General features: G+C 36.3%; 1 protein-coding gene across 1 annotated transcript; it reads left to right on the top strand.

Moving 5' to 3' along the window:
• The first annotated feature begins 119,493 nt into the window (after positions 1-119,493).
• LOC145682934 (uncharacterized) lies at positions 119,494-120,906 on the top strand. Its single transcript, XM_081754295.1, has one exon. It carries the CDS (start codon positions 119,494-119,496, stop codon positions 120,904-120,906), a length of 1,413 nt encoding a protein of 470 aa, XP_081610421.1.
• The last annotated feature ends 23,273 nt before the right edge of the window (positions 120,907-144,179 follow it).

Below are 144,179 nucleotides of genomic sequence, written 5' to 3' on the forward strand. Positions count from 1 at the left end.
TTCCTAGAACAGGTATTTTTTCTCAAATTTCATTTTTGTAATTACCTAAGGATCCATCTGCATGTAAGTCTTCTACTTTTCTCGTCTCTGTCCGCGAGTGCTTATTCAGTATATTTACACCTAACCCCTGTATCTAATCCCTGTAAAACCTGTATCTAGAGGTTCTCCCTCTATCCGCAACCTGAGGACGCGCCATACTGTGCTGACAGGAACCCACATTATATAGATGATATTATCATAAAAGTGTTACATACTGTTAATCACTGGATGAAAGACACATTGTTATTCAGTTGAACAAGCTCTAGTAATGTTTCATAAGCTACATACTTAATCTAGTTTCTAGGTTTTGATTCAAAGATAAGTATATGTTTTGTAAATCCGTTAATAAACTTCTTTAAGCCTTCGTACTGCAAAAATATTATCATCTTTAAATCACTCTGTATTCTCTCGGTGTCTTCGTTGTATCTATCTGGTAATATAGTTTTAAGAGTATCATGTAAATATACTTTTGAACTATTCATCCTTTGCATAAGATTCTAAGCTGTGATTTCGTAGAACTTTGACTTATTTAGAACTGCAAGTTTAAAAGGTTGCAGCTCTTTTTATTTAGATTTTTCAGTTAAGAACTACCTTCACATGTTTCAAATGTAGACTAGATCTCTCATAAAATTTGTTTTTCACAATTACATTGTTCTCATATTCTTCTAGTTCTTCCTCTATGTTGTCGTCTACCTCTTCTTCCTCTATTTGTACTTGTATTCTGTTTCTCATTTTCGCTTTCAGCCTCATCTTCTCCTTCCATTTCTATGTTGTATCACGTTGAAATAAAAATTTAAACTGTATAATAAAACTCTATATCATCATAAACCATATCACTATGTTCAATGATTTCGTGATATATTCTAAAAATCTTCTACATAATGGACAGTTAGTATTTAAACGCATTCACTAACTCAAACATCTCTTACAATAAATGGGATTGTATATCGTTTTAACTTTGTAAATATTATTTCGAAGACAAATCGAATAATTGATGTAATCAGCTAGCTCTATCTCATTATGAAAACCATCGATAAGTTTAAATTCAAAACCAGAAGAGAGTTTTTGATATCTTACAATCTCACAACAATAAACTTGATCGTAAACCTCTAGAATGAAACATCAAGATAACACTTGGTCACGTGATATGATAAACCAATAAAAAATGTCTTTAAAATCTCGAATCAAGTGTACACTCCACTTACGTTTAGCTGCGAAGAAATTCCAACAACCACTGTATTTAAATTTAACAAAAAATCCCTAATAAAATCTTCTGGTAATTTCTAGAAAAAACATCAACTGTCCCCAAAGATCATCATTGAACTCATATTCAAACTCTCTTATAAAATTTTCTGATATTTTTTGTTTCTTGCAATGCAACGTTATTGTACGTTGTAATTATATTCTCTTATAAAGTCTTCTGATATTTTCTGTCTAGATGAAAGTCTATCCAATGAACTCTATTTTAAAATTCTCTCATGAAGTCTTCTGATAATTTTTGGTTACATGAGATTTATTTCCAATTCATTCACCTTATCTTTAAATTTCCTTCTGATAAATTTGGTTATTTGCTTACATTAATCCAATTCATCCTTTTAAGAGTCTTCATCCCGTCGAAATTAAAATACCGCTAATTTTACAGTAATTATGTAATATCTTCAAATAGATAAAAGATAATTGAAATATGGAACAAGAGCGCCCTAGATAATATTATTTTGCGTGGGGTACCGTTATCACAAGTCACCTAGTGGCTTCCCGTTTTCATCTGTTTAGAAACGCGAAAATAAATACCGATTTTCAAAATGGCTCGATATCGAAAGCAGATAAGTGAGTCGTAATAACGATTTCTCATGTAAAATAATATTGTGTAGAACGCTCTTGTTCCACATTTCGATTATCTTTTATCTATTTGAAAATATCACATAATTACTGTAAAATTAGCGTTATTTTAATTTCGCCGGGGTGAAGACTATTAACATGGAAAAGTCTAGTTATATATATTTTAAAATCTACATTTCCATACATTTTGATCAACTCGTGCAATGGAACTTTCTCAAAATTTCTAGCTTTTGTTTTGTTCACTCAGTTGTTGTGATTTATCTTCCAAGTATATTAATTTTTACTAGGTCATCTCTTCTTAAACGTTCCAATTGTGATGTAGTTTTCATTGTTTTCGAAAAAGCTTGTATACTTTTAAAAGTAATTTTATTTTATATACAGCTTTACAACAAAATGAAGTTACTCATATTTACAAACAGGAAATCGTAATCGAACCTGTCACTTGTTAAAGAAGTCTCTTACATCTGTATTCACTCGTGTGGGTTATTACTTAGATGATGAAGAGGATGATCTTTTAATAAATGTGAGGTATGATACAGGTGATATTCATTGTAACCCTGATGAATATGATAATATAGATAATGATGATGATGATGATGAAGAGTCAATCTTGATTTGATCAATTTCTGCGTTGCTATTGGCATGTTAGATCATTTATTTACAAAGCTGATAACGAAGACAACGAACGCCTTATACAAAATATTATTCAGAAGTATATTATAAACTTGTCAGAAAAATATTAGATACACTAACAAGTAAGCAATAGTTTTATATGCAGTTAGTGAAAATGTTACAAAAGATTTCATACGTAAAATAAGGATAAAATCAATTGTGAAGACTTGACGTACAATGACTTATCAGAAGATTCCACATTTACAGTTGTATGAGGATTCTGGGTTTCCCATATCCTTACATTGTGTCTATTCACCTTTCCACTTAAGTGAAATGTCGCCTCATCGCTGAAAATGATCTTCGTCAGAAAGGTTTCGTGGTCCTAGTCTCACAGAACTCACGGCGCTTTACCTTGTGTTGTGGGTATAACTTCTGAACCAACTGCAGTCGGTACGGGTAACAAAGCAAACGCTTGCGTAAGATCTTGTTTACTGTTGTTTGTGGCATCTGCAACTCTCTGCTAGCTTTATGTGTAGACTTCTGTGGGCTGTGTACGAAGATTGCTCTTACGCGCTCCACAGTTTCCTCTGAGAATGGACGTCGCCCTGAATGTCCTCTTCTTTGATCACAAATGCACCCCGTCTCAATAAACGTTCTATGTCACATCACAGTGGATTTGTGTGTGGATGGATCAGCATTAAATTGTCGTTTGAAATCACGCTACACTCTCACAAAACTGCTTGTTTTTGCAAATTGTAAAACGCATCAGCTTCATTGCTGTGGGGTGAACGCCATTTTCCATATTACTGCCCTGGTCAAAACTAGGATTCTGAAAAGATAGATGGGAAAATACTTTGAGTTTACTGAGCTGTGTACAAAATTTCATGTAAATATTCAATTGAATGTGAATTATATGGCACATTAAAATCAGGTTCTGTTTCTGTGCTCACGCTGTACATACATAAAAATTCAGATTATATAACAGCAAGAAGAACTCTGATAAGAGCTCTACCAAAATCAATCAAATAACTATTCTCCTCTCGAATTGATATTTTGACACTGTTAAATTTATTGCGGTGTATTGGGAAAATATATTTTCTTTTGTCGCATATATGATTCATTCTCCAAAGTCTCTATTTGTTCTAAATGTTGAGATTAAATCTGTTTCGTCATGTATTGTGTTTCGTTCTCTTTTAAAATTATACCTTTTGCTAAATCACTGTGAATATTTATAGTATTAAATTAATGAAACTTTGGTGACTAATCTCCAACATCTTCTGTTCTACCAGTTAATTTTTTCTCACTAAAACCTCCAGTAATAACAGTATCTAAGATTATGTTATAAGAATTTTCGCTTAACAGCTTTTCACTTAAATTTAATATTATCTGCTATTAAGGTATTGGACCGCATCCGAATTGTAATATATTCGTCTAATTCTTCAAAACTCTATTGACAAGGCGGGATATATATATATATATATATATATATATATATATATATATATATATATATATATATATATATATATATATATATATATATATATAAGTATGTTGTGTAAATCCCACAAAAGCGGCTTTTGAATTGTTTTCAAATGGATAGAGCAAAGACATGCTTAGTACAGATGAATAACCATTTAAATTAAATACTTTCTTTTATTATATAATAAAAATAAAATGGTTAATTTGGATTTTAAAGTAAGGTTACCAGAGAAGACAAGAAGAGAAAGAGGAATGGTGTATTACTTCCTGATGCTACAAGATGTTTAATAATGAGTGTGGAAAAATGACCTTAATGATTGAAAATTTCTTGTCAGCATGTGACTCCTTAAAATATGCAAATGTTTATATCTATTCTAAAATTCTGAATGAACATAAATACCAACAACTAATACGGTATTAACTTTTTAGTAAGAGGAAACAATGAAGAGATTATTCCACTAGATTAATCTGACAACTACTCTCTGGTAGTGTTTGACGATCTCATTTTAGGAGAACAAAGCCATCGAGAAGCCTCTACTCGAGGTCGTAACTAACAATTAAGCAGTTTCTATCTCGGACAAATATATTGTAAAGTACGAATACAACTAATTAGAAATAGCTTAAACTTTCTTTGTATCTGTAGACAGGACGATTTAAATTTAAAACACATATATGATTAATTTGTTGGATCTAATATGTCTTTCAAAAATATGCAATAAGTTTGGGGAGAAGAGCATGGTCTCTTAAGAAAAGATATGAATAGGAAAACGAATAATCGAAAAAAAAATTAAGAGTTCCTAAAAGTGTAAGTTGAACGTGTATGAACATAGGTGAACGTTGTGTTGTGTTACGTTATGTTTTTTGTATTTTCTTTACATACAAATAACATTGATATTTGGAACAAAATTAGGTGAAAGTGGTGTTCTGTTAGGTTGTTATGTCTTCCTTTGTGTTTATATAGAAATAAAATGAAACATTTATATATAGATGAATGTGGATGTTGTGTTACTTTGTGATATGTATTTTTATATTTTCTTTGTGTAATAATTGAATGTGAATAAAAGTAAGAAATATATAATGTTAAGAGAAGAACATATTAAAACATTTAAGGAAATTAAACAGACTAATCGAAGTAAATATGAACAATATAAAGTACAAGATCAGGCTGTTGTCGATCCAATTAAAGATTTAGGAAAAGATATATGAAAAATAGCGGAGGAAAATAGAAATCTAATACAACACTTAGTTCTAGTTTTTCATAAAAGTTGAGAGAGTGATTCAAGCTTGTTAGTGACACCCCATGTATGACAGTTCAATAAGTGAAAGTGATACACCTACAACAAAACCAATAAAACAAATAAAAAAGCAAATTAAGTATAAAGTAGAAGGAATAGAGTCTTTTGCAACTACCTATTTGGATAAGATTATTTCGAGATATTATGCAACCAGAGATGATAAAAGTTTTGGAATACAACCATATGATAAAGATGGGAAAATCATACATATGATAGGGGATACAGACGTCAAAATTCATGGTCATGATTTAGTCACTAATAAACGGCATTACAGAAACAGAGGGTTTATGGGAACTTCTAATAAAACATAATCCTATAAACTATGTTTACCTAAAAAAAAATATAGAGAAACAGTCCTCGATTCTAATGTTGCATTTCATAACAATTATCCAAATATAACTAAACAACGATCTAATAACAGCGAAAAATATAAAGAAATTATCAAACCTATCTAGGATAATATATAAAACCAACTTTTGATCCAACACCAACAAGTAATAAACCAGGAGAGGGTATCAAGATATATATAACGAATTACCAAAACAGTACATATAGATAGATGATGTTACGAAACTAATTGATCGATTGATTGTTATCGATGGAGAAGAAAAAGCTGGAAAGAATAACTTTTAAATGAGAAATTAGTTATTATGGAAATGATTAATTCTAAACTCTCACAATTTATTCCTAATGATTCAAAAGGTATAAGTTATTTGATAAAAATATTGAATACGTTGCCACCAAAATTAAGGAGTAGTGAGAAGTATGGAAAAGGATTACTAAATAATTTAATTAATAAACTTGAATTACATATTCCAGGATATAGTTACTGCGGTCAACTTTAGGCCGCTGTCATGCTTTAAAAGAGCATATCAAAACATACCGCACATACATCTATATCTTCTTTTAAACTCAAACTTGATCCACAAAAGATGTTTACCTTCATATCACCTTTTTATCATATATACTATTACTCTTGGACTTAATTTTTCTTATAATATTCCATCAGTAATTTAGAGAGCTTATTGTCGAGTCAATTATCAAATCTTGTTGCGAGAAAGTGCTTTGAACCTAATCTACCACCTCTATTTGAAAACTTTTAGTGGAAATTCTGATAATGACTGAACACAATGGTAATAACGGGTATTATGTGATAATCCGAAGGCGAGCTCCGAAGTTAGCAAAGTGATTAGTCTATTATGCTGCCATCTCAGAGACAGAACGGGCATGGTGTTGAGGAGTTTAACCAACTCATTAAGATACAGTCCAGAATTCAGAGAAACTTGAGGGATGAATTGCCAAGTACTAAGGTACATGAAAGAATAGAAAGAGGAGATTAGGGTATTAACCCACTATATGAAGCTTGTAGAGAACATGATATTTACTACAGAGATAATGGAGGTACAGCTTCTGGAGATATTGCAAATAATTGGAAAATAAAGCATCGGTAAAGCTTTTGCTGAAGATGCAAACTTGATAACAAAGCTTTTACCAGCTGATGAAACTTTTATATGATGAAACTGTTCACCAGCTGATGAAACAGATGAAACTTTTATATCACAAAACAAATTATAATCACATCATTAATCATAAATACTTCCACTCATCATTTTCTCTAAATACAATGCTCCATGCACTAATGCCACATAGGATTAATAATGTTAATTTAAGAAGGAAGCATTTATCGTAGCGGATTTGCTGCCTAAAATTTCCCATAATATTCTATGGCATCGAAAGTATATGCTGATTTTACACGGTAACATTTTGATAAGCTTCTTGTAGTGACGTAGCAAATGAATCACTGGAGAAGAGCGTAATTATAACACCGAAACTAAAACCAGAGATTACAGACTCTATTTCTTCTAAAGGCCTTTGTCGGATATGCTTATTATGATACAAAGGAGTTTAAACTTTATACAAACAAGAATGCTCCTCATATTTTTCAATCAGTATAATAATGGTATCCCTACTCAAACTCATTTTTCTTTGCTACAATTCAATTTCTCACACAAAACAAAAAGCATGGATATGTGGCATAAAATCGTTCTCTTCCTTTAAACCTCTACGGTCCCCTAGTGCTCATTTGAATACATTCATTTTAATGCTACGTAAATATATGTTGTTTCATTTTAATCGTATCCTTACACGTTTTGCTACTCAAGTACTTCTTCGAGGACATATTTAATACACTCTGGGTCTGTTGGATAGCAGCATTGAGCATACAGTGTGTGATTCAGAAGAATGGTTGCAGCACTAGAGGAAAAAATTGAAGGTCCTGACCAAAAAAAACGTGAGTATATTCTTTTACTTACCTTCTGCATGGTTCAAAAAATTATTTTCTTGTAATTTAATATCAACTTCTTAATATAAAGGTATCATTTGTAGTAGGGACGTTCTGTACATTTCAGAACTGAGTAGAAACTACCATGTACTCAAATGAGTACTTTGGTACTTACGTGTACATATTATTCCCCTGTACTCATTTGAGTACTTTCCATATTGCTAGATATTTTTATCTGTCAAAAACTAGTTTAAGTTTTTTCTTTTAGTTGCATTTAGAAATAAATATGCACTAGAAGCTGGATTAAGATGTATTAAAAACAATTGAGATACAAATAATGTAATAAAATAGGCATGTATTGTAATATTCTCTTTATAAAGTTTTACATCTCTTTATGCTATGGGTGTAAGCCGTAATTGAGGTTACCAACCATAACATTGATTTTATCCTTCCTCTGTTAATGCTTTTAACTTGTTTTCCGATTAAGTAGTGTAAATGAAAATTTTAACTGCTGAAATAGCATGAGAGGTGATCGCTACTATAATTTCTAAACATTTCTATATTAAATTGCGCTCTTTCTTTGTTTTAATTTTACCAGGTTTTCTCTGCTTGCGACCAAATTCAAGTAACTTTCTTTTATGGAGTAATGTTCAGCAGTAGTTACATAAATTCTAAGCAACTCTTCTTAATTTATTTCAGGATCTTAAAGAAGAAAAGTATTGCATAATCCTGATCACATTCTACAAATTTAGGTAATTTCTCAGTGACATTTCAATATCAGACGACAATGAGGCCAGCAATATTGACTTCACATTGAATGCAACCAGCACCAGTACTGTATCAGGGTATGATGCTCAGCAGACTAAGATGGAATTAGATTCCATTTCTTGTTTTTGAAACGAAGCACCAAAAAGAGACATGATATGGGAGCACATCATGTATGAATTATATCAATGTGGTAGTTAAGGACAATAAGAGTGTTGTCGTTAAAGTTATTCTCGTGATGTAAAATGTATGATTGTTCTAATGACACATTGACGGTACATGATTATAATAGCAGCTTATCTTGTATATGCAATTAATAGATTTTTCTTTGTTTCTTATTTTGTTAGGATACATCACAACAATATAGCCTATTTTGTTCTAACTTTGTTGTAAACACTACAACAATATTTATGTCATTAATATTGGATCTTTCATCTAACATTTGCAAAAAGTTGTTTATGGTATGGTGTGAATTCAACCAAATTCTCAGGAGTAATTATACTCGTACCGAATGGATCTTCAATGATGCTAAAAGAAAGAATGCTGCTTGAAAACGAGAGCAAATAACTTTTTATTGATAACTAGCTGCTAATATTTCCCTCATTTCCAGCAAAAACATCCTTTAATTATTTTCGTATTTAGAATAAATACAAGTAGTACGCCCCAAAAGTACTCAAATGAGCACATGCCCTCCCTGTGCCCCTGTGGCATTTTTTAATAAGAAATTTCTTTTAATACACCGAAATACATGTATTTAACTAGACAATATTCAGAAATAATATTTTGGTGCAGTAAAAAAAGTCAGGTCTGTAGAGGTTAACACAGCACGGCCCTGCAATCAGACCAGAAATTATGGGGAAAATTCTACGAAATAGAGCAGGTTCTATCGAAAAGAAATACCATAGGATATGCCATGTCATAGCAAATGCTATAGCATTTTCTACTTTACACGGTAGGATATCGATGACCAATTTTTGCTACGATAAATGCTTCCGCCTAAAGCTTACCTTATACAAAAAATATAAACCTTCGTATTCATACTATGTGTAGGAAACATAGAAAATCAACATTACTTAAACTGGCTCTATTGAGAGAAGAAGGAAGTAGAAGACTAATTAATCTGTTCACTAACATTTTATATTTTCAGTACTATAAAGCCAAAAGTGGGTTGCGAAGGCCGCTTTCCGAAGGAAAGGAACCCTCAGTTTCTTCCTTCAACTCACCTTGCTGAATTGAACCAGTAGGCAGGAGCTCCCCATGATAAATTCACTCTTGCACTTCAGAAGTTAAATTAGAATCAACAAAGTATTATATACTGCCAGGCCCTGAGTCAAAATGAAAAGATATCACACTGAAAACTAAACTATCCGGTGGACAGGTTATCGAGCTACTAAACTGCAAAAAGTACTTAAAAGTAATTGAAAAATTTTGAGGGAATTGGTTGTTCGACTTTCTGCTTTAATAGATCACTAAACGATGAAGTCAGGTTCATTTTGCACTTGACACCTCTCTTGAGATGCTTATATTCCTAATCATGGCGGTCATTGCACAAACTTCCATATTTGGGTTACTCCTGCTTGAATTTCCAATCTTTTTTAAGTAGTCCTGTCAAATTCTGGTTTAATATTTGCTTTTATAATATGTTTTATACAAGTAGTACCAAATTTCTCGATGTTTCCATGGATTCTAGTTAATTACTTCCGCAGCTAAACTCGACGTGTTGTCTTGTGAAAAGGTTTTGTCGTCAAAGCTATGTAGAAGTGAACCAAAACACTGAGGTCTAGTGCAATTAGCAATCAAAGCACAGGATTTTCACGCGGCATTATACAAAATCGCAAAAAAAAAATATTTTTAAAACTGGTTCTGACCAGAATATGCGTATCTCATCGGGCTGAGTGTGTTCTTAAGTGTCCTTTCTGATTTGGAATTAGCAAACATTTGGAAGAAATTTTATCCAACTGCCAAATTGTGATTTGCTTTGAAATAATAATGTATATTTTATCACTGCAAAAGTGAGATGCCCATACATGAAAAACATTGTAAAGAAATGATGAACAAATTTAAAAAATACTTCCTATAAACCTACACACCTAATAACCCTAAAATTTTCAGATTATTATTATTTAGATCAAAAGGTGGATTTTATAAGTGGGTTAGAGAAAATTAATACAGTAGAAACTAATTATACCTTCCCATATTATGCAGTGCTTTCCAATAGTTATTGGTAGTCGGACCAGGATTTTAAAAAAAGATGACGGTAGATACACTGTAAGAGATTGTTTACAATTTGCGTAAAGTGGAGTGCGTAGAACATAAAGAACGAAATGGTTCAGTGATGCAATAGAATTATTAAAATCGGTGAAGCAGTCTAGAAGAATTAGTAGACAAACTTCGTATAAATCTACCTACAAATTTGATTTATGTTAGTTTCTCATAGCGGTGAGTTTCACAGCTCTCTACTCATCTAAACGCTTTATACGAGAAAGTATAGCGCCAACTCTGCCAACATGTTTCTTTTTCTCTCATATCTTTGAAATTAGGAAAACACGTGTAGTAACCGGATATGTCTAAAGCTGTTACAAATCTAGCTGAATTTACACAGACTACAAACTTATAATGTTTTGTTATAGTAATATTAGTGTTGAGACATATTGTATAAAAGATCCAGATTATTTCTTAGCTAAAAGGGGCACACAAATCAACCATACTGATCTCAATGATAGAAGAATTATTTGTTGTAGTTGTGAGTAGATGGCTTTGTGAGTATGTGGAAAATTCAGCTTGTTCAATAGACTTTTAAACCAGACAACCATTTACATGAACCATGTGGAGAAAAATCCTTTTCAGTTAAAGAAAAGTTCCTTTCCAGTTCTAACGATTATGAACTTGAGGCTATGGGAGATTATTAATGAAGGGAACGATAATGGAAGAATTAGTGAAATTAGGTTTCGGGAGAAAAAGGAGTAAACTAAGAAAACACGGATTACTTAGCCAGCGAACGAAACAATTACCGAATGCACCAGTGTTAGGTGCTATACACTGAGCCACCGTGCTTCCTTAGTGGCAATCTCAACGATCCTCTACAGTCCTAATATCTACATCTGTGGACAAATTATTTTAGTGTTGTCTAGACACATCAATTCGCAGTTGGTACTACTACTTGTCTTATTGTAATTTCTTTTTGTAATTACACACAACACAAGAGAGAAAATCAAGCAACGGTGCGCGTCTTTGGAATGAACTACAACAATGGACAATACAATGAAGAGAATAACACGATCATGTTTCTGACCTCCAGGTAATTATTGTTTGATATTTTGCTTGAATTTCTTTTTTTAATGGTTTCTATTGTATTTGTGTATTAAAATGAATATGTCAGAAGATTTTCTCCCTAAAATAAATACATTCAATTCAACTATTGACAAGCTGTAGCAAATGAAATAAATTTGTCCACAAGTGTGCACTTTGGGACTGTATTATTATTCTTCAAGGAAGCAATATGTATACGTATGTGGACACTAGGTCTCATTTGTGTTTTCTGTTTCGGAAAGTTTGGTCTTGCATGGAACCTAGACCAACTTTTCAAGCAAAGTTTTTTCCTGAATTCAAATGAATTAGCATTAAAGATTCTAGTGAAACTTATTATTACCATTTAATACAATTAATATTTATTAGTGTAGAAAAATACTATTCTGCAATACTTATCATTCCAATCATTATTTTTTGCAGGATCTTCGTGAATGTTCTTGAAAATGACAACCCAGTGAAGAATTTAGAAAATGTAGGATGAGAGGATTCAGACAGTAATTTTGAACTTATTAGGGGTAAGTCAGACAAGTACAAGGACTATGAACCATTTATCTGACATCAATGCTTCCAGTAATGAAGGTACTGATAATTTAGCGGGATTAACCCCATCATTCGGTCTACAAGAAGATGCTTCTACAGCAGAGAATGGTGCCACAAATATTTGTGATCTACAGACATTGTAACATTTTCAAAAAATGTGCCTTACAGTAAACCCTGCCAGATGAAAGAACGTTCTGAAACTGAAAAAAGTAGGAATGTTGTAAGGAAACGACCTATCCAAGAAGGTTGGAGTTATAAGACTCTAAAAAAAACTATTTTCCTGAATTTAAGTATCCAGAGAGAAATCAAGAGAATAGGAAGGATTACTGGTCGTTAGAGCACTTTTCCCAGTATTCCAGCAAAGATAGACAGTATGTACAGATCACCCAACTCAATACCACTGAAAAGTACAATGAAAAAACCGGTGGTGTAAATTTGGTCACCGTCTTATCTCGCATTACAGTTCTTATCATCGAAGAATAAATGGACTGTTCCTGTTTTTGAATATTTCTTTGACGATGCTATTGTAAACAGTTGGTTGCAGTACAAAGATGACTGCAAGGCACTTGGTGTAAGAAAACAAAAAAATATTCTTGATCTCTACTACTTCAAACTTTGCGTGACCCAATCTTTGATTCATTATGTTGACAATTCTGATACACAAATACATTTCTTAGAGCAAGACGAAGAACCTCCAACATAAGTACCAGTAGGACGTAACGAAAACGTGCAGTTGCCTACCTAAAGCAAGAAAAGATGAAAATCTTCACTTACCTCAAGTTATGGACATATCAAATGCAACTCGTTGCAGAAATGAGAAGTGAAGAGGAAAAACTAGAATTATTTGTACTTCTTGCAAAATATAGTTATGCATTGTAAAAGAACAGAACTGTTCCCTAGAATTTCATTCTCGTTCAAGTTAAGGAAAAGATCTGCATCTTGAAATGTCTGAAGGTTTATAGTAAGTGTATTCCTTGTTTTTTTTTGTTAGGGGCGAACATTATTTTGTATTGTTGCTATTCATGTATATTTTCATTTCTTTGCAGTACTTTCTTTTAATAAACAAAGCACTAAATGTACGTTTTGAAATAATAAAAGCATAAGGTTTAAGAATTCTTTGTTTTCTCAAAAGAAGACAAATTCTTCATTTGTCCACAGTTGTGGACATTAATATTTATAATAATAATCACCTAATGTCCACATATGTGGATATATTCCTTCAGCGCCACCTACACACTTACACTAAATTTTTGTACCATAGGCTCCAAAGGTTAAAGTTATGTAAGATAAATATAATTAATCCTGTCATGCTGCATTCAGGACTGAAGAGGATATATGTCAGATAATTCATGAGGAATTGAATACACCTCATCACAATTATCAAAAATATGGGAAATGGTATAGAAATTAAGGGTTGAAAAACTAAGGGTTGACATTTCGAATGACTTGTAGCGAGAAACTCAATTCACTCGATATGGACCTTATAAAGCGAAATTTCCAAAATTATCCCGAGAGGTTTTACCTTTTTTCAATAATTATAATTTTTTGCGCGTGAATGGCACTATCTAATTTCAAACAGAAACGAAACAGTTTGCCTAACTAAAATCGATTAAAGAGATTGAAAGTTTACAAAATTTGTCATACGTTTATTCATTCTTCAAGTTGTATCTTTTAAAATTAGGTTGGAATTTTCAACCAGAATGTATAAACCCCAGACTGGATAAGTAATGGCATCAACCCAAGGTTCATGTTTAATATATGTTCGTGTAACATAGTGCAATTGTCGGGTATTTCATGTTCAAAATATATTGCATAACTTTCAAAAACTATTTCAGTTTTAATTGAGAGTTTTCTATATTACATTATCCAGAAAAAGGTGGTCTCCACATTGACAAGAATGCAAGTCAATTGGATGATGGTAATGACCCTTCTTCTTCTGTGGTATTGCTTGCAGATTGTGGTTTACAAACACGAACAACACTAGTAATATTTTCTTTAGTAGAGATCTCCTTTCGTTTCTTCGGAATTTTCTTCTTCCTCCATTTTGAAGAGAATTAAGGTCCTAATCTTGTATTTCCTGTATGCATTTATATAGTTGAATATGTTAGCGTTTATAACATTTGCAAAATAACTATCATTAATGTTCTTATTTATAACTTTTACATTCCAAAACACTGATATTATTACACTTTCACGAATGGATTTAAGTTTGAAATCTAGCTTTATATTTCTTTTTAAGCAGGAAGTACCCTTCATATTAGAACCTCCTTCTACCTGCAAAACCTTTATGTACTGCTAATGAGAATGTGTATTTTTGATATAACGTATCCCGGGCTAATGCCAGTGTAATACTAGTATATGGTTGACATTTTAATGTTTAAGCTACAATGAGTAAGTAAGTAATTTATTAAAGTTATTAACGACTTCTATTACGATAATTATAAAAGTGTTAAGGGTTATCATTAATGAATCCAAAACAATGTAGCTACATATAATATTGCACACTTCCTATACCATTTTGTAGAATAGTCGGTAGCGTTTACAACTATGCGTCCCCGTTTTTATTTCCAGTTCATCGTTTGTGAAGTTTCTCTTAGTTTCCACAAGTCAAATGTTAGACTGGTCTCAGAGCTATTTTCATTATCCATTCAAACAACATATTCATCATTATAAGTTTTGCATTTCATTGTAATTTTCTTAGTATTTAATCTATGAGTTTTAACATTGTTAAACATGGGTTAATGAAATTATGATTTGCAAATTAATTTCAGAGGAATAAATAACTAAATCTTTTAATCCATTTCTGAATTAATTTTGTTTCAAAGAAAATACTTCTTTAGAATTGCTAATTAATATTTGTCATGGAAAAAATTTTTGCACAATACACCTTTATGGCCCGTAACATATATGGTAAGATAAGCAGAACACTCAATTTTCACCTGTTACATTGTATATGTCACAATAAGGTTAGAAATAACTATTTGAAGCCCAATATATATATATATATATATATATATATATATATATATATATATATATATATATATATATATATACAGGCTGTTTCAGATAAAACGTCCAGTGCTTATAAATCCGAAACGGCTGAGAATAAAAAGATGAAACAAAAACTGAGATAGGAAAATGTCATAAGGCGCATCACATGGTGTTGTTGTGGTGACCCCCAGAGCCATCCTTCAAGGAGGCCCAGGGGCCAACTTCAAATTTTCAAATAGGAACATGTATTGAATCATACCTTATTCAATAGTAATTAAAAACGAAACAACTTTTGTAGGAAACAATTTTCGATTTGGGCCACCGTTTTTAAATGGCCGCAAAAAGTGGGTCCTATATCAGATAAAACGTCCAGTGCTTATAAATCCGAAATGGCTGAGAATAAAAAGATGAAACAAAAACTGAGATAGGAAAATGTCATAGGGCGCATCACATGGTGTTCTCGTGGTGACCCACATTGCCCTCCTTCAAGGGGGCCCAGGAGCCAACCTGAAATTTTCAAATGGGAACATGTATTGAATCATACCTTATTCAATAGTCCTTGAAATACGAAACAACTTTTGTATGAAACAATTTTCGATTTGGGTCACCGTTTTCAAAATGGCCGCAAAAAGTCCTGTGTCAGTTTGAAGTTGGCACCTGGGCCCCCTTCAAAGAGTTTCCTGAGGGTCACCACAACAACACCACTTGATATGCTTTATCATCGTTTCTATCTCAGTTTTTGTTTCATCTCTCTATTCTCAGCCGTTTCTGATTTAGGTCTATAAGCACTGGACGTTTTATCTGATACAGGACCCACTTTTTGCAGCCATTTTGAAAACGGTGGCCCAAATCGAAAATTGTTTCCTACAAAAGCTGTTTCGTTTTTCAAGTACTATTGAATGAGGTATGATTCAATACATGTTCCTATTTGAAAATTTGAAGTTGGCCCCTGGGCCCCCTTGAAGGAGGGTTCCTGTGGGTGACTACAACAACACCATGTGATGCGCCTTATGACATTTTCCTATCTCAGTTTTTGTTTCATCTTTTTATTCTCAGCCGTTTCGGATTTATAAGCACTGGACGTTTTATCTGAAACACCCTGTATATATATATATATATAGTTATGAATTTCTTGTTTGGTTGGCGGTTCATCAGAATGTAACCCAGCGACCCACTAATGTGTGTTACGTTTTGTGGGTTTGGTTGATGCTCTTTTTGGTGTGTCAGTATGGTTTGGAGGCTCCACCACCTGTGCAACATACGCACAGGACAGGTTCGATGGAATGATCCTATATTTTTCCCATTTAAAAAAAGAGTTCAGAGAACTCTCCCTTATATTGGTGATTTATATTACAATTTCTTTCTCTCGCATCCTTCTTCCTAGCAGACGAATTTTATAGTAATCCGCGATTAACCACGAGCTGAGCGCTCTCTTCAGCAACTAGTCTGAAATTAAGTAACTGTTCCTTATTGAAAGAGTAGTAACATAGAAGTTCGGAATTTCATTTAGGAATAACCTGTGTATCAACACGTTATAGGTGTAATGAGACGGAATCGATTAACGAATTAATGGATTCCTTCTCTGTCAAATCAAGTTCTATGTTCAACTTGAATCCCTTAATTTTAAACCTAATAATAATAAAACCAAAAGGATAAGGATGATTAGGGTTCAGTTAGCAACCTGACTGGTTAAATATTGATTGCATTGTTGTTTTTATAAGAAAATTAAGTCGCGCATACGAGTAAATCAGCTTCAAACCCGCGACTATGACTGTTGATAACTAGGCGGCAACATCCTATGATTTTTGCCTATTAATATTTTACATCCGATGTTATTCATCAATAAGCACTGTGGGAAGATATTCCCGCCTGTAAGTCCGGGGTTCAGTCCCAAGTTGATTCCCTCGCATGACCAAACGAAAGAAAAAACTAACACTAGATGAAATGTTTGTTATTGTGGCTTATTCAAGTTGGCAGTAAGTTTTGTTTTGTTAAAAGATACATATCTTTGTTGTGCGGAAACAGTTCTTAGCACACAAGTTACTACGGTTACAAACAGGATGTAGAGTTTCCGTTTCATCGACTAACTGCTAACCACAAGCTGACAGAAGAAGCTTTTTAAGATACTTATTTTTTATTGCATTGCCAAATTAAAAATTAGAATATACATTATAATATAAATTTTACATCTTTTACCTCTTATTAAACCAGCTAGGAAAACGAGATATCTACAATGATTGATTCAATCCTAATTTCTATACATAGTGACATAGTGGTTAGTGATGCATATATGAGAAGTTCCGGGTTCAATCCCCGACGAACATAGCATGAGGCTCTTAGTGATGCAAACAAAAAGACAAATACATTATAATATTTTTATAACGTTAGCCTCATAGCGTAACGTTGCCTTACGGCTATAAAGAAGTAAGATAATAGATAACAAGATAATAGACGAATAATGACACTTAATAAAAGAATAATACAATCCACTTAATTACATTATTGACGAATCGCGTACAATATATTCATTCAAATTCGGTTTAGTTCACTGTCCTTTGCTTCAGCATCGATTCTATACAAGGTACGAAAAGGTAGTTCTATGTTACATTCCAACCATTTTGGGTTCAACCTGATAAGTTTCTGTCCTGGGTTTGATAGTTCCTTGAAGTAACTATAACTGGGATATTTTGTAGGACAAGTTGGAACACTGGACGTTTATATTGAAAGTTCCTGAATATCAGTTCCTTTAAGTCAGAATATAATTGTGAGGTTACAGAACACTGATGAAAAGAAGTAGTCTTTATTTATTTGTTTTTAATAGATGATATGACTCTAGATAACAATAATGTCAACTACCAGGGATCGGTTACTAGTGATCTTACTGTGTTATCCAGTTTTCACGGTGGTAAGTTGACACTGCTACTTATTGCCTTTATTATTACTTTTTCTTATGTTCATAACAGGAGATATAAGTAGATATAGTCACTGGGTATTATTTTAGGGCATAGCGTTATTGTCCATTCTATCGGAAATTTAGTTTTGAATTCTTTGTTCTGAATAGGGAAATATAAGTTCTGGCATAAGGACTTTTAAGTTCAGAGTATACTGTCTCAGTGACCACAACAGTATTCAAGTTTGTAACTTCTGCGATGATGTATTCAGTAGTTTTGGACTAGTTAGGTTTTGGAGTATAAGAATGTGTTAAACTTCATAAATCTTCATCGTTGCTGATTCAGCTAACATCTGGTTCACACAAGTAAGAAATGCTTTTGAATACTGGAGCGACATGCTGTATTGAAGAAAGGATAAAATTGTCACAGTCTGTCGACGAATATCTGCTTTTTTGGTTAGGCCTTTGGTGTGGAGTAGTCAGGCGGACGATGATAAACTTTTCTGCTCTGCTATCCTAGAATCGTCGTAGAATCTCAGTTTTTAGACTCTGTCTCTAAGTTCATCGGGTCATCTGAGGTCCTGGATTTTTTGGGGGGATCAGCTGGGCAGCTCAATGGAATGGCTTCCTGAAACAAGGTAACTTATAACATGCGTACTGTCATTGGTCTTATGCATGACACCAACAATGTGTACAGGAGAGAAGAAAATACCCATGGTATGGCCACTATTTCATTCGCTAGACTAATTGTTGTTTAATAACTGTGGCTATTGCCACCAATATTGTATGCGATTACTTTTGTTTTACTTTGTGTGACAAATTGTAGGGTCATTAGGGTAGAAGTATACCCTGTGTAAAAATTTGGTTTAGTTGAAAATCATCAGTGAGATTAGTGTCGCGGCCAATACGTGTTTTCCAGTTTTGATAAATTCATATAAGTATTCTGTTCAATCGAGGGTGTAATATGTTTAACGAATGTAAACACAATCTTGGTCTGCCCCCAAGTCTTAGATATTTTGCGAAAGAAGGAGGTGGGTACCACACATTAGTGAGGAGCTGTTAACGAATTTCAATATATAGAAACATAAAGATGCTGGCAAGATAGAGCTTAATTAAGTAGTTTCTCTTTAATTAACCACAGACGAATGGTGTTCTGACCACACATCTTTTCAAGGATGTCAACTTATTTGTTTTGGACAGTAAGACATACTATGCAAAGTACTGTAAAGGTATCAGTGTGTTTATGCCTGGGCTCACACCGAAGACTGTTATTAATGATTTATTGATTTTATACCAATGACTATTATCAGCGGACAATGGTGTGGGCAACATGTTTTTGTTAATTTTATTTGTGTTTAGTGAAGTTTATGTGTATTTCTGAAAAGGACAGAAACCTTTCAGTATACGATTATAATTGCTAACAAGAAATATATGTGTAAAGAACTTGCGCTCAGAACAGCTAGTAGCCAACTGATTGATGTTTTGCTGCATCAGCATTTTATGGATATAATGTGTTTAATGTACTTGTTTTCTCTATCTTGTAATAAAGTTACGAGAGACGCCTTCCTGACTCCTCCCAACACCTAAAATCATATCTCCTATGACGTCTGGGACTCGCTTTTGATGTCATCGAGAATAGTCGCCGAGGCTGGGGGCTCTCCTTAAATACCCCCGGTTGCTTCCGCCTCGGGGAGTAGCGGTACACATTTTGAGCCGGGAGTAGCGAATCGGAGTTGGAGTTAGTTTCGGAGCCGCGATTGGAGTTGCTTTGGACTCCTTCTACGAACAGGCAGATGGCCGTAGTATCTTGACAGTATCCAGGACCTGTCCCAGGGAGAATGAGCGAGACACCAGGAGACCAGGAGGAACCAACGCACGCCCGGACGTCATAATGAAGGTACACTTTTCCTAACCAATATTCCTATCCCAAGCGCTGACCCTCTTCTTTTTATAGAGATTCTCCGTAAATTTCTCTTATGTCCCCAATGATCTTTTATTTCAAAGGACAGCCGTCCGAATTCAGTACCTGTATTACGAGCTAAATTCCAAACTTTAGTTCTTCTGACACTTGTTTGAATGCTCTTTTGGTGCGCGTCTTACTTTCGAGCGAAAAGTACTACTCTAGCGTTAAGGCCTTTTGGTCGAGTCCGGACACGGATGTCGTTGCGATCTGATAGAACTTCTGACCGATCCGATTTCCTCGCTTAGGGGCGTGGTGTGCTAGAGGGGCGCTAGAGTCCGAGAGGTTCTCATCAAGTGGAAAGTTGCTCATCTATGTTTTCCTCTAATTTTGAGCATGACAGTTGGGCCCCGGCGATTTTTTCCCTAACTCTTTCCGAAGTTTAGTGTGTTTGTTATTTTTTGTGTGTATGTTAGCGTATTTTCGGTATTATTTTATTATTTTTTAAATTAATTATTGGAGTTATAGTATTAATGTGATGTGTAGTTGTGTGGTCAAATTCTTAGAGATTTTTGTCTATGTTACGTTACTTACATGAGGAGTTAGGTGTGCCTACAGAAGAAATTTTAGACTATAGCAATACTGTATATTTTGAGCCTGCCGCGTGTTCTTCCCCAAAGTCCGCTAAAGTTATGCGACAATATTTGTATAACTTACGTCGGCAGTTGCGCTTATCCGACACCTTTTCCGAGATGTCTGGTTCCTCTTCGATTTCTTTTAAGTCCTAAAGTATCAGATATGGCATCTGCAGCGAATAATGCAGGAGGTGAAGGTCCCGCTCAATATATGAATTCTATTATAAGACCAGAGCCATTTTATGCTTGTTTCGGGGAGGATGTGGACAGATTTTTGAGAAAATACGAAACTCTGGCCGAAGTCAATTGCTGAAAGGAGCTCGTAAGAAGTTAATTTTAGGATCATTACTTAAGGGAGGTGCTGAAAATTCGTATTCAGCAATTGAGACAAAATCCGAATTCGTGCAGTGGACTTAAGACCAGTTTAAAGACCGGATTCTCCAAACCTTTAAAGATCATGGGCTTCCTCACTTTACTATTTACCAGATGAGAGCTAGAGAGCAAGGTACGGATGAAAGCGTGATGGATTACGTTTATTCGAAAAAGAATCTAATTCTTAGATCAGATCCTACGGCCTCAGAAAAATCACAAATACAGTACATTATCGAAGGTCTTCAACCTGAATTTTTTTCGTGTTGCATAAAAAAATATGAAAATTTGGCTGCGCTTGTCGATGAATTAATATTAGAGGAAAAAGCACGATTGCTGACAAAGCGGAAGGAATTGGATCAGTTCATAAAAAGAATTCAGTGCTTTTCCAATCTGCCTTGGTCAGCAACAAGCCGGCAGACAGCCTTTTTTATGTAACAGCTACTGACGCAGCATATAGACAGGACACAGCTGTAAGAGCTGCTGACTCGCAACGAGAGCAATCGCAGCAGAGCAATGACGTCAATGGCCGTTTGCTAGAATTACAGCAAAAATTATCCAAGTTAACGTTGCAAGTATCTGCCTTTTCTGATGGCGATAAAAACAGAAACAATGGCAATGGCTCACGCAATAGAAGAAATAATGCTAGACGAAATTTTCCACGTAATAACCAGACACAAACTAATGATAAAGGTGGCTATGGTTTTCATGTGCCCGAAAATGACTCTAACCTGTCCGAATCAAATGCAGGGTCGTCCCAAAATAACTACTCCTCATAAAAGGGACCTATTACCTGTTTTCGGTGCAAAGGCCCTAATTATATCGCTAGATATTGCAGGGCGTCTTTAAACTAACTGCTAGAGTAGCAAACAGGACCATTGCTACTCCTACCCCCCCGAATTACGGTCGCTTTTTTCACCCAAAATGAGCTGCCCCATTTTAGTGTTATTATGGGAGGAGTCCAGACTAAATTTATGCTCGACAGTGGCAGTAAAATCAGTTGCATCGGTTCCAATTTAGTGCAGGAAAATGATAGGAGATATCTCATTAATACTCGTTTACGAGATGTTACTGGCAAGTTTATACAGGTTTCTGAGTTGGCGATTCTCCAGTTTGATATTAATGGGAGACGTTTTTCTCACGTTTTTAGAGTTATTCCACACTTTGACTATGGTCCCTTGCTTGGAGCTGATTTTTGAATACTCATAGAACTTTAATTGATTATGATAGAAATGCCTTTACTCTTTCTCATTTTGATCGTTTACCGTCTCGTTCATTGCCGAGGCGAAATTTACAAGTACATTTATCCAAAGTTCTGACAAATAAAATTGCTAGCTGTTCCACTTCTGTCTTTCGAGTTTTTGAAAATACTCTGTTTTCACCGGGGTCAGGTACTTTGGTCCGTCTCCGGAATTCGCTTCATATTACTGGAAAAAGTTGCTGTTGTCCCCGTCTCAGCGAATTGAAGAGCTATTGGGAATTTTTATTCCACGAGTTTTGGTAAATAGTGAGACACCAGTCGTTTATGTGACGAACCCCACCACCACCCCACTGAACTTACGCATGGGACCCGTTCTTGGTTTTGCAGAGGACTTTAAGGAGGTGCCTGATGATTCGGATGAAGTTGTGGCAATCACCACGGAGGAGTACACCCCACCAGCAGAGCAGTTAGCCGAGAAGATGTGTGATCCACCCGAGTGGACGTCAATCAAGATATCGCTCCGAAGGACAAGGAAAAATTCTACGATCTTATCCGCTCCTTCGCGGATGTCTTCTCTTGGTCGGACACAGACGTGGGCGTAGCCAGAGACTTTGAACATGAATTAGGCTATCTGATGAGACCCTTTCAACAAGGCTCCGTATTCTGAACCTTACCATCTTCGAGATGTTGTCAAAAAACAGTTGTATCTTCTCCTACGTCAGAATGTCATTTCGGCAGAGGCTTCGCCATGGAATCACACTATTATTTTGGTCAGAGAACGCTCAGGAGACTTCAGATTCAAATCGGACCTCAGATTTTTAAACCTCCAGTCAATGCCCTGCAACTATCCGACGCCGCAGATGGAGGACATCTTAGGACGCATGGGGGGAATGCTTTTTTACACGAGTTCGGACATGAGAGCTAGGTTCTTCCAAATTAAGCTTACTAGGAAGAGTAGGGAGTGCACAGGTTTCTCAATTCCAGGCTTCGGTTCCTAGGTGTACAGCTGTCTACCGATGGGACATATCTCCAGTGCCGCAGCTTTGAATAGGTTGGTAAAATTAACGCTTACTGGAGTGCCTTCATCAAACATCATGTATTATATGGACGACTTTTACGTAGTGGCCAGTAGTGTGGATGAGACGCTCAACTTATGTAAGATATTGTTTGAACGACTTCGTTCCAGAGGTACAAAGTTGTCCCCCGAGAAGACCAAAATCGCCCACCTTTCTTTGGTCGTACTTTGTCACAAGCTTGGAAGTTTTGGGATGTCCGTCTCTGATAAGATGTTGGCACTATTAGAGATTACAAGCGGCCACGGACGAAGAAACAAGTCAAGAGTTTTCTTGGAGTCTGTTACTTTTTGCTACGATATGTCAAGGATTTTGTGATTATCGCGGATTCTCTTCTGAAGTTGATGAAGAAGGATGTGGATTTTTCTTCGGGTAAATCCTAGCAGGATTCCTTTCAAGCGCTGAAGACAGCCATCTTGGAAGCTCCCACCTTATTGGCCTACAAACCAGGGGGTGACTTGCACATATATATGGATGCTTCGACCCGAGGTTTGGCTGCTGTCGAAAAACAACCCGTATCCGACGATCCCGAATCTGAACTTGTGCCTATTGTATTCACATCCCGTGCTGTGGGGCCTGCAGAGGAGAATCTTTCTGTTTACCATCTGGAACTCCTAGCTTTGCTGTACGCCTTGCGTTCTTTCCGCTATTTGGTTTTGGGAATACAATTTTTCCTTCACAGGACTCCAAAGCCAAAACATATTTAAAGAATAGCAAGAAGTTAACTGGAAAACTAGCTCGTTGTCTCACGGAAACCGAGGTTACAATTTTACTATATCACACATCACCGCAGCCACCAATATAGAGGCTGATGCTTTTAGCCATTTTGTTAATCACAAGCGTGATACTATCGAAGAGGACGCAAGTGCGGCGTATCCCCGGATATTTTTCATTGAAGATAATGATGCTATTGATCTCAGAAAAGCTAAAGGAGAAGATCAATACTTTAGCAAGATCATTGCCTACTGAGAAGATGCTCCTGACAAGGATCCTGCTTTCGAACGAAGAGCATCAAACTTTACCATTAGGAACTCTCTCCTATATAAAGTCAACTACACGCCTCTTGGGATAGTTCATTTAGTCGCAGTACCATTGTCCTTGAGAGACCGAGTTTTTGAGAAGTGATATGCCGAAAAGCTCGCAGCAAACCACGCCGGATTCTCCAAAACGTATAATTTGTTATTGAAGTCTATATACTTTTTGGACATGAAGAAATTTGGCTATGAGAAGTGCAAGGAATGTATTGTTTATTAAGTGCTGAAGGAGAGGAGTGGCAAGCCTATTGGAAATCTAGAGACGCATCCCAACGTTCCACCCTTCTATAGAGTAGATATAAATTTTTCCGGGAAATACCCGAGTAACAACAACCTGAAACACAGTTATTTGGTTGTTTGTGTCGACGAGGGAATTCGATTTTTGCTTTCCGCTAAATCGTACAACAAAAAGAAGAAACAGCAAACATTTAAGAAAGGAGATCTGGTTTGGATTTTTGATTCAACCGTTAAGAAAGGTAACTGTAAAGCTTTCTCAGGGAAATACTTTGGTCCAGGTGTAATTCAAGGAAGCAAACATGACAACAGTTATTATGTAAAGTTTAGGACAGGACACGGACAAATTAAGATCGATTCTTCCGCTGTTGACCGTTTTAAAATGTATTACCCACCAGGAAAGGATGCTGAAAAGGATGTTCATAAGCTGGACGCCTCTTCCCCTACTGTCTTAGGTGAAGGTGCCAAGGATCACGAATTACCAGCTGTTAATGGTGATTTCGCCCAGTTCTGAGTTGAAGAACTGAATTTGCATAGAGATGATGCTGTTCCTGAGTGTATGCTTATCAGGGATATAGTTTCTATGGTGGACCTACCGACTTGGTACGATATAGCTTCCGCACCACAACCTTAAAAGATAGAATGTGCCCAAAGTTTTCAGCCAACCACGAGATCAATAAGAAAATAGGCCTTTTTTGTAATTATTACTTCGGTTTCCGGAGACTATACAGTAAACGGTACGAACACATCATTGGAGCCACGTGGATGTGTTGACCGAGCGATCCACCACGTTGCTGGATCAGATTTACTTCAGGACTGCGAGAAGATTAGTCATCTAAAAGTTGGAGATGTCTGTGTCACCGATGCCTATAACCTCCCTGTCTTATACGTCATACACTTTAGAGCTCCACCAGACAAGAATCCATGGAAATTACAAGTTTGCTATGAAAAAGCCATAAGTCTAGCGTTGAAAAATGGCTTTATATCCATAGCCTTTTCGAACATTGCGACTGGGATTTTCTCTTTCTCCAAGGAAGAAGCATGCCGTGTTGCTTGGGATAGCATACAGAAGCTTTGGGAGAAAATTTGGATTTGGTGGACATGGTTGTATTCTGTCAATTTGACAAAGAAAATCAACGGATTTATGAGCGATTGATGCATGTATATTTTCCAAAATAGACCTGAAAGAAAACTCATATTTTAATTATATTGGATTAGTTTGTTACTGGCCTGCCAGGGTACTATAATCTAGATTATTACGTGTATGTTATGGACGGACTATGTATAGTCGTCCTGCTGTATTTCACAGAAGCAAAGAAAAAAATACATGCAAGTTACCACTACCATTCGTGCAACCGGAGAAATCCCGTTAGAATTATTTTTTCAATCCTTTTGTGTTTGGTTATTTATTCACTGACAATAATTTGATATGTCGTACCTGCAAATAGAGAAATTTTGACTTATATTAAAGATTGATAATGGGTTAAATAATAATAATAACAGGTATAATATATTCAATACAGTGGTTCTGAAATGAGTTTTTCTTTTTCTCTCATTTCAGATGTATTGGGTATTAGGTTTTTTTCCTCTGCAAGTTATCTGTATTTCTTTCGAGTGGGTTATAGACCTCCGCAAGCAAGCTACTTTGGAAAAATTAGGAATCGCCATTTCACATGCAGGATACGCTGTGCATACAACGGACACTGTCTATACCACCTTACGCATACATTTGGAACTTCATCTTTCAACTGTAAACATTTCCTTATGTCAGAATAAAGTAGGGCCTAAATCCTTTTAAAGATGTAGTTTCCATGGAACGAGATTTTTATGCCAAGTTACAGGCTGTTATACCATGTGCATTTCAGTATTCAAATAATTTCTTACATTGTGTGCATCAACACCATCCTACCTGTTCCGTAGTTTCATGGCTCTTAGGAATATCCTCTTTTAGATTTTCTTCCTACAATTTTGTTGAGACTCAACGAATAAAGCAATCTCTTAGTATTTTACAAGACCACGATGATTATTTGAAATCCGAACTTCAGAACATTAAGAAAGCATTTAATCATGAAGTGAAAATAGTATGTGGCGTGGTTCTGGCTGTTAAGCACGCCGAACTTCAAATTCAAAACGAGACTTCGAACCTTTTTTGTTATGTGATTACTGAAACAAGGAGATGCGTTGTCGCCATTATTATTTAACTTTGTGCTGGAATACGCCATAAGGAAAATCAAAGGTAGCAACCAAGGCCTAGAGTTGAACGGTATTTACCAGATTAAGGCATATGCTGATGATGTAAATTTAATAGGGGATGATTGAAGAACAGTAAAAATAAATTCAGAGATCTTATTATACGCTTGCAGGGACATGAGTTTAGATGTAAATGCAGAGAAAACTAAATACATGGAAGTGCGTCGGGACCGTAATACGGCAAATTGTGCAGGCTTTAAAATATTAAATAATATTTTTTATAAAGTGGATACATTCAAATATTTAGGATCAATATAAACAGACGAAAATCATATTCACGAAGAAATTAAATGTCGACTAAAAGCAGGGAATTCGTGTTACTATTCGGTTCAAAATCTCTTGTGGTTGCGAATTCTGTCGAAGAATTTGAAGCTTAAAATACATAAAACGATAATTATGCCTGTTCTTCTGTATGGTTGCGAAACATGGTTGCTTACTCTGAGGGAAGAACATAGACTGAACGTATTTGAGAACAGGATCCTGAGGAGAATATTCGGACCCAAGAGGAACGAGAATGGGGAATGGCGGAAACTTCATAACGAGGAACTACATAGTTTATACGGTTTACCCAACATTGTTAGGGTCGTCAAGTCTAGGAGGCTTAGGTGGGCAGGTCATGTAGCTAGAATGGAAGAAAGTAGAAACGCTTTCATAGTCTTGACTGGAAGACGCATAGGAAAACGACCATTAGGAAGACTTAGGCGCAGATGGAGGATAATATTAAGATGGATCTCGAAGAGATAGGAATACAAAGTAGAAACTGGATGCAATTAGCTAAGGATAGAAGTCAGTGAAGAGCTTTTGTGAACGCGGTGCTGAACCTCCGGGTTGCATAGGCCATAGAGAGAGAGAGAGAGAGAGAGAGAGAGAGAAAGAGAGAGAGATTACCCATGAAAGACGATTATGGATTATGCAAAATTATTATGAACCCTGACGTAAGGTTGCGAAGACGCTAACTGATATTCTACAAAATCAACTAACCTATCGCATTTTAAATTCTGTTCAGAAAGTCTCTCTAGTTAAGAGCCATGCTATTCTATAGGATACTCTTTTCCTGCACGATATTGGTCTATTTTATATTGTATCTTCAGTTTTTCTTATAAACTTCGATTTGGATTCTTGGAACGTTAATCTAATGTTAAAGACACCTGTAGTTACGCCTGACAAAATTTCCCAGCGTTTTATGATTCACAACCTAGATATTTTGATGACAAACAACATTATCAGGTATTCTTTGCCTAACGAGGCCTACTTATCAGATAATAATTTTGTAGAAATAGACAATCAACAGTATGTTTGGAAGAAATTTCTATACTTTTGCGAAACCTCAGGTTTGAACACCAATAATCTATCAAAATGTCTTACGGACATATATTTTAATCAGAATTTAACCTTTTGCAACCTAAAAATCGTTCCTTCTGATGCAAAATTTGTTCATTTATATACGGCAGCAGGCTTACGTTTTCTTCGTTAGTACCAGGTCACATAACTTCTTGAACTTCCCGTAATATTTTACATACTACCCCTATTAAATATGGAATTAACCTGACTCAATTTATAGTATAAGACAATTTTGAAACTGGGCTTATTCAAAGTATGATTTTACCCACTCGGAAAACCATAAATATGGAAGATGAATATATGAACATTTTTTTTAATTTTTTCTCTAACTCATCTAAATTTTTCTGCGTCTATCAAAACTCTTACTGGGTTAGATATGGAATTACAGAAATTGAAAATTAACCATACTGAGTTTGTTGTTAAGCGATTTAGTAATTTGCATACCACTTACTTTCTTTTGATCCCAATATTAGTCGTAATTTTGAGTTGGGCAACGTTCATTTAGTGTTTTTTGATATGTAATTGAGACATCAAGTCCTTTCTGTACAACCCAGGGAATCTTAAGTTTTTTTTCTCTTTTCTTTATGTATGAGCAGAATCGTTTAATGCATTATTTGTGTTTATGTTTGTTTGGATTTAGGACTCATATTTGTTTGAATCGGAATTTGCTTGTGTTGTTTGGTTCCTGTTTCGTCATAGTGTTCCCGGGATGAATTTTGTTTTTAGTTTTACAGGACCATACAGTGTTGTTTGTGTTGAGACAGATTGATTTGTCCGGTTATTGACGTTTTAGTTTATCTGTCCTTGGTGTCTGAAGTCAAATTCCACCTTATGTTAAATGAGTCATGTTATTTTTTTTTTCAACACAAAAAGGAAGAAGGAAGTTTGCGAAGTTTATTTTCCGTGAAGTGTCCACTTTTTCAGACAAGAGAAATATTTGAGTTTTGTTGAGTAATTTTCCTTTGTGTTGAAGTGTCGCAATACCTTTTTTTACGATACCTTATATGAGTGTGCACGATTTGCCCAGCTATTTTTGGGATAGTAGCAGTTCTGAAAGATGCATATTTCACCATAGGATTTTTGCTTTTGATTTAGCGCTGAAGATTTATGAGATACTGGATTTAGCCGTTAAGCGATAGAAAATGTTATTGCTTTTCATACTTATTTAGACATTTGTTTTATAAGACACTTCTGACTTTTTGCTTCTGTTTTTTAACAGTGAGAGCGGAAGAAACCTTCTCGCTTCGTGATACCGCCTGGGATGTTGTCCACGTGCTCGAGATATCTCTATTATTTATTGGAATTCTTTTACTTTATAAATTATATAAGCAGCAATCTAATGCCCGATTCCACCGTAATGCTAGTGATAAGCAATGTGTTCCCTTATCTACAGTGACATCTGTTTTGGAATCTCTCCCTGTGATCAATGAGACACGAGATTCTACAAAAACTCACTTCTTACGAAATTATTTAATTTATTTGTAGCTTTGCTGCTAGTTGCCTACCAAGTATTGGAGATAGAATGGGTACGTTTGATCAATTTGAGTAAACTTCTACTGGGATCACAATTGTTTTGATTTTGAGTGTACCTACCCTCTCAATAATGAAACTTAGCGTACGTACATTTCAAACATATAATTCGCTTATTACATTTACATTTCTTTCTTCGGCTCCCTTTTTTGTGCCCCGACCCCCCTGTTACTGGAATAATCATAATATTTTATTTTAGCCGAGTGCTAGGCGGCATAACCTGGCTCCGTTTTTGTTTTCGAGAAGATTAGCTGAAACAGGAAATGGTTTCAGCTTTATGATTATTCTGGTGCCACCCCCATCCACCCTCCCTCCCTCCAAAGATTGCCTTGTGTTGATTCTGTATAGTTTGGTATTATTTGGTCGTTGGGCACCAATTACAAGTCATATTAATCCTTAATTTGTATTTTTTTGTCTTGTTTTCCCTCTATTTCTCTTCCCTCGTTTCCCCCATACGTTTGCCTTTTGTTTTTCTACCGTACTAAGATTGCCTTGCACTTACGTTCCACCTACTTAATTTCTTTTATTTTCTTTCCGGAACTACATTTCTGAAACCGTTTTCTTGCTTTTCCTCCCACATTCTCATTCTAATCAGTCTCAGTTCTTCAAAGTCTATTTTATCCTATTTTAATTTTATATCTAAAACCTTTTTTTCTCCCTCCCATGCCTTCATTAACCAGTGAATGAGAAGAGGTTACTTTCATCGTAGACCTTCAAGAGGCCACCCCCCTCCAGGAATGCTACATCGAGTACCTATGGATTGATTGTGGATCACTGTTTTACTTTTCCACCAAGATGCAGCGTTTTTGTGTATTGATAGAAGCTTCGGATGGACCGTTACGAGAATTGCGTCCCCCGATGCCATATTGAACATTTCATCAGAGACTGATCTCCGTGCCTGATATATACCAATTTTTAAGCTGCAATTTAACACTTCATCCCCCCTAATTTTTATATATATACATTTATTGTCGTCTTCATGCCTTCTTGCAGCCACATTCGTCCATGATCGCTGTTTTCACGAAATAAACAACCATTTTTTCCTCTCGACGCACTTTAACTTTCCTCATTTTGCCGGATGGATGGTGGCAATTGTTCAGACTACAGCGCCGCCCTAGTGGAAGCTTCTCGGACCTCGGCCGGCAATGCAAATTGCATTCCAGGAACTCGTATCTTTAAAGTACTACTGACCCATATATTTCAAGGGCACTCGAGTCAGCAAACTTTTCCAAAATTCTTATGTGGTTATAAACAATTCCACGTGCTTCTGTGTTTACATGGACATGTGCTTTAGAAAACACTTCTCTTTACGTCGAGTGAACGCTAATTTTGTTTACAAATATATACATATGGCTATGGGTGTTTCTGTTTTTCATTTTTTTACGCAAAAGACAAAGAAAGAAAAAGTACAGTAATATAAAGAAGACTGGAACTTCTAATTAGAAATAATGAAATATTAACATTTTTGTTTTCAGTGTTATTTTCATTTTATTTTTGTGTTCTCTTCGGTGATAAGTATATATATATTTGACGTCCGTACATTGTGTTTCTGCATAACATTTGACGTCCGCGAACTTTTGACGTCCGTATACCGGACGTCAAATTGTAAACCATTGGAAATCGACTTTGTGTTTTTATTTTTCTATGTTTTATGCTTGAGTCTGATAGATCCATTCATATATAAGGTAATTGGAGCTAATGATTTATTATTAGTATTAATTTAAAACTTTCAGAACGAAGTGAAGAAATGGGAGAGGGCGTTAAAATGAAAGAAAGTTGTAAAATAATATACTTTTGGTAGTTCAAACTTTTCCCGCTAGGCGTACCATAGTCGGTTTCGTATATACATTTAGGAGTATATTCTACACATCTTGCCGATCATTTGACGTCCCCAGGCTGGCAACGTCGCAGTGGATCTTAAATGAGTATATTAAAAGGTCTTCCGTACATAATGACAATTTGGCGTCCTTAAATTGGAAGCGCGGAAATTCCTGCTGTTATTACTGTATGTAAAATTCATTTTCTGTCCATTGATTTCTGTTTGAAGAACGTATTTCTCTGAAACGATAGAAGTTGGAAACATAAAACTCTGTAGCCAAATACCCCTTAACTCAGAAGACACAGTGAGTGCTTCTTCATAAAAAAATATTCAACGCAGGACCAAAAGCTTAATGTTTTAAAGCAGCTAAACGCAACACAGCTACCCTCGAAAGGGAAAGAATTTTTAGCAGAATTTTTCAGACAGATACTCTTTAGTTCTAACAATACATTTGCATTATGGTTCCGTAATCAGCAGTTCCCAACAGAAATCCCTTTACCACTCATACCAATGGGGAATGAAATTGGGGTAATCTCAAAGAGATTATCAGTATGCATCTCAGACGATCATTAATCTATTGATGAAAAGCTAATATGGGTCGTTTTATAATATTACATGACACATGTATAGAATAAATGAAGGGTAAGGGGAAAAAACAAGGAATGTCCATGTGTGCGCTTTAACGGGTGCTTTCTCCTATCTGTTGGTGACTCTTGGTACTATTTGACTGTATATGCCATGCATGCGTAGATATAGAAATGTCAGTGGAAAACGAGGGAAAAGATTTGACTAACTCTATTCATTTTGTACGCTGTTTCAATATTATAACGCCGTTTTCTCGAAAATCCAGTTATGTGACATTCCTTCTTTTTTTTTCCTTACCCTTATGTTAGTTACGACTAAATTCCGAAAAATTCTTAAGTGATTCAAGAAAGTAACTACCTAACTAAAACCTTAGCAACGTTGATTTTTGAATAATCATTTAAAATTTCTAAATAAGCAGAAAACTCATATGTAGACCACTGTTTTTTATATTATTATTATTATTATTATTATTATTATTATTATTATTATTATTATTATTATTATTATTATTATTATTATTAGGTGCTATCATGTGTATCACTGGCCAAAAACATAGCATCCCTTAAGTCCTCTACCAACAGTGACACAATATAGGCTGCTTTCTGTTGTTTTCCTTCACTTTCTTTTTCTAAAACGGCAAATAACTTCGGGGACCAAATATTTCCTAAAAGGATTTTCCTCTCTTAGATTTCTATTCATATCGAAACAATGTATGTGTTGTTTTTTACTAGAATGAGACTAGCAACTATATTTCTGAATCCAAGATGACTCCGAGTCCAAGACGACCACCTATTCTTTATCAAAGGTTTACAAGAAATCAATTACGTCATTTTAAGTTTTGCCAGGTAGAGCAAGATTGTAAAATGACACGAGTCTCACATGCTTCATTAGGATATTAGTATACCTGGTATACAATGTATACTAAAGCATGTGTTATTTAAATTCAATGGGATGTAATTGTCCCATACCCTCTAAAAATGACATCCTTGCAGAAAAAGATACATTCACAGTATATACTGCTTATGTTTTCTGAACTTTAAAACTATACTAACAATCATATCGGATACAGGCTTCCCTTACTCTTCCTTATTGGAATGGTCCACTCGATATCCTAATGTTCAATGTGGTAGGCGAGGAGGTTGGTAAAGTTGTAGATTAATTGAAAGTCGTGGTCCTGTTGAGAGAAACTGTTATCTGTTAACGAAACCAAGACGACCATACATTTCTGAGCTCGAAATTTCGGCAAAAAGCTCGTCTTGAATGCACAAGTATACAGTAATTGTTCAAATTACCATTGTCAATAGTTTCAAAGTTCATGATTCTGATTCAGAATCATATTTTGAGAATATCTTGCACATTGTATTAAAACCAAAAGAACACGTTTTATTAAATAGTGGAAGACAGTTCTTAATTATAAATAAAATGAATCTGACGTGTACGTACCGTAAAGTGAAAATGCCAATGTTAGGAAAGATTAATTTAGTGTAAGTATTCGTACTTTGTTAGATTTCGGAAAATTTCAGATTGATAAAAAGAAAATCACTTGCTTAGTTTACTTATATACAGGTGAAGGTTATCACAAGCATACGTCAAGAATTAACAACTTATTTACCGAGATACTGTCAGATGTAATTCCCGTTGATCCAATAGCCAATGCGCGCGCTTTTCGTACACTAGCTCTCGAGTCTCATTCCCGGTAAGAAGACATTTGTGCAGTACGGTAGTTCATTTTCCGCTCTAAAATGTAGGTCTATATCTCATCTAGACTCGGGACGCTAAACTGAAAAAAAAATACTTCCATATGAATATACCAGTATATAGCAATATTTTAGAGCATCCAATATTAATTGGTTGATTATAGCCTCTTTGTCAGCAGGAAGGTCTTCACAGAAATTGATTTTCCCTATTTAATAACGTTAAAACTTTTCGGCCATTTTTAAAGTTAGGAATGAACAAACGGTAACAAAAATTCTCATCGAGTTCAGTCCATAACTAAGGTCCGAACACATGGATTTAGAATTTTACAAGCATTAATTAAGTTCTCTATTTGTCCCATTTTCTAATGTGAAGATTACCAATAGCGCATTTATTACGCTTCCTTCTCTCTCTATCTCTTTCTTAGTAGGCTGCGCTGAGTAACCTGTGCGAGCTTTGAGTTCCGTCCACAGTTGTGGGATGGTCATTTTCAACAATGACATATCACATTTTTGTGAAGTGGCTTTCGAACACAACGATGCGTTCGTTTCCCTGCTGAAAGCAGCAAGAAAGCGAGAACAACTTCAGTTTTCTTTTATATCGTTTATCCCGTCATGTATACACATTTGTTAGAAATTAGACACAAATTGTCTTTTCTTAATAAAGATATTTTTTCTGTAGGTGAAAGGGAAAGCATTTTATAATTCTAACTTCCTTCTTTCCCCAAATATTATTACATACAAATTTCTAACTCCAGAAAACAGTTCCCTCCCTCGTAACTATTATTGGTAAACGTATGTATCTTTGGCATGGTAGACACGTGTTCGTTTCCGTTTGGGCCCACTCGTGTGTCGAATCACACGTTAAACAATAAGTCCAAACCTCGAAAGGGTGGGGTTATTGCCTTCTTGGTGAAAGGGATGCAAAGACCTAATCTAACAGCAGCAGTAATCCAAGAAATAGCCTGAGGATACATTATAACTTAGTCATTCTGTATACTATATGATTAACAAACTTCTAAAACAATAAAAGCAATATGATTTCTGTCAATACAACTTATCGTTTTGGGAAAGTTATTTATATATTTCTCAATTAAGAACAAGCTAGAATTGATTACCCTCTTAGCTGGGTTAAAATAAAAATTCTCTTTATCTCATTTATTTGATACCAGTGAAATATGCTATTTATGTTTTTAGTGGCATGAATTTAAACAGTATCTAAAGTATCACTGTTCATCTGAGCGACTTAGAAAGCTATAGATTCAACATTAATGTCGGACATGTTTGATCATTTATATGCATCTCCTCCTCACCAACCCCAATTTTCATGGCTGTTTGGATGTAAACAGGATCGGGAATTTCACTGTTCAACTCAGCGAACAAGCAACTACGGATTTGACACTAATAATGGTCACTTTTATATATCCCCTCCTCCCTTTTCGTTCAGTTACAGAGCTGAATTTGGATTATGATGATGATTTTGAGTTTAACGTCCTTTTCCAGCAGCGACGCTATATGAGATGGGACCTACTGATTAACGGGAAATCCGAAACACATGAGCTCCCGCCGGGAATCGAACCCGGGTCTTCCACGCCAAAGGCGCGCACGCTAACCGCTTAGCCACGGAGGAGCTCAGGCCTTAATTTGGATTGAAAGAGCATTCAAGGTGCCACTGTTCTTCTCAGCGACTCAGAAAACTATAGATTCGACATTAATATCAATTATCTTCAATCATTTTCAATATCTCGCGTTGTCCCCCTCCCCTAAGTTGCACCGTCAAAGTGATATGATAAATGTCATCCATGGTGCGAACCTCATCTATGTTAAAAACTAGATCCAGATCGGGGTGGTGGTTCAAGATTTATTAAAGCACAAAAATAGTCACTTTCATTTTCACTTTTTATTATGTCTCCTCTCTCCCTTCCCTACGATCCACAATCAAAGTGAAATTATGAGAACTTTCCCAGGTCTGCAGCTCATCTATGCTGAAAATTTGATTGAGTTCGGTACAATGGTTAAAGAGTAGTTAATGTTTATTTATTTTAATATACCTCCCTCTTTCCTTCCCTTCTCTATTGTAAAAAATGAAATAATAATAAGCTTCCCGGAACCTCATCTATATTGAAAAATTAATTCAAATTGCTTGGATTATTCGAAAGTTATTAAGTTTTATTTATATCTCTCTCTCCCCTTCAATAAGTTTTACCGTCAAAGTAAATAAATAAAAACACTCCCAGGCCAGAATCTGATCTACGTCGTAAATTAGATCGAAATCGGTTGGGTAGTTCAAGGTATTAAGTGTAACTGACATCGTGTCTTTCAATTTCATAATATAGACTAGCCTTTGGCTAGATGTGGTTTTCGTCCCCAGACCCTGGTATTTGCTGGGCCTACGGCCTTGCATCTTTTATGTGTCAGCTTTTCCATGAAAAATGAATTTCGTGCATTTGTCCTTAATATTTCCGAAATTTAGCCTGTTGTCGGATTTACCTTCAAACCCTCACGTTTGCTCGACCTACGGCCCAGCACTTCTTAAACCCACAATTCAACCGTATTTCAAGTTTCTTTGCCTATTTCACCTAAAAGATACGATTTTGTATCCTAGAAAAACGTACTTACAATTAAGATGGGAATTTCTACATCCACTGTTTAGACCCCTTGGAAACTAAAAATATTCACTTTAGGCAATTTTCCTGTAGGTTAGTCTTGGAAGGCTACAATCATGAAAAATTTCATCATAAAATCCTGGCGGAAGTGCCTCAACTTGTTCGGGTGAAATATGTCCCATGCAAAAATAACACAGAAATCATTTTTCAATTTCTCGTAAGACCACTCTAAATTTGGTAAACTTCATATTTGGTGATACAGTTCGGTAACGCTGACAAAAACGTACATACATACTGAATTTCAAGTTTTTATTCCAATTCCAAGTACCTAAAGTAGGAGATTATAGGTCAAAAACATTCCACTTAAATAACATGGATAATTTCTTCATCCCCCTTTTAGGCCACGTAAGGATGAAAAATATTTACTTGTGGCAATTTTTCTGTGGATTAGTCTTGATAAGCTACAATCATGTCAAATTTAATCATTGTAGCCCTCAGGACGTGACAATAATTCTGAGGTGTAAAATATGTCCCATGTAAATAATACAGGGAAGATTTTTAATTACTCATAAATTCCCATTAAAGTTAGAATTTTTTATTTAGTTATATTGTTAAATAATCCTATAGAAAACATAAGCATACCAAATTTGAAGTTTTTATTGCAATTCTAAGTAACTAAAATATGAGATTATAAGTCCAAATAAAAAGGGCATTCAAAAAACATGGAGAATTTCTTCTTCCGTTTAGATTCCTAAAAATTAAAAGTATAAACTTTTGGCAATTTTCTTGTGGTTTAGTTTCAAAAAACTACAATCATGTCAAATTTCAACTTTCCACATTAACCGGGAAGTACCCGTTATTTTATGTCAGTGAGTCAGTTCTAGTTTTACATATTGATCATACAGTTTGTATTTTACCACTTTAGTAACGAATAGTGTTGAAAATAGAACAAAACATTACCAGTCAAGTTTAGTTCAAGATCAAGGATTTATTTCCATAAGCTGTTTAGGTAAGACTTCTCCTTATACAAAGTGTAAATTTTCATTATGCCTTCAACATTAGTCTCGATTCCAACAACTGAGAACATAGCTGAGGTTCTTTCAAACTCTACGAGACAACAGAATGTGTAGAACACTGAACCTCTTTATGCCGTGCAACAAATCGCACATTCCCTTCAGTTCACCGCTGTCTGGCTGCTGTTTCTTTCAATTTCTACACTCGCTCTTCACTTACAGGAAAAGATGTAAACAGCAATTGCATTTTCATCAATTTTATTTCTTGTTAGATGAATTCCTAATATATAGTCGAAATACTTGGTCTTCCATTCAAGAGTGGGGTCACCGTGGCTCAGTGGTAGAGTGCTTACCTCTGGTGCAATGGTTTCTTGGTTCGACCCCTGGCTAAGTTAGTTGGGGTGAACAACATCGTGTCCGTAGATTTTCTTTGGATACTCCCGTTTCCTCCAACTTTGTCATTCCACTAATCCTCCCATCATCATTCACTTCCCTTAATCATCGTCTCCATTAGACTAAAGGGCATAATCGTGGGGCGTGAATAAAGGTGGGGTGTGAATGTTGTAGTTCATTTTAATTTTCCATTCAAGAAATCTCGCCAAGTTAGACAACTTCAGAGATACAGGAAAGCGAGAGAAGAGTTACAAACTAGTCGGTATTTTAAATATATATATATATATAATATATAAAACAAAATGATATATGTAGTCTAAAAATTATAAACTATGGTGGCGGACTCGCAGTGTTAAGGATACGACGAGTTAGGACAAGACGAGTTAGAGGAAATGTCCCGTCTTCATATAAGACAAAAGTTGTTCTAGGTAATACATAAGTAATACATATATTTATTGAAAATTTGCAACATTTTGGTCAGGCACGTTACATGAATTTATTTGAGAAGGGTCCAAAGCTTTTGGAGGAATCAAATTCATTATGAGGAAAAATTTTTTAAATTTGTAAACTCACCCGTAAAGGAAACAAAATTTATAGAAAAATTAGAATTTTGGAATGATCAGAATATCATGACTCCATTCACTGCTTACGTCACAGATTTTGATCACTATTTAGCTTCCCCACAACTTGTTAGGAAACAACTGACCTACAAACACTATAACGACGACGAATTTGACGAACGAGGCAACATTTTTCTGCCATTTTGGACTGTTCGAATTTGAGATCTTCTTCTTCTTTCTTTTATTTTATTGTAAAATTTTGTTTCTTGATTACTTTTCTTTTTAGACTATTTGTACTGTTTTGAATTGGAACTGTTTTCGAATCTTCCTTTACTCACTCATGGAGTCTACTCAGAGTTTTTTTTAAGATTCGTAAATAGTGGTGAGAGTTCGGTTAACTTTTGGTATGTTTTAATTTATTTTCTTATGAAATATACATGTTTACAGAATTTAGACGTTTGGTCTTTCAATATATAGCACAATATAACAGAAAATTAGTTTCTGTGGTGTTCGGTTTAACAAAGTTCCGTTATAAATATACATTTTCCGTCCGTCCGTGAGATAAAAGTCTGAAGAACGAATTGATCAATCATCACCAAATTTAGTCAAACTTTAGAAGGTAAAAGATAGGAAACGAGTTCGTTTTTCGAGCCGATAATCAAGTCTGTAGCGGTACAAATTATTCATCTCCGTTTTTGATATTGATCATTATAGGGTGAAAATGGTAACATATAGAGAGAAGCAGTTTCCTGCAATCGGTTAAACGTCTCAGAAGTTTATACCATGTCTAGTGTAATATTACTATTAAAACCGGAAGTAAAAATTATTTTCGGTTTAGCTTTGATAGTTATATAGTGAAAATAGTAACACATACCGGGAAGGTGTTTTATGTAATTGATTAAGCGGCGCAGGTGTATATTCCACCTCCGCTGTATTTTCTCTATTAAAGGAAGTTAGAGAAAATTATCCACCTTTAATTTTAACGGTGATTGCTATAGACTAGAAAACGGTAATAGATAGAGGAAACCAGTTTCTGTAATGAAATAAGCATCCAAAAGTATATTTCACTTCCATTTTTAAGTATCCACAAAAATCAAAACTGGTATAATCGCACAACGATTGTCGGTTTTAATCTCCATAGAGAAACGTTGTAAGAATAGGTTCTGTCTTCTCTCTGAAACTACTATTGAAACCGTAAGTTGTAAATGTCAACCTCTTTAGGTATAAAGTTAATCGTTATAGAGTTTAAAGGGTAACGGATAGAAATAAGTGTTTTTCTGCAATCAATTAAGCGTTCCAAGAATATATTCTATCTACACTCTACTAAAACGGGAAGTGATACAAATCTACTACCTCTTTCAGTCTCTAATTGGGGAAAATGTTGGTCAGTCCATTCTGTAGTTATTCTCACGCTCCAGTCTCGTCAAGGTTGGTGGTTCTAAGTTTACTTGTCCTGCCGTCCATGAACAACACGTCTGGCCCATTACACTACGGAAAGCATGCACATCTCCTGTCAGAATCTTTCGATATCATTCAGTGGTAGCAGATACTTTTTCAAAGTTGCAGCGATGTTCATCTATTTTTCATGATACCCAAACATACTATTACATAAGATTGACCACACCTTATGAATGCTATGAAGGTATTTTGTGAATGCTATGGTATTCGTTGTTCTTGCAACTCCAAATGATAACCGTAGCTGTATTCACTGGATACACAGAAGCGTAACTCACTTAAGAACATCACATTGGGCCAGTTCCCATCTCCCAGTTATTGGTTCTGTAGACATTGTGAGAAAAGGACGAACACTATTGAACATCTTTGCAGCTGGATCTATTACCGGTGTTGTAGCAAGATCATAAGATGATACATGTGTTTTTTCGTAGTACAGCGTGTCCCAGTGGCGCATTTTGTGGGATACCGGTGGTAGCCCTTGAATATTACGAAATAAAGGTATTATAATAAAAAAGAATATATATTGATAATTTTATACTTTAGTATCTTCTTTCAATGATGCAACTTTCTGAGACTATATGAATTTAAAAACATCCGGTAGTTTCTTTGCACGGAGTGTGCTTCGCTACTTAAATGATCTTCGACTCGGCAACACACCAGAAACCTATCTTTTCTTTCAGCAATAAGCGTGTAGTTAGCAGCAAATTCTTTGCTCCACCTCCAACCGCACCTTACGAACGGGCTGCTAGGTAGTACCAGTGTTGCCACAGTCCTAGCTCTGGAGTGGGCTGAAAAATAGTACCAAATTGAAACAAAAAGGGCTGAATTCATTATTTTATACTATCAGGGTAAAAGTGTGGGGGAACGCGGGGGACGCCGTCTCCCCACTTCTAAAAAATTACAATGGGCAAAGATAGGCATGGAGGACAACGTGACGTCATGCGTCCCCTATTTTTTCAGATCTACTTTTACCCCTGAGTGTAATACATGGCTCTATAACATTAAACTAAAAGAGGTAAAGTTCTATAACACTCCCCCTTTTCCTAGAGTTCAAATGAAGAAAGTGCTCTTTCTAAAATTTAGTTTTTAAAAACATCCAAATAAGACGACTAAAATTTCTACCACACTGTTTCTTTCTCGTCTCCTTCATGCGTGGTAAGGATGCGCCCATCTGGCGTCATTTGTTTCCCGGTATAGTTCGAATTACGAATTTTCTACACAAAGTTCGTAGCGTTATGCGGTGCAACGTTAAAGAAATGAATGTTCAACAGCAATTTTAAGAGTCCAACACAAAGTATGAGTAACGGAACAGTTTTACTGACACTTTTGAAAATGTGACAAGTATTTGTTAAATGGTGCTGAATTGGGTAGAATTGTACCAACGTTTTCACAAAAGGGGCTGAAAATGCCAGCGTGGTATTATCTGTCAGGAAAGTAAATGTACACCTATTTTTCGAGTCTGGCATTCCTGCTCTCCATCCGTGGAGAGTATGAGAATTAAATCAATCAAATGTTTACTGAGGGGCAAAAAGAAAAGTCTAATCTGAATAAGACATTGCAGAGGGACACAAGCTGTGAATACGGATAGTGCATAGTGTAAATAAAAGACGACACCGAAAGAGAAAGCCAGAAACAGCTCTTAAACGGAGAAAAAAGACTAAAAATTGTCGAAGTGGGAACATAAAACACAAATACAACAAATACACCGACAACTAAACCTTTACCACGTGGTGATCTTGGTGTAGTGGGTAAGGTGCTGGCTTGCAAATGGAAAGGGCGCCAGTTCGAATCCTCGGCAAGGACATTTTAAAAATTTTTTGTTAATAATACATACAGCTCATGAGAGATGGTAAAAGAGGTCGTATTTAGTCTTTCGTTGCAATTATTATTGGTAATGTTTAGTACTGATAATACTTTTTGTCTTTGCGTATTGCTTTTATTCTTGTCTTCATTTCGAAAGAGAATAACATCCGAACAAATGCCACCAAAATTCATCTTATTTTGAATGTAAACGCCATTTGCAATTAGTAAAGAATAAAAATTGAACGTTCCGACGTAGCTGCAAAAAGTAAAAAAAAATAAGGAAGTGGAAAGGTTCGAACCCATACTCATGATTATTAAAAGTAATATCTCTACATGCCTTACACCTCTCGACCATATTTCTACGTTAACAAATAACAGGCTTGTCTTTAGGTTATGCTGGTCAATACGTTTTGCAAAGAGGACCGGTTTACCTCTGACGCAGCACAGATTCGAGAAGGGAGAAGGGAGCAAAACACTTTTTCTCTCCCCCTCTGTGTGTCTATTTATCTATCTATCTGTATATATATATAACGCTATTTGACCACCCTAAATTTCAGAGGATTGTGACGAAACTTGGCACAAACATTAACTGTTGAAATATTTTGATGAGTTCGTTAACCAGAATAATCAGATGAAAATGTTCAAAATGGCGGCCCTTCAAACTCTTAAAAAGTTCCAAGAAAACAAAATTTCGTCCATGAATAGGCATTCAAAAAGTTTGAGTAACTTTTCCTCTTTTACAGAAATATTTGTGTGCAGGGACTTATCCTCTTTTATTGATATATTTGACCCGATTAATCGCCTAAAGATGGTTCACGCCCTTTCGATACGGTCAGGCTTTTTTTTTTTGCGGAAGGGGTGGGAGACAGGTTTCCTATCGGAACAAGATGATTGTTAGTGACCATATGAAATTAAACATTGAAAGTGAAATTACTTGTGAAATGTTATTTGAAAGAATAATATAATAAATGTGCTTTCCCCTAACACAGAGAACTGAATCCCGAATCATTTCGAGTTCGGGAGCGTGAATGGCGAGGAGTGTTATTTGATTTGCTTTTTAGTAACACATTGCATTGCAAATAAAGGTAGGCGACATTAGTGGTAAGTAAAACAATAATAATAATAATAATAATAATAATAATAATAATAATAATAATAATAATAATAATAATAATAGGTGTTGTTTGTGGCAAGACAATATCTTCCTCAATTCTTCTTCAAACGTAATGATTGTAACGCCATATCTCCCTTACAAACAAACTATTAGCAATTTATATCAAGAGAACGGGAAATTGTATAGTGATGGGAGCAACGTTGAACAGTATGCACTCATAGTAATTAGAAAAATAAGCGATTTCTATACAAAATGAACGAAGAGTCATGTCATGGGGCGTCATGGGGCCACGGCAGAGCCCTCTTTAGGCAAAATGTGGATAAATTATATCGAGAGAACAGGAGATGATAGTGGGATGGGACCAACGTTGGACACCGTGGACCCATAAGGCGCATCGAAAAAAATAGAAGGGGGGGCGCTAGACAGCCTTACTTATTTCCATATAATAATATAAAATTATATAGTCGAAATACAAACACGAGTTAGCTAGTAATATTTCACATTATTATTATTATTATCAATAACGTCTTTTCATAACGTGTGCATGTTTGACATGAAACCAAAGAGAAGATTCATTATTCGTAGAAAGAATAAGAATAGCCAGTTACTTTAACTGTGCAGGACGGCGAAAAATACGAAAAGTAGGAATACCTGTAGCGAAAAGAGAGAATACTTTATCTCAAATAGATATACAATCAAGCCGAGTTATATTCGAACTCGCATGGACGGCGCGAAAGCCAGTGCTTTGACCATTTTTTTAACTGACTAACCGAACGTGTTTCAGTAACTTACTTATTGCTAATTTTAATTGCTTCACTCGTTTAACTTCCTTTTTCTAATAACTTATAACGAAAGGACACGAACACAGAAATATAGAGGACAGTGAAAAATTATAAATACTCTCCACCGGGAATCGAACCCAGTACACCATTCACCAAAGACGCAATTGATAGCCACTAGACCAGCGGGTAGGACGCTGTGTCTTTACGTATTTCGACCACTGTGTTGCCAGCTATCACTTCTGTGGGCTGTATACTATGATCACATGTTCCTTCTTTGCTGGAAGAGTTAAACCTACATTCTATGTAATACATGAGGTATTTAGACCTACATGCTCTTCATATAATGTAATAAAAGGGTCATGCTGGGAATAAGAAAAAGAACATTCCTTGGAGAAAACGGAAACTATTGGCATCAGAAATATTTACCTACGAGGCATGCGCAGTAGTATATTTCAGAATAGTTACTGTTTAGTTCAGTAAACGAAGAAAGGGGTATAAAAAAGCAAATATGTCGTGATCAACGAGATCGACCAGAGTTGACAGAGGCGGAAGCAGATGTGTAGTAATACAACAACTTGGTTAAATTGATAATTCGTTCTGTATCATGTAGTAGATCGTATCACAACTTTACGGGAGAGCAGAGAAAGACCTACTAACGTTATCGTACAATAAGCTTTAGTAACAAGATCATATAGACACAAATGGATGAAACTGTGGGTACTACAACTTGGATTAACGAAAGCCGTTTAGATATTCAGTGGTTTGCAGGGTTGTATGACACAAAAAGATAAGACACAATACTATTCTTCATACCTCAGCTTCCAGTAGCCAGATACATGCAATTTCTGGTTAGATACTGAAATTCCTGTCGGATTTTAATACATGACGTATTGCAGGATACAAAATGCTTTTTATTACTTGTTTCTTTGTAGACAGCTACTTGCTTATTGTTCTGAAAGGTTGTGTATAAACTAAGGATAGCCAATTCCTCAATTTTTACTTTCCAGACTCCCGAAAGTAAAACCGGCAAAATTCCGGAATTGGGAAAATTCCGATTTTAGAATAATTCCGGAATTCGGAAAACTCCGGAATTTAGAAATTTGTGATTTCGTTAATATTCCGGAATTCGAAAAATCCGGATTTTTCGAAATCCCGAGTTTTTCACAATTCCGGAATTTTCTAAATTCCGGATTCCTTCCGAGTTCCGGAATTCTTCCGAATTCCGTAGTATAACTCAATTCCATAATTATCCGAAATCCGGAAAGGGAAAATTCCGCTTCCGAAAAATGAATTTATTTTGGTTAATATGAATCATGGCGGAAATAAGTCTTTGACCAGGTAATGGCGACTGCTTTGAAAGAAATGGAGAGTACGAGTATTCAATCTGTCATATCTGTAGTTTCGTGTGGAGAAAAAACAATTTTGTGAACCAACGGTTTAAGAACAACTCAAGTTATTAATGTAAACTTTGGCGACATCAGGAAAGAAATACGAAATACATTTTGAATCGAAGAAATATAACATACATGTTTGCAAGCGGAGACAAAGAAACCTAACGTAACCAGAATAAAGACAAATCGTTTACAGCGTAGCGATCGTGGTTCAGTGGTCAAGGTGCTTGTGCGAATCCACGTCGCAATATTTTTTTTCCTTTAGGATTTTTGATGGCGATTGATCGGCAATGACATACGTTTTATTATATTCAGATATTTGAATACTCGGATGTTTCAATACTTGAACTATCAAATCTTCAGGAATAATAATAGTAATAATTATAAACTAATAATAATTATTATTATCTTGTAGAAGATTAAAAGCTAAGAGCTAATTATCGCCCAGTTCATACCGTTACAAACAGAGACGTGACATTTGGAAAGAATATTTCGGTTTGGTTTAATGTTGCCCACGAGAAGATGAATTTCTCATCTTGTTTCTAAAACAAACAAAATAACATGAGAATTAACATTTTACACTTGAGACGGGACAAGGCTAACTCAAAACTTTCGTGTCGCTTTGGAGATGAGAATCGAGACGAGACGAAAAGTATCGTAAACATTTCTCGTCTTGTCTCGATTCCCGAAATAGTGTATGTCCATTATTTAAGAAACAATTGTTCTGTAGACTGAATCTCATAGGCTATTTCGTTACATTGTATTTCAGAGCTCATTGAATTATGGTCTGTGTAGGTATTTTTGTAGCAAAGCGTTTATGTTTACCTCTGCATACCGTAAAAATTAGTATATTATATGCCTTACTGTTGCGTGATATTCAGTTATTTTTATTACAGTTATTTTCCTTAAAACATACATTAGAGTACTTTCTACATGAAACTTCATTGGAAGCTCTAGTTTAAAATTTTGGTAGTTGCAGAGGTGTGTCTTGAAGGTACAGAACAATTTCCCCGAAATCTCTAATTTAAGTAAGTTTCGCCAAATTTTAGGACAAGTTTAAAACTTTTAATGCTATTATTATTATTATTATTATTATTATTATTATTATTATTATTATTATTATTATATCAACACCGTGTATAATTTAAAAGATATGCGGTTTGTATTTGAATAGTAAAAGCTAATTGACTGTCGATCTCAGTCGTCGACAAGTCTTCAGGAGGCATGGACATAGGTCACGTTCTGAGTTTGAGTTCCGAAGGGGCAAGTATTCGGGCTCGAGCCAAAAATTGTTAAATGTATAGGCTTCAGCCAAACATGTTCAAAACAGCTGGGACCGGGTTTAGGCTTCTCAACGGCTCAAGCGGCTCGGCTTATAGCTCATTCACTACCGAATCGAACCGAGAAGTGAGCCGAGCCAACAGATCACCCAACCGAGCCGATTTGAGCCATCGGCTTAGTTGAGCTGAGTCGAACCGTGCCGATGAACTAGTTTCAACTTAGCTGGCTCGAGCCGGTTCCCATGAGCCGAGTAGGTGACCCATCCCCACCGAGAAAGTTCGAGCCATCGGCTCAATTCAGCCGAGTCGATGGCTCGTTCCAACTGAGCCGACTCAGGTCATAGGCTTAATTGGGCCGAGCCGACGGCTCATCCCAACCGAGCCGACCCGAGCTGTCCACTCAGTTGATACGAACCGAGCCGGTTGAAATCACTACCCGGGTTGGTCTTCTGTTTGGGCTCAAGAATTCTACCGTGCAGGTCTCAGCCTTGATTTTAAGAACTACAGTATTGTTACATGATGAGAGATATGGTCCCGGAAGTCCGTCGTTCGATTCTGGTGGATGTCACTTACATTTATTTTTTTTCTTTCTTCAAGAATATTTGAAATGTAGCCTCAAGCTTCTTTGAAGCAATTTGTAATACTTTTCTGGTTCATTAAACAAGAAGCAATGGCAGAAGTCCTTTACCCTGCACATGTCTACACCTTATTCCTTGTCCTGCCTTTTTTACCCTTACTTGCTACTTTTCACATTTCATTTCGAGTCATATGTCAGCTATACTTTGTTTTGTCACTTTGTTGAGTCAATATTCTGATATTGACTAACATGCCAGATAATGCTCTTTTTACTGAGTGAAGTGATTTATATCCGCAAACATAAACATTATTTTATTGTGGAAATACTTATTTTCTACGTTATCAGCTATATTGGTGAGTTCACGTTGGACGATGCCACCTCCTGTGAGGTTGATTGAGGGTAATGTTTGTGGTACTGAACTTTGGAGGTTTTTGTACTAAACCTTCTAGAACTTTCTATTTTACGTCAAGACAACGTGATTGTGGGTGTTCTCGAACATTTAAGTTTTGTTGCCTTTTATGGAGAGAAGAAGAAAAAGGGGTTGGGTTTTGTAAAACCAGCCTTTGAATAAAACCACGAACACCGAGTTTATCGAGGAAGTGGGAGTAAGATATTGACGGAGAAAACATCGTTAAACGACTCGTCATGGAGCTACTTCGATACTTGAAGGTATTGTAATAAGCTGTCATATTGAAGGAACTTTACATTTCAAACCATTGCAATTCTACAGACCCAACATTCTACTTTACCTACCCAAATTCTGCTGCATCTTTTGAAATATGTATTTTGTGTATTTCATTTATTATTACAATGTTAACCCTGTTAAAGCTACATCTCGGATTTAGTATCTTTTGCATTACATGAAAGAGTCATAAAATTTAATTATTCATGTTTCCAGCTTTTCATAAAAGTTGGTGGTGGAGACAACATCTCCAATCTGTTGGGCAACAATTTTCTTACTGTATTAGGTTGCCTTCAGTGCATTCCTACTCTATGTACGGTGATGCAACAGTATATACTTATATTGGTGATTACGACATTTGAGGCTGTCTCGTAATAATAAAAAAAGTCTTGTCCTCTCGTTATCTAGACGAGAAGAGATACACTAAAATTGCCCCACGAGATGAGATGCACCGCTCTCGTGAGCAACACTAAAAGTATTCCACATTACTGCTTACATTTCTCATGGCTTTCGCATTCCAGTCTAATCAGGCCATTATTTCAAAACGAGTTAAAACGAGCTGAACGAGCGAGCGAGCCATTATCAAACTCGACTCAACTCGAAACTCGACCTCGAAAACAGCGACTTTGCTCGGAACTAAACTCAAGAAAAATACCTTTGATTCGACTCGGATTGAACTCGAGTCGAGTCGAATTTTGGCTCGACTCGTGCTCATCCCAATTTGTATTTGTATTTTGTTTCCACTTCAACAATTTCTACTCTTTTTTCTCCGTTTACCTACTGTTTCTGGATTTCTCTGATGGTGTCTTCCTTTATTTACACCATACACTATTCTTATTCCCAGCTTGTGACCCGCTTCAATGTCTTATTCAGTTTAGGCTTTTCTCCTTACCTTGACTACGCGTGTGATGGATTTAATTGTCACTTTCCGCGCAGGACCAATGAAAAATTATTATTATTATTATTATTATTATTATTATTATTATTATTATTATTATTATTATTATTATTATTATTATTATTATTATTATTATTATTATACTATTGAACTTGCACGACGAAAGTACTGTATAATACGATATAATTTCTGTAATTTTACTCCATTGTATATTATTTAGTTTATTAATGGACACTAAATTGTCTCCAGATCATCGAATAAATTAACTTCGGCATGCACTTTGGTGAAAATACCATTACAGGAGCATTACCGGTTCGTTCCAAACATCAGAGCGAAACTTAGCAATATTTAGCTTATGATGTTGCATGAGAAGATAATGTAGGGGTGAAGTACTGGACTTGTGAGTAATACAGGTAATCAATATAACTTCAAATTCTTTTCAAGTTATTTTATTTTCAAAGCAATCGTGAAAAATCAGAGTTACTTCTCATACTAAATTAGCAATCCTTAAGAAAGTGGACGCAAAGACTTGTATCATGATAGAGACGATTTTCACATGTTAATTGGGAAAGGGCAAGGAAATTACTAGGACATTCGAAACACTTCGTTCATCTGCAGTATGCACTTTTTAATTTATCGTTCTAAGGAAATACACTACGCCATTTGTTATTGTTAAACTAACTTTGGCTAGCGCAATCGGTGGAATATAATGGTCTCTGTAATAATCACATTTTTGAAAAAGTTTGCCTATTGTAGAGACTCACATGTGTGAAATTCGGAACAATTTCGTTGGGATTTTATCGATCACCGCCCTCTGATTCATAACTCTAATTAGATATACTTGTTTCCTCATTTTCATTGTATCACTTCTCTAATATGTGTCAGTGGAATTTTTACCAAGTTTTCACTTAACATCTCAAACGGGTAATACGCTCTCTTTTACCACCTCTCACGTGCTGTATGCATTATTAAAAAATATTCTATTTGTAGTGGACTCAAACTTACGTCCTTTATATTTTCAATCTAGCGTCTTAGCCACTATATTCCTGCGTTCTGACAATCTAGAATATTATAATTAAATCAATACAGAGAAAGTGAAGAAAAATAAAGTAGAAATTGTCGAAGTGGGAACATAAAATACAAATGCGAACTTATATTCCAACAACTAAACGTTTACCAAGCAACGATCTTCGTGTAGTGGTTAAGGCGCTAGATTACAAATCCTATGGACGGCGGTTCGAATTGCTCCAAGGAGTATATATTTTTTTAGGTTTTATAAATAATGCATAGAGCACATGAGAGGTGATGAAAGAGAACGTATTATCCGTTTAATACGTTAAGTGAAAAAGAGTTTAAAATCTCGGTGAAATTTATTAGAGAACTGAAACAATGAAAACGAGGAAGCAGGTATATTTAATCAGGGGTATGTATCAGAGGGTGGTAATCTCAAAAACTGCAAATTTTCCCGAATTTCGCACATGTGAGTCTCTACGATAGGCAGATTTCTTCAGAATGTGCCTATTGGAGAAACTATCTTGCCAGAAATTCCGTAATATTTCTATACAATTTTGCCCTTTTGTCTATCATCACCTCTGAAACGGAAAGAGAGACAGAGAAAGAGAGATGTTCCCGGAACTGAGAGTGAGGTACTTCCATTCAAATCAACGAGTTGAGAAATAGACGCTTACATAATGAGAATGCGGAATACAAGCAACTATAAAACATCAAAGTGATAATTCCAAGCATTATCACCTAAAGTACCGGAACCGTGACGGCCAGTGAAACATGATCCGATGTCGGTCGTCGAGAAATCATTTGGTAATGAAATGAAAACAGAACTTTAGAAAAGAAATTATTATGATGCACTAGACACAACATGATTGCCTGTTTCTTCTCCTCATATTAAATTGTCTCATTTTAGCGATGCGAGACGAATCCTGTGTCTCGTCTCGTGGCTATCTCACTATCATCTCGTGTTTTCGAAACGAGACAAATTGTTATCTCGTCTCCTTTCCTCTAATTTTCTTTCTTAAACCTCATAATAATAGAATAAAATTGGAAGCCATGCGACTTCGAAATGTAACGAAGTTTACAAGTTACAATTGATAATCGGACAAGAGAGGGCTATGGAATGCTTTCGAGACATTTAAAACGCGATGAGTCCAGACAAGGACATGTCACGTTTCGTGTCGGAAAACGAGACGAGACAGACGCTTTGTCTCGTCTCGGACTCAACAAAGCCTATATTGTCTCTCCCATGCTGAATTGGAAACCTGTCACCAGAATTGAAGTGGATCTTGTGTCAAGTGAGACATGTGGGTCATGATGTGTAAGTCGGTTAATGGGTCGTGGGTCAACAGGATGTGATCCACTGCAATTCACAACCCACCGTGACCCACCATAAACCAGCGATCCACCATACCTTACTAACTCACTTCGACCCACCGACACTCTGCTTAGTGCATTTGTATATAGCATCCTCTGAACAGTGGTGAATATGTCTATATTTTACTTTTATTGTCTCTATTTTCTTTTTCCTTTTTTGGCATTTGTTTCTATTCACTTATCTAAGATGACTATATATTACAAGGAAAAAGCAGACATTGTTAAATGAACTTTCGCGAGGTAGTAGTGCATATTTAAAGTGTTAATATCACAAACTGGGAGAGCGCAATAACCAGAAATAGCCTAGAAAATGCGTCTTAAAGTTTCGACTCGCCGTATATATGATACGACGCCTAAATTTCCCAAGTGACCGTGTGGCAGTGTGTGGAGCATTCACGATTCACGCGTAAGGATCGCGAATTCGATTCCCGCTTGAGTCAACTTGTTTCTGCTTTTACCAATAAAGTAGTCATTTATAACTTCAAGTAAAATATATTAGTTCACCATATGTTTATAATACATGAAACAATAGGAATTTTTAAATCAGTTGTAAAACTTTTCAATGTTTCATGTGAACTAGATACAAATATTACCTATTTCGTAAAGTCGTTAAATGAAAAATTTCGAGTCGAGGCGTTTGATAAATGACCATTTAGAAAGACTTCCAGCATTTATACACAGCATAGGTTGGAAGGTCATTTCTATATCAACTTCATGAATTAAAGGGAATTTGTATTCCTCGAAAGGCATTTGTTTTGTCCTTCAAGGTCAATAGAAGAATGAAAACGCTGACACTAGGAGTATTTTAACACGCGACTCACTACAACGGTATAACAGAATGCTGACTCCGGCTGTTAATAAAAGGCTTAACTAGCTGGAGCTCGCTTGTATAGTAGCAACGTTCTATGCCAAAAACCGTGTGCTGTGTAAGAAATGCTAGGGGTTGTTCTGTCCATGCGAGCCGACTACGTGGGTGCTGCCTGGCTCCAGCACTCACACAAATAATCTTGTCTGGGCGCATCAGGCAAGGTTTTTAGGTTCATAGAAATATAATAAAATAAATATTTCTCACTTGCCACTATCAAAAAATAAACAATTAAAACATCGAGATGGAAGTTAAAATCTCTAACCTCTAAAGCATAATTGATTGTTTCAAGTTTTTTTTGTGCAAAGGCAACCAAGAAACACACTAAGTTAGTCACTTTATACTTTATGTCCACAGCAGAATCTTTGCAATTTCTTTCTGCAATAACATTAAAAGTATTTTCTTTTATGATGATTTTTTATTTTAATTTGTATGAAGGTAGTATTTTCTTTTAGTAACGTATTGATAATATCACTGCTTCTTGCACTCATTGTGCATCATGTAAGTTGTTGAAAATATACCGTGTGCGTGGGTTTTCTCGGGGTTCTCCCGTTTCCTCAAACTTTCTTCATTCCACCATTTCATTCATTACTCATCATCACCGTCTCCTTTAGCCTAACCGGCATAAGCGTGGGACGTAAAACTCAAAGACTTCATTTTTAAATCAAAGTAATTAAACTTGATCACGGGTTTAAACCTGTTTCTTTACAATTAAGTCAGCCGTGTTACCGACTGAGCTGGGACTTATCCCCAACTTATCCTTATATTACCGGTATATTTTACTTTATCAGAGCACAGCCCTTTATGACAGCGTTCATAAAAGATTTTAACTGAAAAGAAATCAATGGAAAAATATCGACTCCCCTGAAAACATAGAACACGCCCCGCCATTGATATGCACCCACATACATTTTGGAAAGTCGGCGCTTTGGTTCTATCTGTTGTGTTTGAAATCAGTGTTTCTTTCAGAAACTATGTTCCCTGGGGGCACATTTCGTATTCCGTGTGACACTGTTGATATTATTCTATTTATTATTGTATTATACACGTATTATTTTGGTTTCTTCCGGGGGTAGTCTCACAGCTCCGGGCGGGCAGTGCCCCCTAAAAACACTTCTGGAAGAAACACTGTTTGAAATACACCTAATCTAATATAAATAAAATAAAAAGTTTGTTTATGTGTCTGTCTATCTGTTTGTATGTAACTAGGGATGCGCACAAGACAAGATTTGTGGCTGTCTGGTCTCGAAAATGTGCTGTAAAAGTGATGTCTCGACTCGAAAAATGTATATTTCACTATCGGAAGAGCCGTGTCTCGACTCGAATTTTGTCAGGATCATCCTGTCTCGACTCGTCCCGTGCGCCTCCCTATATGTATCTGTGTGCTGCCTGGAGACCAGACGAGAGGACCGAGAGTTACCAAATTTTTATCTCGGGTACCTTGGTCCAGGCCCCGGATCAAGTTGAAGCGTTTTTTTTTTTTAAATCGAACCAGGGGGTTTCAGGAGACATTTACAGGGACATGTAGAAGTAGTAGAAAATGACCGATATTAGTGTCGAATTCATAGTTTTGGCCGTCTCTGAGATCAATTGTGAAACTCCGATTGCATTAGCTTCCAAATTCACCCCATTTGATTGCGGGTCGGGGTACCGGAGGGGATACCCTCACATGTAAAAATATTTCAAAATGACCGATATTAATGTCAAATCCATAGTTTTCGCACTCGCTGAAATCAACGGTGATTATACTACAGGCGTTGACTTCCAAAGACAGCCACCATGCGAATAATGGGCTTTTCAGATAGTTATTAATAAATGCAAGAAATAAATTATTAATAACAAATGGGAATAGATAGGAATACATTTTGAAAGAAACAAACGAAAGTGTAAACATACATAACCATATATGACTTTCCATAATCTATCCTGAACAACAATCACTAATCTAACAAGAAGAAAGTAGACCTTGGTAAATTAATTTCAGTGTCATTTTTCCCGAGGTAGTATTGCACATTTAAAATATGAATATTTAGGGATACGCACGATGGACATATCTCGAATCTCGGCTGGAATTCGAGTCGAGACACACTTTGTAAAATTCGAGACGTGTCGAGACAAACGTATTTCTCGACTCTAATTTTCGAGTCGAGTCAAGACTGTTCGTAAAAATCTCGACTCGACTCGAATGTCTCGAGAATCTTTCTATAATTTTAATATTATTTTGAAGAAAGTATTCACTCAGAAACAGCCTTGAAGCAAATTTCAGCATTTATTACTTTAGAGAGGTACAGAACGGATCAACTTAATAGTTAATATTTCGAAATCAAGATTTATTTTTCAGCTCAATTCAGTTAATTAAAACTAATAATTAATGTCGTGATATTTGATTTTAATAATAAGATTTTAATAATAATAATAATAATAATAATAATAATAATAATAATAATAATAATAATAATAATAATAATAAATATTACTAGCTGACCCGTGCGTAAATTTCGCACAATATAATTTAATATTAATATGTGAAAATATGTCAGGGGGCTGGCGTACCCCTCATATTTTTTCCATGCATCTTGTGGGTCCACAGTGCCCAACGTTGGTCCCATCCCTCTACTACCTCCTGCTCTCGATATCAATTATTTACATTTTGCCTGTGGAGGGCTCTACTGTGGCCGCATGACTCCACACGACGATGCCCCGAAGGACGCTCTTCACTATTATTTGGATTGAAATCGTTTATTTTCATTTGTTTACTTTTTAATCAAGTTGTGGGGGGCTAGCGCCTTAACATATTTTTTTTTCGATGGGCCTTATGAGTGTATAGCGTCCAACGTTGCTCCCATTGTTCTACCACCTCCCGTTCTCTAGATATAAATATTACTATTTTTCCTGTAACGGAGATGTGGCCTTTCAATCATTACGTTTGATAAAGAATTGAGGAAGATACGGAGTTGCCATAAACAACACCTTTTAGTGATTATTATTATTATTTGACTTACCACTAATGTTGCTTATTACTACTTCCAATGCAATGTGTTACTAAAAAAGAAATTAAGTTATATTCCTCGCCATTTACGCTCTCGAACATCAAATACTTGATTTATAGTTTTCTGTGTTAGCGGAAAGCACTTTCAATGTCTAAATTCACATCATCACTAACAATCGTATTGTTCCGATAGGAAAATATTCCTCTCCGAAAACCTGAGCCTGGCCGTAGCGAAAGGACGTGAACCTTCTTTAAGTGACTAATCGGATCCAAACTTCAATAAAAGCAGATAAATCCCTCCACACCAATATTTCAATAAAAGAGGAAGTCACTCAAACATTGTGAATACACATTTATGGGCCAAATTTGGTTCCTTGGAGCTTTTTAAAAGTTTGAAATGCCGCCATTTTGAACACTTACATCTGATTATTATGGTTAACGCATTCATCCAAGATATTTCAACAATTAATGTTTGTGCCAAGTTTAATCTCCATCCGCTGAAAGTTACGACAGTTGTTGCGTTCACAAAAACCGTTATATATATATAGGCTCTCTCTCTCTCTATATATATATATATATATATATATATATATATACCGGTATATATATATATATATATATATATATATATATATATATATATATATATATATATATATACAGAGAGAAGGAGAGAGGGAAACTTTCGATCTGAGAATGGTTGAATGGTTTTCGTCTCAGAGGGTCATGTTCGGCAAAAGTGCATAGAAATTTTGCGGGATTTCTGACTTGATGGTCTCTGCAATAGCCACATTTATTAAAACAGTTTCCTATTGTAGAGACTCACATGTGCAAAATCGGGAAATTTTCGTTTTTCCGATCACTGCGCTCTGATACCAAATTTCTCAAAAGTAAATCCCCACGTTGAGCGAGTTTGCATATCCACGCTCCTAACTAATAAAACATTTACGATCACTCCAACCCCAATAATTTCACAGATTCAACCTGTTGTATATAAGTTATTAAAACGTAAAATTGAATATAATTTATACGAAAAAGACTTTTATGCACTGCAAGACCTGTAACTGCCAAATATTCACCACAAACTTATAGTCGTATCGATATAAACAAAAAGAAGTGTGGAGCAGGAAACTACTTTACCCAAAAGTCAAAAAAGACGCACTGAAGACATACGAACTGGTCGAGCGGTTTGGCTCACTAGTCTATCAATTAGAAGTTTATGTGTTCAAACCCTGAAGGGAGTATTCGTTTTTTTTAATGTGTTCCTATTTTCATCAGAGGACTGAGAACATTTCTTTAAATAAATCTTTGGCAACTACTTTTCTCTCAAATTCCATTAGAAGGGAACATTATATGAATTGCATATCTAAAATCCACAGCTGAGAACAAAATATTATGTTCAATACTTCGTTATTGTCCTTTGATTTATAATGAAAAACTAATTATAAGCATTGACGGTTTCAGAAGATTCTCTCCCGGTAATGGTCAATATATGAATAAGAGAAAACTGATAAAACATTATTAGTCCACTTTGAGCATGATCGAAGATAACTTATGGCCACGAAGAGGGAAATTTATGTCGACAGAGTCTCAAATTCTCCCACAGGTCAGGCCCTGAAATAATCACTGTTTGAAAGGTTTCCTTAACAAATAGAATATTACATTTATTTCTCGTTCTACGTTTTGAAATGCAAAAATCATAATTTGAAAGTGAATTATAATACGATAAGCATAAAGATTTATAGAACTAACGAAGTAAATATTCTTGTGTAAGTTATCTATTTCTAAACGGATTAAAACTCGAATATTCGTTTGCATCGCACTTTAAAGTAAATCCTTTCTATATATAAAATCCTTACTAGTAAGTGTGTTTAACTCCAATTACTTAATCAATATTTTTAATAATATATTTTTATTGTAATACTTTTACTGTTCAATGTTGTATACACTACATTTCCCAAAACCTCGCAAATGTATAGTGGACTACTGAATATTATCAAATAAATTATCATTTTGTTTACGTAAATACTCGATCGCCTCATTTGAAACTTCGAACTTTAAATAATAATAATAATAATAATAATAATAATAATAATAATAATAATAATAATAATAATAATAATAATAATAATAATAATAATAATAATAAGTGCATAGAAATTTTGCGGCATTTCTGACTTGATGGTCTCTGCAATAATCACATTTATTAAAACAGTTTCCTATTGTAGAGACTCACATGTGCAAAATCGGGAAATTTTCGTTCTTCCGATCACTGCGCTCTCATACCAAATTTCTCAAAAGTAAATCCCCACGTTGAGCGGATTGGGTTGGGGATTTGCGGTTGAGCGGTTGGGGATTTACTTTAATCCCCACGAGGATTAAAGTAAATCCCCAAATTATTATTATTATTATTATTATTATTATATGAAATATTACTAGCTAACTCGTGTGTATATTTCGACAATATAATTTTATATTATTATGTGGAAATAAGTAAGACTGTTTAGCGCCCCCCCCCCTTCTAATTTTTTCGATGCGCCTTATGGGCCCACGGTGGCCAATGTGGGTCCCATCCCACTATCATCTCCTGTTCTCTCGATATAAGTTATCAACATTTTGCCTAAAGAGGGCTCTGCCGTGGCCCCATGACTCCCCATGACATGACTCTTCATTCATTTTGCATTGAAAAAGTTTATTTTTCTGACTACTATGAGTGCATACTGTCCAACGTTGCTCCCATCACTATACAATTTCCCGTTCTCTTGATATAAATTGCTAATAGTTTGTTTGTAAGGGAGATATGGCGTTACAATCATTACGTTTGAAGAAGAATTGAGGAAGATATTGTCTTGCCACAAACAACACCTATTATTATTATTATTATTATTATTATTATTATTATTATTATTATTATTATTATTATTATTATTATTATTATTATTATTATTTTACTTACCACTAATGTCGCCTACCTTTATTTGCAATGCAATGTGTTACTAAAAAGCAAATCAAATAACACTCCTCGCCATTCACGCTCCTGAACTCGAAGTGATTCGGGATTCAGTTCTCTGTGTTAGGGGAAAGCACATTTATTATATTATTCTTTCAAATAACATTTCACAAGTTATTTCACTTTCAATGTTTAATTTGATATCGTCACTAACAATCATCTTGTTCCGATAGGAAAATATCCCCCCTCCCGCAAAAAAATGCCTGACCGTAGCGAAAGGGCGTGAACCTTCTTTATTCTATTAATCAAGTCCAATATTTCAATAAAACAGGATAAGTCCCTGCACACAAATATTTCTGTAAAAGAGGAAAAGTTACTCAAACTTTTTGAATAAATATTTATGGGTGAAATTTTGTTTTCTTGGAACATTTTAAGAGTTTGTAGGGCCGCCATTTGGAACATTTTCATCTGATTATTCTGGTTAACGAACTCATCAAGATATTTCAACAGTTAATGTTTGTGCCAAGTTTCGTCTCAATCCTCTGAAATTTAGGGTGGTCAAATAGCGTTATATATATATACAGATAGATAGATAAATAGACACACAGAGGGGGAGAGAAAAAGTGTTTTGCTCCCTTCTCCCTTCTCGCATCTGTGCTGCGTCAGAGGTAAACCGGGCCTCTTTGCAAAACGTATTGACCAGCATAACCTAAAGACAAGCCTGTTATTTGTTAACGTAGAAATATGGTCGAGAGGTGTAAGGCTTGTAGAGATATTACTTTTAATAATCATGAGTATGGGTTCGAACCTTTCCACTTCCTTATTTTTTTTTTTTTAGTTTTTGCAGCTACGTCGGAACGTTCAATTTTTATTCTTTACTAATAGCAAATGGCGTTTACATTCAAAATAAGAGGAATTTTGGTGGCATTTGTTCGGATATTATTCTCTTTCGAAATGAAGACAAGAATAAAAGCAATACGCAAAGACAAAAAGTATTATCAGTACTAAACATTACCAATAATAATTGCTACGAAAGACTAAATACGACCTCTTTTACCATCTCTCATGAGCTGTATGTATTATTAACAAAAAATTTTTAAAATGTCCTTGCCGAGGATTCGAACTGGCGCCCTTTACATTTATAAGCCAGCACCTTACCCACTACACCAAGATCACCACGTGGTAAAGGTTTAGTTGTCGGTGTATTTGTTGTATTTGTGTTTTATGTTCCCACTTCGACAATTTTTAGTCTTTTTTCTCCATTTAAGAGCTGTTTCTGGCTTTCTCTTTCGGTGTCGTCTTTTATTTACACTATGCACTATCCGTATTCACAGCTTGTGTCCCTCTGCAATGTCTTATTCAGATTAGACTTTTCTTTTTGCCCCTCAGTAAACATTTGATTGATTTAATTCTCATACTCTTCACGGATGGAGCGCAGGAATGCCACACTCGAAAAATAGGTGTACATTTACTTTCCTGACAGATAATACCAACGGGCCGATGAATGACAAAAAGGGCTGAATTTGGTACAATTGTACCAAGTGTGGCAACACTGGGTAGCACAAGCTGCCTACGGAGAAATCGTTTTCTTGGGCGTGCGTGAACGGTAAAGGGAAGTTATACGAGTAACGACAACGCATTTTGGGAATTTCAGTCGCTTGGAATTGTCTCGGACATCGTCAATTTCATTCCATAGCGGTTTGCGTCAACGCAAAACAAATTTTGTTTTACAGTATTTTGTGATAGTGGGCATACCTGTTACAATTACCTTTGGTTATTTGCGCTACGTTGAGAGGCTTTTACAAACTGAGGCTCCTTCTTCGTTGGCTAATCAGCTATTTCAGCGTTCTTTTGCAAACTTTCATTTACTCTAATGGATACAGTTACCACTTATCAAAAGCAAAATATACGGGCATTTCACGCAGCACATGAAGCTAGAAATGTACGAACCTTTTTCCGTAATAACTAGTAAAAAAAGAAGTCTTTCTAATAAGCAAATCGTATTTATCTACTTGATAACATATAAGTATGCTCTAAGGCTTACTGTTGTTTTCAAGACTGCATAATAACGTGGAAATAATAATAATAATAATAATAATAATAATAATAATAATAATAATAATAATAATAATAATAATAATAATAATAATAATAATAGTAGTAGTAGTAGTAGTAGTAATAATAATAATAATAATAATAATAATAATAATAATAATAATAGTAATAATAAGCATTATTAATGTACGGGTGTTACAAAGTAGTGGTATCCTAAGCCATCAAACCGATAGACGCCGACTTGGTGTTTATGGACGACAATCACAGAGCTGCCCAAATTGGAAACATCCCAAAATGTGGGAGAACCTACCAAATAGACTGGTCACCATATTACCTAACCTGAAATACATTGAGAATGTTCGGGATGCTCTTGGACAATGGGTTGCGCAGCGGAATTCTCCATCTTTGACACTTGAGGACCTGAAAACTACCTTCAGCGGAGAATGGAACAACTTACTCCTGAAATTCACGAACTCTATAGTGGATATCATAGCAACTGTATGGAACATCCCTTACTGCTCTGCTCAGAACCAGTCGGTAATAATTACAACTAACATTTCATGTTATTATTCCATTTTAAAAGGTTATGTCTTTCCACAATGACGAATTCTTACCATATTTGATCGATCAATAAGACTAATATAATATCGTCACTGATATTTAGGCGACTTACTGTACTCTGACTGTGTTATGAAAATAGTTAAAAATGAATTTGATGCCCAAAAATTACCAACCAGTGTGTATCCCTACTCATACTTTGAAAAACAGTCATAATAATAAGGAAGTTACATTTGTATGTATCTTTTTAGTAAAAGTATAAGTGCATATGTCATTTTGTGTAGAAGAATGCATGATATTACAGATCAATTTCTCCTAGATATTGGTCGATGTGTGATAAGCACTTCAGCTCCCCTTACCAGTTCCCAATTGTCTCACAATGCTTGATCAATACCGAAAAATGTAGCACAGGAAATAGAATCCGACAGTACGTACAGCCAATAGCAATACATTTGTGAAACAAGAAGAGGTTATTTTAAATTTCCCATATATATATAAAGAATACTTTTTAACATAATTAAAAATTGCCAAAGTGAAAATTGGATTCTATTATTAGAATATAATATCTGCACTGGTATACTGGGAAGTTAAACATCATTTAAACTGGTCAGCATCTTCTTTTGAATGACCAAGATGGCATCGGTAGTGGCGTTTAAACAAAATCGTAAAGGAAATAAGATAAACCTTTAAAGAAATCAAGCATTTAGGGATGGGAACGAGCGAGTTTTCACTGAAACTCGACTTGACTCGAAAGAGACATCTTTGAGCTTGACTCGAGAACTCGACTCGAAACTCGACTCGGATTTATGTCCAGTTTCGAGTCAAGGCGAGCCAAAACGAGCCAAATCGAGCTGAATCCTGTTTGTAGTTTTAAGTACTCTCTTGAAGCATCCTACATAGACAATATAATTACCAATGATACTACTACCACTACTACTACTACAATTTATTATTATTATTATTATTATTACAACACGGTGTTTAACCATGAAAGATAGGCGGTTTGTATCTGAATACTTAAAGTTAGTTGACTGCTGACCTCGGTTGTGGACAAGTCTAAATCTTCAAGAAGTAAGGACATCGTTCACGAGGTTCTGGTTTTGAGTTTCGGAGGAGGACGTATTTGGGCTCAAGTCAAAAATTGTTAAAAGTTATAGAGAGCTGTCCAAACATGTCCAAAACTGCTCGGCCCGGGTTTATGGTTCTCAACGGCTCGGCACTCAGCTCATTCACTATCAATCGGAACCGAAAAGTGAGCCGAACCAACAGTTCACGTAGCCGAGTCGGCTCGAGCCGATTGCTCACTCGAGCCGGTTCGAGCCAGCGGCTCAGTTAAGCAGAGTCGAACTGAGCCGATGGACTCGTTTAAACGAAGCTGGCTCATCCCAACTGAGCCAGCTAGAGCCGGTGGCTCATTTGAACCGAGTCGATGGCTCGTCTCAAGCGTGCCGGCTTAAGCATCGCCTCAATTGAGGCGAGCCGATGGCTTATCTGAACCGAGCCGGATGACATCACTACCCGGATGGGCTTTTGCTTGGGTTCAAAACTTCGATCGCACCCTTGATGTTAAGAAATACAGTATATACTTATATTGGTGCTCACGACATTTGACGCTGTCTTGTTATAAAAATATATTGTCCCGTTATTGAAACGAGACGAGACGCGAATAGTGTCCCTGTCGTGAGCAACCTTAGAAATATTCCACATTACTGCTTACATTTCTCATTGCTTTCGCTTTCGAGTCTAATCAGGCCATGATTTCAAAAAGAGTTAAAACAAGCTGAACGAGCAAGCCATTCATCAAACTCGACTCCACTCGAAACTCGACCTTGGAAACAGTAACTCGGCTCGAAACTTGACTCGACAAAATTACCTTTGACTCGACTGTAAGCTCAGGTTGAGTTTTAGCTCTACTCGTACCCATCCCAGCAAGCATTACTAGCGAAAGAGAGCTGATGTGGGAACCACGTACTTCTCCTATACGAATGTCAAAGCATAATGATAGGGCCTGGCCTTATTTACTCCTGTGTCACAGATTTCACATTATTATTATTATTATTATTATTATTATTATTATTATTATTATTATTATTATTATTATTATTATTATTATTATTATTATTATTATTATTATTATTATTATTATTATTATTATTATTATTATTTCACACAGGAAATTTATCTGTTACGTGTGCTTTATCTGTTAAGTGTCACTCAGAATTTCAATATGTACAAAATGTAATTTATAATTGTATAACCCATCACCAAGTAAGACCTTGAAGTAGTTGAGATGTAAAGGGCCCTTTCTAGGTGTGAAACCGAGCATTAACATTTTTTCTAAGGTGGTAGTTAGTTAGGTGGGAACTGAATGAATACACTAAACAGTGAGGTAGCAGCAGAAACAGCATATGCACCAACTTCTTGCCAGTGTCACAATTATCCTTCATTCATTTGTTCTTCTTGAAGAAGACGAGAGCAATGTCTATTGTACAGCTGTGATGTAAACAGGGCTTGAAATCTGTTTTAAGTGACTCGCACACCGCTAAAAAGGATATAAATAGAGACTGCGGTGTTGCAAATCCTCACGTGAAAAAAGGAGGAAATTTGACAACTAAAATGAAGGCTTGTAGTAAAATTACAAATGCGTGTGTCCAGTACTTTACCATGAACATAACTCCATGAAAAATTTTGTGAAAATCAGTTCATTACTTAATTGAAAAACAGTTGAAAAGTATTCCAATGTTATTAGATAGGGAAAAACCCGACTCAGAGTAGCAGGAAGAAAGAGGCAACAACTGCGTTAAAGTATAATCTGATCTCCCACTGGGGCTTGAATCTTGCACCTTGTATATCAAAGGAATACGTGCTAGTCATTATATAAAAGAGTATTACTTTCACTATTTATTTTGCACCACCATATAATATAATATTTATAAAATACTAGTAGTAGCTCAGTCTTCAAGGAAGTCAACCAAAAACAAAAGTGGTCAATGTGTAAAGGCAATGTGGCAAGGACAAGAGACATTTCTTGAAGTTATGAGCCAGCAAATAAAGACATCTGTGAATTAAACTTCTTCCAAATTCACAATGGTGGAGATATCACGTTAAATCTATATCTGAATTTATATTTTAAATCTATATCTAAAAAGAATACAGCGGAACCTATTCTTAGAACGCTGAATGAATTGCAAAAAAAATCTCAAAATTTATTACCATGGACGGACAGACTTCGTGGATTGTATGTACTGTATTGGTTGGTTTTGTCGGGAACTTTCCATTTTCTTCCACTTTACTCATTCCACCATTTTATTCGTTACCATCATCTTTTCCTTTAACCTCGGTGTATGATCGTGGCAAATAAAGTAAAAGAAACATTTTCATTTTATCGAAATAGTCAAATTGTGACGGAGGCGTAGGCAGATGTAGACTGATTTCTTTTATAAAATAGGAGGGAGATACAGGCTCCCAGGTGAAGTAGTTTCCTATATATTTCTTGCGGGGGAGGGATTTTAAATTTGGAGAGTTTGCGTCCAAGCACTTGGGCAAATGGTACTGCTGAAGTAGAATACGAAAATTATCATAAGTAAATGTATTATGACAAGTAATAAGACACTTGTAAAGCTTATAGCATATATGAATTATTGTCCGTGTTTTCCTTTTTCAGTTAAAGATAAATAACTCACTTCTTGCACTATCTGAAAGCACTAAGCTTAGTATCAAAACCAAGGTTATATTTAAGCAAGCACTGGACTTGTTTGAGTGAGGTATCTCCTTACAGATTTCGCATGAAGGCAGCGAAGTTAAATCACGTGAACATGATTGGGAATATTTTCTCTTTCTACTGTAGGTTTCACGACCAATTCCTTTATTTCGTGACTTGTACCATCCCGGCATTTGCCTGATGTGAATGAGGAAAAATCTGAAAAAGCTTTTACGCTTTCGGTACTAAATATGTCCATCGGAAATCGAATCCTAGACAAAAGCGAGAGCGTTAGCGACTACGCTACGTGGGACCATTTTCTTGATGAAGTGACTAGTTTTCTTTCTTCTATTTAATTTAAATACCAAACAAAATGGGTAGTTCCGTGCTAAACCAGACATAATTCATTCTTCTTCGTCTTTTTTTTTAGCAAAATTGATCGTTGAGTTTTTCTTTAACTGAGGAGAGTAAAGTCACTCCTCTTTTTCCTTACTTTGGGAATTTTAACCACAATCAATGAGGACTACTGCGAATCTGAATGGAAATGTGACATTAAGATCAAAGCCAAAAGGATTCACCAAAGTTTAATGAAAATCTGGCTGTTTTAAGGAATGATAGAGGCCTATTTGAATTTTTTAACGAAATAAATTCACCTCCTCTCTCCTAACTGATTTCAACCCTGAAGAATAGGACCAAGCCTTAAGTTAAAAAGAAAAAAACACGCTATATTCTACAAAATCAAAAAACTTTTAGGAAATCTGTATTTTTTTCTTAAAAAAAAGAAAAAGAAATTATTAGAATTTTCTGAATATAGAAATATAATTTCAGTTTTGACGTGATATAATGTATATTATATTTTTTTTGGTTCACGTTTTCCAATTCTCCCCTCTACTTGTGTTTCTATTTAGTTAAAAACGATGGGCAAATTTGTTCCACCCACAAGCTGGTTTTACCGTATCTAAAAGAAAGTACGTTTAATTATAATCTTCCTAATATTATCAGGCTTTTACAAATTATATTCTATGCTTTCTACTGCACTTCGTAACGGAACGTATTAATCAGGACTGAGGTTAGTCTAGAGTAAGGAAATGAATTTAACTATTGGTGTGGATTGAACTCGCTCAAGAGTAACATAGTTTATCTCAGCATGTAAAAAAAAAGTTACAGGATAAATTAAAATATGTAGGCCTTCCCGGCTTTTATGCATTATGGTGTGCATTTCACTTCTTATCTGTTTCGCTGAATAACTTTAGCTATGAAACCATGGCATGTGAATGCAACCGGTTATTTTTGGCCAAATAGGAATACCTGTTTGGTTTAATCTAGAGTGGATTTACATTCAGAAAAAATATTTTTCCCACTAAGACTCTATTGTATGATAGATTACTTGTGAGATGTTACCAATTTTCAAGGGATGACCTGTTTATTGCCATCAAGCAAAGCACTCCAATCAGACATTAATATGGGATGTGTTTTTCCTTTCCAAAGTATTTTTAAATTAAACATTCTGCCTCTTGATTGATTGTCAGCTCTTATTATCAAACTTAAGCATATCATTAAATTTCAACATTTTTAAAAATTTTCCTGACTTCCTCATTCTTAAAAGAGTTTCTCTAATAAAAATCGTACATTTGATAAACATACTAAGCTGAGGTATGAAGGTGAACTTTAACATTACTAATTTACGTCACATTGTTTAATTATGAATATGGCTGAATTACACAGGATTAATTAAATACAGGATTTATCAATAAATCTAGGTAATAGGTTTCAAGTATAACCCTTTTTATACTTACATTAAAATTTCAAATTTAAGAACTGATGGAAATAAGAGGCCGGCTGTGTATATTTTTCGTCAGACAGTTTCCTCAATGAGTTTCAGAAATAATACTAATATTATAATTAATGCTGAGAGTCCTGTAATCTAAAATCGGGTACCCGAATAGAGAACCGAGAATCGGGTACCTGGATCCAAAACTGAGGATTGAGTGCCTGCTCCAGAGCTGAGAATCGGGTATCCGAAACAGAGGAGTGAATATCGCATAAGGTGTCCGTAGTCCAAAGAAGAATTAGTCATTTGAAAATGCACCTGTTTAGCTGACAGAGTTTTACTTTGACTAAAATTGGCATTGCAGTGACCCCGCGTAGCGTAGTCGCTAACTCTCTCACCTTCGTTGTGAGCGGTCTCGGATTCGATTCCCAGTGGGGGGCACTAGGTCGAAAAATCGTTAAGGAGCTTTTACAGACCATCCATCCTGAATGAGGTTTTCCTGGGTTTTCTTTATTCACACCAGGCAAATGCCAGGTAATACCTAACATATAAATCCCAGGCCGCTTCCTTCTTTCCTGAATCCTTTCTTCCTCCTCTTTCCCCGAATAGTGTGCTCGCCGAGGAAGGTCATCCCTCAAACGTGACGGGCTAACATGGAGAGAGATTCCGTAAGCCCAGAAATGTAAATCCTAAATTGACAGTTCAAAGTAAAGGATACAGAGTGAAATCCTATTCAGAACAATATTGAGAACTAGTCTTACGTATTGATCGCGATTTTTGGTACCATTGCTATTGAAGTGGAGTTCTCTCTACCATAATTCGTATGAAAAGAGGGATAAGTAATAAGGCCGCTTATGACATTCATATTTCATCACTTTGGTCCCAGAAACTGGCATACAGCTTTCGTATCCTTCTACTGTCATCTTTCTTCTTTGTACTGAGCCCAGTTGTTCTCCACCCACAGGAGCCCCAACTCATGTATTTCTACCTCAATGCTTAAGTGCTATCGAAAAAGAAAAAAGTGTACGTCTTCGGAGAAACAATTCTTAAACGCAGCACGCAGGAGATTAGTGTTGAATTGAGACCTTCTTGTAAAGGTGCGTCAAGAAAATTTACGGGTTTCGGCGTTAACAAAGTTCACTCTTACAAAAATTATGATGATCAATATTGTCATTTTTCCAGAAAGGAAAAATCACACAAAGTCAACAAGAGTATCAAATTTATTAAAAGAGCATGAAAGAAATCATTTATTTGTTATTAAATCGTTCTTACATGAACAACCAACAAATGCTTAATTTAGACAACTTTCACTGTTAGAACTGTATATGTTGCACTATCAGTTTTCCCTTTAGAATTGCTTTTGCTATTCACTTTTACGTAAATTAAATATATATATATATATATATATATATATATATATATATATATTATGTAAAAATTTATCTGGCCAAGAAACAAAGAACCTACGGCAATAAGACGACATAGGCTACCCTCGCTCCACCCAAATAAAAACCGTTCTTAGCGGGCGTAGCCCTTCGAGGTTGAAGTTCAACTCAAGTAGGGATGTAAGCAGGGGGTGGGTGATGAGAGTCCGGGCTCCCCGAACTTCCGACTTTTCTGAAAATTTAGTCTACTTTTAAGGACAATTTTATAAATTTTAATATAATTCATCCTGATACTGAATTTGGACTCCCCAAATGCAATGGACCCGTCCAGAAATAAATTGTCTGCATACTTCAGGTACTTAAAAACTATTGAATTAATTGACATTTATTTTTTGACAAAGAAACATCTCTTTTCTTCAGTTGGTAGATTACAACATTCAATATTTGTTAGTGTCCGTTTTGGTGCCATATAACTTCCCGATATGCTCTTTTTTTCTATGGGTAAAGCAGTTTCAGAATGAAGACAACCTATACAAGAAAGTTTATGATGGTTCATTTGTCGAGAACGATATTTTTCATCTACAACCTAAAACATTTGAATATACTTCAACGTCTTTAGCAGTATCGACTTTCATCACTACAATTCAAAGATATTATTTGTAAGTTTAGAGGTCGTGAAGAAATCTAAGATTATTTTGCCCCCTCTTGAAAGTGTTTGAATTCAAGACTGTAGCAGATAAGAGTATGAAGCCAGAATTACAAATATTGGAAATTATTGCAATCGTAAGATAAAAGAGAGACGGGTAGCGTATGGTTGAAAATTTTGATGTGATTCTCAGTTTAAACAGAAAATTAGAATATATGTTAAACTTCAACCATGTAGTCAGGTATTTCTCTGTAGTCTATACTGTCTTTGTTGTTGTTAAGTACAGCTCTGATGTTAATTATAAATTTACCATATGAAATGCAAAACCTAAAAATCAGACTTTCTTTTTTTTTTAAATTTTGCTATTTGGCTGCACAACATTCCTGTGCGTAGAGTGCTTCTTCGTGGCTAAGCGGTTAGCATACGCAACTTTGGCGTAGGAAACCCGGGTTCGATTCCCGGCGGGAGCTCATGTGGTTCGGATTCCACGTTAATCAGTAGCTTCCGTCTCATACAGCCTAGCTGTTGAAAAAGACGTTAAACTCAAAATCACCTCATTCCTATGCATAGAATGGGACTTCCTATAATCATATTATTATTTGTGGGTTCGGGTATTACCAAATCCAGTATACGTTCTAAATGTTAGATGATGTATTATTATTATTATTATTATTATTATTAATATTATTATTATTATTATTATTGTTATTATTATTAGGGGTCTATTATTATTTCTATTATTGGTTTCGATAACCTTCAGCACTATTGAAAACTGTAGTGAAATTAACTTCATATAACATGTTACTGGTTTCAGCATGATACATGGACAAAGTAAGCAGTTATATACAGGGTGACTGCAAAACAAACAGGAAAACTTCGAGAGGTGATTCAACTTACAAAAATAAGATTAAAACATTCTTCAACATTTTCTCCTCTCAGGTTTGATTTTCAAAGAATAGATCTTTGAAAAACTTTCCACGAGGTTTTTAACAAATTGTACCTTTGAAACCAGAAGAGATACAAGCACATGTAAACACAATATTAAAGACTCAATGGTTTAGAAAATAACAACAATACTAGAAATCATTCAATTTGAATCAGTGGTAGAACGCTCTGACGTATGAGGTCCGTGGTTCGATTCCAGCTCCCAATAGGGGACTTTGTCATGAACAGCCACCATGAACATGTTTTTTCAGAGTTTACCGTTTCCATTCACTTTCATCTTTCCATCATTATCATCCATCTCCTTTATCCTTCGTGAGTTCCCTAAATGTTATGTGGATAGCGTAGCGTACGTACCTTTCGAGCGGGATATCTGTGTTAAATTCCCGCCGAGAGTTCACATGGACTAGATCCTACGTTAAGCTGTAGGTCCACATTTCACATAGCCTAGTTGCTGAAAGCAGTGGCGGATCCAGTGGGGGCGATCGGGACAATTGCCCCCCCCCCAGAAGAGGAAATTTTTTATTTTATATATATAAATAAAACCCTTCCAGAGTTTAAAACTGTTAAAAGTAGTTTTCAGTAACAGTATGACAACCCACCGCTCCCCCAGAAGTCGGTCCTAGATCCGCCGAAAGGGACGATAAACTCAACAGAATCAATCAAAATCTTAGCCCTCATGTATAATCAGTTCTGTTGACCACTTCTGACACTATAGGCAATAATTACAATACTGACTTACTATGACTTCGACCTTTCCTTGGTTTTCTCACTAGGTAGTCTAGGTAGCAAGGGCGCCGATTTCTCTGTAAATTTGGGGGGCCTATTCATATGCAGACGGCATATATATGAGGATTTTAAGACAAATTGCATTCAAATTATTCAAAATATTGAATATTCACAAACAGAATGAAAGGGCCCATATGAGCTTTGGGGGGAAGGGTGCTGTTCCCCTCCCCAAGGATCGGCGCCCTCGCTAGGTAGATTTTTTCTTTATCATTTTCGACAGTAAGAATAACTTTCAGCTGAGCTAATATTGCTAATACAATGCTAGAAGATGCTTCCTTTGTAATTTCAGTTGATTTAATGTTCGTTTTACAATAAAAATATACAGCAAATTTGCCAGTCGTATCTTATCTAAAGTGCTTGAAAATTACACTTTTCTTCATAGTAAAATACAACCGCACTGTGCATTCTTGAACAGTGACGAAGCTAAAGAAGAAGAAAGGGTCGAGCGCCATCAGTGGTTTCGTTCGGCCTCGACTGCTCCACCCACGTATTATAATGTACTGTAGGTCAAGTAATATAAAACTAATATCTTGGGACATACACACACACACACAAATAGATGCTTCCTCTAAATGTCTACCCCTCCGCTCTCCCAAGAAATTAAAGCTGGCGTCATTGCTGCTCACCAATGGTAACAAACGATTTAGTTTGTACAGTGGGTCCGCCGTTTTTCTTTTTTTTCTTTTTCTCTCAAGTTACTGTCAACAGAGTCCAATGAATTTCACTGTTTGCTATGATCTTTTGTTAGCTGAAAGCCAACGTCAAATCAAGCATTTATTTTTGCAACAAATCGGAACAATAAGGAAATTTTTGAAGGCAGATGTTTTTCCTGCCCTTCCAATTCTTTTGTGGAAATACTGCGCTTTCTACCTAGGTAGACCCCCAACTAGGGCTGTTCCGATAATCGAGTAATCGATAACAATTCGATAAAATTTCAAAACCGTTTCATCGATAAAGAATTTTAATTTTATCGAATTATCGGACTTTCGAGACTCCCGAATTGTTCGAGACTCTCGAAATAATCGAGACTCCCGAAATGTTCGAGACTCCCAAAATGTTCGAGACTCTCGAAATGTTCGAGACTCTCGAAATGTTCGAGACTCCCAAAATGTTCGAGACTCTCGAAATGTTCGAGACTCCCGAAATGTTCGAGACTCTCGAAATGTTCGGGACTCCCGGAATGTTCGAGACTCCCAAAATGTTCGAGACTCCTGAAATGTTCGGGACTCCCAAAATGTTCGAGACTCTCGAAGTGTTCGAGGCACTCGAAGTGTAAGAAACATTAGACAACTTCGAGACACTCGAACTCTTCGAGAGTCTCGAATTGTTTGAAAGCAGCAAATACAGAAATATATCAATATGATCGCATTTGTCGAGTCGCTTGAATATTTTGAAAAGTTCGGGATTATCGGAGTGTTCATAAGAAACAATGAATTCGAGGTTATCATAGTTGTATATAATATGTATTACATATATACAGAGTGTTTATTTTAAAACTTCTCTCCTTAGCAATGAAGTGAAGGAAAAGTTTTTTCCCCACAGATCTGTATAAGGTTTAAGCAGTCTGTCAGAAAAGAGAAAGAGGAAGAGAAAACATGCATCACCTGAATGGAATTGGAATCCAAGACACCATTAGTCTACTAATAGTCACTTTGCCGATTGCGCCAATAACGGGGCAGGCAGAAAAATAATTTTAATATGATTTCGAGGGTTTAATTTAAAGTTCTATATAGAGATAGCTACTGATATAGGTAGAGGAAAGGAAATTCGATAAGGCTGAAGACTTATCAAACTTCCGTTTCGAAAATTTACTCTGCGGCACTCGAATGCCTTTTGAGATTGTCGTGAAACAAACCTTGAGAATTTTGGGTGCGAAGCTCCCTATTACAGGTCGTCCTGTCTGTCTGTTTGCATGTGGCATCCGACGATAACTTTCAAACGGATTGTCCGATTTTGATTGAACTCATTTTAAAATGCTCTCGTTTGCTTTCACCAGACACCTATTGTTTTGGTTGCCATACCACAAGGGGATTTTTCCCGAATTCAAGTATTTGTTCTTACTTTGGGCGTAGGCGTGTGAAAGCTACGATAACTTTCGAATGAATTGTCCGATTTTAAAGAGGATTGGTTTAAATGCATATGTCAGGTATCTGTTGCTCTTGGTTACTTTACGATATTTGATTTTGTGCATAAGATGCCGTGCGGCTCTGGGCATTACCAACCTCAGATTCAATGCGTACCTGGGAGGGGGGATGCGGCCGAAGCGTGGTGCCGACAACACCACATTCATCTACGAACTAAGGGCACACTCCCTACATGCCCTCATGGCATGGTGCTACGCACAAGGGAGAACTTTACATATGACAGAACGAAGACTAAAGGAAAATGAAATGAAGTGAAATCTGTTAGGCTAGTTTAGTTAGGTTAGAAATCTGTACTTTAATGACCTACTAAGACCTACCTACTTTCAGTTAGGCTAAGGGAGAAGTATGATTAAGGTAAGTGAATGATGATAGAATAATTGGAATGTGGAAGGAATGGGAATGTGGAAGGAAACGGGAGTACGCCGAGAAAAGCCACGGACACGATGTTGTCCACCACAAACTTACTTGGTAGGGGATCGAACCAGGGAGGGACAAAAGGGATGAAGGGGAAAGGAGAAAAACACAAATCCTCTGACTTACATTTCAATGGCTCTGATTCAATTTCCATATGAAATTAAAATAACTTCCGATTACTTCTTAAGAAAAAATAGAAAAACATTATTTCCTCAAGAGTTCTCTCAGCTGCTTCGTATATTGTTGCAAACAGACTTTCAAAGAAAGATGGTCGTGCAGTTACTTGCTTTGCAGTTGTTGAAAGAAATATTAGACCCTATCTCTCCTGTCGTGTCCTGCATACAATAGACTACTTATCACTGTTTCTTTCTTTTCCGAAACAAGAAGCCAATGTCTCTGAAACCGATTGCGATTACATTGCACTTCGGTTGTAATCAGATTTTTCTATGGGAAACAAGGTTATACTGCTAATTCAAGCTGAAACGGTGCTGGAAAGTGTGTTTAAGTTACTGTAGTGAAAATGTCAGCGAAAAGATCATGTGGGATATTTGGATCATTCTGAAACTTGGATATTTGGATAGGGCACATACTAGTTCCTAAATAAAATCTTGACCGGACTACGGTAGATCCTATAGTATTGGAGCTATGGACGTATAAAATTCATTTAGTCATGTATTCGGCATCCTATAACTCCAAAAGGAAGCATTTGTGCACCCAGGTTGGTCTATACTTTTTGTTTTATCTTGGTCTCAGGATAGGGTTGCCATATTTTGAAATTAGCCGTAAGTACTGATGTGAATTTGTATATTATAAATACTGACGATCCTTCTGACCATTTTTTTTAGTGATTTCTTTGTTAAGTGACACTTCCAATGTACTTTTCTAACAAAACTAAAGTAAAGAAAAATTAGTTTTTGCCTTTAATGTTTTATTAAGTTCAACAAATGTGAGTCTCGAATTGTAAAGTAAGTATTAAATAAGTATTACAGTAAAATATCTCTAATAAGGATATATGTAAGACAAGTTTTTTTAAAAAAAGCGATATATGGCAGATGTTGTTCATACGGTTTTCTCTCTAAGGAATACAAAATAATTTCTAAACTTTTATCGTAAGAAAGCTAAAACATATTTAGGAGTCTTGGTCCATCTCTTATAAAATTTCTGATCATTTTCAAAGATTTCTACTTGAAATCATACTAACATACGAAAATACCAAAGTTTCACAATATATGAAATACAGTATAAACATTTTAAAAGAAAAAAATACTAATAATGAATCTAATCTCAACAATATGCTAAGGATCCGTAGGTTCAATTTGCATTCATTTCTGAATATATAAAGACTAGTTGAACATATAGATTACGTAACAACATAGACGTGTTCAGTTGAACTGGACAGAATATTATCAAAAAAATACGCACCCATGAGATCATACATTAGTATTCATGGACTGAACCAAAATGTGTATGATTATGCCAATTTTTTTACATTTTTCATTCCCTTTAACTTCTTTTAAAAATCTCGATGGCGCAAAATCTTATCATAAAATTCTACGCATGATACGTCTTTCATATTGTACAAAATCAGTAGTAATAATTTGACAGTTTTTGCGTTCATCTTGTTTCTGTCATCTGTCCATTCGCGATTGAGATTGACACAGAAATGAAGCGGTTTACGTTGAATATAACAAGACTTTATCAACAAAGTCGTCTTAGATTTTTCTCCAATCCAAAAAAGCGGGTGGTTTTTCGTGATTAAGAGATGATTAAGCGAGGGACGAATATAAGACCTAAAAATCTGGTGGTATCCGCTAAAATTAGGTAATGTGGCAACCCAAACGTTGGCGGCATTGTTTTGAAACACTCTATATAATATAATGTACCACGTTATTCTAAATTGATGCAAAACTCTTACGAAAAGATCATGTTTTTAAAATCTACATTATTCGTCCAGGAAGTAATCTGGCTCCACCAAACGACGCTTCCGGATCCGCTAGTGTGTGGATTCATCATAATGTACAAACCAACTGTATAAAACATATGCTACACTGTATATTCACTGTCGAGGAAATAGATTTATTTCCGTTTTTCACCTTCATTAAACTTAGTGATGATTTCAAGGTTTCCCCCCCGTAGTCTTATCATACGTCCTAGATTCAAGCCCGATCCGGAAAACTGTCTGGGATTAACTAATGCCCGAAATTTTAGGGAAAATGGAAGACTGGGAAATTTCGCTGTGTTTGATCAAGTGCTTGGCTTGCAATTCTGCCTTGTGCTGATATTTATGGAAAAATCAATAACGATAAGGTGTTCTGCGCAAGAATACTTTACTCAGGAAAATAATTAAGACAATAATATAAAAATTATATATTTAAGTATAGAAAATGAGCATAAGCATTTTAGGAAGATAAGATTAGACTTTTCTTAACTTCTCAATAAACACACACAACATTCTTAAAAATATCCAGAAATTATGGTAATCCTACCCCGGGAGATTTTGAATACACGGAGGGTGAAAGTAGCAAAAATACTGGTAAACCACGGTGAACATGATCAGAGATAGGGTGGTTGTGCCAGTCTTCGACCACCCCCTAGTTGCCGACCACTTTTCACTTTAAAACCATATATTAGGCTTATTTTCCAATAAAAAAGCATGCTTTTCCGTTATAATTGAATTGCAATTTATTCTGAACCAATCACAAAGATACTGTCAAAATAGATTGCACATGCATTCGGTAATAGCCAATCAAATGTATGCCTACGGAAGACGCACTGAGTTTTCGACAACTTTAATCTGTTGCAAATGGGAACGACAGCGCCCTGTTTTTCGTGCTTTTCCATAGTTTTATCTCACCAGGTAAGAAATGCACATATTATTCTGTTACATGGAACTGTAAAGCACATTTTAGTAATTAAATTTTAGTGATAACTGTAAGGTATGAAGAATAAATCAATAAAATGTAGTGGTCGGACAATGACTTATGAAATATTCTTTGTTAACTAGTGTTCGAGCACAGAGTGGTCGAGCACTGAAAAATTGTAGAAATATAAATAACGACTAACTTTCGATTCATCTGCATGAAATGAGTGCATAGTTAACAATTCTGAAGTTATAATGGAATACGAAAAAATTTACTAGTGTTCGACCACTACTTTTCGTAATACATTTGTACTGGTCGAAGATTAGCTGTTTGTTTCTCAGTGTCCGACCATGCTTTGCGTTTGTATTTTCTCGCAAAATTTCTTGATTCAAATACTAATTCAGTGATCAATTTACATTTGTATAATCATCTGCTGAGTCTTACCTTTAATACATGAATATTCACCGAATGGCCGTGGCTCAGTGGTAATGGTGAAGAGGCAATCCACTGAGGGTTCGAATCCCTCTCAAGAGCAATGGTATTTTTAATTGTCCTCGATATTTCTGTGTTCGTGTCCCTGTCAGGATTGGATTACCCCCAATTGGCTCGAGGAGCATTCAGGCTTAATGTCTCGGCTGAGACGAACTTTGAAAAAATAGTAAAGCGTTGGCTTAGCATTCGGAAGGTCCTCGGTTCGATCCCAGCGATCGACCATCTTGACTGAGTTCTTTTGGGTTTTACCTCAGTCACACCAGGCAAATGCTGAGATGGTATCTTCAAAATAGGCCCTGGCCGTCTAACTTCCAACATCCTCTCCCCCACCCTATCCCGGTCGGAACCGTAGATGCCTAAAGGCCATAATTCAAATTCAAGTAACTGAATATTCATGTAGTTTGCCAACATTTTCATGAAAAATTAACGGCACTGTTAGGGTATGACATTTAATTTGAATAATAAATTTATTATATTTGGTCTAATTCGTTTAATACTGAACTACACTGTTCTCGCTTCGTCGTGGAACGCATTCAAATATTGTTAGCGGAATAGCTACTATCAGATTACTTCTGGAACACATCTGTTTTCCTTGCATGTCCTTAAGAATTTTTGTTTCTTTCAGAGATAATGAGTGAGTAGGTCTAAGCTTAAACTGCCAACTTATTCAAACGAGGATCCACAAAAAGCTCGGGAGGCTTGTCGTAAAAAAAAAAAAAAAAAAAAAAAAAAAGCTCCATAAGCATCAATAATCTATGGAATTCCTCGGGCAAAGCTGATGGATAAATTTCAGGGCCACAGTCCTAAAAAGCGAAAAAATAGATCCAGAACCATACCTAACACAGAAAGAAGAAGAGGGATTAGCAAACTGGCTCCTTAAAGTGAGCTAAAGGGCTTTCTACAGAAGAAATACGATCTTCTAAACAGTGTTAAAAAATTGTCGATTCAGAAAAACGCAAAACGCCGTTCAAAGACAATCGAGCTGGTGAAACCTGATACTACAGTTACTTGAGGAGACACCCACAAATGATGTCCCTAAACATTGAACAATGTGCGATACGCTGTAACCGAGGGAAACATTCGCTTGTGGTTTTAGGACCTTGAGAAATACTTGAAAGAAACGGGACAATCTGATATTCTAAATGATTCTGAGCGAATTTTAATGCTGATGAATCCAGCTTTCAACTGTGTCACAAATCAGGAAAGGCGTTGGGGTCCAAAGCGTGGAAAAATATGTACGAAGTGAAGGGCAACGAGAAAGAAACATTTACACTGCTTTGCACTTCTCAAGCAGCAGGGGAAATTGTACCCCCGATGGTCGTATATCTGTATGTAAGATCTTCCAAAGGTCGTCATCAGTGCAGTTTCTTCAGAGATTTTCATAGGCAGGTCAGGTCAGATAGAGGCTGGATGCGAAGTGAAACACTACGAATGGATAGCAAACGGCTTCCTAAAATTGGTGGATGATCCCTCTATTAAGAAACCAGTCCTTCTGCTAATCGACGGCCACAAGACTCACTTGACAATGGAAGTCAGCGAATTTTGTTCCAGCCATGCTATAGTACTCTACTGCCTTCCACCAAATAGCACACATATTTTCAACCCTGCGACGTATCAGTGTTCAAATCGTTTTCGAGAGTTCTACATGGAAACTGAGTAAAATGTTACACGTGTTACTTCTGCACCACTAATTAAAAGAGTGATATACAAGGTAGCAACACAATTAGTAATTAAAAACGAATTTAGAAGATGGGGTTTTTACCCCTTCAACCCAAAGAAGACGAAACATTTTGATGCTGCATTCCACTGAATCTTAAATGAATTTGGTGGCCCTTTCTTGACAAAACTATCACAAAATTACTTAATCCCAGCGACTATTGTGCGAAACTGCGAAGTGATACCTAAAAAACTAATGATGTAACATCTACAGATGCTATTAGTTTGGTCAAGTTATGCTTTAGCCTTCATGCTGTAATTAAAAGCACATTAACCGAGTAGTGGTCGATGACTAAACAGTAGGCGGTCGAACATTAACGAAAAATGGTCGAACACTAAAAGAAATCGGTTACTGGTGTTTCTCCGACTAATATTACATAAATGGTATAAGTTATCTCAGTTTTGGATAAAGTATAGATAAAATATAGTTTTAAGAACACGTGTGAGCTACTTGCATTATTCTAAGTTGTTCCGTTGAGTGAAAAACGATTAAGGACCATAAGAAAATGAGTTAGGTGGTCGAGGACTGGCACATTTACCCTATGTTTGTGGGGAAATATTCCTCCTGAACAACCCCCTGAAATCACCACTGATTTGACTAACATTTGTTTTACTGAAAGGCTAAAGGGGGAGTTTGCGCGCAAAGCATCATTATATCTGATTGCGGCAATGTGTGAACTAGTGGCCATTAAGAGAAAGCAAACACGACAGAAGATAACACATTTGGGTTAAAAATAAAATTTTGCTACATTTTAGCAACACCGTACGTGATTAATATGGTTGAGGTGTTGGGCGTATACTGTATCGTATGAAGAGCAAATTGCCCTATTTGTACGTTTAAGACCGTATCTCTGGCAACACTAATACACTAGCTGTTAGCAAATAACAAACAAGAGATAAAATTCAGGAAAAAAATTAACTTTTTCTGTGGGGGGGGGGGACGAAAATGCAATCCCTTTCTGCACGCTTTCTTTTCTCCTCACAAATACAACTTTGCAATAATTATCAGATGAAAAAAGTTGTTTGACTAGTTTGGCTGCAAGAAGGAATCATTGAAGAGGTGAAGGAACCGAACTGTCCATCACTACTTTTGATAATACCCGAAACTTCGATAATACTCGAAATTTCGATAATACCCGAAACTTCGATAATACTCGAAATGTCGATAATACCCGAAACTTCGATAATGCTCGAAATTCCGATAATACCCGAAACTTCGATAATACTCGAAATTTCGATAATACTCGAAATTCCGATAATACCCGAAACTTCGATAATACTCGAAATTTCGATAATACCCGAAACTTCGATAATTTCAAATACTCGAAAGGTTTCGAGTAACCGATGACAACTCGATAAATTTTCAGTCCCGAAGTTCGATAGGTCCTCAGCCTTATCGAACACCCCTACCCCCAACAGCGAACGCAAGGCAAGTGACCTTGTCAATATCCAAACTGTGTATTATTTTTCTTTCTCTCTCTCTCTCGTTCATGTCAAACAACTTCACATTACCACGTTTTCTTATAGGATTACAAATTAGTTACCTATTTATCAGCAACACATATTAATTTGCGATGCATTAAAAATATTATGTAAAAGAGTGTAGAATATGAATCTATCTATCAATCTGACTCTGTTTCGCCACGCATACACACACAAAAAAAAAGAAAAGAAAAAGAAAAAATAAATCAACCTATTGAAGAGAAAAGCGTCTGATAGTCAACTAAAAGTAATTTTGAATCCTCTTAGTACCAACATTCATTTTAAAATGTAAGACTTCTATTGAATTTCATTACTATGAATACTTGATATAGGCTACCGATGTAGTTTGTGGCTGGATCTGAAAAATGAATACTCGAATCCAGAACCTAGAATCGGATATTCGGTTCCAGAACCTAGAATCGAGAACACGGTTCTAACACTTAGGATCGCGTATCAAGATCCAGAACCGTAAATCGGGTACCCGGATCTGGAACAGGCCCGTAGCCAGCCCAAGAAGGTAGGCGGGCGGTAGAAGTTAGGGGAGCCAGACGGAACCATATTATAGTTCATTTGCAAACCTAGTGTGAAAATTTTAAGGGAACCAGTAAAAATTTGGGGTGGCCCGGTTCCCTAGACCCCCGTGAATACGAGCTTGATCTGGAATCGAGAATCGGGTACCCGGTTCCAGATCCGAGAATCGGATACACAGATTTGGAACCAAGAATAAAGTACCCGATTACAATACCGAAAATCGGGTACCCAAATATCGAGTACCCTGATCCATTGTTACCTGTGATGGGAATATATCAGGAACCGGTTCTTTATACCCACATTGTATATGAATCTTGTATGTTTTCTCAACTACAAGTTTTGATTGGAGAGGAACATTATTTTACTTGGAAGACTTGTCGATATAAGACCTAATAAAATTTGTATTTACATAGCAACAAATGAGTTCCATTTCACAGTGTGAAACTACGGTAGACTTCCAAAATGTATGAATAAAAGGATAAGGGGAAAATGGAACCTATTCTGGGGACGTTGTATCGACTTGTTAAAAATAAATAAATAAAAAAAAAAGAACTCCTTCCAGATATCTCTCATGTTTTTGTTATTTGGAAATCAGATTTAAAACTTGAAATATTAGAAAATTTCAAACACATTTTGTTAACGTATTATGAGCTACTATTATATACTGTATATACCTTTGAGAGAGTGTATCCATTGCAGAAAACATTTGCCACTGTTTATTACCATTTCTGTTCTATAGCTATAAATGCTGAGAAACCAAAAGGTTAATTTGAACCATTTCCGGCTTGTAGGGACGATTAACGGAAGATGTAGAACCTAGTTATGGCACTCTGCGTTGTTTGCACAAAACCCATGTCGATCTCTTATTGTTTTGCTGTATGGAAATCAGAATTGAAGCCTGAACTGGTAGTAAATTTGAACCACTTTCGGTTGCAGTAGAGTGTTGTAGATAATAACGATACGTTATCTTGAGACACTGAATCGTTCGCAAAAAAAAAAAGAAAAAACTATCTGTTACTGTTTTCGTTTTATTGTGATAAACGCTGAAACTGGAAATTACTAATTAGAACCACTTTCGGTTTGAAGAGAGTTTACGTAGGAAATGGCACCTACCTTTGCGATGCTGAATTGATTGTATAATATGGCATCTCGATAGCTCTTACCATTTTTCCTCTGCTACCTGTAGATAGACGGACGGACAAAGCCGTTCTATAACTTCCGACACATATGCATAACATAGTTTGGAAGTCGAATAGTAACCAGTTCATGCTTCTGCTGCAAATAGCATGCTGTTAAAAATATTTACTAGTGTGCTCGTGTGCTCAAACTCCGTTAAACAAATCTAATAAAGTGTACAATCTTATTGCAAATTCATATAAATCTCTTATTTTGATGAAGAAGCGCTTAAGAACATCGATAAGATTTCAATAACACACTTGAAAATTTACTTTGAAAATTAAACTGACAGTTTCAAGTACTTTCAGGTTCGAATAGTATACATTAAAATTTTATATAATATACTCAAATTATTCACGGGTAACCTGTATCTCCACTGAAAGTTTCGGTCAAAATTAGAAATGTAGTTTACTAAACATTTTATTTCTTAGAATAAATGAAATGAACCCAAATTTATTTTATAAACCTATGTATTCACTGCAATCGTATCGACTTTTGAAAATAGGTCGTGTGGCTCACTAGTAGAGCGTTCACCTCTAGTGATTGAGGTCTCTGGTTTGATCCCAGTCCGCTAACTGAATTTTGTGGTGGACAAACACCGATTGCCAGGATTGTTTGCTGTCCCTTATCTCATTCAACCGTTATCATCTACCTCATCATCATCGTCTCACTCAAGATCGGAGCAAAATCACGGGACATTGGAGTAAAAAAAAAAACTAATTTTATTTTATTTTCTAATTTTGTTTTTCATCAGAATGATGATAGAAAACTTTATGCAGTAAGCGAAGAATTTACCCGTTTTATTTTATAATACTGTATAAAGCTTGCTAAGCACCCCATTTGCGTCTAATAAAAATAAAAGACATAGCGAAATCTGAACAGTGGTAAATTGCTAGTATTTACATGAAGTGCTTTTGCTAACTGAGTATATTTTCTTTCTTTTGTTTTTTATTATTATTTTTAAGTTTGTTCCATGTTGAAACAGAAAAATTCGTTACCTTAATATAAGCAAGAACAAGGAAACAATGATGACTTAACGTCAATGCTAGAACTTAGAAATCTAGGCCGCAAAAGATTAAATGGAAGCGAGTAAATCAGCGCCTAAAAGTCTTGAAGGATAGGCTCCTTAATGATCATCTTGATTTGAACCGTTATACTGATACTTTCAGCATAAATTAATCCTAGAAGAGACAGTCTTATTAGCAATAGGAACTGTTATCTATCCTATGAGCGACCGATTCATTTACATTGAGATAATAGATGATGATATTCCTTCTCCTAAAATATGTTGGCCTCTGGCGTTATTAGCGTCCGAACAACCTTGCTATGAAAAATGTAAATGCCAGTGATACTATTCGTCATATATGTTTTCCATCTACTGTGAGTGCAAATAAAAATTATCTTAGAGTTAGATTTGACATAAAACATAAAACAACGAGTCAACAGGAATATTTTAATGAAAGTGTATTCCTATGTAATTAATTATTGAAAATCCAACTCTTATATCCCCTTTCTTCAAAAGTTCTGCTTTCTGTACTTAATTTAATTACTCACTAAGCAAAGCAATATATTTTATTTTGGAAACCTTAAACGCGTGACAGTTTCGCCAATTATCTACTTTTTTTAAGACTTCCTAAGACTCTATGAATAAAATGAGAAAAACATTTTAATATTAAAAAACATTCCTTACATCTAATTGGACATTCCCAACCAATTCCACCAATTACAATGCAGTGCACTCTACACAACCCAAAAGGTAAACTCTTTAAATTGCCTTTCCCCTGTTATAAGCTACCGAAACATAATAATTCGTCTTCTCCCTTTGTTTTGACTTATACGTAAAAGCTTGTCGCACAGCAATCTGATATAATCCCTTGTACCTAGATGAACTCTGCGATGAAGTTCTGCGAGAGATTTGTAGCTTGAGTAATAATTTCTTCAGATTTATCCCTGTAGTGTATACTCTTTTACCCAATAGGAGGAAAGAAACTTACAGCAAACTGTTTGAGCATCTGGGTAATTCTCTACCTTTGTGGAAACCGAAATCCGTGATAAAAGACTTCGAAGCAGGAGCTGTTTCAAGCTTGAGGACAGTATTTCCTGCAGTGGATGTCAATAGTTGCAATTATCATTTTAGTCAATGCATTTGGGGGAAAGTGCAGGATATCGGTTTGATAAGGGAGTACAAGAAGAACGCAGAAGTAAGACTTCATATAAGAATGTGCGCTGCTTTGGCATATTTATCACCTAATAATTGCTCTGAAGAATGAAACTCAGCCAAACAATCTTTTGTATGACAGCAAGGTGCTGAATATGGAGGGAAAAAGAAGGAAAATGATATGTAATGTTAGACCACAGGATATCTTTCACCTTGATGAACACGAGAGTACACTTAATGTGAAGAAATGTTTGTGATCACTTGCGTATGTGCAAAAGCTCCAGTAATATTTTGTCCTTGTATATGTGAAAATTTTGACAGAACTGTCAGTATATGTTAAAGAGTGTAACTGGAAAAACTGTATTCTATAACTTTGACAAAGACTGCTTACCGTAGGGTTCGAAGCGTGATAAGGAGCGTAATTGACTGTACCTTCTGTACAGTGGACAGTATGTGCAAGATACAATTTCAGAAAAATCTGCATACTATAAGTTGATAATTTTGACAAGGAAAGAAGGTGGCATATGTGTATGTAGAAGTGATGAAATGAAATGAAATCTTTAAGTTTTACGTTCCATGGTCATGCCGGCTAGGCTAAAGGAGACGGTGATGATGAGAAATGAATGAAATGGTGAAATGAAGAGAGCGGGAGGAAACGGAAGAAGCCCGAGGAAACCCACCCACACGGTGTTTATCCACAACTTGGCCGGAGCAGGGTTTGAAGCCGGGACTCATGCACCAGACGTGAACGCTCTACCACTGATGTAGAAGTGATTTTGAAAGAAGATTGCTTTGTATAAGTTTTTAAGTATGATAAAGGCAGTTGCTCATGTGTGTGTATATTAGAGATTATTTATTCTGAAATCCTACTTTCCGCAACTTTTAAATACGCCAACGCTATGACCAATACGTTGTCAGTCCCAAGCATGGATAAAGTATGAAGGGTAGTTAAGGAAAAAATATTTAATAGTTTATTATTACTACCTGCATGCAATGCTTATTAACAGGCGCTTTATACTTATGAATGTAAGGGTAAGGTTATATCTGAAATTTATGATTAAGCAAGAATATTAGGAAATATTTACGATCCTTGTAATTGTAAAACAGCTAGAAGAAATGAGATCTCTAGGAAAGTAAATTTTTCATAGTGCATTTTGTTAGGTTCTAAATCACACTAGCTTGAAACAAGTTAACGAAGACGGGGTCTTATCTTCTAACATTATCTTAGCATGAACCAATAGATGACTCATAGGCCAGTTAAAAGATCGAATCGGCCACTCATAGGCCAGTTAACAGTTCCTATCTCACATAAGACTGTCGCAAGTAGCATGACACCTTCAGCATATAGTTAGAGGATTGGTTAATGTGAACGTTGACCATTTTACCATTCTCAACTTAGTTTGCATATGCATTTTTTTAGTGTTCAATTTTCTTTGTTAAAATCAGTTTTATAGATAAATGCGTAAGTTATAGAAGTTGTTTCTAAAGTTTAGACAGCACGATCTTTTAACCACTGTAATAGAAAAGGCTCCTTTTCGCAAGCTGCATATAATAATTTTAAGTTTGACTAAGCTGCTAATTGAAGAATCACATTACTTATTTATAATGTACTCATGGTTGTAGATTGTCTTTCTGAGGTTCACGTAAGATAGTCTTTTGATTTCCGCAGAAAAAGCTTTCTTTCTGGAAGCCACACTTAGTGATTTGCCTGGCGTGACTGTTTGTTTACTGGCATCACGCTTTTCAAATGATTTGGTGTGTAAATACGACTTCATTAAATATTAAGGTTTTTTTCTTTATTCTAGGTAAGTGCAAAACTAAATCCAAATTCATTGTATTCATAATGGAAAAGGCAGCTACATGTCCCTTACTTAAGATTTCAATACATCTTCCCTTGTGTATCGTCTCTAAAGAAACGTTATTCTTTATTGTGAAACTTTGGTTGTCAACCGCAGAGACGTAAGAATATTAACACTAGAAGGACCAACATTTTTACCTCCCTAGAAGAACCGAGCCGTCATTTTGACGGCTATTTAATTACAAGTGATATATATCATTTTTCTTTATATTTCTCTTATTTTAGCTTTAATTTAATATATTTAATCGACTAGCTTATGTTTTATGTAAGTTTTTCTCGTGATATCATACAGGGTGATCCACTAAATCCCGTCAATACATTAAATATAATATTAATATCGGAAGTTTGTTCACAGGACAGTGACATGAAAAATTAAAATAAAGGAATAATACGTACATTCCTACGTAAGAAATCCTTTTCTACTAATCACGTGATCACACTACCTGCCCTGTAGACATTGGCTGGGGTATTTTTCTTCAGCACAGACACAGTGTATAATACACCAAAATCATTATATTTATTTCAAACTTTTTATTACATGAAGGAAATTTACATTTTCAATACATTTTTATTTCAACTTGTATGCACTGAACTCAAGAGAGAAACACTTTTCTCGCGTTTACACTTGAGTACTGTGAGTGGATTTTCTGATTGATATCCATAAACATTCGTAGTGAACATATTCTTTTCTTTCTGATTCAAGCACATTTTGGGAAGTTCTCTTCTATTTGGACGCATACTACCAATCAAAGCCAACTGTTTCTATTTCAAAAATTCGACTAATTTTTAACTTGTACGAAAAGTTATCGCATGTAACATTCAGTCCTCTGTTGAGAAAAGAATCCATCGTCTTCAGAACAATATATATATTCGCCTAACTCTAAGTCCATACGTCGTTCTTAGTCGTTTCCCAGGTAGAGAATGTCTTTTAGTTGATACCGTGACTTTACAACTGCAAGCAGCCACATTTGAATCCAAATTTGTCAGGCTTGTTTGTCATATATTATATGTATTTGCATGTCACCTTACTAGAGAATAACTGTTCATCCACACAAACACTGTCGTGGATTTTATAGTGCCTGATATAATTCTCAATGAACAAATTCTACACAGATGATACCAAAGCAAGTTTGTTTGCTCTCAGCCTTGAAGAGCTAGGGCACTTTTATCAAATCGAAGATACTTCATTATTTCAAGAAATATTTGTCTTTCCATAATCTTTCTCTAAAACACTGGTCCAGAGCTTACGTTCTATAGCTCCTTTACAGGTATATCTGAAGCTACACGCAATATCAATATTGCTAAAAATGAAAGTGTTCTGTAATTGACAGTGACCAAAGAGAATCTTGACGCTGTCTGAGCTTCAATATCAGTGCATTTTTTCAGAATGTTTCTCAACATTGTCTCGTCTATGAACAAGCGAAAATCACTACCAAAATCACCATCTTCAATATGATGTAACGCATAACGTAACAAACCAGGTGTCTCGCGAAGGATGTGTGAGACAGTATGCCCAGCATTGTTCTGTCTGTCCATTTTACTCCAACGTGTCCCATGACCTACTATAAAGACATTTGATTGATTACTTCTGGAAACTTCTGTATCTGTTTCCTTCCTCTTATCCGAAAAAGTAGCTTCAGACACTGCATTCTAGCTACTACTACTGGCTTCAGCGAAGCAATCTTCCTGTTGTTCTTCCGAGCGAAATTCATTTTCACTCAAATCTTAGAAAGGACGTAACATTTTATCAGGTCTCATGTTGCTTTTGTAATTATTCATATGTACCTTCAAGGAAACCTTTATTTCTACAGATAACAATGTTACCAACAAGATACGAACATAATTCAAGAAGAAATCAAAGGAAAACCAAATATTTTACCTTTACAGCAATGAGAAGCAGAAATAAAACATATATCAAATAGCAAACTCGTTGGAAAAATAATGTAAAATATTTCAAAATTTATTGTTTCTAACAGAAATATTAAATTTATTATTACCATATAGCGTACAACATATAAAACAGTCCACATCAACAACAAAATATAGATTTTTAAATGAGGCAGTCAAATTGACGGTTTAGTCCTTCTAGGGGTATACAACAAAAATACGCATTTATTTAAAATAGACACACAATGTTTGTATGGTATATCAAACCTCTTCTTAAAATAATAAAAGTCCTAAAGTATGGTTGCACAACTTAAAAAAATATATGATATATAGAAAATTGTTTTACGTGATGCCGTCAAAATGACGGCTTGGTCCTTCTAGTGTTAACAACTTTACTTAATTTCAGAGAAAAGAAAATAATTGACCTACTTTCTCCCCATAATCTTAGAAGACAAGGAAAGGAAGTTGTCTCTTGCTAGAATGGTGATTACTCGCTTCACTTCCAAGTTAGCAGATAAGACATAGGGCAAATTTTATTCCGTTAGAGCAGGAGTTCTTAACCTATGGTAAGCGTACCACTGGTGGTACGCGAGTCGATGTTGAGGATACGTACGACATATGGTAGTATTGAGTAATGATGTGCTTTGGTGGTACGCCGATGGAAAAGGTTGAGAAGCACTGCGTTAGAAGATTTAGCAACAAGCTTTATGATTTGAAGAACGTACGGCTTCAAAGAAGCAGAAAGAAAAGACCACCTCTATTTTCTATTCAGTACTATGTCTTTGTTATCTTTCATTCGATATAAATATGGTAAATGTGTAATGGAAACCATTAAATCGAAAGATATCAGATAAATATTTTACTAAATAGTACTATGGTACTTTTTTCAAACATGATACTAGATAAAAAATACTCCATACACTATTCCATAAATTGAAATTTTACTTACGATTAGTATGGTAAACAAGGGCGTCCCTAGAGATCCTTTGTAGCTATATGGTTAACTTACGCACCATTGCTACTATTACTAAGCTAACCAAACTATGATTATTGCTATATTACAGTATGGCAATATTTTAAAGCAAAATCGTATGTGAACAGATCATTTCATATTTTTTGATCAGATTACCATTAGGCATACAGGGACAATTAATTCGGAAAAGATAACTGATAGGTATATGGCATATATGTTGTTAAGTCTTATATTATGTACTAATAGTTTTTAAGAACTGGAAACACTGTTTCTACGAAATTTAGATTTCATTTGTTATTCAAGATGGAAAGTGTTGAAGAGAGACGGTGCATAAGGCACGAGGCACGAACATTTCTTCCATAATTTTGAAGTTAAGTTTGTTATTTAAGTACAATGAACACAGTGCAGTTACTATATGTACTTTATGGTTTATTTTAAGTGTTAGTTAAAAACCAGCGATTAGTAAGGTAAGCCTACAATAAAAACTAAAAACAAGTATTGGAAGTTTCCATTGTTAGAAGACAGTCCATTACCAGTAAAGTAAATGGCGCACATTTAAGAACATAAGCATAAACAGTTTTTTGGTCCTCCAGTGCCGAATGGAGGAAGTGTTGTGCCAAGAAAAAGAATAAGTGAATCACTCAAACATTCATATTGACTTTGTGTGTGTAAAGACAGTGAGTGTTAAGAATCAGAAGCAAAATTAACCTAGTGCACTTATCACGTACGCGCCTACGCATTTAGCTGTGCATTGCAATCTGAAGAAAAACAAAGGGGGACATATAGCAGTCACGTAGCTAAGTATATTTTTTTGTTTCTTTTTACTTGTGTAAAGTTCTGTTGTTATAAGGACTTCAGGTAGAAATATCACAAGCAATGGATACAAATACAAATTCTCTTATAAAGGCAAGAGGCCTAGATAAAGCGTCCCTTACAAGAATGAAAACATTTGTTGAACAATTTGGAGCAGACGGTGATGTAATGCAAATTAAAGTTAGGTGTGCACGTTTACCCAATATATTCAAAGAATATGATGAAGTGCAAAAACAGCTTGAATTAAAGGACGAAAACAATGAATACACACAGGATAGAGAGTTGTTTGAAGCTACTTACTACGATACTCTTGCAAAAATGACGTCAACTGTTGAAACAGCTGAGAAGACTAGTAATAGCAATAGAAGTTCGTCAGGTGATTCAGCCGCGAATACAGGGTGTCTAAAATTACCAGTCATAAAGTCCAAAATCTAAGGAATTGAGTAGTGCAGGGGAACGACGTGAGCCTACTGTGCAAAAGCCCTGGGTTCCATTCCCAACAAGTTTTTCTCTCACTTTTTCTTTCTTTGAAAGTTTATTTTTATAGCATAGGTGACTGAAAATAAGCTTGACTTTATTATATACGGCAATTCATTCCAACCGGACCCGCAACTAAAACTATTAAATCGAAAGGGGCACTTTTCCGCGTATGTTATGTATTAAAAATATGTACGCGGCCGACGAGACAATTTTCAAAAGTGCCCATTTGTGTGTGTGTGTGTGTGCGTGTATGAGCGTGTGTGCGAAGTAGCGTACGCAGGAATTTATTTCGGGAAGGGCCAAACTCAATATCAGTGTATTTTATATTGAAATTCCTAAACTTGTCCCAAAAATTAGGCTAAATTTACTCAAAAGTTAGAATTTCGGTGGTGGTCCGGACCCCCAGGACCTACCCCCTGCGTACGTCCCTGTGTGTGTGTGTGTATTTCCTTAAAATTAATATTTTATACTTTCCACTTGTGGTATTCACTTCAAATTTGGTATACGCATGTATCTTAACGAGGAACATAAAAGGGGAGAGAGATATTTTGCAATCGTTTCCGGTTTGAAGCAGACACTGTTGTCGCGAGACAAAATGTATTGTTGTCTTGTATGGACACTATATCGTGAAAATGATGCCCAATGTTTCTTTCAGACTCTTTTTGGGGGACACTGCCTTCTCAGAGCGCCCATTGCGAAATCAAAATAATACGTTTATAATACAATAACAAATAGAATGTTATCAGCAGTGCCCCAGGGGTAATACTCCCCCCACCCGAACATTGCTTCCAATAGAGACACTGGTGAAGCTCCATTTCAAAAGCTACATATGTTTGATTTTAAATACTTCAGTATCATCTCGAAACTTTACACGAACATACTGCCTAGCTTCGAGACCATCTCAACAGTTAGCGTATAAATATATCCTTTCCGTCTATGTCTGTAATAACGAAAATATTTTGTTCACGCAATGCCAACAGAAAGTATTTTGTATAATGAACCAACGTGATAAAAAAAACGCAAGATGAAACAAGGTCTGCGGGGATTCGAATCCAGACCTGCTACTCAGAAAACAGACACTTTACCTCGGAGCTAATTTACTACGTTGAATTCTGTGTGTACTATTCTACTCAATATACCACATAAGAGGCCAAATGAAGGCAATTCAAAAATATGGCAATTTTGAATTAAAGATGGCGACTTCTCCAATGATTTGTTTCTTCACTTAAACTGAACTACGTCCTTAATAACATAGCGAAACCTGGCTTACCTACCAAGAGCAAAACTTACAATTTTCATGGTTAAAAATTTTTCACCCCTTATAACATTCCTAGCACTTTCTGACACCGAATATGACTATTTTTTTTCAAGTGTAAGGGCGGATTCGCAAATTACACATCACCTCGATATTTCATCATCCTAGATACAGCCATTACAAATTTCACATTTTTTCGATTTGCGCCGCGAAACGAAACGAATTTTAATGCTCCTTTTTCTATCATAAACTGTGTTCCTAGCTTCACTGCCTGACAAAATATGACGTTTCTATGGTGTGCGGAACTACTCTAAAAACCAGCATTTCGAAACGACGAAAAATTTCGACACTTCATTTACATGGAAAATGTCGCCTTTTTCGTGATATCGGAATTTTGCCATTACTCACATCCCATGACTAACAAGTATGCAAAATTTGGTGTTTGTATGTTTTGTGGAAATATGCCAACAATTAAGTGTGTTTCCGACTTTAGAATTATATAAATCCACGGACGCGGGCCCGCTACGTACCAGTACTATGTGAGCAGTAAGTAGGAAGTCCAAAATCTAAGGAATTGAGTAGTGTAGGGGAACAACGTGAGCCTACTGTGCAGAAGACCTGGGTTCGATTCCCAACAAGTTTTTTTCTCACTTTTTCTTTCTTTGAAAGTTTATTTTTATAGCATAGGTGATTGAAAATAAGCTTGACTTTATTATATACAGCATTTCATTCCAACCGGACCCGCAACTAAAACTATTAAATCGAAAGGGGCACTTTTCCACGTATGTTATATATTAAAATTATGTACGCTGCCGACGAGACGATTTTCAAAGGTGCCCATTTGTGTGTGTGTGTGTGCGTGTATGAGCGTGTATGCGTAGTAGCGTACGCAGGAATTTATTTCGGGAAGGGCCAAACTCAATATCAGCGTCTTTTATATTGAAATTCCTAAACTTGTCCCAAAAATTAGGCTAAATTTACTCAAAAGTTGGAATTTCGGTGGTGGTCCGGATCCCCAGGACCCACTTCCTGCGTACGTCCCTGTGTGTGTGTGTGTATTTCCTTAAGATTATTATTTTATACTTTCCATTTGTGGTATTCACTTCAAATTTGGTATACGCATGTATCTTAACGAGGAACATAAAAGGGGAGAGAGATATTTTGCAATCCTTTCCGGTTTGAAGCAGATACTGTTGTCGCGAGACAAAATGTATTGTTGTCTTGTATGGACACTATATCGTGAAAATGATGCCCAATGTTTCTTTCACACTCTTTTTGGGGGACACTGCCTCCTCAGAGCGCCCCTTGCGAGATCAAAATAATACGTTTATAATACAATAACAAATAGAATGTTATCAGCAGTGCCCCGGGGTAATACACCCCCACTCCGAACATTACTTTCGATAGAGACACTGGTAATGCTCCATTTCCAAAGCTACATATGTTTGATTTTAAATACTTCAGTATCGTCTCGAAACTTTACACGAACATACTGCCTAGTTTCGAGACCATCTCAGCAGTTAGCGTATAAATATATCCTTTCCGTCTATGTCTGTAATAACGAAAATATTTTGTTCACGCAATGCCAACAGAAAGTATTTTGTAAAATGAAGCAACGTGATAAGAAAAAAATGCAAGATGAAACAATTTCTGCGGGGATTCGAACCCAGACCTGCTACTCAGAAAGCAGACACTTTACCGCCGAGCTAACTTACTACGTTGAATTCTGTTTGTTCTATTCTACTCAATATACCACATAAGAGGCCAAATGAAGGCAATTCAAAAATATGGCAATTTTGAAATAAAGATGGCGACTTCTCCAATGATTTGTTTCTTCACTTAAACTGAACTACGTCCTTAATAACATAGCGAAACCTGGCTGACCTACCAAGAGCACAACTTAAAATTTTCATGGTTACAAATTTTTCAGCCGCCATTTTGAATTGAAGATGACTACTTTTCCAACATGTCGGATTTTTCCCCTCACATTCGCTGTACTCTACACACTTGAACGCAATTTCGTGATTCCACCATATCTACAAGTTGTGTAGTATTAGACGCCCCCTTATAACATTCCTAGCACTTTCTGACACCGAACATGAGTATTTTTTTCAAGTTTAAGGGCGGATTCGCAAACTACACACCACCTCGAAATTTCAAAATCCTAGATACAGCCATTACAAATTTCACATTTTTTCGATTTGGGCCGCGAATCGAAAACGAATTTTAATGCTCCTTTTTCTATCATAAACTATGTTCCTAGCTTCACTGCCTGACAAAATATGACGTTTCTATGGTGAGCGGAGCTACTCTAAAAACCAGCATTTCGAAACGACGAAAAATTTCGACACTTCATTTACATGGAAAATGTCGCCTTTTACGTGATATCGTAATTTTCCCATTACTCACATCCCATGACGAACAAGTATGCAAAATTTGGTGTTTGTATGTTTTGTGGAAGTATGCCAACAATTAAGTGTGTTTCCGACTTTAGAATTATATAAATCCACGGACGCGGGCCCGCTACGTACCAGTACTATGTGAGCAGTAAGCAGGAAATCCAAAATCTAAGGATTTGAGTAGTGTAGGGGAACGACGTGAGCCTACTGTGCAAAAGACCTGGGTTCGATTCCCAATAAGTTTATCTGTCACTGTTTCTTTCTTTGAAAGTTTATTTTTATAGCATAGGTGATTGAAAATAAGCTGGACTTTATTATATACGGCATTTCATTCCAACCGGACCCGCAACTAAAACTATTAAATCGAAAGGGGCTCTTTTCCACGTATCTTATATATTAAAATTATGTACGCTGCCGACGAGACAATTTTCAAAGGTGCCCATTTGTTAGTGTGTGTGTTCGTGTATGAGCGTGTGTGCGCAGTAGCGTACGCAGGAATTTATTTCGGGAAGGGCCAAACTCAATATCAGCGTATTTTATATTGAAATTCCTAAACTTGTCCCAAAAATTAGCCTAAATTTACTCAAAAGTTGGAATTTCGGTGGTGGTCCGTATCCCCAGGACCCACCACCTGCGTACGTCCTGTATGTGTGTGTATTTCCTTAAAATTAATATTTTATACTTTCCATTTGTGGTATTCACTTCAAATTTTGTATACTCATGTTTCTTAACGAGGAACATAAAAAGGGAGAGAGATTTTTTGCAATCCTTTCGGGTTTGAAGCAGATACTGTTGTCGCGAGACAAAATGTATTGTTATCTTGTATGGACACTATATCGTAAAGATGATGCCCAATGTTTCTTTCAGACTGTTTTTGGGGGACACTGCCTCCTCAGAGCGCCCCTTGCGAGATCAAAATAATACGTTTATAATACAATAACAAATAGAATGTTATCAGCAGTGCCCCAGGGGTACTGACAAAATATGACGTTTCTATGGTGAGCGGAGCTACTCTAAAAACCAGCATTTCGAAACGACGAAAAATTTCGACCACCCGAACATTGCTTCCGATAGAGACACTGGTGATGCTCCATTTCCAAAGCTACATATGTTTGATTTTAAATACTTCAGTATCGTCTCGAAACTTTACACGAACATACTGCCTAGTTTCGAGACCATCTCAACAGTTAGCGTCTATATCCTTTCCGTCTATGTCTGTAATAACGAAAATATTTTGTTCACGCAATGCCAACAGAAAGAATTTTGTAAAATGAAGCAACGTGATAAGAAAAAAATGCAAGATAAAACAGGGTCTGCGGGGATTCGAACCCAGACCTGCTACTCAGAAAGCAGACACTTTACCGCGGAGCTAACTTACTACGTTCAATTCTGTTTGTTCTATTCTACTCATTATAACACATAAGAGGCCAAATAAAGGCAATTCAAAAATATGGCAATTTTGAATTCAAGATGGCGACTTCTCCAAGGATTTGTTTCTTCACTTAAACTGAACTACGTCCTTAATAACGTAGCGAAACCTGGCTTACCTACCAAGAGCACAATTTACAACTTTCATGGTTAAAAATTTTTCAACCGCCATTTTGTATCGAAGATGACTACTTTTCCAACATGTCAGATTTTTCCCCTCACATTAGCTGTACTCTAGACACTTGAACGCAATTTCGTGATTCCAACATATCTACAAGTTGTGTAGAATTCGACGCCCCCTTATAACATTCCTAGCACTTTCTGACACCGAACATGACTATTTTTTTCAAGTTTAAGGGCGGATTCGCAAACTACACATCACCTCGAAATTTCAACATCCTAGATACAGCTATTACGAATTTCACATTTTTTGGACTTGCGCCGCGAAACGAAAACGAATGTTAATGCTCTTTTTTCTATCATAAACTATGTTCCTAGCTTCACTGCCTGACAAAATATGACGTTTCTATGGTGTGCGGAACTACTCTAAAAACCAGCATTTTGAAACGACGAAAAATTTCGACACTTCATTTACATGGAAAAGTCGCCTTTTACGTGATATCAGAATTTTCCCATTACTCACATCCCATGACGAACAAGTATTCAAAATTTGGTGTTTGTATGTTTTGTGGAAGTATGCAAACAATTAAGTGTGTTTCCGACTTTAGAATTATATAAATCCACGGACGCGGGCCCGCTACGTACCAGTACTATGTGAGCAGTAAGTAAGAAGTCCAAAATCTAAGAAATTGAGTAGTGTAGGGGAACGACGTGAGCCTACTGTGCAAAAGCCCTGGGTTCGATTCCCAACAAGTTTTTCTCTCACTTTTTCTTTCTTTGAAAGTTTATTTTTATAGCATAGGTGACTGAAAATAAGCTTGAATTTATTATATACGTCATTTCATTCCAACCGGACCCGCAACTAAAACTATTAAATCGAAAGGGGCACTTTTCCACGTATCTTATATATTAAAATTATGTACGCTGCCGACGAGAAAATTTTCAATAGGTGCCCATTTGTGTGTGCGTGTGTGTGTGTATGAGCGTGTGTGCGCAGTAGCGTACGCACGAATTTATATCGGGAAGGGCCAAACTCAATATCAGTGTATTTTATATTGAAATTCCTAAACTTGTTCCAAAAATTAGGCTAAATTTACTCAAAAGTTGGAATTTCGGTGGTGGTCCGGATCCCCAGGACCCACCCCCTGCGTACGTCCCTGTGTGTGTGTGTATTTCCTTAAAATTAATATTTTATACTTTCCATTTGTGGTATTCACTTCAAATTTGGTATTCGCATGTATCTCAACGAGAAACATAAAAGGGGAGAGAGATATTTTGCAATCCTTTCCGGTTTGAAGCAGACACTGTTGTCGCGAGACAAAATGTATTGTTGTCTTGTATGGACACTATATCGTGAAAATGATGCCCAATGTTTCTTTCAGACTCTTTTTGGGGGACATTGCCTCCTCAGAGCGCCCCTGGCGAGATCAAAATAATACGTTTATAATACAATAACAATTTGAATGTTTTCAGCAGTGCCCCCGGGGTAATACTCCCCCCCTCCGAACATTACTTTCGATAGAGACACTGGTAATGCTCCATTTCCAAAGCTACATATGTTTGATTTTAAATACTTCAGTATCGTCTCGAAACTTTACACGAACATACTGCCTAGTTTCGAGACCATCTCAACAGTTAGCGTATAAATATATCCTTTCCGTCTGTCTCTAATAGAGAAAATATTTTGTTCACGCAATGCCAACAGAAACTATTTGGTAAAATGAAGCAACGTGATAAGAAAAAAATGCAAGATAAAACATGGTCTGCGAGGATTCGAACCCAGACCTGCTACTACGAAAGCAGACACTTTACCACGGAGCTAACTTACTACGTTGAATTCTGTTTGTTCTATTCTACTCAATATACCATATAAGAGGCCAAATGAAGGCAATTCAAAAATATGGCAATTTTGAATTAAAGATGGCGACTTCTCCAATGATTTGTTTCTTCAGTTAAACTGAACTACGTCCTTAATAACATAGCGAAACCTGGTTTTCCTACCAAGAGCACAATTTACAATTTTCATGGTTAAAAATTTTTCAGCCCCCATTTTCAATCGAAGATGACTACTTTTGCAACATGTCGGATTTTCCCCTCACATTCGCTGTACTCTACACACCTGAACGCAATTTCGTGATTCCAACATATCTACAAGTTGTGTAGAATTAGACGCCCCCTTATAACATTCCTAGCACTTTCTGACACAACACATGACTATCTTTTTCAAGTTAGAGGGCGGATTCGCAAACTACACATCACCTCGAAATTTCAACATCCTAGATACAGCCATTACAAATTTCACATTTTTTCGATCTGCGCCGCGAATCGAAAACGAATTTTAATGCTCTTTTTTCTATCATAAACTATGTTCCTAGCTTCACTGCCTGACAAAATATGACGTTTCTATGGTGTGCGGAACTACTCTAAAAACCAGCATTTCGAAACGACGAAAAATTTGGACACTTCATTTACATGGAAAATGTCGCCTTTTTCGTGATATCGGAATTATCCCATTACTCACATCCCGTGACGAACAAGTATTCAAAATTTGGTGTTTGTATGTTTTGTTTAAGTACGCCAACAATTAAGTGTGTTTCCGACTTTAGAATTATATAAATCCACGGACACGGGCCGGCTACGTACCCGTACTATGGGAGCAGTAAGTAGGAAGTCCAAAATCCAAGGAATTGAGTAGCGTAGGGGAACGACGTGAGCCTACTGTGCAAAAGACCTGAGTTCGATTCCCAATAAGTTTATCTCTCACTTTTTCTTTCTTTGAAAGTTTATTTTTATAGCATAGATGATTGAAAATAAGCTGGACTTTATTATATACGGCATTTCATTCCAACCGGACCCACAACTAAAACTATTAAATCGAAAGGGGCACTTTTCCACGTATGTTATATATTAAAATTATGTACGCTGCCGACGAGACAATTTTCAAACGTGCCCACTTGTGTGTGTGTGTGTGTTCGTGCATGAGCGTGTGTGCGCAGTAGCGTACGTAGGAATTTATTTCGGGAAGGGCCAAACTCAATATCAGCGTATTTTATATTGAAATTCCTAAACTTGTCCCAAAAATTAGGCTAAATTTACTCAAAAGTTGGAATTTCGGTGGTGGTCCGGATCCCCAGGACCCACCCCCTGCGTACGTCCCTGTGTGTGTGTGTATTTCCTTAAAATTAATATTTTATACTTTCCACTTGCGGTATTCACTTCAAATTTGGTATACGCATATATCTCAACGAGGAACATAAAAGGGGAGAGAGATATTTTGCAATCGTTTCCGGTTTGAAGCAGACACTGTTGTCGCGAGACAAAATGTATTGTTGTCTTGTATGGACACTATATCGTGAAAATGATGCCCAATGTTTCTTTCAGACTCTTTTTGGGGGACATTGCCTCCTCAGAGCGCCCCTGGCGAGATCAAAATAATACGTTTATAATACAATAACAATTTGAATGTTATCAGCAGTGCCCCCGGGGTAATACTCCCCCCTCCGAACATTACTTTCGATAGAGACACTGGTAATTCTCCATTTCCAAAGCTACATATGTTTGATTTTAAATACTTCAGTATCGTCTCGAAACTTTACACGAACATACTGCCTAGTTTCGAGACCATCTCAACAGTTAGCGTATAAATATATCCTTTCCGTCTGTCTCTACTAGCGAAAATATTTTGTTCACGCAATGCCAACAGAAACTATTTGGTAAAATGAAGCAACGTGATAAGAAAAAAATGCAAGATAAAACATGGTCTGCGAGGATTCGAACCCAGACCTGCTACTACGAAAGCAGACACTTTACCACGGAGCTAACTTACTACGTTGAATTCTGTTTGTTCTATTCTACTCAATATACCATATAAGAGGCCAAATGAAGGCAATTCAAAAATATGGCAATTTTGAATTAAAGATGGCGACTTCTCCAATGATTTGTTTCTTCACTTAAACTGAACTACGTCCTTAATAACATAGCGAAACCTGGTTTTCCTACCAAGAGCACAATTTACAATTTTCATGGTTAAAAATTTTTCAGCCGCCATTTTCAATCGAAGATGACTACTTTTGCAACATGTCGGACTTTTCCCCTCACATTCGCTGCACTCTACACACTTGAACGCAATTTCGTGATTCCAACATATTTACAAGTTCTGTAGAATTAGACGCCCCCTTATAACATTCCTAGCACTTTCTGACACCGAACATGAGTATTTTTTTCAAGTTTAAGGGCGGATTCGCAAACTACACATCACCTCGAAATTTCAACATCCTAGATACAGCCATTACAAATTTCACATTTTTTCGATTTGCGCCTCGAAACGAAAACGAATTTTAATGCTTTTTTTCTATCATAAACTATGTTCCTAGCTTCACTGCCTGACAAAATATGACGTTTCTATGGTGTGCGGAACTACTCTAAAAATCAGCATTTCGAAACGACGAAAAATTTCGACACTTCATTTACATGGAAAATGTAGCCTTTTACGTGATATCGGAATTTTCCCATTACTCACATCCCATGACGAACAAGTATGCAAAATTTGGTGTTTGTATGTTTTGTGGAAGTATGCAAACAATTAAGTGTGTTTCCGACTTTAGAGGTATATAATTCCACGGACGCGGGCCCACTACGTACCGGTACTATGTGAGCAGTAAGTAGGAAGTCCAAAATCTAAGGAATTGAGTAGTGTAGGGGAACGACGTGAGCCTACTGTGCAAAAGCCCTGGGTTCGGTTCCCAAAAAGTTTTTCCTCTCACTTTTTCTAGCTTTGAAAACTTATTTTTATAGCATAGGTGATTGAAAATAAGCTTGACTTTATTATATACGGCATTTCATTCCAACCGGACCCGCAACTAAAACTATTAAATCGAAAGGGGCACTTTTCCACGTATGTTATATATGAAAATTATGTACGCTGCCGACGAGAAAATTTTCAATAGGTGCCCATTTGTGTGTGCGTCTGTGTGTGTATGAGCGTGTGAGCGCAGTAGCGTACGCACGAATTTATATCGGGAAGGGCCAAACTCAATATCAGTGTATTTTATATTGAAATTCCTAAACTTGTCAAAAAATTAGGCTAAATTTACTCAAAAGTTGGAATTTCGTTGGTGGTCCGGATCCCCAGGACCCACCCCCTGCGTACGTCCCTGTGTGTGTGTGTATTTTCTTAAAATTAATATTTTATACTTTCCAATTGTGGTATTCACTTCAAATTTGGTATACGCATGTATCTCAACGAGGAACATAAAAGGGGAGAGAGATATTTTACAATCGTTTCCGGTTTGAAGCAGACACTGTTGTCGCGAGACAAAATGTATTGTGGTCTTGTAAGGACACTATATCGTGAAAATGATGCCCAATGTTATTTCAGACTCTTTTTGGGGGACACTGCCTCCTCAGAGCGCCCCTAACGAGATCAAAATAATACGTTTATAATACAATAACAAATAGAATGTTATCAGCAGTGCCCCAGGGGTAATACTGCCCCCACCCGAACATTGCTTCCGATAGAGACACTGGTGATGCTCCATTTCCAAAGCTACATATGTTTGATTTGAAATACTTCAGTATTGTCTCGAAACTTTACACGAACATACTGCCTAGTTTCGAGACCATCTCAACAGTTAGCGTATAAATATATCCTTTCCGTCTATGTCTGTAATAACGAAAATATTTTGTTCACGCAATGCCAACAAAAAGTATTTTGTAAAATGAAGCAACTTGATAAGAAAAAAAATGCAAGATGAAACAAGTTCTGCGGGGAACCCAGACCTGCTACTCAGAAAGCAGACATTTTACGGCGGAGCTAACTTACTACGTTGAATTCTGTTTGTTCTATTCTACTCAATATACCACATAAGAGGCCAAATGAAGGCAATTCAAAAATATGGCAATTTTGAATTAAAGATGGCGACTTCTCCAATGATTTGTTTCTTCACTTAAACTGACCTACGTCCTTAATAACATAGCGAAACCTGGCTTACCTACCAAGAGCACAATTTACAATTTTCATGGTTAAAAATTTTTCAGCCGCCATTTTGAATTGAAGATGACTACTTTTCCAACATGTCGGATTTTTTCCCTCACATTCGCTGTACTCTACACACTTGAACGCAATTTCGTGATTCCACCATATCTACAAGTTGTGTAGAATTAGACGCCCCCTTATAACATTCCTAGCACTTTCTGACACCGAACATGACTATTTTTTTTTCAAGTTTAAGGGCGGATTCGCAAACTACACATCACCTCGAAATTTCAACATCCTAGATACAGCCATTACAAATTTCACATTTTTTGATTTGCGATGCGAAACGAAAACGAATTTTAATGCTCTTTTTTCCATCATAAACTATGTTCCTAGCTTCACTGCCTGACAAAATATGACGTTTCTATGGTGTGAGGAACTACTCTAAAAATCAGCATTTCGAAACGACGAAAAATTTCGACACTTCATTTACATGGAAAATGTCACCTTTTATGTGATATCGGAATTTTCCCATTACTCACATCCCATGACGAACAAGTATGCAAAATTTGGTGTTTGTATGTTTTGTAAAAGTATGCAAACAATTAAGTGTGTTTCCGACTTTAGAGGTATATAATTCCACGGACGCGGGCCCACTACGTACCAGTACTATGTGAGCAGTAAGTAGGAAATCCAAAATCTAAGGAATTGAGTAGTGTAGGGGAACGACGTGAGTCTACTGTGCAAAAGACTTGGGTTCGATCCCCAACAAGTTTTTCTCTCACTTTTTCTTTCTTTGAAAGTTTATTTTTATAGCATAGCTGATTGAAAATAAGCTTGACTTTATTATATACGGCATTTCATTCCAACCGGACCCGCAACTAAAACTATTAAATCGAAAGGGGCACTTTTTCACGTATCTTATATAATAAAATTATGTACGCTGCCTACGAGACAATTTTCAAAGGTCCCATTTGTGTGTGTGTGTGTGTGCGTGTATGCGCGTGTGTGCGCAGTTGCGTACGCAGGAATTTATTTCGAGAAGGGCCAAACTCAATATCAGTGTATTTTATATTGAAATTCCTAAACTTGTCAAAAAATTAGGCTAAATTTACTCAAAAGTTGGAATTTCGTTGGTGGTCCGGATCCCCAGGACCCACCCCCTGCGTACGTCCCTGTGTGTGTGTGTATTTTCTTAAAATTAATATTTTATACTTTCCAATTGTGGTATTCACTTCAAATTTGGTATACGCATGTATCTCAACGAGGAACATAAAAGGGGAGAGAGATATTTTACAATCGTTTCCGGTTTGAAGCAGACACTGTTGTCGCGAGACAAAATGTATTGTGGTCTTGTAAGGACACTATATCGTGAAAATGATGCCCAATGTTATTTCAGACTCTTTGTGGGGGACACTGCCTCCTCAGAGCGCCCCTAACGAGATCAAAATAATACGTTTATAATACAATAACAAATAGAATGTTATCAGCAGTGCCCCAGGGGTAATACTGCCCCCACCCGAACATTGCTTCCGATAGAGACACTGGTGATGCTCCATTTCCAAAGCTACATATGTTTGATTTGAAATACTTCAGTATTGTCTCGAAACTTTACACGAACATACTGCCTAGTTTCGAGACCATCTCAACAGTTAGCGTATAAATATATCCTTTCCGTCTATGTCTGTAATAACGAAAATATTTTGTTCACGCAATGCCAACAAAAAGTATTTTGTAAAATGAAGCAACTTGATAAGAAAAAAAATGCAAGATGAAACAAGTTCTGCGGGGAACCCAGACCTGCTACTCAGAAAGCAGACATTTTACGGCGGAGCTAACTTACTACGTTGAATTCTGTTTGTTCTATTCTACTCAATATACCACATAAGAGGCCAAATGAAGGCAATTCAAAAATATGGCAATTTTGAATTAAAGATGGCGACTTCTCCAATGATTTGTTTCTTCACTTAAACTGACCTACGTCCTTAATAACATAGCGAAACCTGGCTTACCTACCAAGAGCACAATTTACAATTTTCATGGTTAAAAATTTTTCAGCCGCCATTTTGAATTGAAGATGACTACTTTTCCAACATGTCGGACTTTTTCCCTCACATTCGCTGTACTCTACACACTTGAACGCAATTTCGTGATTCCACCATATCTACAAGTTGTGTAGAATTAGACGCCCCCTTATAACATTCCTAGCACTTTCTGACACCGAACATGACTATTTTTTTTTCAAGTTTAAGGGCGGATTCGCAAACTACACATCACCTCGAAATTTCAACATCCTAGATACAGCCATTACAAATTTCACATTTTTTGATTTGCGATGCGAAACGAAAACGAATTTTAATGCTCTTTTTTCCATCATAAACTATGTTCCTAGCTTCACTGCCTGACAAAATATGACGTTTCTATGGTGTGCGGAACTACTCTAAAAATCAGCATTTCGAAACGACGAAAAATTTCGACACTTCATTTACATGGAAAATGTCGCCTTTTATGTGACATCGGAATTTTCCCATTACTCACATCCCATGACGAACAAGTATGCAAAATTTGGTGTTTGTATGTTTTGTGGAAGTATGCAAACAATTAAGTGTGTTTCCGACTTTAGAGGTATATAATTCCACGGACGCGGGCCCACTACGTACCAGTACTATGTGAGCAGTAAGTAGGAAATCCAAAATCTAAGGAATTGAGTAGTGTAGGGGAACGACGTGAGTCTACTGTGCAAAAGACTTGGGTTCGATCCCCAACAAGTTTTTCTCTCACTTTTTCTTTCTTTGAAAGTTTATTTTTATAGCATAGCTGATTGAAAATAAGCTTGACTTTATTATATACGGCATTTCATTCCAACCGGACCCGCAACTAAAACTATTAAATCGAAAGGGGCACATTTTCACGTATCTTATATAATAAAATTATGTACGCTGCCGACGAGAAAATTTTCAATAGGTGCCCATTTGTGTGTGCGTGTGTGTGTGTATGAGCGTGTGTGCGCAGTAGCGTACGCACGAATTTATATCGGGAAGGGCCAAACTCAATATCAGTGTATTTTATATTGAAATTCCTAAACTTGTCACAAAAATTAGGCTATATTTACTCAAAAGTTGGAATTTCGGTAGTGGTTCGGACCCCCAGGACCTACCCCCTGCGTACGTCCCTGTGTGTGTGTATTTCCTTAAAATTAATATTTTATACTATCCACTTGTGGTATTCACTTCAAATTTGGTATACGCATGTATCTTAACGAGGAACCTAAAAGGGGAGAGAGACATTTTGCAATCGTTTCCGGTTTGAAGCAGACACTGTTGTCGCGAGACAAAATGTATTGTTGTCTTGTATGGACACTATATTGTGAAAATGATGCCCAATGTTTCTTTCAGACTCTTTTTGGGGGACATTGCCTCCTCAGAGCGCCGCTGGCGAGATCAAAATAATACGTTTATAATACAATAACAAATAGAATGTTATCAGCAGTGCCCCCGGGGTAATACTCCCCCCTCCGAACATTACTTTCGATAGAGACACTGGTAATGCTCCGTTTCCAAAGCTACATATGTTTGATTTGAAATACTTCAGTATCGTCTCGAAACTTTACACGAACATACTGCCTAGTTTCGAGACCATCTCAACAGTTAGCGTCTATATCCTTTCCGTCTATGTCTGTAATGACGAAAATATTTTGTTCACGCAATGCCAACAGAAAGTATTTTGTAAAGTGAAGCAACGTGATAAGAAAAAAATGCAAGATAAAACATGGTCTGCGGGGATTCGAACCCAGACCTGCTACTCAGAAAGCAGACACTTTAACGCGGAGCTAACTTACTACGTTGAATTCTGTTTGTTCTATTCTACTCAATATACCACATAAGAGGCCAAATAAAGGCAATTCAAAAATATGGCAATTTTGAATTCAGGATGGCGACTTCTCCAAGGATTTATTTCTTCACTTAAACTGAACTACGTCCTTAATAACATAGCGAAACCTGGCTTACCTACCAATAGCACAATTTACAATTTTCATGGATAAAATTTTTCAGCCGCCATTTTGAATCGAAGATGACTACTTTTCCAACATGTCAGATTTTTCCCCTCACATACGCTATACTCTGGACACTTGAAACAATTTCGTGATTCCAACATATCTACAAGTTGTGTAGAATTCGACGCACCCTTATAACATTCCTAGCACTTTCTGGCACCGAACATGAGTTTTTTTGTCAAGTTTAAGGGCGGATTCGCAAACTACAGATCACCTCGAAATTTCAACATCCTAGATAGAGCCATTACAAATTTCACATTTTTTCGACTTGCGCCGCGAAACGAAAACGAATGTTAATGCACTTTTTTCTATCATAAACTATGTTCCTAGCTTCACTGCCTGACAAAATATGACGTTTCTATGGTGTGCGGAACTACTCTAAAAACCAGCATTTCGAAACGACGAAAAATTTCGACACTTCATTTACATGGAAAAGTCGCCTTTTACGTGATATCAGAATTTTCCCATTACTCACATCCCATGACGAACAAGTTTGCAAAATTTGGTGTTTGTATGTTTTGTGGAAGTATGCAAACAATTAAGTGTGTTTCCGACTTTAGAGGTATATAATTCCACGGACGCGGGCCCGCTACGTACCAGTACTATGTGAGCAGTAAGCAGGAAATCCAAAATCTAAGGATTTGAGTAGTGTACGGGAACGACGTTTGCCTACTGTGCAAAAGACCTGGGTTCAATCCCCAACAAGTTTTTCTCTCACTTTTTCTTTCTTTGAAAGTTTATTTTTATAGCATAGATGATTGAAAATAAGCTTGACTTTATTATATACGGCATTTCATTCCAACCGGACCCGCAACTTAAACTATTATATCGAAAGGGACACTTTTCCACGTATCTTAAATATTAAAATTATGTACGCTGCCGACGAGACAATTTTCAAAGGTGCACATTTGTGTGTGTGTGTCTGTGTGCGTGTATGAGCGTGTGTGCGCAGTTGCGTACGCAGGAATTTATTTCGGGAAGGGCCAAACTCAATATCAGTGCATTTTTTATTGAAATTCCTAAACTTGTCCCAAAAATTAGGCTGTATTTACTCAAAAGTTGGAATTTCGGTGGTGGTCCGGACCCCCAGGACCCACCCCCTGCGTACGTCCCTGGGTGTGTGTGTATTTCCTTAAAATTAATATTTTATACTTTCCACTTGTGGTATTCACTTCAAATTTGGTATACGGATGTATGTTAACGAGGAACATAAAAGGGGAGAGAGATATTTTGCAATCGTTTCCGGTTTGAAGCAGACACTGTTGTCGCGAGACAAAATGTATTGTTGTCTTGTATGGACACTATATCGTGAAAATGATGCCCAATGTTTCTTTCAGACTCTTTTTGGGGGACATTGCCTCCTCAGAGCGCCCCTGGCGAGATCAAAATAATACGTTTATAATACAATAACAATTTGAATGTTATCAGTAGTGCCTCCGGGGTAATACTCCCCCCCTCCGAACATTACTTTCGATAGAGACACTGGTAATGCTCCATTTCCAAAGCTACATATGTTTGATTTTAAATACTTCAGTACCGTCTCGAAACTTTACACGAACATACTGCCTAGTTTCGAGACCATCTCAACAGTTAGCGTATAAATATATCCTTTCCGTCTGTCTCTACTAGCGAAAATATTTTGTTCACGCAATGCCAACAGAAACTATTTGGTAAAATGAAGCAACGTGATAAGAAAAAAATGCAAGATAAAACATGGTCTGCGAGGATTCGAACCCAGACCTGCTACTACGAAAGCAGACACTTTGCCACGGAGCTAACTTACTACGTTGAATTCTGTTTGTTCTATTCTACTCAATATACCATATAAGAGGCCAAATGAAGGCAATTCAAAAATATGGCAATTTTGAATTAAAGATGGCGACTTCTCCAATGATTTGTTTCTTCACTTAAACTGAACTACGTCCTTAATAACATAGCGAAACCTGGTTTTCCTACCAAGAGCACAATTTACAATTTTCATGCTTAAAAATTTTTCAGCCGCCATTTTCATTCGAAGATGACTACTTTTCCAACATGTCGGATTTTCCCCTCACATTCGCTGTACTCTACACACCTGAACGCAATTTCGTGATTCCAACATATCTACAAGTTGTGTAGAATTAGACGCCCCCTTATAACATTCCTAGCACTTTCTGACGCCGAACATGACTATTTTTTTCAAGTTAGAGGGCGGATTCGCAAACTACACATCACCTCGAAATTTCAACATCCTAGATACAGCCATTACAAATTTCACATTTTTTCGATCTGCGCCGCGAATCGAAAACGAATTTTAATGCTCTTTTTTCTATCATAAACTATGTTCCTAGCTTCACTGCCTGACAAAATATGACGTTTCTATGGTGTGCGGAACTACTCTAAAAATCAGCATTTCGAAACGACGAAAAATTTCGACACTTCATTTACATGGAAAATGTCCCCTTTTACGTGGTATCGGAATTTTCCCATTACTCACATCCGATGACGAACAAGTATGCAAGATTTGGTGTTTGTATGTTTTGTGGAAGTATGCAAACAATTAAGTGTGTTTCCGACTTTAGAGGTATATAAATCCACGGACGCGGGCCCGCTACGTACCAGTACTATGTGAGCAGTAAGTAGGAAGTCCAAAATCCAAGGAATTGAGTAGTGTAGGGGAACGACGTGAGTCTACTGTGCAAAAGCCCTGGGTTCGATTCCCAACAAGTTTTTCTCTCACTTTTTCTAGCTTTGAAAGTTTATTTTTATAGCGTAGGTGATTGAAAATAAGCTTGAATTTATTATATACGGCATTTCATTCCAACCGGACCCGCAACTAAAACTATTAAATCGAAAGGGGCACTTTTCCACGTATGTTATATATTAAAATTATGTACGCTGCCGACGAGAAAATTTTCAATAGGTGCCCATTTGTGTGTGCGTGTGTGTGTGTATGAGCGTGTGTGCGCAGTAGCGTACGCACGAATTTATATCGGGAAGGGCCAAACTCAATATCAGTGTATTTTATATTGAAATTCCTAAACTTGTTCCAAAAATTAGGCTAAATTTACTCAAAAGTTGGAATTTCGGTGGTGGTCCGGATCCCCAGGACCCACCCCCTGCGTACGTCCCTGTGTGTGTGTGTATTTCCTTAAAATTAATATTTTATACTTTCCATTTGTGGTATTCACTTCAAATTTGGTATACGCATGTATCTCAACGAGAAACATAAAAGGGGAGAGAGATATTTTGCAATCCTTTCCGGTTTGAAGCAGACACTGTTGTCGCGAGACAAAATGTATTGTTGTCTTGTATGGACACTATATCGTGAAAATGATGCCCAATGTTTCTTTCAGACTCTTTTTGGGGGACATTGCCTCCTCAGAGCGCCCCTGGCGAGATCAAAATAATACGTTTATAATACAATAACAATTTGAATGTTATCAGCAGTGCCCCCGGGGTAATACTCCCCCCCTCCGAACATTACTTTCGATAGAGACACTGGTAATGCTCCATTTCCAAAGCTACATATGTTTGATTTTAAATACTTCAGTATCGTCTCGAAACTTTACACGAACATACTGCCTAGTTTCGAGACCATCTCAACAGTTAGCGTATAAATATATCCTTTCCGTCTGTCTCTAATAGAGAAAATATTTTGTTCACGCAATGCCAACAGAAACTATTTGGTAAAATGAAGCAACGTGATAAGAAAAAAATGCAAGATAAAACATGGTCTGCGAGGATTCGAACCCAGACCTGCTACTACGAAAGCAGACACTTTACCACGGAGCTAACTTACTACGTTGAATTCTGTTTGTTCTATTCTACTCAATATACCATATAAGAGGCCAAATGAAGGCAATTCAAAAATATGGCAATTTTGAATTCAAGATGGCGACTTCTCCAATGATTTGTTTCTTCACTTAAACTGAACTACGTCCTTAATAACATAGCGAAACCTGGTTTTCCTACCAAGAGCACAATTTACAATTTTCATGGTTAAAAATTTTTCAGCCCCCATTTTCAATCGAAGATGACTACTTTTGCAACATGTCGGATTTTCCCCTCACATTCGCTGTACTCTACACACCTGAACGCAATTTCGTGATTCCAACATATCTACAAGTTGTGTAGAATTAGACGCCCCCTTATAACATTCCTAGCACTTTCTGACACAACACATGACTATCTTTTTCAAGTTAGAGGGCGGATTCGCAAACTACACATCACCTCGAAATTTCAACATCCTAGATACAGCCATTACAAATTTCACATTTTTTCGATCTGCGCCGCGAATCGAAAACGAATTTTAATGCTCTTTTTTCTATCATAAACTATGTTCCTAGCTTCACTGCCTGACAAAATATGACGTTTCTATGGTGTGCGGAACTACTCTAAAAACCAGCATTTCGAAACGACGAAAAATTTGGACACTTCATTTACATGGAATATGTCGCCTTTTTCGTGATATCGGAATTATCCCATTACTCACATCCCATGACGAACAAGTATTCAAAATTTGGTGTTTGTATGTTTTGTGGAAGTACGCCAACAATTAAGTGTGTTTCCGACTTTAGAATTTTATAAATCCACGGACACGGGCCCGCTACGTACCCGTACTATGGGAGCAGTAAGTAGGAAGTCCAAAATCCAAGGAATTGAGTAGCGTAGGGGAACGACTTGAGCCTACTGTGCAAAAGACCTGAGTTCGATTCCCAATAAGTTTATCTCTCACTTTTTCTTTCTTTGAAAGTTTATTTTTATAGCATAGATGATTGAAAATAAGCTGGACTTTATTATATACGGCATTTCATTCCAACCGGACCCACAACTAAAACTATTAAATCGAAAGGGGCACTTTTCCACGTATGTTATATATTAAAATTATGTACGCTGCCGACGAGACAATTTTCAAAGGTGCCCACTTGTGTGTGTGTGTGTGTTCGTGCATGAGCGTGTGTGCGCAGTAGCGTACGCAGGAATTTATTTCGGGAAGGGCCAAACTCAATATCAGCGTATTTTATATTGAAATTCGTAAACTTGTCCCAAAAATTAGGCTAAATTTACTCAAAAGTTGGAATTTCGGTGGTGGTCCGGATCCCCAGGACCCACCCCCTGCGTACGTCCCTGTGTGTGTGTGTATTTCCTTAAAATTAATATTTTATACTTTCCACTTGCGGTATTCACTTCAAATTTGGTATACGCATGTATCTCAACGAGGAACATAAAAGGGGAGAGAGATATTTTGCAATCGTTTCCGGTTTGAAGCAGACACTGTTGTCGCGAGACAAAATGTATTGTTGTCTTGTATGGACACTATATCGTGAAAATGATGCCCAATGTTTCTTTCAGACTCTTTTTGGGGGACATTGCCTCCTCAGAGCGCCCCTGGCGAGATCAAAATAATACGTTTATAATACAATAACAATTTGAATGTTATCAGCAGTGCCCCCGGGGTAATACTCCCCCCTCCGAACATTACTTTCGATAGAGACACTGGTAATGCTCCATTTCCAAAGCTACATATGTTTGATTTTAAATACTTCAGTATCGTCTCGAAACTTTACACGAACATACTGCCTAGTTTCGAGACCATCTCAACAGTTAGCGTATAAATATATCCTTTCCGTCTGTCTCTACTAGCGAAAATATTTTGTTCACGCAATGCCAACAGAAACTATTTGGTAAAATGAAGCAACGTGATAAGAAAAAAATGCAAGATAAAACATGGTCTGCGAGGATTCGAACCCAGACCTGCTACTACGAAAGCAGACACTTTACCACGGAGCTAACTTACTACGTTGAATTCGGTTTGTTCTATTCTACTCAATATACCATATAAGAGGCCAAATGAAGGCAATTCAAAAATATGGCAATTTTGAATTCAAGATGGCGACTTCTCCAATGATTTGTTTCTTCACTTAAACTGAACTACGTCCTTAATAACATAGCGAAACCTGGTTTTCCTACCAAGAGCACAATTTACAATTTTCATGGTTAAAAATTTTTCAGCCGCCATTTTCAATCGAAGATGACTACTTTTGCAACATGTCGGACTTTTCCCCTCACATTCGCTGTACTCTACACACTTGAACGCAATTTCGTGATTCCAACATATTTACAAGTTCTGTAGAATTAGACGCCCCCTTATAACATTCCTAGCACTTTCTGACACCGAACATGAGTATTTTTTTCAAGTTTAAGGGCGGATTCGCAAACTACACATCACCTCGAAATTTCAACATCCTAGATACAGCCATTACAAATTTCACATTTTTTCGATTTGCGCCTCGAAACGATAACGAATTTTAATGCTTTTTTTCTATCATAAACTATGTTCCTAGCTTCACTGCCTGACAAAATATGACGTTTCTATGGTGTGCGGAACTACTCTAAAAATCAGCATTTCGAAACGACGAAAAATTTCGACACTTCATTTACATGGAAAATGTAGCCTTTTACGTGATATCGGAATTTTCCCATTACTCACATCCCATGACGAACAAGTATGCAAAATTTGGTGTTTGTATGTTTTGTGGAAGTATGCAAACAATTAAGTGTGTTTCCGACTTTAGAGGTATATAATTCCACGGACGCGGGCCCACTACGTACCAGTAGTATGTGAGCAGTAAGTAGGAAGTCCAAAATCTAAGGAATTGAGTAGTGTAGGGGAACGACGTGAGCCTACTGTGCAAAAGCCCTGGGTTCGGTTCCCAAAAAGTTTTTCCTCTCACTTTTTCTAGCTTTGAAAACTTATTTTTATAGCATAGGTGATTGAAAATAAGCTTGTCTTTATTATATACGGCATTTCATTCCAACCGGACCCGCAACTAAAACTATTAAATCGAAAGGGGCACTTTTCCACGTATGTTATATATTAAAATTATGTACGCTGCCGACGAGAAAATTTTAAATAGGTGCCCATTTGTGTGTGCGTCTGTGTGTGTATGAGCGTGTGAGCGCAGTAGCGTACGCACGAATTTATATCGGGAAGGGCCAAACTCAATATCAGTGTATTTTATATTGAAATTCCTAAACTTGTCAAAAAATTAGGCTAAATTTACTCAAAAGTTGGAATTTCGTTGGTGGTCCGGATCCCCAGGACCCACCCCCTGCGTACGTCCCTGTGTGTGTGTGTATTTTCTTAAAATTAATATTTTATACTTTCCAATTGTGGTATTCACTTCAAATTTGGTATACGCATGTATCTCAACGAGGAACATAAAAGGGGAGAGAGATATTTTACAATCGTTTCCGGTTTGAAGCAGATACTGTTGTCGCGAGACAAAATGTATTGTGGTATTGTAAGGACACTATATCGTGAAAATGATGCCCAATGTTATTTCAGACTCTTTTTGGGGGACACTGCCTCCTCAGAGCGCCCCTAACGAGATCAAAATGATACGTTTATAATACAATAACAAATAGAATGTTATCAGCAGTGCCCCAGGGGTAATACTCCCCCCACCCGAACATTGCTTCCGATAGAGACACTGGTGATGCTCCATTTCCAAAGCTACATATGTTTGATTTGAAATACTTCAGTATTGTCTCGAAACTTTACACGAACATACTGCCTAGTTTCGAGACCATCTCAACAGTTAGCGTATAAATATATCCTTTCCGTCTATGTCTGTAATAACGAAAATATTTTGTTCACGCAATGCCAACAAAAAGTATTTTGTAAAATGAAGCAACTTGATAAGAAAAAAAATGCAAGATGAAACAAGTTCTGCGGGGAACCCAGACCTGCTACTCAGAAAGCAGACATTTTACGGCGGAGCTAACTTACTACGTTGAATTCTGTTTGTTCTATTCTACTCAATATACCACATAAGAGGCCAAATGAAGGCAATTCAAAAATATGGCAATTTTGAATTAAAGATGGCGACTTCTCCAATGATTTGCTTCTTCACTTAAACTGACCTACGTCCTTAATAACATAGCGAAACCTGGTTTTCCTACCAAGAGCACAATTTACAATTTTCATGGTTAAAAATTTTTCAGCCGCCATTTTCAATCGAAGATGACTACTTTTGCAACATGTCGGACTTTTCCCCTCACATTCGCTGTACTCTACACACTTGAACGCAATTTCGTGATTCCAACATATTTACAAGTTCTGTAGAATTAGACGCCCCCTTATAACATTCCTAGCACTTTCTGACACCGAACATGAGTATTTTTTTCAAGTTTAAGGGCGGATTCGCAAACTACACATCACCTCGAAATTTCAACATCCTAGATACAGCCATTACAAATTTCACATTTTTTCGATTTGCGCCTCGAAACGAAAACGAATTTTAATGCTTTTTTTCTATCATAAACTATGTTCCTAGCTTCACTGCCTGACAAAATATGACGTTTCTATGGTGTGCGGAACTACTCTAAAAATCAGCATTTCGAAACGACGAAAAATTTCGACACTTCATTTACATGGAAAATGTAGCCTTTTACGTGATATCGGAATTTTCCCATTACTCACATCCCATGACGAACAAGTATGCAAAATTTGGTGTTTGTATGTTTTGGGGAAGTATGCAAACAATTAAGTGTGTTTCCGACTTTAGAGGTATATAATTCCACGGACGCGGGCCCACTACGTACCAGTACTATGTGAGCAGTAAGTAGGAAGTCCAAAATCTAAGGAATTGAGTAGTGTAGGGGAACGACGTGAGCCTACTGTGCAAAAGCCCTGGGTTCGGTTCCCAAAAAGTTTTTCCTCTCACTTTTTCTAGCTTTGAAAACTTATTTTTATAGCATAGGTGATTGAAAATAAGCTTGACTTTATTATATACGGCATTTCATTCCAACCGGACCCGCAACTAAAACTATTAAATCGAAAGGGGCACTTTTCCACGTATGTTATATATTAAAATTATGTACGCTGCCGACGAGAAAATTTTCAATAGGTGCCCATTTGTGTGTGCGTCTGTGTGTGTATGAGCGTGTGAGCGCAGTAGCGTACGCACGAATTTATATCGGGAAGGGCCAAACTCAATATCAGTGTATTTTATATTGAAATTCCTAAACTTGTCAAAAAATTAGGCTAAATTTACTCAAAAGTTGGAATTTCGTTGGTGGTCCGGATCCCCAGGACCCACCCCCTGCGTACGTCCCTGTGTGTGTGTGTATTTTCTTAAAATTAATATTTTATACTTTCCAATTGTGGTATTCACTTCAAATTTGGTATACGCATGTATCTCAACGAGGAACATAAAAGGGGAGAGAGATATTTTACAATCGTTTCCGGTTTGAAGCAGACACTGTTGTCGCGAGACAAAATGTATTGTGGTCTTGTAAGGACACTATATCGTGAAAATGATGCCCAATGTTATTTCAGACTCTTTCTGGGGGACACTGCCTCCTCAGAGCGCCCCTAACGAGATCAAAATGATACGTTTATAATACAATAACAAATAGAATGTTATCAGCAGTGCCCCAGGGGTAATACTCCCCCCACCCGAACATTGCTTCCGATAGAGACACTGGTGATGCTCCATTTCCAAAGCTACATATGTTTGATTTGAAATACTTCAGTATTGTCTCGAAACTTTACACGAACATACTGCCTAGTTTCGAGACCATCTCAACAGTTAGCGTATAAATATATCCTTTCCGTCTATGTCTGTAATAACGAAAATATTTTGTTCACGCAATGCCAACAAAAAGTATTTTGTGAAATGAAGCAACTTGATAAGAAAAAAAATGCAAGATGAAACAAGTTCTGCGGGGAACCCAGACCTGCTACTCAGAAAGCAGACATTTTACGGCGGAGCTAACTTACTACGTTGAATTCTGTTTGTTCTATTCTACTCAATATACCACATAAGAGGCCAAATGAAGGCAATTCAAAAATATGGCAATTTTGAATTAAAGATGGCGACTTCTCCAATGATTTGTTTCTTCACTTAAACTGACCTACGTCCTTAATAACATAGCGAAACCTGGCTTACCTACCAAGAGCACAATTTACAATTTTCATGGTTAAAAATTTTTCAGCCGCCATTTTGAATTGAAGATGACTACTTTTCCAACATGTCGGATTTTTTCCCTCACATTCGCTGTACTCTACACACTTGAACGCAATTTCGTGATTCCACCATATCTACAAGTTGTGTAGAATTAGACGCCCCCTTATAACATTCCTAGCACTTTCTGACACCGAACATGACTATTTTTTTTTCAAGTTTAAGGGCGGATTCGCAAACTACACATCACCTCGAAATTTCAACATCCTAGATACAGCCATTACAAATTTCACATTTTTTGATTTGCGATGCGAAACGAAAACGAATTTTAATGCTCTTTTTTCCATCATAAACTATGTTCCTAGCTTCACTGCCTGACAAAATATGACGTTTCTATGGTGTGCGGAACTACTCTAAAAATCAGCATTTCGAAACGACGAAAAATTTCGACACTTCATTTACATGGAAAATGTCGCCTTTTATGTGATATCGGAATTTTCCCATTACTCACATCCCATGACGAACAAGTATGCAAAATTTGGTGTTTGTATGTTTTGTGGAAGTATGCAAACAATTAAGTGTGTTTCCGACTTTAGAGGTATATAATTCCACGGACGCGGGCCCACTACGTACTAGTACTATGTGAGCAGTAAGTAGGAAATCCAAAATCTAAGGAATTGAGTAGTGTAGGGGAACGACGTGAGTCTACTGTGCAAAAGACTTGGGTTCGATCCCCAACAAGTTTTTCTCTCACTTTTTCTTTCTTTGAAAGTTTATTTTTATAGCATAGCTGATTGAAAATAAGCTTGACTTTATTATATACGGCATTTCATTCCAACCGGACCCGCAACTAAAACTATTAAATCGAAAGGGGCACTTTTTCACGTATCTTATATAATAAAATTATGTACGCTGCCTACGAGACAATTTTCAAAGGTCCCATTTGTGTGTGTGTGTGTGTGTGTGTGCGTGTATGCGCGTGTGTGCGCAGTTGCGTACGCAGGAATTTATTTCGAGAAGGGCCAAACTCAATATCAGTGTATTTTATATTGAAATTCCTAAACTTGTCAAAAAATTAGGCTAAATTTACTCAAAAGTTGGAATTTCGTTGGTGGTCCGGATCCCCAGGACCCACCCCCTGCGTACGTCCCTGTGTGTGTGTGTATTTTCTTAAAATTAATATTTTATACTTTCCAATTGTGGTATTCACTTCAAATTTGGTATACGCATGTATCTCAACGAGGAACATAAAAGGGGAGAGAGATATTTTACAATCGTTTCCGGTTTGAAGCAGACACTGTTGTCGCGAGACAAAATGTATTGTGGTCTTGTAAGGACACTATATCGTGAAAATGATGCCCAATGTTATTTCAGACTCTTTGTGGGGGACACTGCCTCCTCAGAGCGCCCCTAACGAGATCAAAATAATACGTTTATAATACAATAACAAATAGAATGTTATCAGCAGTGCCCCAGGGGTAATACTCCCCCCACCCGAACATTGCTTCCGATAGAGACACAGGTGATGCTCCATTTCCAAAGCTACATATGTTTGATTTGAAATACTTCAGTATTGTCTCGAAACTTTACACGAACATACTGCCTAGTTTCGAGACCATCTCAACAGTTAGCGTATAAATATATCCTTTCCGTCTATGTCTGTAATAACGAAAATATTTTGTTCACGCAATGCCAACAAAAAGTATTTTGTAAAATGAAGCAACTTGATAAGAAAAAAATGCAAGATGAAACAAGTTCTGCGGGGAACCCAGACCTGCTACTCAGAAAGCAGACATTTTACGGCGGAGCTAACTTACTACGTTGAATTCTGTTTGTTCTATTCTACTCAATATACCACATAAGAGGCCAAATGAAGGCAATTCAAAAATATGGCAATTTTGAATTAAAGATGGCGACTTCTCCAATGATTTGTTTCTTCACTTAAACTGACCTACGTCCTTAATAACATAGCGAAACCTGGCTTACCTACCAAGAGCACAATTTACAATTTTCATGGTTAAAAATTTTTCAGCCGCCATTTTGAATTGAAGATGACTACTTTTCCAACATGTCGGATTTTTTCCCTCACATTCGCTGTACTCTACACACTTGAACGCAATTTCGTGATTCCACCATATCTACAAGTTGTGTAGAATTAGACGCCCCCTTATAACATTCCTGGCACTTTCTGACACCGAACATGACTATTTTTTTTTCAAGTTTAAGGGCGGATTCGCAAACTACACATCACCTCGAAATTTCAACATCCTAGATACAGCCATTACAAATTTCACATTTTTTGATTTGCGATGCGAAACGAAAACGAATTTTAATGCTCTTTTTTCCATCATAAACTATGTTCCTAGCTTCACTGCCTGACAAAATATGACGTTTCTATGGTGTGCGGAACTACTCTAAAAATCAGCATTTCGAAACGACGAAAAATTTCGACACTTCATTTACATGGAAAATGTCGCCTTTTATGTGACATCGGAATTTTCCCATTACTCACATCCCATGACGAACAAGTATGCAAAATTTGGTGTTTGTATGTTTTGTGGAAGTATGCAAACAATTAAGTGTGTTTCCGACTTTAGAGGTATATAATTCCACGGACGCGGTCCCACTACGTACCAGTACTATGTGAGCAGTAAGTAGGAAATCCAAAATCTAAGGAATTGAGTAGTGTAGGGGAACGACGTGAGTCTACTGTGCAAAAGACTTGGGTTCGATCCCCAACAAGTTTTTCTCTCACTTTTTCTTTCTTTGAAAGTTTATTTTTATAGCATAGCTGATTGAAAATAAGCTTGACTTTATTATATACGGCATTTCATTCCAACCGGACCCGCAACTAAAACTATTAAATCGAAAGGGGCACTTTTTCACGTATCTTATATAATAAAATTATGTACACTGCCGACGAGAAAATTTTCAATAGGTGCCCATTTGTGTGTGTGTGTGTGTGTGTGTATGAGCGTGTGTGCGCAGTAGCGTACGCACGAATTTATATCGGGAAGGGCCAAACTCAATATCAGTGTATTTTATATTGAAATTCCTAAACTTGTCCCAAAAATTAGGCTATATTTACTCAAAAGTTGGAATTTCGGTAGTGGTCCGGACCCCCAGGACCTACCCCCTGCGTACGTCCCTGTGTGTGTGTATTTCCTTAAAATTAATATTTTATACTTTCCACTTGTGGTATTCACTTCAAATTTGGTATACGCATGTATCTTAACGAGGAACCTAAAAGGGGAGAGAGACATTTTGCAATCGTTTCCGGTTTGAAGCAGACACTGTTGTCGCGAGACAAAATGTATTGTTGTCTTGTATGGACACTATATTGTGAAAATGATGCCCAATGTTTCTTTCAGACTCTTTTTGGGGGACATTGCCTCCTCAGAGCGCCCCTGGCGAGATCAAAATAATACGTTTATAATACAATAACAAATAGAATGTTATCAGCAGTGCCCCCGGGGTAATACTCCCCCCTCCGAACATTACTTTCGATAGAGACACTGGTAATGCTCCGTTTCCAAAGCTACATATGTTTGATTTTAAATACTTCAGTATCGTCTCGAAACTTTACACGAACATAGTTCCTAGTTTCGAGACCATCTCAACAGTTAGCGTATAAATATATCCTTTCCGTCTGTCTCTAATAACGAAAATATTTTTTTCACGCAATGCCAACAGAAAGTATTTTGTAAAATGAAGCAACGTGATAAGAAAAAAAATGCAAGATGAAACAAGGTCTTCGGGGATTCAAACCCAGACCTGCTACTCAGAAAGCAGACACTTTACCGCGGAGCTAACTTACTACGTTGAATTCTGTTTGTTCTATTCTACTCAATATACCACATAAGAGGCCAAATGAAGGCAATTCAAAATTATGGCAATTTTGAATTCAAGATGGCGACTTCTCCAATGATTTGTTTCTTCACTTAAACTGACCTACGTCCTTAATAACATAGCGAAACCTGGCTTACCTACCAAGAGCACAACTTACAATTTTCATGGTTAAAAACTTTTCAGCCGCCATTTTGAATTGAAGATGACTACTTTTCCAACATGTCTGATTTTTCCCCTCACATTCGCTGTACTCTACACACTTGAACGCAATTTCGTGATTCCACCATATCTACAAGTTGTGTAGAATTAGACGCCCCCTTATAACATTCCTAGCACTTTCTGACACCGAACATGACTATTTTTTTTTTCAAGTTTAAAGGCGGATTCGCAAACTACACATCACCTCGGAATTTCAACATCCTAGATACAGCCATTACAAATTTCACATTTTTTCGATTTGCGCCGCGAAACGAGGTATATAATTCAAAGATTTCATTATTTGTTGTCCTCATTATCAGGTGAAGCAAGCAAATTAGTTGAGAATATACCAGTGACAGGTGAAAATTTCAATCTTGCTTGAGAAATGATATGCAAAAGGTATAATAATCCAATCCTAATAGTAACTGCTCATGTAAAGGCATTGTTTTCATTACCGACTGTCTGTAAAGATTCAGTGGCGGACTTAAGGACATTATTAAATCAAACTATAAGTAACGTAAATGCACTTAAGGCGTTACAGTTAGATACTCCTTTGGAGGATATATTGTTATCGCACCTAGTTTTGGAAAACCTAGATGAACAAACACGTAAAGACTTTGAAAATCAAACAAATAGGGAACAGTTTGCTAGTTTAGAAGAACTTCATGTCTTTTTAGAAAATAAATGCCAGGCCTTAGAATTGGTAAAGTCTACACAATCAAAGTCGCATGTCAGTAAATCTAATGTTGTTAAGGATGTAAAAAATGCTAGACAATCTTATGTTAGTACAAATGTTTTGTGTTTGTTTTGTCAACAAAGTCATGCGTTACACAAGTGTAATGAGTTTCAGAAACTAAGTATCCAAAAGATTAAGTTTTGCGAAACAGAACAAACTTTGTTTAAATTGTTTGAAATTTGTCAACCATGTAACGAAAGATTGTTCGCTAAGTGCATGCAAAATATGTAATCTCAAGCATCACACGTTATTGCATAGTGATTTTAAGAAATCACAGCCTAATCATGCTGCCAGTGTTGAAAATGATTCTGTTATGGAACCTGTAAGGGAAAAGTCAATGTCTCAAGGGCAGGAAGTTGTTAATACTAGTACTTATTGCTCTGTGAAGTCTAAAAGTAATGTGCGTGTTTTACTTTCAACTGCAGTTGTTCAACTTAAACATTGCAATGGTAAATTTCATATGGTTAGGGCTTTGCTTGATAGTTGTTCCCAATCTCATTTTGCAACAGAATCTCTCATTCAAAGGTTAAAATTAAAGAAATTTCCTATCAATGTTCCTGTACAAGTTATTAATAATGTAAGTTGCAACGTTAAATACGGTAGTAAGTTACAAGTATTCTCTGCTGTAAGTGATTTTAGTGTAGATGTTGAGTGTTTTGTATTGCCCGAAATAGCGGGAAATTTACCTGATGCTGATATTGACATTAAAGAATGGAACTTTCCACCGAATTTACAGTTAGCGGATCCTAATTTCAACAAGTCTGGTAAGATTGATTTGTTGTTAGGTGCTGGAATTTTCTTTAGTCTACTCAAAACAGGACAACAGGTGCGTCCAGGAGCATTTCCAGTTCTCCAAAATACAGAGTTAGGATGGATAGTTTCAGGACAATATCAGATGCCAAAGCACAACAATTTCACGCCAGAAAATCGAACATTCTTTTTGCATAACAACGATGATTTAAGCCATCAGCTGCAGAAGTTTGGAAAATAGAAGATATTCAAGAAACTCCTCTATCCAAAGAACAAAGGGAGTGCGAAAAACATTTTATCGCAAACACTAGAAGACATTCAACAGGACGCTTTATAGTGAGACTGCCATTCAAACAAGAAGTGATCCAGTTAGGTGATTCTTATAAGACAGCTGTTCAACGTTTACATCAACTAGAAAAAATGTAAAATAGATGCCCCAAGTTACGCACAGATTATGCGGCATTCCTTGAAGAGTATGAAGCTTTGGAACATATGAAAGAAGTAGAAGGCAACTCTAATATTACTCAAGGATATTACTTGCCTCATCATCTAGTTATTAAGGAAGCTAGTACTACTACGAAGACTAGAGTAGTATTTGATGCATCCGCATGCTCAACTAGTGGCATTTCACTGAACGATGTTCTCAAAGTTGGTCCAACTGTGCAAAACGATTTGCAGACAATTATATTAAGATTTCGCACCTACCCTATAGCTTTTACTGCAGATATAGAGAAGATATATCGACAGATTTTGATTGATGAGCGTGACTGTAAATTCCAGAAGATCTTGTGGAGAAGATCAGAAGAAGAACCCATTAAGGTATATGAATTAAAGACTGCCACATACGGAACAGCCTCAGCGCCTTTCCTTGCTACTCGCTGTCTCCAGCAATTAAGTGCAGAAGAAGCTTGTGAATTTCCGAAGGCAGCACAAGTTCTCAAGAATGACTTCTATATTGACGATTACATTTCAGGGGCTGAAAGTGTGGAGGAAGCTTTAAAGATAAAGGAGGAATTAATACAAATGTTACAAAAGGGTGGTTTTTTGCTAAGAAAGTGGTGTTCCAACAGTACTGAATTATTGGAATCCATCTCTGAAGAATTGAGAGAAACACAACTTCCATTACGCTTAGACGATAAGGGTCAAGTCAAAACATTAGGACTACTTTGGCATCCAGCAACTGATCAACTTCAAGTGATGAATGGATTAACTCTAAATCAAAGGTCGAATAATAATTTAACAAAACGCAAGATGTTGGGTATTATTGCTTCAATCTCTGATCCTTTGGGAATTGTTAGTCCAATAACAATCGTATGTAAGATAATTCTTCAAGATCTGTGGCAAGCAGGATTGGATTGGGATGAAACACTTCCTAAAGAACTACAGCAAAGATGCAAGACAGTACTTGAATTCATTCCTTCATTATCAGATATCAGTGTAGACAAAATGGTTCTTCAGTCAGGTACCTTGATAGACATTCAAGTTCACGCTTTCTCAGACGCTTCAGAAAAGGCTTATGGGACATGTGTATATTTAAGATCCGTCAACAAGGATGGTCAAGTTACTTCGAAGCTATTATGTGCTAAGTCTAAAGTGGCGCCCATAAAGAAGATTTCCCTGCCTCGCTTAGAGTTATGTGCGGCAGTGTTATCAGCAAAACTTGTCAAGAAGGTAACTAAGGCATTAAAACAACGAATATCCCAGGTATACATGTGGACAGATTCTATGGTGGTCTTAGCATGGTTAAGAGCAGATCCAAATAGATGGAAAACATTTGTTGGCAATCGAGTTGCTGAGGTACAAGAAGTGGAAGGAGAATGGAGACACGTCGCTTCAAGTGAAAATCCTGCAGATATTATATCAAGGGGAACAAGTCCTGAGAAGTTAATACATAATAATTTGTGATGGAACGGTCCTCAATGGTTACAGTGTTCTTCACTTGATTGGCCTAAGACGGAGCCTGCCCCACTCAGAGAGATTCCTGAACAGAAGAAATTAAAATCAAGTTACTTAGTGACAACTCAAGATAATAGTATGATCGAAAGATTCTCTACTTTGAACAAACTTCAGAGAGTCTTGGCTTATTGCATGCGGTTTTCCAAGAATGCTAAAGTAGAAGCATCAAAAAGAAATGTAAACGCTCTTACTTTGAAAGAAATTGAAGAAGTTTTAATCAGACTAATACGAGAAGATCAATTCAAAGATTGCAAAGGATCCAACAACAATATCAACAGTTTTGGAGAAGATGGTATATAGAATATTTGACACAACTACAAGGAAGAAATAAATGGAAGAGAAGCTGTGCCAACATACAGCCAGGTCAATTGGTGGTTCTCAAAGAAGATAAGCTACCTCCTCTATCGTGGAAATTGGGAGTCATCACTGAAGTGCATTCTGGACCTGACGGTTTGGTTCGAGTGGCTACTGTTAAAACTTCCAATGGTTTATATAAACGCTCAATTAGAGGACTTTGTGTTTTACCAAATAATGATAAATCGTAATGTCATTCATGTTAAAGTATATTTATTACTTGTTTTAATCTATTTTATTTGTTGTTATGTAAAGTTTGTTTTCTTTTCTTTTTTTAAAAAAGGTCACTAGCCCTTTTTTTGGCGGTTGGCATGTTAAGTCTTATATTATGTACTAATAGTTTTTAAGAACTGGAAACACTGTTTCTACGAAATTTAGATTTCATTTGTTATTCAAGATGGAAAGTGTTGAAGAGAGACGGTGCATAAGGCACGAGGCACGAACATTTCTTCCATAATTTTGAAGTTAAGTTTGTTATTTAAGTTGTAAATACAAGCTACTATGAAATGCTGTAATCTATAAAGAAACAAAAGTACCACCTTAATTTATTAGGCTTATTGAAATAAATGCAGTTAGTGCGTTTCAAACATCAGTGTAATAAGATAAACACCGATGGGATATCAAAAGTCTTTATTGAAATGCAACATTATAGTGGGGTGCGTTATGTCTGAAATTGCACATCCCTGTGCATTTCTTGTTAAAATTGAACTAACACTTGATTTTTGTTTTTTAGGTGATGCTTTAAAATTCTGACACGTTTGCCACTTTTTTGTTCATCCAAATCCAATATGGCGGCTATCAAAGGTGGGCACCTTCGCGAATGCACAGCGCTGTCTTTAAAAGCCTATATCTCCCAAATTCATTGACTAATCTTCATGCAACAAACACCAAACGACGTAGAAAATAATACATTTTTAAAAATTGACGAGAATTATTACTTATCGATGCAAATAATAACATGAGAAATAATTTTATTTCAAATTTTAAACATTTTATTGTGTTTTCTTTATATTGTTTTAAATAGCAAGTAAGGAACTATAATAAGCAATTTGAAGCTATGCTGCGCTACATTCGGGCCACAAGGGAGGCCAACTGGTCCCTTGATCTTTCTGCTCAAGAAAACTTTTTTTTTTTTTTTTGCAAATGATCAACTAAGCTACGCCACAATGTCCACTCTGTATTGTGCAGAAAAGCAAGCCTGAAGTACTATTTGAAAACTTAAAAGAAGGAGACTTTTGCTTCAGCAAGTTCAGTCATCCTTTTATATTGATTGGCTCAGATCACGGGACAGAACATCAGATTCGATCACTGAAAGTAAGAGGAGGCATCACTGGATTGACACAAAATGAGTCAGCTCTAGGTCGCTATCTTTGGTCGGCACTCGTTGTAACTCAAGTCCTCCAAGAATTTGAAATGTTATATGGATCAAAGGAATACTTGCAGTCGCATAACCATCATCCTCTCGTTTGAACTTCAAAAACTCGAATGCTGCAAAATGCAGACGAGTTAAGAACGATTTTAATTCACTATGGTAATCCTTTTGCTGAAACAGGAGAGCTTCTAAAAATCACAACCAAAGCAGTTGTTCCCGAGAAAATAAAAACATATATTCTTCTCTGTGATGACAAGGGACAGAACAAGCAGAATAGTTTGTGAAATCTCGACTTCACGGTTCCGCGCAGACAGTATTTGATAAAATGAGGAAGCTTAATTTGGGGTCCTTCAAACATCTGGCGAAGAAGCTAACAAAAACTGTAGCCGGTAAAATCATCAAATTGAAGAAAGAGGGAAATTTGTTACCGCGTTTTGTAATCATCTGTCGTACACGCAATGACATAAAAAAAAGTGACTGGGGAGTTTGAGCAATCTACAATCCCTCAATTCTCTTTGCTGCAGATGGTTCGCTTCTAGTGGGCACAGTTAAAGCCACTATTATTCGCACTTTGGAAGGAATGCTACATCCACGCAACAGTACCGAGCCAGAAATTGATGAAAACTCGAGAAGGAGTGTTCAAAGTAAAAACATCATGATAATTGATGGAATGTCAGTTGTACAAAGCATGAAGAAGACCCCGACGATGAAAACCTGCGGTGATTTTGCAACGAAATTTGTGAAAAATAGAGTGGTTCTCACGATCATCAGACGAAATTCGCATTATATTCGATAAGTGCATAGAAAATTCCTTGAAAGATAAAATTCGAGCTAAGCGAAGTGGAGGTACATCACTCGAGTTCCGTGTGGATGCTTCCACAAACATCAGTAATGTATCTATGAGCTATTTTCTTCCACATTCCAGCACAAAACGACATTTAACAGCATTCTTAGCGAAAGAGACCATCGATTACTTTCGGAACATGTCTTCACAGAAGCAGGTCTTCATTGTGTGGGAGGATTGCGCAGAAGCAGCATCAGGTTTGCTATAAGACGAGTTGAAAAATCACAGTTATGAAGAAGCGGATACACTCATTATTCTTTATTCAATCCATGCTCGAAGAAAATACCCTAACGCTCACTTGACAATATATACACCAGATACAGATGTAGCACTGCTTCTGTTACATTACTTTGAAGACATTGTCCCGCAAGTCAACTTTGTCGGTGATCTCCAGGGAAGACGCGTAATTGGCTTTTGGCATCTCTATTCAGCTCTCGGAACTGACTTGTGTAGAGGACTATTAAGCATCCATGCATTCACTGGCACAGGTGTTTCTGGAAAAATTGCTTTAAAAAAAACAGCATTTAAAATCTATCAAGACAGCGACAAAAAGTATTAGAGTCCTTTGCTTCTTTAAGACAGACTGTGGACCTACCAACCGAGGAAACATGCAGTAATTTAGAACGATTTGTTTGTGGTATGTACTCAACAGGCACTGACTGCAGTAGCGACCTCTCATAGTTACGATGACAACTCTTCTCACTCAAAAGTACCGAAGGGTAACGACTTCCATCAACATGCGCAAGTTTAAAATTTCACATCTGGAGAGCCCATTACGTGTGCCTTGTGTGGAGAAACGGTCACCTTTCCCATCCCGAAGTTCCAACCCCCAACAAACTATGGATGAAGAGAAGAACAACATCGTTTTCAGCCTATTCTGTGTTTGCAGCCACCGGCACCGGACGCAATTTTGTTGAATGTTCATTGTGTCTGTAATACTGGATGCAATGCGTGCCGTTGCAAAACCCGCTAATTACCTTGCACGGAACTTTGTCAGTGTGGAGATAAGTGTAAAAATTCAGCAAATCATATGTTAGACGTGAAGAAGGTAATTATAAAGGAGAATCAGTGTAACTATGAAACAGTTTCACACTGTTTGAAATGAAACAAACAAACAAACAAACAAACAAATCCAGAGAGTATTTGATAAACACTACGGTCAGAAACATTCGTTACTCTACATTTAAGTCTCCACATTAATGTTTTTTGCGTTTCGACATATTTTTTATAATTAGACAGCGTTGTGAATCAAGTAAATGGGCGGTATTTTTATAAATAAACATATTGATGCATATACCAACAGAGAGATATCCTACGTGCGCAAACTTTTTTTTTCTCTTTGGAAACAACTAATGGTGCTTATTCCTGATGATGCATGTTACCATATTGCACATAACGCCTGCTGTATAACGCTGTGCAAAATACTTTCTATTTCAGCGTTATCTTAGCAAGATATAATTATAATATACAATTTAATTATTTAATTATAATATACAACTTAATTTATAATATTAAAATTTCCCGCTGTTTATGAAATTTGAGCAGAAAACTGTTCTATATTTAGGAATGGGTTTAGGGATGCGCACGAGACGAGTCGAGACAGGATTTTCCTGACAACAGAAATATACAATTTTCGAGTCGAGACATTACTTTTACAGCACATTTTCGAGACGAGACAGCCACAAATCTTGTCTCGTGCACATCCCTAACTGGGTTCATCCAGTTAAGCGGAGAGTACAAAGTGGATGATTAATTAGGTTGTATTAATTATTTTAGCATGTTGATGTGAAGTTCCTTTTTTTACATTCTATTATAAACATTCTTAATTTGCTGTAATTGTAATAAAAATAAATTTGCTGTAAGTTTAATAAACATACAACAGACTAACAAGAAATTGGGGGGGAGGGGGAAAGCAGTTTATTTTTGGTGTTAAGCCATCCTGTGCCTCACGTGACATAACCTGTGTTTTTAACCTTACCTACTCGTATAAAGACTTACGTCTCAAAAAAGTAGCATATTTGAAATATACTGCTACTACTACTACTACTACTACTGTTACTATACTACTACTACTAATAATAATATGTACGCAAATATTTCTGCAATATGTTTGTATCTATCTGTTATTAATGCTTTCAAAATCTTGAAAGAAACTTTTGGTTTCTTTTTGTTTGTGACAAGCCTGCATCCTGGTGACTTGCCTGCATCCCGTAAAACATTCATGTCTCCTAGAATAACTTCCTGGATACATCTCTAAATGACTATATTAGTACTGTGTATACGTATTGTGTTGTATATCACGTTTGTAGTCTAGCGTTATTTGTTGATTTTTTTTTGTTTATACATGTCGATGTAGTAATTATACTGAATAAAATTTTCCTTTCAATTTTAAATTTACTGTGCTTCAAATGTATACATCGCTTTCCTACATAGACCCTATAGTGTGTATTTAATGTTTATCTCCGTTTCATTGCATTATGTTCAGTTCAATCTGGCAATTTTATAAAAGTCGGATCTCTCCTTCGTAATCACGACGTTCTATAAAGACGCAAAACTCAGAAACTAAAAAAAAGAAAGAAAGAAAAGAAAGAAAGAAAAAAATAAAAGAAAAAAGAACGAATCCCATGCATTGATTCTAAACTATTTCAATGGTTCGTACCTTAATACACCTTCCCCAACCACGGTTGGGACGTAATTAAAATGTATTGTTCTTGAATTAATTAAAATTCTTTTAAACATATTTTTAAGTTTCTCATTCTTTTCAATTAAGTTGCTTTTCAAAGGTCCCCTATAATTTCAATGATGTACTATGGGCTACGTTATAACCCATTAAATTCTGTGGGCACCCGTGCTACAAACTACAGACGTAAGTATTCGATAAAGCATTTCATTAGTAAGTAGCTACCACAATACTGTTACGAACGCAGTTAATTTCAACGATAACAGCCTTATTAGTAATACTAAAACTATTATTGTTAATAATAACTAGCATGCCAGTTATTTGCTACAGAAAGACTTGGATACAATAAATATATGTGTAAAAATAATGTACTTCAGTACAATGAAAACTAAATTTATGACACATTTAACTAAAACTCGATATTATGTTAGTAAATATGTTAGTAAATATTATGTTAGTAAATACGAGGTCAATGGCGAGGAAATACAAAAAAAAGAAAGAAAGAAAAGGAAAAAAGAAAAAGAAAAAATTGAAGGATCTGGGATTCACATTTGACAGGCAGTTAAAATTTTGACACAATATAAATGCTATCATACAAAAAGCAGGAAAGGGCAATAGGCTTTATCTTTTTTTCTATTTTTTTTCAGAACGATATAATGTGTACTTCTACAAATTACTTGTAAGACCTAACCTACAATTTGATTCTGTAATATGTAACTGTATATCTAAAACTTTGACTAATAGATTGACAGTATTCTTGGCATGGACGCGATGGTAATGCCACAATAGATTTTTAGGTCTAGTGTCGTTTAGATCGTGTGCCACCAAATCATTTTTAGGTCTTATGCCGCCAAATGATTATTAGATCTAGTGCCGTTTAGGTCTTGTGCCGTAAAATTAGTTTTAGGTCTTCTGCCGCGTCCCCAGTATTCTCCCTATCATGGTATCTACTTTTAGAAGCATTTATAATTTATCAATTGTGAACACCTCCTTCGCCCTCCTTCGGTATATGTAAAGATATTCTGCTACAATGCATGAACTTCAACACTTGATGCTAGTCTCACAAGAGGTTTACGGGATTACTGCACTCAGGGCTTGTGCATGCAGGATTATTGACAGTGAATACATTTTAGGACCTTGCATGTTGATTGTTTTTAGGACCTCTGAATTTTAATATTTGTGCCGTGAGGCTCAATACAGTTTTGATCTTGTGCATTTTATAACTTCCGACATGACCCCCATAAATATTCACTTCCATATGTTCACCTCTGAACAACATCGAAGTGCTTCTTATTAGAGACTTCATTATATCTACCTATCAGAAATAATCTACCTATCTACCTATCACATATATCTATCAGATGACTTCAATGAAACTAAATTGATTTTAAAATTACATGCTCACAATATGTCAAATAAAATAATTAAATACCAATAATACAAATACCCTTCTGTCCGGGAGAACCTGGGTTCGATTGCCGTTGAGGAGTTTATGTAGACCTTACTCCACGTTAAGTTGTATGCCCACGTCTCATATAGCCTCGGTGCTGAAAGGAATGCTAAATTCCAATTCAACCAATCCAAGACGATTATTTGGTGTAGAAAATTCCTCAAGCCTAAAATAAATTCGGTAGTTGATAAATCTCTAGAATCTGGTCTCACATATAGATAACCCATAAGTATATGTTTTTTAATGAGTTTGTTTCTCACTTTGGAGTCTGATAATGCACCATTATTATTTCCACTTCTTTTTTCATATCTTCTTTTCGATTGAATCATAAGTTCGAACGACTTGAATAAAACAAATAACGAATTACGAAAAACAGACACGGAACTTCTGAATATCGTCAGCCATCATCTGCTTCAAACTATACATATGGCTGTCTTCTCAGATAAAATGCTTATATTGTATAGGAAAAGATATTTACAAGTGAGAAACAGGTTTTGGTGTTACCAGCGGTCAAACAGACGGCACGTTCTTATTGTCATTATTTTCAAGATATTGCGAAGCACTATGAGGAGGTCTTGCAGGTGGGGAAAGAAACCAAGAAATCTGCCTGTTTTGTTCGAGAAGGAACATCAATCATTCTGTTGCCAAATAGGGCCAAGTTTAAAACAGCTATCAAACAGGAGGAAAATAATTTTTAACTATCATGCTCTAATATTACCCTAGTGGGAAAAAGTAAAAGTAAATAAAATATTTAATAAACACCTGGATGAATTTCGAAATGTAAGAAATAAATAATTTTCGTAATACTTTCGAAAGACGTCTGCCATGTTATTATATATGGAAGTTCTATCGTATTCTAGGTGCTGGACAAAGCCTGAAATAACCTTCATCAGACCAAAGTAATAATTTAAATCAGTGTAATGGTTTCAGCAGTTATCTCTGTTTTTGTCAGACATTTTCAGTTTTCTCGGAATTTAATTTACATTTTAATAAACGTCTCTATTTTACGCGATGACGGAACACCATTCTTTTTTATTTTTACTTTAATTTATTTAAGCTGACAAAGATCTAAGGGATGGTGAAGGTGATGATTAGTCCCTTATTCTAAGGAAACATCCCAGCATTCCGCTGGTAGAATTGCGGTAAACATGAAAACCTGTCAGGATGGTATGATTGGGATTTGAACTGCAGCCAACCTCCTTAATATAAACTAACGTTTTATCATCTGAAGACAAAAACAGAGAAGCAGATCACAGGTTTAGAGACAGATTACTCAATAATAGTAGAAGTTTATATCTGGCATTTGAGCGTTGATGTCAGTGGTTTCGTGGTAGGTGCTCAGGTAGGCTTGGAACGGTGCCTTCCAACTTTGCCTAATTCTCATTTTGCCTAACACTTTATCTGCTGTCGATCACAGAAAAAATACCATCCACCATTTTAGGTGAAATGCCAATTCCCATTATGCCTAACGATCTTACCAGAAGAGAAATACCCCCATATAGGAGATCTGACAGCGTTTCCATACTTACGTATAAATAAGTGACATAAACTTATATCAATCATAACAGCACAAGATGTGCTAGGCATGTGCCATTTAGGTACCCCAGCTACTTTTTAGGTATCCGACACTTGGTACATATGGTATTGATGTGCTAAATATGTACTTCAGCCACCTAAAGTTTTAGGTTCTTGTTACACCTAATTGATTTTTGCGACCATGTACCACAAATGTAGCACTTATATACCTGGCTCAGTTTCACACTGTGATAGTCATTTGTTTTTATGTCGTCACTTGGGACACATATCTTTCATGTTCAGGGTACTTCCTTTAGGTGCATACTTTTTCAGATACTTATGGTACATAATTGATATCTGAAGCGACGCATGAATGACAGTCAGCTGTTTGCATTTGCTCATGCGCAGTAACATGCCACGGTTTCTCGTGCTTTCTGCCGCGATTTCTCTCCTAGTACACAATCGCTTAGAAAAAAAGAAGCAACAAATGCATCAAATTTGGGAGATCAATTTAGAAGAAAGAAATGACATAACTGATGAATAAAAATTAACATGAATCTTTCATACATATGTGAACAGCTAATTATTTACGTAGTTAGGGATAAAGAATTGTATTTTTTAGATGCCAACTATCGCTGATCATTTGAAAGTGAATATGGAAGAACCATGAAATAAAGTAAAGATACGTGCGTCATTTTGTTACAAATGTACATGGCGAGCGAACTTAATTTGATCTCAAACGGCTATCGTCGAATATACAGGATTACGAGAGCACTCTGATTAGCCAAATTAAAAAGACCCCAAGAATTTATTCATCTACAAGCGATATTTTCCTCAGCGCCTCCGTGGCCAAGTCGTAAGAGCACGCACCCAGTAATCAAAGGGTTGGTGGTTCGCTCCCAACTCCGGCTACTTTTTTAAAATTGTTTTAGGTGTTTTCTAGACTCACCTTAAAGTAAACAAATTACGCATAAAGGCGATTTAACATATTTTGGAGGAGTAATTTTCGCTTACGGTATGGGGAAAAACATACCTAGAACATATTAGGTAAGTTCCCTAAGTACACGTCAGGCATGTGCCTAGGGGTGGACATAGACTTTGAATATCACTTGCCACCTATGTGATTTCTCTCTCATAGGTATCCTCGTCGCCATAAGTGCCTTTACATCGCAGTGACGGGTATGTGACCGCGAGGTACTCCAAGGAAGGGATGGTTGTATAAGAATTTTTGATTAATTTTGAAGAGTTTTTATTTTGACTAGCGAATTAACATAGGTATAGGGAGTAAAGACACAGATTTGAAGCATCAGTGCACGAAAAGATTCGTATTCTCAGTTTTTCTATTTATTGTTTTATATGTTAAGTTAAACACCACAATATGTATCACTGATATCGCAGATCGTATTATTTTGTAAAATCGTGTCTGTAACCTATTGTCAAAACATTCATCTCAAGACATGATGTAGAGAAGAGAAAGAGATGAGACATCTGTAATATATGTATAATTACTCAATAAGTAATTATAAGTAAATTAGACTCAATAAGTAATTGTAGAAATTAGTTAAAGGAGACGTAAGAGAGCGAAAAGGGGGTCTAGAAGTCTGAATTTTTTAGAAACGTCCTAGATAGGTGAAAATATAGTTAAAAATTGCAAAAGGTATCATGTAATTTATCTTTCTTTTCTTATATCCTAGTATACTTTTTTCTTTCACATCCAAACATCTCTATTCAGAATTACAAGATGTTTGTGAAGAGAGGTGAAGAGAGAAACATTTCCATCTCAAGAATTATATCAGAAAAAAATCTTTTCACTTAGGCTAGATTCGAACTCGTAATCCTTGAATCCATAAGTCTGCGCTCTACCGATTGAGCTAACAATTGCTGTTGCAAAATCCTGATTTCTACAACTACCGGTTGCTGAATGGTGTGTATTAACGAAATTGGCCGAGATAATTGCTTCATATAGCTATTGCAATAATAATAATAATAATAATAATAATAATAATAATAATAATAATAATAATAAAAATAATAATAATAATAATAATAATAATAATAATAATAATAATAATAATAATTATAATAATGATAAAGATGATGAACAGAATTTAAAAAGTCGCATTGTTAAAATTTTGGTGTGCAAAGTTAGTCCTAATATGAGATTTTATTAATTATATATAATAAATGTAAGCGTGGTTTATTCGTGCGTGCTATTCAAACTGCGCAACTCATAAGGGTTGTACGCGTATGGTACAGTAGCCTTGCGTCCTCCAACCGTGAAGAAAGATTCGGTTTGAACCTATGCGTGTCCTAAGAGGAAGGGGGAGATTCAAAGATAGAAAAGTGGTTTAGAAATTATGCAAAAATAGAATATCTCACGAGGTGAGGTGATATAGAGTTCAGCGTGTCTTTCAGCTGTGACTCTATACAAGATATGCATCTACGACTTAACGTGGAACCCGAACCACATGACTCCTGCCGGGAATCGAAACCCGTATCATCTCTAGCTCTATCATGAGAGACACACAAGGGCGCCCATGTTGTGGTTTTCAAAGGGGGCAAGTATAAGCGACATTTCAAATATAGTTCCAAATTTTGGGGTAAATATTCAAACAATTTTTGGGTTTTCGATCTTGCAAAGTATTATTTCCTCTAGAGGGGGCAATCGCCCCCTCTTACTCCCTTAATGGGCGCCCCTGGAGACACAGGGACATGCAAAAATAATCGAAAATAAAGGATATTAATGTTAAATCCATAGCTATTAACTACATGAATTATGAAACCTTCTATATCGTTCACATCAAAGTTTAGCATTATCGGCATGGAGGTTTAATGGGAGGGGTGAAAATTTAATAATTCTTAATTGAAAGATATGAGTGTCTATTCAATAGTTTTCGGGGTTGCTGAAATTAATAATTACACTCCAGATACCATTAAAGCCCAAAGCTTTACTCTTTCGTTAGCAGGAAGGTTATTCATTTACTTAACTCAGGAGACCTTAAAGTTAAGGATATGAAACTCGATGCATATATTTCTAATTCAAAATTATTAGATACGTATTGTAGCTTAGACTTCTAAGGAGGGGAAGGGCCAATTTATCCAATGATTTCCTTCACATTCGAATAAAATACTGTTCCATTATATTGCGAAAACTCATTTCGAGTAGTGTCATTGCTAATAGTTTTCCGTATTTGTTTAGACCCCTACTCATTTATAACAGAATCTCACTTTTCCTGTAACACCTAAGCAAGCACTTAGTAAAGTAAATGCCATTAAAATCTATATTCATAGGACAGTGGTGCAAATGCAGTTGAGCTCTTCGGCAATCTTTAGCATGGAAAAAGAAAAAAAACACCACATTGATATTGGAAAAGTAGCTAATGAATTCCTCCCCGAAAAAGGTCACCCGCACATTTATTTTACAGATGGTGGTTTATAGCTATACGTAAGTTTGTTGAAATTGCTCCATAGTTGTGGGGCGAGACACTGAAGTCATCCGTAATAAGGGGACAAGTGTAAAAGCATGTAAAAGTACTCAATATGAACAATATTAATATCGAAATCGTTATGGTATTAGTTTTCGTAGTCGCAGATGAATAGTGACGCTGTCGATGTTGCTTAAGTTCAAGTTAAGCCTTGGTTGGCATCATCCTTTGTTTGTGTCGAATATATATTTTTCGGGATCTCTGACATAAACGGTAATATTCCAGATGTGGTATATGACCAAGGTTGGCCCCATTCGCATGCGGTTTCAGAGGAGAGAACCGGTGAAGATTTCAGAACAGTTCCTTTGACTTAAGTTTCAATACACTTAGAGTGAGGAGTGGTAATACACAAATACTGGTGTTACATCCGGACCTATCAGAGGTATGATTTCTGGGGAACTGTTGTTGCTCCAGGGAGGCATTACCCCATGATCAGTCCCTAAAATTCTTACTGCTTTACAGGAGCGTAGGCAGGAATTTATTTCAGTGATCGAAAGCATTTTTAGGGTTAAATTGTTCAGATGGTAATGTATACGTATACTAAATTCGTTTGAAATCCCTCCAGGAGCCCATGTTGCATCGTGGGTTCAACTGTACTTTTTTCTGAATCAAAACTTTCTCTCTCTCTCTCTCTCTCTCTCTCTCTCTATATATATATATATATATATATATATATATATATATATATATATATATATATATATATAAAACAGTAACAGGATCGGTTGTAGACATTTTGTAAGTGTAAATAAACAATATTTAGTCGCCCCCGCCTAAATGATAATAAAAGAATAGAATGCTGTAATGGACAAAAATTCTTCAGATAATTGTTACAGTTACAAATTTCTTCAATATATAATAATTCAGTCTTCCTGTGAGTATTAAAGGAAAATGGCGAAATTAAACCTAATTAACTGTGGATGAATCATGACCAAAGTTCCAGTTTTAATAATTTATATATATTTTTTATTAAATAAGCACAGGAAACAACTAAAATGTATACCTAAGATGATTGAAACATAACACAAATACAGTTGAAACATAAAAGTCGAAATAGAATAAAACTAATGAGCTTTAAGTTTAACATTATCACAGGTTTGATTTTGACAAAGAGATATGCTCTTACACTTCATTAAAAGCATATTTAAATAGTGTTTTCCAGTGATACAAATATTGTAGTTAGCTTAATTTCTCGTTTTCTTTGTTACTGTAAAGTTCATGTTATAAAGACACTTTTCTGGCTTTCAATTTGGCAAAATCTCTTATTATTGCATCAATATCAATATCATTCAGAATGTAATTTTCAATGGCCATCAAAGCTAGTCCATTTAATCGTTCTTGAGATATACTTGATTTCAAATAATTCTTTATTAATTTTAGTTAAACTAGTTCAATACACAACAAATGACAAAAGTGTGTGTCTTAATTGATATTTAATTTGTCCTCGATCCAGTGACAGCAGTTTAAAATCAGGTTCCTTCGCAAAAATTCTTTTCAGGGCCCTTTAGGCCTATAGAACAATTCAATTATTTCATGTTTCTTTCCAACATAAACGTACGAAATCAGGCAGTAACACAATGTAAACACAAGCAAAGATGCACCTAAGATTTTTCTTTCGGGTTCGAAGATTTTTCGGAATAGCCTACAAATGCAAACAATTTTGTGTATCTGCCCCTGAAATTGTGCTAATTGAAGGATCCAGACTCTCAGACTACCTGTGCAGTGTTTCGTCCACACATATTTTTAGGGGGCCATTTTCCCCCGGGAGGAGATCAAAATAATACGTCTGTAATATAATAATAAATAAAAGAATAGCAGCAGTGGCCCTCTGAATACTAAGTGTACCCCCCGGAAGATTTTTTTCTGAAGGGAACACTGCACCTATTAGGGATGCCCACGAGACAAGATGTGTAGCTGTCTCGTCTCGAAAATGTGTTGTAAAAGTGATGTCTCGACTCGAAAAATGTATATTTCTCTATTGGAAGAACCGTGTCTCGACTCGAATTTTGTCTGGAAAATCCTGTCTCGATTCGTCTCGTGCACATCCCTAGCACCTATGTCGGTGCATCCCTGAACACAAGTAACTAATAATCAAAACTCTACTTTGCATTAGAATTATTACTAATTTAAAATATCGCTCCATCTAAATTTAATAACAGAGAATGAATTAATACTTATTGTTATACTGTCATGATAAAACAAGCATCTGTATATGCTGCTGTGATTGAAAATGAGAGTACTTAAAAAAAAACTACTTGTCATCCAAATGACCTTTCATCGATTTCGATTATATCCTTTCAAGTTATATACTTATCTGCCGCGTGAAAACTAATTGTATTCAAACATATTTTGAAATACATGAAATTTAATTCAGACCCGTAACAGAAATGATCGTATCGTCCCATTTTAATTCAACAATTAAATTACTGCAATCAGGTAGAATAACCTTACAGTTTCAAAAGAATGTCGACCTGCAAATGCTTCGTTAACAGTGACTGGTATTGACAACTCCCCACCTCAACATTTGTATGATTTTGTCCAGAACGCGAAAGAAACCTTTTAGAGCCTTCGGTTGCCTCTTATCTTCTTTCATGTTTTGTAGCTTTCTTTTCCGATAAAATGCTCACTTGGTTTTATATCGTTGCTCATTATTATTACATGAAAAACAAAGTACTATTAAAAAGTGAAAGCACACATCATTATAAATTTAAAAAATAAAACAAAAACGAAATGACTTAGGATAGAAATGAAAATCTTGACGAACGACAAATGAACTAATAGATATTAAACAAAGTGAGCATTAAGCAGTGGACAGCGATTTGAGCCATTAGGAACTTAAGTTAAAATTTCCCTCAGAAATGATTTTTAAAAAATCCATTTGTACTGCCCGTCTTTTCTTAGTATTCGCACCACTCCCTTTGCAAATGGACAAGAAAAGCCTACTTGCTTGCATGGGGGCCCGAAGAATTGTTTAGAGGGGTCATCTTTCTGGTTGGTATATTATGTTTGGTATTTTTATTTGTATTAAGAAAATCTTAAGAAATTATACATATATATTATACTTGTCGTAAGCCAGGTGGGGCCCGGCCCCCTCGTCCCCTTATGGGCGCCCATGCTTCGTTCAACTTTGATAATGTGAATTTCATTTACGGTGATCTTTCTCAACCCTTAACTGAAATCATTGAACCAAAGTACTATGCGACGACACTGTTTAAGACAAGATGGAGGAGCACCCTTGGAGACATTTCTTTCTACTGTGATAATGCCACCCAATCCATAAACAATACTTGCGGTTGAATTCCTTTCGTTTGTTGATACATTCGGATTTTAAAGACATATTTGGCAATGATATTCTCTAGCAAGGTGTCGGAAGGATTGTTGAGGAAGGAATGAAGAGTCTGTTATATTTGTATTTTGTGCATATGGTGGGATTGTGGAAAGAATACCACTGTCTTTAGCTCTACGGTCATAGTGCTTAATACAACATCTATTGGAAAGCTAAATTTACCTTCATTTTATCTCATATTCGTAAAATATCCCTTTTCCCTCTTTAAAAAGGTCTATCCTGTGCCGTGGAAATTTTCCTCAAACTAGCATCACTTGTGCGTGTGGTATTGGCATCAATTGATGTACGAGTCCATTTCACTTGTAAAGGGTGTTTTACAGCCAACCACGCAAAGATTCGACTTTATTGTCCTTTTGATGTATTTTATCTGTATCTCAGTCTGTACAATATTTATTTGAAGCTATATGAGGAAAATTTTTTATCATAACATTTTTTAAATAAATATTTACATTTAAAACAAAATTCATTTTTCTAATTTGGCTCCCTGTTCACCTGGCGCCTCCTGCGAACGCGTAGTTCGCAGGCTTCAAGATCCGGCCCTGCAGTAACAATGAAATTCTGTATTACCGCACGACTATCGTTGTTGTGAAAACATTCATCATGATATGACGTAGGGAAATAAGTTACATTAGGGTTCTAAGATCTAATATCAAAGTTGAAACATCGTAAGTAAAACAAAAACATGTAATAGCAAATAGTTTTGAAAATAATTTCAGTTTAAACTAGCTGCGACTACATTTAATTCAAAATTGAACTTCTGGAGTGCAAAATATGAGTGTAGCTAAAAGAAAAATCAATAAGAACAGTCGAGATTTGAACCTAAGCCATACAAGTAGGAGTTCCTTACACTAACCATTCATCTACTATATTTTGTTTACTAAAAATATTTTCCATGCAGCAAAATGCCATTTCACACTGAAACATTAACAACATAAGAACAAAGATTTCAAGAAAATTTGCCAAAGCTTATGTATTAAAGGTATTCTGGTATTCGCCCAGTGGTATTGCAAAATCACTAGTCAGGATGCCTCGTATCGAAATTTGAACCGGGAGACTTTCAATTACGAAGCGTCAACACTAACCAGTAACCTTCGTTCGCTCAGTAAATGTCTTCAAATTATTTTTCTGTAATTATTTTTCAAAAATGTTTATTATTTTCATGAAGCAAAGAGTGCATCTTCTACCTGGGTTGAGAACTATATCTACTATACTTCTAACAGTCAACTAATAGTTGATGTTCATTATTTCTATCGATTTTCTACGTCTACTAAGTTATTTCAATTTTTTTTAAGTTCTCCCTTCCGTTTATGACAATGATTAGAAATGAAGGCTCCTCTTCTTATACAAATCTTGATCATTGTAACATTTTTAGTCAAAATTGTGAATTATTGAAAATATTTAAATTAGTTAGAATGAAGAGAATAATAGTAAGAAACATGGTTAGAAAAAAAGAAACATTGTTGTTTAACGAATTGATAAAATCAAGCTTTTTCAAACCATAAAAAATACTGTATGGTATGGGATGATCATGGAAAAAGTAAAAAGAGCCATCGAGGACACACTATCCAACTACTGTACACGGATAAGTCCAGGTTCGTTAACTTGGTAGACGTATATGAAGAAACCAGTAACAAAAAATAGCTGATAGCTTTACGCCTAATCATCTCAGCGACCTCGAAACTATGAACTCTACATTAACATCGATTGTCGTTTTCGATCATTTTATGTGTTACTCCCTTCCATTGTCCAAGGTATGTCTTACCCCTTATCCCAATGCATGAAAAGCAAATAATATTTTCGCAAACACCGCGAGGGGCAGGGAGGGAGTAACAGAAAGCACACAGCTAACTGTATGGCTTTAGGGCAAATACCTAAAGGCATAAGCAATAGGCCACTTGACCAAGAGCAATATTGCCAAACGTAAACAAGGTAAGCCCACGCGCAGCCTGTCTCTTCGCGTGACATTACATTCGCCACAAAATCACTGACCCTTCGAACAAGATAACATTGTTGCGCTCTCAGAGTCAGGTTTTAATTGCATTTGTGTTGAAGAAATGAAATGAAATCTTTAAGTTTTACGTCCCACGATTGTGCCGGTTAGACTAAAGGAGACGGTGATGATGAGTAATGAATGAAATGAAGAGAGTGGGAGGAAATAGGAGAACCCCGAGGAAACCGACGCACACGGTTTTCGTCCGCCACAAAGTTCAATTGGCGGGGGCTCGGATCGAACCCGAGGCCCCTAGCACTAGAGGTGAAAGCTCTACCACTGGGCCACCGCGGCCTTAAGGAAAAGAAAAGAAAAGCGCACCCAAGACAATAACTCTAGAGTTGTGGGGAAACTTGTCCAAATAGACTTTTCTTTTTATTTACATTTAAAAAGAAATAAAATATATTTCCATGATGGAATAAAATTCCACTAATATAATAGACATCTAAATTAGAAATAGCAAAAACAGCTGAATGTAAGGAGAAAGCAGTAATTTCACATCAAGTTCCAAAGAGAATAAACAGCACCGAGTAAGCAAACAACAGCGTTACTCCTCCTGTGGTCCTGTCCCGAGCATGTGTCAAAGGTGACGTCATTGCACGATATGACGGAAACGCGTTCACTGATGAACTTACCAAGCCAGTAACTACTGTATTTACACCACGGAGTCCGACACTCTATAAAGTGCCTTTTATCTATACAGGATTATGCGCGATCAACATTATAACTGTTACATTTTTCATTCTCTGTTGCAAGAAAATAATTGACATAAGGATAGGACCTGTACGTAAACGCAAAATTACATAAACGGTCTGGTAGTTTTAGTTAGAACGATCCGTCAAGTGGAGGTGGGGTAAGTTCTCAAACATTTAAATATACGACGTCTTATATACTGTAGGTGCACTACGCAACCAGTTACTAGAGAACAAACCCTGAAGTAGGACTGGTATCAAAACGAGATAATACGAGACTATTTACAGTATTAGTCTCCTTTCAACCGACAAATTGCGGTCTCAGTCTCGTCTCGATAGTTTCGAAATAAATTATTTGAAATTATTCCACACTAAATTCGACAGTAGATAAATAAAATACACCTCCAATAGTTCTCCCTATTGCTTCAGAATATATAATGGATGCACCATTTTCTACTAGATAAAGTATGAATTAGCAATTCATATACAACATTCAAAAATACATATGTCTGTTTCCATGAAATATACTCATTGTTTCTTATATTATTTATTTACTAATTGAAATACCCGGCGTTGCACGGGAAGAATAGGTTTATATTTCAAAGATATATTTGAGATTAGTTTTCCAAGTAGAATACATATTTGAATCGGAATGAAATAGTACGAATCCATTTCCAGCAGGAGCAAATGAATTAACTTGCCGCTAACGAAGAATAAAAATTTGGGCTTTTATGGTATCGGGGATGTCATTATTCACTTCAGCGACCCCGAAAACTATTGAATAGACACTCATATCTTTCAATTAGGAATTTTTAGGACCTCGCGAGCTATGGATTTAACATTAATATCGTTTATTTTCGATTATTTTTACATGTATCTGTGTCACCCATGATAGAGCTAGAGGTGATATGGGTTTCGATTCCCGGCAGGAGTCGTGTGGTTCGGGTTCCACGTTAAGTCGTAGATGCATATCTTGTATAGAGTCACAGCTGAAAGACACGCTGAACTCTATATCACCTCACCTCGTGAGATATTCTATTTTTGCATAATTTCTAAACCACTTTTCTTTCTTTGAATCTCCCCCTTCCTCTTAGAACACGCATAGGTTCAAACCGAATCTTTCTCCAGGGTTGGAGGACGCAAGGCTACTGTACAACCCTTATGAGTTGCGCAGTTTGAATAGCACGCACGAATAAACCACGCTTACATTTATTATATATAATTAATAAAATCTCATATTAGGACTAACTTCGCACACCAAACTTTTAACAATGCGACTTTTTAAATTCTGTTCATTATCTTTATTATTATTATTATTATTATTATTATTATTATTATTATTATTATTATTATTATTATTATTATTATTATTATTATTATTGCAATAGCTATATGAAGCAATTATCTCGGCCAATTTCGTTAATACACACCATTCAGCAACCGGTAGTTGTAGAAATCAGGATTTTGCAACAGCAATTGTTAGCTCAATCGGTAGAGCGCAGACTTATGGATTCAAGGATTACGAGTTCGAATCTAGCCTAAGTGAAAAGATTTTTTTCTGATATAATTTTTGAGATGGAAATGTTTCTCTCTTCACCTCTCTTCACAAACATCTTGTAATTCTGAATAGAGATGTTTGGATGTGAAAGAAAAAAGTATACTAGGATATAAGAAAAGAAAGATAAATTACATGATACCTTTTGCAATTTTTAACTATATTTTCACCTATCTAGGACGTTTCTAAAAAATTCAGACTTCTAGACCCCCTTTTCGCTCTCTTACGTCTCCTTTAACTAATTTCTACAATTACTTATTGAGTCTAATTTACTTATAATTACTTATTGAGTAATTATACATATATTACAGATGTCTCATCTCTTTCTCTTCTCTACATCATGTCTTGAGATGAATGTTTTGACAATAGGTTACAGACACGATTTTACAAAATAATACGATCTGCGATATCAGTGATACATATTGTGGTGTTTAACTTAACATATAAAACAATAAATAGAAAAACTGAGAATACGAATCTTTTCGTGCACTGATGCTTCAAATCTGTGTCTTTACTCCCTATACCTATGTTAATTCCCTAGTCAAAATAAAAACTCTTCAAAATTAATAAAAAATTCTTATACAACCATCCCTTCTTTGGAGTACCTCGCGGTCACATACCCGTCACTGCGATGTAAAGACACTTATGGCGACGAGGATACATAAGGAACATACTAGGAGTATTCCCATGTACCTGAGAAAACATGATAGGCATACGCCTGCCATGTAATTGTGCTGTTAGGGAAAAGCACTTCTTAACAAAACAGTGATTATCTATTTTATATGTACGCATCTATTTCATACAAAAATAACTTACATCAAATAAATTACTACGATCACTAGAAGTAATTACTATGGAATTACTAGGTTAACTTGCTGGCTACGCTTTTTTTTTTTTGTGGTTTTGGCTTATACATTTTAACTGTATTACGACATACTGGTACAATTTATAATGAAATAATTATACCAAATAAGTTGAATATCCTTTGAATTTTATGTTTTTATCCCGTGGGCTTTTATCAGAGATTTTATTTCGATTTTGTTTTTTGCAGCATTACAGAACTTCACTCACATCTACACTTGTTAATAGTTTGTGTAATTAATTGAACAAGCATATCAAATGCTAAAATGAGTACTTTAAGGTAAACATACACGGCCTTGTGGTATGTAGGCTTTTTGCCATATATTTTATATTCTAAGCACAATTTGTTATCTGTTTGGATTGCAGCCGATGAACAAACACTGAAATCAACACCAGTTAACAAAGAATGAAAAAGAACTAAATAAAAGAATAACAGCGCCGCAACTTAGACTATTTTCTGGAGGGGGGGGGGGCAATCATTAATACGCGTATTTGGGCCAACTTGAAAAAGTTAGTTTTCTAATACTTGGGCTCCCTTTTTCCATCTTTCTTTTACTATTTATGGGCCCCCGGAGCCTTTTGGGCCATTAGTTACACCTCTGGTCCCGTTTCCATATATGACAAATTAATTAAGGAAACAATATTGACAAATCTCAAAGCCATGGGAATAAATATTATTTCTAAGACCCCTAATACTAGGCATGTTTTACTGAAATGAACCTGAAATGAACCCACGACTCATTTCTGTTTTATTTACCTTTTGTGCGCTGTTTCGTTTATGTAATGTAGTGGATCTGTTTGATGCTTCATTTATAATTTCATGTTCGTATTGTATACGGAATAAGAAAATTTTGTCCTAAATTACGCCCCCTTGAACGGCGGGAGCTTCCCTGGGGGGGCAGTTGCCCCCAACCCCCCAAGTTACGGCTCTGAAGAATGACTAGAAAAATTTCACTTTTCTAGTTTCAATGGTTTCGCTAAAATAGTGAAAAAAACTTAATTTAGAACGCTACCACAAATGTGAGTAAAATGTACGGTATAAGTATTTTGCTTTCTTACTCTATCACTGTTCACTCATTGAAGCAAGGGTGTACTGTATATTGTTGAGTAATTCTTTTCCTTTTTGCCACTTTTTCTCATTTTTAACATGTACCTGCAACTGTAGGCACTGCCGACAATTGTGAAGTCTCTTGTTGCAGTTAGCGTTAAATTTTGCAGTCCCTCCTTTCATAGCTTGTCTTGAAGTGAAAAAAAAGAAAAGAAAGAGAAAAAAGAAAGAAAAGTAAAATGTCCAATGTTGAACCAGAAAAATAAGTTACAGAAAAAAATTACAGTTATTCTTATCAAATACCAAGGTTCAACAAATATATTGTTTCCCACAGTCTTCGTCTCCACCTTGGAGAGCTGTGTCTCAGCTTTTCAGAATACGTTAAAATTAGCGCCAACTCTACAATTTAAAATGTTGCTCATGAAACACCTAGGTTACAATTAATATCTCAAGTTTTCCTTTGTGTTGGTGCATTCTCCAATATTCCTCTACTATCTACTTCAGTCACTAAACAGTGCAAGAGCAGATGAATTTCTTTTATGAAGTAAAAAGAAATCTCTACACGTAGTCTCGTGCATGGTGTTTAGGCACAGCATGTGTGAAATTTCGTTGTTCTAGGTTCAATGGTTTCGTTAAAATGGTGAAAAGAAACATAATTTTTTCATAATCGCGACCAGAAATGTGAGCAAAACGTACAAGTATTGTAATTTGCTTTCTTAGTCTATCATTGTTCACTCATTGAAATAAGAATACATATTTTTGAGTAAACCTTGTATTATTTTCCTTTTACCACTTTAACTCATCTAACTTGTGTGTGTCTGCAACTTTGGACACTGACGACAATTAAGAAATCTCCTGTTATAGTCTGAGCTATATTTTGCAACCGTTCCTTCAATAGTTTTGGAGTGGAAAAGAAAGAGAAAAATGTGCAATGTTGATGTCTCAGAATGCAAGATAAGTATAAAATTGGCGTCAACTGGAAAAAATACAATTATTCTCATCAAATACTATAGCTATGTTACAAATGATATCTCACGTTTCTCATTGTGTTAATGCAATCTCCCACATTCCCATTTCACCAATTCCATATCCTTTTACTTAACACAATGCAGCAATGCTCGCATCTAATACGAAGAGTCTCAGAATTAATCTCCTCTAATATGTTCCCAGGTTGAGAAACGTGAGGTGCTGCAAAAAGGAAAGAGGGAAAGGTTGAATGAGGGGATCAATGGGTTGAAAGACAAATTACGAAACGAGAAAATTTCTTTATTTTCTTATATAGAGGTTATAGGAATTAGATTTCTGGGCTATCGACATCTAAGGCCATTTAGCCCGTCATGTGTATGAAGGATGACGTCCCTCGGCGAGCACACAATCCGATGAAAGCGGAGATAGGAATGAGGAAGGAAGAAAGCGGCCTGGACCATAATGATTGGTACGATCCCGGCATTCGCATGGTGTGAATGAGGGAAACCCAGAAAAAACTCTCTCAGGATTGCTGGCCTGAAAAAGCTCTTTTTACGCTTTTTCGATCGAGTGTCCCTACCTGGAATCGAACCCTTGACCGCTCGCATGAAATACGACAGCGTTAGCGACTACGTCATGCAGGGCCACTTATATAGATGTCATACCCTATTATGTATATATGTCTGATTCAGAAGTGTTCACCGCGTAGAAGTGAATGTAATATATCGCAAATTTGTCATGTTATGTTTTTAGCAAAGGCAAACTACTGTTATGTCTGCTGTTATACGACTGTGTGTGTGTATTTACACCGTATGGTTACCAGAGATGGAGTGGGTCAGTGGGTTGGTGGGTCAAGTTTTCTGAGTGGGTCAGTGGGCCGTGGGTCAACAGCATGTGACCCACCACCCACCGTGACCCACTGCCACCCACCTCCCACCATGACACACTGCGACCCACCACCCACTGCGACCCACCACCCATCATGACCCACTGCGACCTACCGACTCAGTATGATCAACCGACCCACTCTGCTCACTGCATTGTAGACAGTATCTTCTGAAGAC

The sequence above is a fragment of the Thermobia domestica genome, chromosome 4 (assembly GCF_964235325.1).
Source record: "Thermobia domestica chromosome 4, izTheDome1.hap1.1, whole genome shotgun sequence".
Lineage (NCBI taxonomy): Eukaryota > Metazoa > Arthropoda > Insecta > Zygentoma > Lepismatidae > Thermobia > Thermobia domestica.

Excerpts from the sequence above, each read along its gene's own strand:
- LOC145682934 (XM_081754295.1), top strand. The coding sequence starts at position 119,494 with ATGAAAGAAGTAGAAGGCAACTCTAATATTACTCAAGGATATTACTTG.